Consider the following 112,237-nt stretch of genomic DNA (forward strand, 5'->3'; position numbering starts at 1 on the left):
AAATTACAGAGTTTTTTGAGTTACAATGGTGGAAAATATAGGAGAGTTTTTCATTATTATGTTCAGTGAATCTGATTTATAATTTTCTTTCGATTCCTCTGATGTAAAATTCTGGATAGGTTTGGTCTGTTTTGGATTTCGCTCAAAGCTACATGAGCGTTATCTGAGCTAGCCGTCCATAATTTTGCAGTGTTTGACTGGAGGGAAGGCAGCTAGTCATCACCAACCACCTCACGGCTGGAAGGGCGATCATGTTTGGCATGACAGGTATTCGAACCCGCAACCCTCGGATTACGAATCCAGTGCCTTAACCACTTCGCCATGTCGGGTCAAAAAACGTTTGTTCCTTGTCATAAAATTTAAAGATATATCACTGCTGAACATCCAAAGTCTGCAAAGGCGAAGTCCACACTCACTTGTTGAAGTTTAATGTCACTCAACGTCAATAATGAGTATGCCCCCCGTGAGCATCAATAACTGCTTGGCATCTCCTGCCCATGGAAGCGATGAGATGACGAATCACATCCTCGGGAATGGCTGTCCACTCAGCCTGCAAAGCTGCTGCAAGCTGAGGTAGAGTCTGCGGTTGAGGTTGTCGCCATTGAACATCCCAAAGATGTTCGATGGGGTTTAAATCTGGTGATCTGGAGGGCCAGGGAAGAACGTTGATGTTGTGGTGTTTCAAGAAGATTGTGGTGAGTCGGGCTGTGTGAGGACGGGCGTTGTCATGTTGAAAAATGTTGTTGACGTTCATCATGATGGGTTGCACATGGGGCCTAAGAATCTCGTCGACGTATCGTTGAGCCGTAAGATTCCCTCGAATGTGCAAAAGGTCTGTTCTAGCATTGTAGGCGAAGGCAACCCACATCATGACGCTGCCACCACCAAATCTGTCAACTTCCTGCACACATATTGCTGCAAAACGTTCACCTCGGCGACAGTAAACATGGGTCCTTCCATCCTGCCTACGAAGCATAAAACGTGATTCATCGCTGAAAAACATGCCTCCATCGTCGATGAGGCCATACCCGATGTGACCGAGTCCATTGCAGCCGTGCTTGACGATGTTGCTGGGTGAGGATGACGCCTCTGACTGGACGTCGAGGTCGGATTCCTGCATCTCGTAGACGATGGGGTATGGTCTGATTGGAAATCTTACGCAGCCCTGGCATGGTTGAGGCAGTAGACGTCGCAGTGGTGGTCCTATCCCGAAGGTGACGAAACCGGATGTAGCGATCTTGTGCGGGCGTGGCCACACAAGGGGTGCTGGATCGTGGACGGTCACGAGTTGATCCATGTTGTTGGTGATGATTCCATAGCCTTGTGATGGTGCTTGGGTGGACATTCACCCAAGCACCATGGCAACATCTGATCGAGATTCGCATGCTTCTAATCGACCAATGGTGTTGTTGCATTGTGCTTCAGTCAGTTTTGGTGTAACTGTATTGCGTGTCAGTGTCTTAACACTGAGCTATGGAAACCGAGAACCCGTCACTTTTATAGGGATTTTGCACATGTTACACTTGCAGAACATGCAGATCTCTCAAACAAATTTATTGGACACGAATGCGTTTTGGTGAAAAATCCAATGTTTTCCTCCGTTTTCAAAGTGCACAACTTTTATTGTCATTTTGGTCTGACAATCAGTGCCTTAACACGTGTAACATCACATACTCTGAGCTTATAACGTTATTACATATATTTCTCTTTAAAATAACCAAAATACCCCTTTTGCGTTTCTTTTTTTGAAGAGTATATTATAATGGTTTTATCTTAAACCTGAATAACCATCAACTTTTATATTTATTTATAACTTTACAACATGTCTGAATTATTAGGAAGAATTATATTATGTTCATATTCCAAATCCACCATGTAGTAAGTGGATGTAGATTATGTTGTTCCATATGAAATATTTGAAGTGGTTGTATAGCCTGTCGTTCCTAATGGAATGTTTCTGTTGAGTGGACGTAGATGCTGTTGCCCCAAATGGAATATTTCTGGTAAATGGAATGTAGATGCTGTTGCCCCAAATGAAATATTTCTGGTAAGTAGAATGTAGATGCTGTTGCCGCAAATGGAATATCTGTGGTAAGTGGATGTAGATCCTATTATTCCAAATGTACTATTTGTAGTAAGTGGATGTAGATCCTGATACTAAATGATGTTATAGCTTTGCTGTGGAAAATATATTATTAAACATACTTTTGCACTCTAGCAACCTCGGCAGTTTAGTGACGTTTTCATCGAGAATGTCTATCTTCTCACTCACCTATTCATCTACACTCTTCTTCAATGTTTGACCTTTTCATAGTTTTGTTATTACCTACACCAATCCAACTGTGTATGTTTCTCAGTTTTATATTTCCTTTCAAAGACTTTTCCTGGGCTACTATAAACAATTTTGTACTTAAATATAATTCACACGGGTTTTGTATTTCTTTTTTTGTGCTCGGTAACATACGCTCATTGGCAAGTCAAAATAAATTATAGATCCTTACATTTTGTACTTTTTTATGACTCGGTGACACAGCGGTACCTCTGCGGACTCACAACGTCACAAACCAGGTTTCAACACCCGTAGCGAACAGAACACAGACAGCTTATGGAACTTTGGTCTTCACATCAAAACAAATAAACTCTGTAATAAAATAATTTGAAACATAACATTTATTTATTTTTATTGTGTGAATTGAAAACTGAATTAAACCTGAGATTCTAAGTGAGTATTGTGTTTTGTGTATGAATATATTATGTAGACTCATCATTCATTACTGCGTGGATAGGTACATGTAATACATTTCGTGAGATATGAATTTCTTTTGTTACTTAGAAATTACAACTTGACTTGTCAATTTGTATAGACCTGTTGTTACTCAGAAACTACTTGTCAATATGTATAAATTAATACATTATTCACACAGTTATTTTTATTTCAAGTTCAAGTTGAACCTGAAAATGTTTTTAGAAGTAACATTTTGCCTCAAGTTTCACTTTTGTTAGAACCACTAAAATATTGTTAGAAATTATAAACCACTGTATATAATATATACATAGTGTGTAATTTATATATATTTATATTTAAAAGGAAACAGTAGTTGGTAATCATATCAGTTTGACGTTTTGTTACGATTTTCTGAAAAAGAAACAACGAAACGTGTTTGTGGTTAATATTCCGTTATAGTTTTATTTTTTGTAATCGTGTTTTTTCATAACTGTAACCAGAATGTCAAAGTTTTCTACCGTGAAGCTTTACCTAAGGACACTTCCAATTTCCACATCTCCATCCTTCTACTGCACGGAGCAGCGTTTTCTTCCAAAACCTGGCAGGACCTGGGCACACTACAAGCGCTGGCTGCAATGGATGTACCTGGTGGGCTTTCTGTTCATTACTAACTTAACATTACAACATTTAGAGGTAGGTGTCACTTCATTACTAACTTAACATTACAACATTTAGAGGTAGGCGTCAGTTCATTACTCACGTTGCTCCCCCCCAATGACACAGCGGTACACCTGCGGACTCATAAAGCTAGAATCCGGGTTTCGATACTCGTGGCTGAACAGAGCACAGATAGTCCATTGTGTTGCTTTGTGCTTAACTTCAAAACAAACAATACTAACATTACAATATTTTTATATAGACTCCAGTTCATTGCTAATTTAACATTACAATATTTGGATATAGGTGTCAGTTCATCACTGTCCTTCCTGGTGTTCACTCCTTCTCTTCCCACACCAGCCGTTTTTAAATATATAATTTATTGTACAGGATTTTGATAATAAGATAATCCAACTTCAAGGTTTACTGATATGCACTATGTAAATATATTTTATTTTTTCAATCATGTTTTCTTGGCATTCAGTAGGTGTTTATAGTCTTTTTACAAAGCATAAGAATGTTTCATTATAGTCTGACTGCTGAGCAAGGTGTAAAAGAAATTATAAAAGCATCTTTGGTAGCCACAAAAAATGTTTATTGAAAATCTTTGTGAAATAAACGAGTTTTATGGTCACCATTTTGTAAGAATGTTTTATTGTATACAAAGTGTGCTGGTTTATTTAACTTTCAATGTTATTTTAATAGTATCTAATGTATCCTTGATTTTACCATTATTAAAACAATTCGTAGCTGGTTTATTTTGAATTTTCAAAATCTAATCCTTGTTAAGTTGTGAATTAATAAATAAAAGGACTATGGTTAGACACTATCTCCAACACACTACGGATACAGTAATCGAATAATGGGATTTCATCATCACTTTTATAGCACATTCACAGCTCTTCTGTTAGCAATGGACATTGGACCTTCACAAACCCTGTGATTAAAGTATCATTATGCAATCTTCTACTTGAAAAAAGCCTAATACTAAAGACACAAGACAAATATACGTAAATTTAACTATCTGCTGGCTGGTTGGTTGGTTTGGAGTTTTATGGTGCAAAGCAACTCGGTTAACTGTGCCAAACATCTGGTAAAAATTCAAAGTAAAATTATTAAAATTCATAAAAGGAAATTAAGGTAAAACAAAACAAAGTTTAATTTTTGAATTAAAAACACAAATGCTATTAAATCCAAGTTCTACATTAGTCTACAGCAGTAAGAGAAAAACTACAGTAATACAAGTTGTAAAGGACTTTCCGTAGCATAACTGCAATTATCATAAGCTGCCAGGATGACTGAAGGGTAAGTTAATAAATCAGCTTTAGTCACCTAAAGTTGGCCTTTCCAGTTTTGGTTTTGAGTTATTTGATGTTATGGCCAATTTCTAATTTCAAATTGAACTAGATGGACTTTGATTCATAAAAGAGAATTGCATTAAAAAAAGGTATAATGTATAAATTAAAAAGATTAATGGCCTTTAAAAAACTAAAACAATTTCCAAGGTAGACAGTGTTACCACTGCCAATAATGCTGTCTAACGTTACAGATAAACTTTGGGACAAAACATATTTAAAATGGTGCCATTGAGAGTTGTAATGATGGCAAGACAGTAAAACTGTGGCTTATTGTGAGCTGAGTGTTACACAGACAACACATTGGTGCATCAATCCCAGATAAAAGAAGACAATGAGTTAAAAAAACTGACCAATGCATAGTCTAGTTAAGACAACTTGCTCTTTCCAATCCATATGGAAGCAAGACAGCCAAAGTCCAAAAGAGGGTTTTATTTGGAAAAGCTTGTTTTCACATTGCTCACTCCAAGTCAACTGGCACGGAGCCAATCCTTGAATACAGGACCACAGTCCATGTATGGAACAGGCACAGCAGTGATAGTGCTGGAGCAAACAGATTTAGTTGTGGTGTCGGCAAGCCTGTTCCCACGAATATCAACGTGGCCTGGTATCCAGAAAAAACTGGATAGAAACAGATGTTAAAGAGAAATAGACCATTCGTTTTTGTATATCGGCAAGAACAGGGTGAAATTAATACGAAGCGATTCCAAAACCTGTATAGAACTAAGCGAGGTAGTGGAACTAGAGTAATTTGAATACTGCTTAGCTTCTATGTGATCTAGGGCAAGAGAAATGGCGTACAGTTCAGCAGTGAACACAGAAACTGTCAAGGAGATTTTGCACTGAACCACAACAAACCATGGTAGAGCCCACAGAGTCACCTGATTTCAAACTATCTGTATAAATAGGAATGGAAGGACAGTTCAAAAGATGTTCAGCAAACAATAGACAGTATTTCCAATCCGGGAGTATCTGCTTTTTCCGGATGACTTAAAGGAATTATTTGCTGCAGATTGATGAGTGTATTTCTGAGTTAACTGAAAAGTTTGGAAAACAAATTATTGTTTTTTTGTTTTGTTTTTGCATGAAGAAAACTTAAGTTGTAAATGCTTCAATTATAGTTACTATAAGTGATTCATTGTTTTCCTGAAATAAAAATTATGCATGCTGTGCAATGTTAGCTGCAATTAAAGGGCTATCCTTGACTCTGATGAAGGCATTATAACATGGAAACAAAGTTGTTTTAACAGCATGTATGTAATCAAACTCATTTTAATATTAGTTTCAGATTGTCTTGTGACAATAGTAGTTAAATTTATTTATTTGTTGTGAATTGATGGAGATGAAATTTCTTGTTGGATATTCTGGAAAGCTCTCTTCTTAAATACAAGAGATGCATCAAGGAATTACATTTAGATAATAAGCCTCTAATTTTATACAGGAACTCCTATGATCACTTCAATAACCTGAAATTCTGGTCATGTGTGATAGGTATCGGTAAGGTGCTTTGATATCATTACTGAGCAAGCAAAAATGGAAAGATTGCTCTTGGACTAGTGATCCTAAATAGGAAGGCCCCTTTACAGCATCAAGGTTGTCACCTGTGATCCACTAAGATGGACAGGTAAAGAAACATAGCTTCTTTATATATGTCAGCTGTGCTCAGGTATAACTGAAAGTAGTGCAGCCAGTGGAGATACTTGTATCAGGTGGCAATAATCCTTATATTATATAAGGGCAGTCTGAGGATTGTAGGATATCATTGGTACTTGTACTTTAGGTGAGGATGAGGTGATTGGATGCTAATCATTGTCATTGTTGGTACAATTATTAACAAAATACATAAAACAAAGGGAATTCAAAAACCTGCAAACAGGGATCATTAAAAACAAAGAAACAAGCCTGCAAATACTGTAGACATTATTTATTGAAACTAAAACCTCTATTTTGGCTCCATGCTTTTACCTAGAATTGCGTTTAGTAAAGTCAATATAGGGATTTATAGTTTGAATAAATAATATTTACAGTATCTTCAGTCCTGTTTCCTTACTTTTTTTATGGTCCCTACTTCCAGGTTTTTAAAATTCCTAATTTTTAGCCCTGGCTCCTAGAATGACCCAGTTATTTTGTTGTTTTTTTAAACCAAGTACACACTTTTAGCTCATAGCTCCATCATTCTCTTGACAAATTTGAGACCTAATTAATTTTGGATTCAGGAGGTCAAACCTTTTCAATTGATGTATTTGGTCATGCCAAAGGTTTATAACCTTCATAAAAAAATGTAAAATAAAACTATCAAAAAGTTCGAAATTATTTTTCCTGGGAGTTTCTATATCTAACCATTTTACATCTATTTTCTATGTTTAGTTTACTCTTAATGGCAAAATCAGAAACATGCCAAACATAAAGCACTCCTGCCATTACTGTTTATGTGACACCATTGACAACAAATGAGAATGTGCAGCCTCAATAAGGCCAAATCCCCACAGAGTTTTTCATAAACCTCCAAAGACACAATGGGAAAGAATCTATTGGTTTATTTACAGTTGAGTGATTACAAAAAAAGATTGTCTACAGTAATAAATGTGTGACAAAGCATTTAGGATATGTACAAAGTACAGCCCAATTAATAAAATTAGGATGTATTTCAATGTTAGTTATTTTCCTAGGGAAGTCAGAATTTAGTGGTATATGTATGCAAAGCATGTAAATGCTTATGAACATTTACATAAACATATATATTATTACTCTTTAATCACAATTTTGCTTAATTTTTAGTTATTTTCCTTAAAACATAGAACAGTAAATAAAAATTACATTAGGAAAACAAAGATTTATAGTACTTATGATGGTACAAAATTGATTTGTACTTGAAAGTCATACTCTGGATCAATTTGCCAGTGTGGTGATACAATGTTTTAAATTTTAAGTAACTCAGTTTTTGTACTTTTGACTTTGTTGTTTCAATACTTTTTGGATGAATTAATATTTCTATATTATGTACAGATTGATCCCTACGTGTCTTTATATACTGCAAAAATATTATACTTGTTTTCTCAAGTAAAAAAGAAGACAAATTAATTTTTGTTGATTTCAGAGATACATTTTATAAAAGCAAATAAACTTACTGTACTGGTACACAGAAAAACTAATTTATCTAGTTTTCTAACTAGCCTATAGTAAGTGTAAAAATCTCGAATGTGTTTAGTGCAATGTCTTAATCATTAGATAAACATTTCTAGAAAAAAATCCAACTTTATTTTCAAGACAATACCAAATGACTGTCAGTTTTAAGTAATGTGAAATATGCTTTTTCTGTTGGTTACAAACATGTACTTTACAGCAGCAGACATGAGTAGACAAGTGGTTTAAAAAAATAGTAGCAGTGAGATGGGCTTCTCAAGTAAATCAAAAGGATGGGATGTTTTCATTTTAATTTTAACTTGCCAATGTCTGAAATATAAGTTATTAATTCATTATTTACTATAGATATTGTATGGTATGCATAATACAATATAAACTGACGAATAAGATAAGAGGGTATTTAAGAAAGGACATTTACCATTTTGTGTTTAGTATTTTTTCTGGAATTATGAAATTAAAATATACATTAAAATTTGTTTGGATGCCAGTTTTATTGACATACACTGATAATAGTTGTTGAATTAAATTTTGAAAATAAATCTTAAAAATGTTGTGACTTGCCCTTTGACTTGTCTACAGTAAGAGTTAAAGGGCTAGACAGTTATATCCCTAAGCCTCTGATGCAGTTTTCACACTTTTTAAGTAGCCTTTATGATTTATAATTTTCAATGTCACTCACGTCTATATACACCACTAAAAAGAGAAGACTTTCTTTTGATAGTATCATGCTTCTATCGTGCTAAATGTTCACCACTGTTTTTCTTTAAACACCCATTCTCATCCACATCAGTTCATGTTTTTTTTCCTTCCTTTATGCTCCTAATCTGCTATCTACTATAATCTCCAAAGTTATCTGTAACTTACCTTCAAACAAGAAAGTTGTGCAGGTGAAAAATATGATATATCTGAGATTATCATGAAAACAAAATTAGACTTGCAATTCTAAAAGACATTCCAATCTTGACATATATGATATTTCACTTCACATATCTCTGAACTACTTCCAACCTTATTAATTTTCTACTATCAATTTTATCCACTCAATATCAGAAGTGGTATTCAATATAAAAATTTTTAAGATGTCTAACTTTGATGCTTTGACCTGTGACAAACAACTGAGCCTTAAACAACATCAGAAACAGTTTATAAGGCTTACCTTCAAAATAAAATAGTGTCAAATAGAAATTAAACTTATCTGATAAGCAAACAAGTTAAAAAACATCAAATAAAAACATGGTATTAAACAGAAACAAATGAAACTGAGATGAAGTTAATCCTATATGCATGTGTGAGAATCAGAGAACACAGAGTACAATTCAATATGGTATTACATAATTGATCTTCAAGTTATTTTACCATAAAATGACTGATTTAGAAACAATTTGTGATAGAAGAGGGTAAAGCCAAATATAATATAGAAGTATATAATTACAAAAACTATAGATATGCCTTTCAGAAGTTCTAGAGATTATGAAAATACAATATGATGGCCAAAAGTATTTTACTTCTTCACATAAACATTACTGCCTGACTTGTCAGGATCCGATTTACACTGAAGTTGTCAATTCACATACATCTTGATTACAAATATCTTTGTAACACTTTTTTTTTTGGTATGACATACTTGTATGTTTTTATAAAAAGCTTCCCACATTTTGTGTAGATAGAATAAATTTGTAATATTGTGAATATTCATTCTGCAATATTGAATAAGATAAAATTAAAGTAATAATATAGAAATGAGATGACAGAGAAAACTGTTAAAATAAACTAAGTTTATTATAGTTAGTATCTAACATTATGGCCCAGCATGGTCAGGTGGTTAGGGTGCTTGACTCGCAACCTGAAGGTTGTGAGTTCGAATCCTTATCACATCAAACATGCTAACTCTTTCAGCCATGGGGACATTATAATGTGACAGTCAATCCCACCATCATTAGTAAAAGAGTAGCCCAAGAGTTGGTGGGGGGTGGTAATGACTAGCTGCCTTCTCTCTGGTTTTACACTGCTAAATTAGAAATGGCTAGTGCAGGTAGCCCTTGAGTAACTTTGGGTAAAATTCCAAATCAAATATCTAACATTAAATATAATACTTGGTTAATAGTACATTTGGGCTTTGATATAGATTTCCAACAGCAATATCTAGTTAAAATTTGTCTACTGCTTGAATCTAATTGTAAATCTTTTTAAAAGAAAATAACATTTGCAATAATTTAAAACATATCACACATGTATACCTATTTATTGTGCAGTATTCTAATTATTGAAAAAAAAAGTACTTAAAAACACTTTAGTCATAAAACTTTATTGCAGTGTACCATTCATAATTGCATACACTGATAATCTAAGAAAATAATGTAATTTACTGTTTCTTGAAAAACTTATGGTGTAAGTCGACGAGGATCACGAGGAAACATAGAAGCCTTACGGATATTATCCAAACCAAGGTATAACATTGTCACACGTTCAAGCCCTAGGAATATAAATGTTCTAGTACAAGATAAAAAGTTTATAACATTTGCAAAAAAATTAAAAACTTCATATATAAACACATTTAAATATCAAAGATCAGAAGATGCACATTTACTTCCAGTTCTTTATCATGCAATTAATGGTAAGTTTTAATGAAATTCATCTGAAAAAAGTGTGTTTGACTTAATTTAAATTAAAAAAAATATTCTATAACTGAACATATTAACAAAATGAGTATTAGAAGCAACTATTATTAAACTTTTATACACAATTAACCATAATTGCTCACTACAGTGATTTAACTCACATAACCATTAATGATGTCATTCTGGATTCAGTCAAATTCTCTTATATACATATAAACATAAATACTTTTATAGCCATTTCTATGTTGTTAATCACAAAGGTACATGATGGGTCATTTTTGCAATGTCCATTGCAGGTACTGAAACCATGTTTTTAATGATACAAGCCTTCAAACTTAATGCTGAGCAACAAGAAGATTTTTTGGTGGATTTTTAATCTTACCATTGTCTCCATTCACTATGTTATTGTACTGAAATCAAAGTATGCTTCCTAAAGAACATAGAGTTATATACCCTTTGTTCCACTTTTCTCATTATCTAAACAAGTATGTACATTCAATTATAACTTTTCAACATGATTACATTCAATAAAATCATATAAATGACCTCATTATAATCACTCGAAAGAAAAAACAACAACAAAAGAGCTTCCTTAATGTAATTGTTATAAAACATAAAACTTACCAATTCCACAACCTGCATGAGGTGGAGCTCCATAACGAAAAGAATCAATGTAGGCCTTGATATGCTCTAGGTCTTAAAGAAAGAAAAATTTAATTAAGGTTTATCTATTTTCATCCAGTTTTTTACAATCTTTAATAATATTCTTAAGAAAGATACAAATGCAGACAGGATTATTTTTATCTCAATAAATACATCAAACATAACTATGTAGAAAGATAAATCAAAAAGGAATATTATTAAAAAACATGCAATTAAATTTGGTAAAACATATTATAGTGACAATAATAATCCTATTTACTCGAATAATATATAGTATATCTAATTATTTTAAGACTCAAATATTTTTCTTAAACTAAAGAGTAATTTGTGTTCACAGTTCCTCTAGTAAGATTACACTGATTTTAATTAGTGTAAAGCTTACTTAATTCAAATGAAGTAGACTGTTCATAAATGGTTCTTTACCAACAAATAATAAATTACTCATACCATAATGAATAAGAAAATGGAAACATCAACTAACTATACTTTACTTTTAGAAAATGTACTTTTGCAGCATAATTTTAAAGAAAGTCTTACTAATTTCATGATGCTTTGCTCGATTTACCAGAAATTCTGGGTCGTGGATTCTTTGAGCACCAGAAGTTATCTCCTCACCCCTCATGTACATGTCGTAAGAGTTAGAATACTTCTGTAAAACATGATTTGTGTTTAAATTTTATTTCCACAGTAAAAGTTATTAAATGATGATAACTCTGACAAAAAGATTGTTTAAGTAGGGATGATGATGGTGACAAAAAGATACATTTAAGGCATCTATCTTTTTCTGAGGTTGGAAATAGTATTCTTTTTTAAATGTTCTTTATCAAAGCTCAATTTTAATTTTCCATTTGCCTTCAAAATTTACTTGCATTTCAAACATGTCGGAGAGTTATTTTACCTACGTAAACATATTTCTGCATTTTAATTTTTGTAGATGCAAAATAACAGTATATGCTCCATTTAAGAACTTCTGGTGATTAGATTATTTAATTCTTTCTGTGGTGCTGCACATTATAAAGAAAAATGTACACAACAGACTAGTAATGTATGTAAACATGTCATACAGTCTGTAAAGGTAATATTAACACTTACATAGTCATGTGGATCAGGCATGGTGTAGAATGGACGTACAGCCAGAGGAAATTTGTCCAATATGAAAAAATCAGTGTCATACTAGAAACAGTAAAAAAAAGAAATACTTCAAAATCTGATTGTTCAAATTTTAATATTGAAATGAAACTTTGAAAATGTTCCTGTACTTGTAAATAAAAAATGAGAGATTATCATTTTTATGTCACTCAATTTGATATATTTATAATATCCATAATCACATTAAGAAATTTTTTAAATGTTATTTGTCCCATCCCTTTGGACTCAGTGAATGATTTATCCAAATGCCATACTGATGCTGGATTTTTAAGTCATTAGCTTAAAATGGACAATTTTCAAAATGATATAAAAATACAGCATTCACTCCATATAGATTTTGTTAGGATATCAAATTATAAACTTTACATGAAACTATGTTATTTAAATGACTTATTTATCATTATTTGGTAAAAATGAAATTCAAGAGAGAGAAGAAACACATTTTTAAATGGATGTTCTTTTAACCCTAAAATCATGTGTTAATCCTACAAGAATTTCCATTGCATTATGACAACCTTGAGCAAGAGAAATACCACAAGATCAATTTTTCACAAACATGTGCACAAGTTTAGGGTTCAATCCCATGCTCCAAAAAGCAACAACTTCCAAAATATTGATTGGATATTTACTACTTCAAGAAAGACTACTGTTGTTTATGGACTTTTATTTTTATATGTACTGTAAAAATGGATTTCAACAAGTCTTAATATATAGGGCACTGCACACTTTGTAGAAACAATAAATATTTAACTATTTCTGATTAATTTTGCTAACTGAGATCTTATCAATCCTGTAAGCCTGAACCCACCATAACTTTATACACAAAATTTGTGTTAGGCAGACACCCAACATTTTTTTGCTTTCACTTGCAACTGAGACAAGGGTAAACACGAATTTCACACATTCTCCCAGCATATACTGATTAGTTCAACACTGAAAAAATAAGTTTTCTATAGATAAATTACTTATCAAATGACAGTGGGCTTTCACAAAGTTTTGACAAAAATAAATGGAAAGAACTAATCTTGAAATCATTTTTCTGCAATACGTAAACTGATGAGCACAAAAGTTGTATTATTGATAATTCTAATATCAAAGCATCATTGAAAATTCAGTAATTTCTAACATTTGCCTAAGAGTATGATGACCTAAACAGCCACTAAATTCAGTAGTCAACCCCTAATTTTAAGGTTAAAATAAAATAAAAAATTATATATGGTTTATCAAACTTTGAACTGTTAATGTTGTGTTTTTATGATGAGTTTTTAAATCAAATTTTCATATAATTTCAAAAGGAAATATTCAATTAAGTTCTCAGTAATTATTTTTCTTTACTCCAAAGTTTCCATTTTAGATTTTCTTTCTGTATTTATACAATCTTCTGAGTGTATCACCAAATACGCAGATATGCTGCAGATATTACTCAGCCACAATATACTTTAATAACCTTCAAACTTTGAGATATAAACAAGAAAGTCGAACCATGTCCCTTTTATCTCATCCCATCTTTCAAAAAATGCCAATAATTTTGAAATAAAAAGAGTAAATTGTTCTTCACAAGATTTCTTATTCATGATAGGAAGTATTTAGCATCAGTTTTGTTGTGTCTGTTTGGCTCAATCAGATAATGAAATTTTGTTTAACTTATTTAGGGAGTAGGTAGTTTTAGAACATTCTATTTCCTTTATGCAACAAGTTTTTGCATTTGAAATTTTTAAATAAAAGTAACTCTGGACTACCAACATAATAATAGAAAAGTAAGTCTATAGTGCTTCATCTATTGATAACAAGTAACCCTAATTCAGACATAAATACAATATTTTTTGTCTTATATAATATGTACATATTTACATATGTGCATGCATTTACAATTCAGAAATACATAAGGAAAGATAACTTAAATGAAATAACAATTAAATAACTGTTTTTTGAGACTCAATATTGTGCACAATGTGTTGATTACATGACTGTAAATTAATTGTGGGGTGCTTGTAATTCAGTTGTTACACAAAGATAGTTGACTATGATAAATGGCTTTTAGCATACTCTTAGGCCTAAGTGCAGCTGTAAAGCAAGAAACCAAGATAATATAGATTTAAAAACATCTATTAGCTTTGACTGTAAAAATAAATACAATGTTATTGTCTGTTAAATGTGCAATCATTCTAGAAAGAAAAAAGGACAATTTAAATTTTATGTTTTCAACTTAATTTTACCTTACACTGCTAAATTTGCTATAGTTATTGCCATGGTAAGGAAAATAATAGATAAAATGTATATTTATTTTACTGAAAAAACTTTTGATATTCACTTAAGAGGTTCTAGTGGTTATGCAAATGAAATATGTTAGATGAAAAGAAATGTTTTTTATTCTTAGAATGAAAATTGCCTTTCACTCAGACTGATGTAGTGAAGGCTTGCAAACAGTTTGGGTTTAAGTATACAAGGTTGGGATTCTTTTACAGCAGGTGTCTGTGACAGAAAGCACATAATCCACTTGTTTTATAATAATATATTCAAATGTACGTACACAAATTATAGATATTATAGTTGTATCTCAAACTCCACATACTTCTCTTTTCTTGTCAAAAAGTTCATTCAGACTGATTCAATGACTTTAGGATCCAATCAACAAGATGAACTATTTTTTTCTACTTTTACTACAATAGTATCTTAAACTTCAAATAATTATCTTCTTTCATCAAAGTCCACACAGATGGCCTTAACTACTTTAGAACACTGTTTGACAGACAAATTATTTTCTTTCTCTATATGAGACTGTGAAATTAACTTTAAAATTTTGCACATTTGCACAAACCATTCTCACACAGGCTAATTTCATGTTTTCTCATTTTTTTCTGACTGAATTTTTACTTAATTTTACTAATTTTCAATTTAACTTGCACTCAACTTGGTTGCCTATATTTATAGGTCATTCATTGAGGCCTCAAACTTTCCATAAACTATGCAACAATGATGTAATGATGTATGGTTCAAGTAACAAGCAAAATATCAAAGATTTGAGTAACTTGGTATGAACAATAGTACAATAACTGAACCACACCACTGGATGACTCTGAGTTATGCAACCAAATTGTTGTAACTATGATTTTAATTTTAATGCTTTTGTTATAAAAAGTAAACGATAATTAAATATTAACTCACAATTTAAATTAAATAATAACAACTACACTAAACAGTTTTGTATATCCAAAACAAATTTACAGTAAAAATACTTTGTTCTTTAAACAATCTGATTTTTTTCATAATAAACACTTAATAATTGTTTGGCAAACAACAGCTTATAAGTAAAGGGAAAACTTGCAATGTTTGCCAGATGCGAAGATATGCAAAGGAAACACAGAGTTAAATTATGAATAATTTCATGGTTATATGTTGGTTACAAAATCAGTCCCAATGGCTGAGCTGATAAACAGAGTTAAGGCCTCTGAAATATTGGTTACTATCAAAAAAGAGTTCAGTATTGATATTACTGACTTTGGCCTTGACAAGTCGTCCAAGTAACTTTTCATTTGGTGTGCTCAGGTCTTCTTCATCCCCCATGTTCACTCCAGCTTCACGTAGCATAGCAACTGCTTCAGGATAATCCAGCCTTAAGCTGTGAGCAAAAAATATCTTTGTAACACACTATGAATATATCATCCTGTTTATAAACATAACAAAAAGAAAAGAGTTTTGTAAACATACTTAGTCCTTCAATTGGCCCTATAATTTATATACCTCCTTGTATTTTTCATCTTCTCTACTGTTTTCCATCATCTTACTCAAAATGCTCTAAATTTTTCCAATTTATAATTTGACTGCACACTTGAATTATTCATATCATATGCAACAAAACCATATAGACATACATGTATAATACCATTGTGCAAATGTGAATAAAAATACATACTGTGGTTTCAGTTTCTCTCAGTAAGCAAGTTAATTTTGATTATTTAATAATGCAAAAGCCAGCCCACTTGAAAGGACGGCATTTAATTTCTTAAAATAATAGTTTTATAACTTATACAGTTTTATGACCTAATGATAATGATAGACGTAGCTTGTAAATAAAACTAACCTGTTACTTTAATGTTAAATTTCCTCTCGTGTTTATTGGTATTAACTTACTCACTAACTCATGTAATTAATCAATAACAATGGTAACAGACTCATCTGACTATCTCATTCATGCTTTTATGTTTCAATATTTGTTTTTTTCTAAATCTTAAAAAAATTTGAAATGTTACATCAACTCCATACCTCCAGGAAATTTTTAGGAGTTACTCACTAAGTTAGGTTAAACTACCGCAAGGAACACAAAAAATCTTATTATGCAATTGGTATCTGATCAAAATATTATATTTAATAACTCTGACCTTTTACTGCATCAAATTTTGCTGCCCTAAGATTTGGAACTAATGTTTTATTAAACATGATCATCACACAGGTAAAACTTGAAATCTAATTATACAGTGATCACTTGCTTTTAACTGCTTGTCCACTTCAACCTTCTGAGTAATATTCTCATCAACAGTCAATATTAAATCCAAAGTAGTATTATCTATAGTTGGTTCTCTAGCTAACTGATGGAGAAAACTGTTCTTTAGAAACCATAAAATAATAACGCATTCATTATTTGACTCCACACAGTCAAAACTTATATTGTTAATATTAAGATTTCCCATAACCAATCTAATTATTAAATGCAGCAAAAATTTTCCATAAGCCTGATAAAAAATCTTAGTGTTCTTCCAGTGTTAACCTCCTATCTTTGTATCTCAAAACAAACAACTGTACTAATTCTGTATTCACATTATAATAATTCCCATGATGTCCAGCAGATAACCCAATGTGGCTTTGCTATAAGGAAAACACACACACACACCCATGATGTCAAAGTCATTTCTCTCATCCAGAGCCCTGATTTCACCTTTTTCTATTTTAATGTATTTTACATTTTAATAATAGCACTTATTAACATACAAAAAACATGTGAATATAATATATAGAAAATCTCATCTATTAAAATATGAATGGGTTAAGTATTGGTGGTTGCATAAACAAGTCATAAGAGGGATAAGTGACAATATTATGAAAACCTCACTGCTGAAGAATGGCATGGAGGCAAGGAAAACTGATCAATTTCTTCAAAAGATCACTAATATACAAGAGCAATGTAGTATTTAACAGTTAGAGACTGTAACAGAGTAAAGATAAGAGGTTAGGTAGAAAGTAAAATGAAATGGAAGAGATATGTTAAAGAAGTTATGAAATGACTAAACAAAGATAATGGAAATGGAAAATCCTTGACCATATATCCACTTCTAAATGAGCTGAATACAGAACTAAATGAAATCAGAACTGAAGTAACAGAAAAGGCAAATGGGAAGTTCAAAACTGGAATGCATCTGGAACTTATGAAATGTTGATGAAATTATTTAATACAATATGGAAGTCTGGCATAATACCTATGAATGGAAACATGGAATGTTCTGAGGATACTAAAGAAAGAAGACTTACTGGAATATGGAAACTGGCAAAGAATTACTAACACATATTGTTTCTAAAAGTTTTAACTAGAACACAAAAAAATGAATAAATTATGAAATGAACAGGTAAATTTCAGATGCAGAGATGGATGTAAAAACCCAATAATTGTTCACAAGAGCAAAGGTGAAGCTGTTTGATTACTATTTAATTCAGGATGCATCTCGTGTACCAACAATTCTTTTTATTGTGTAACATTTCTTTGCTATCTGCATTCCCCAAGATGTTGAAATGTTTAGAATGACATCTGTGTCACAGTCCTGTAAAAAGTGGCAAAGAATGGGTGGCCGGTTATGTGTTATGTTTTGCACATGCTCTTTAATATCAGCTTAGACATTGTATTATGGGGTCCACTCAACCAAGGCTATACTTTGGACATGAAAATTTATACAGGACATTAAAGTATTATTATAGGAGTTCTGTTTTTATATTTGCCTTCCATAATCCATGCTTGGGAATTATAAATAAACAATTTGATTCATAATATGACTGACAGATTTTATCTTACACTACACATGATATTTAGACTAATTTAAAAGTTTACTGAAAAACAAAAAATGAAGCTAAGCTCAACCACAAAAACTGACCTGTGAATGCTTGTTTCATTCTATATTTGTTCAAGGTATATGCCATGTGACTTGTACCATTTTTCCAGATACAGATCTTTCTTGATTATGTTCCATACTGTTTTCTGGGACACATGAATGGCTTCTGCTAATGGCTTTTGTGTTCAATGAATTCTGAGCTATTACAAGACACTGCAGTTTGCTTACCACAACTAGGGTATGACTTGTTACAAAGTATCATTCCCCAAGTTGATATATTTTCTTTGTTTTCTAATGTACAAAGGATATACATACTCTTACAATTTTAATCCCCAGTTTGAAGGATAACTTTATAATCTGACTGCATAAACATTTTGCAACATCTCGGCAGTTGATATGCTCATAATATGCCAAATAATATTCAAAATACAGTTTTGATACAACTATTGACTGTTGTTGTCATGCAACACACATAGTTGCTCATTCAAAATCAATTTCATGTAACATACTCAACTTTGTGTTTATAAACATTTCGTGTAAACCCTTTTTATAATGCCACCTATGCTATTCCACTTTGGTTTGTAATATGTCTGAACACAAGAAACTGTAGGCTAAGACACAATAATTTTAACAGGCCCCTCACAAGCCAAAGGGAATATTTTTGTTGAAAACAAAATCAACTGCCCTATTTGGTTTTTCTTAATTTCATCTGAAATTTTTGGACATTTTTATTGACATTATTTTAGCATTAAAGTTACAAAAGTGATTTGAAGTGGTAAGATGATGAAATCAATTAATAATCACAAGCTTAACAGTCAAGCACAAAAGCATGCAACTCTCCAACTGACATGGTATTTAGGAACCATTCAGAACCACCTCAGTACATATTGTGCAGCAAGCTGAGTACAATATCACACCTGTAGCTGCTTTCAAAGTATTCTTGTCTGCTTGTCTTGGTGCTACTGTGATATTTTAACCTTTTCAACCAAATCACAAATTAAATTGTTTGTGTTGCAACAGAAAGCTAAACATAAAATGAAAAGATAATCCAAAACTACCCTTTTGGGAGTTTCTAGAATGAATTTACTTTTAATATTCAACAAACTGTAATATAAAGACAGCCTTTGGCTTCTGAGGGATGTGTTAAAACACTGCTATATGTATAACTTGTGTATTATTTTTCAAAGTATTGTTTTCAACACTACAATTTATTCAAAAGTATTATGGTTCTTGAAATTAACTTTTAACAGAAATAAGCATTAGGCTCTATTTTTTTTTCTCACCTTGGTTCTAGAAACTTAAATGGTTCAGCTGGATATTGTCTATGTACAGCAGCAATCTCCGCTGAAAACCTATGAAAGAGTAAAACATTTTTTGATTACCAGAGTATTAATTAAGCAGAATACAAGCACAACTATCTCACAGTAAAACACCACTGCAAAAAATTCACACAAGTAATTCTTGTGTTACTATAGTACACTGTATGAACAGCTATAAATTTTTATATTATAACAGGATTTTATACACAGGATCATGTATATTTATTCTGAAAACAAAACTTTGTAAAATTAGCACAAATAATTGTCATATTATTAGTTTTTTTATACACTATTTTGAAGAGCAATGCAACAACTTTTTCTTTTTAAGTCTGTTAATATATTATCTATATCTAAGCACTAAAGTTGAAATTTCAACAGTATAACTGCAAATATAATTCTTATTTTAAAACAATGACTTTTTTCACAACATTATTACTTGTTGGGTATTTTTATTGATGAAGAGGAGTATCAATGAGATGTATGAACACATTTTGTGCAGTAAAATGTGTAACAGAAATCAATTATTTCTCTGGATTCTCACAAGACATTCATGTTCTCAATATCATGAATAATTTGATGGGTGATTTGTTTCCACCAAGTTTTAAAGAAACATTTTTAAACATTCAATAAAATAATTGTTCATATATCTTCATGCTAATTATGTTCACTTACATGAATTCTGTTTGTGGAACTTCTCAGCATTAACACATCTTGTCATATTTTACAACCCATCTTTCAGTAACAGTATTTAAAATTAATATACATAGAAGTCTTGAAAACCCTTTGTTAGTTACCTATCTTGGAGGCCCTTGAAGATTTCTACAAACATCATCCCAATGACAGTGATAACTTCATGGTAATGATAGTGGAATGCCATTTCCAGATCCAGGCCCACAAATTCACATAGGTGGCGATGTGTATTGGAGTCTTCAGCACGAAACACTTCATAATTCAAAAGCATATTTGTTATACAGTTGCATACTTTAAGTCCTTATCAAATAAAACACTGTTTAAAATAAGTCATTAAATGCATCAAATACAACTGTTTTTCCAATAATTTTCAAAACAGCCTTGTCAAAACACAACACTAGAAACATAATATATGTATGCAGGAAAATATTATTTTTACAGAAACTCTCAGAAAACCCACTGAGTAATAATTTTATTACTAGTGGCTAAATACAGTAGTATAAGGCTTACAAAAAATAACCACTCTTGATATAATGCATATTGTAATTTAGAAATTCATTGAAAGGTATATAATTCAGAAGTGGAGAGATATAAGAAAATAATTGTTAATGGTATAGAATGAAGCCTATCATAAGACAATATTATTGAGATCATTCATGATTATGTCCTTTGCAAATTTTAATAGCATACATCATACACCTTATGTTAATTGTAAAGGTGGAGAAAAAAAATTAAACAACAAAAATGACATTTCTCCTCAAGAACAACAGTGATATATATATATATAAATGAGGTGAACATCCAACACATTATTATAAATTACTGATAAACAAACAACAGTGCTTGCTATTCTTGGTTTATCAATATCATGTTTGTAAATAACTAAGTACATAATAAATAGCCTCTCATGCACATCTCCTATTATCTGATGTGAAGGATGATGAAATATTCATTATACAATCTGATAGTAACCTGGCTATTCTTGTGATACTCTCCATACAGTAGGATCATGTTAAAATGTTCAACTGAATAATGATGCAACTACTTAGATAATTCTGAAGCAGCTGTAGTACTGTTCTTGTAACCTATATTATGTAGGGAGCCATTTTAACTTTTAATACACTTCAATAGAGCAATGACCTGCCAGTCACTACCTATACACACATATCCCTGAAGATATGATTGCTCATTAACAGCAACTAATTTTTTGACACATTCCATAAGTTTCCATTTATTCATTTGCAAGTGACACTCAGGAGCTAGTGAGTAAATATACACTTCATCAATCACCCTTGTAAACCATGTGACAGGGTAATTGATTCTATTATAAGCTTAGGTAAATCACAGCAACTGACCTAGTAATTTACATACCTTACACAGCAACTGACCTAGTAATTTACATACCTTGCACAGCAACTGACCTAGTAATTTACATACCTTGCACAGCAACTGGCCTAGTAATTTACATACCTTACACAGCAACTGGCCTAGTAATTTACATACCTTACACAGCAACTGGCCTAGTAATTTACATACCTTACACAGCAACTGGCCTAGTAATTTACATACCTTACACAGCAACTGGCCTAGTAATTTACATACCCTACACAGCAACTGACCTAGTAATCTACATACCTTACACAGCAACTGGCCTAGTAATCTACATACCTTACACAGCAACTGGCCTAGTAATTTACATACCTTACACAGCAACTGGCCTAGTAATTTACATAGCTTACACAGCAACTGGCCTAGTAATTTACATACCTTACACAGCAACTGGCCTAGTAATTTACATACCTTACACAGCAACTGGCCTAGTAATTTACATACCCACACACAGCAACTGGCCTAGTAATTTACATACCTTACACAGCAACTGGCCTAGTAATTTACATACCTTACACAGCAACTGGCCTAGTAATTTACATACCTTACACAAGCAACTGGCCTAGTAATTTACATACCTTACACAGCAACTGGCCTAGTAATTTACATACCTTACACAGCAACTGGCCTAGTAATTTACATACCTTACACAGCAACTGGCCTAGTAATTTACATACCTTACACAGCAACTGGCCTAGTAATTTACATACCTTACACAGCAACTGGCCTAGTAATTTACATACCTTACACAGCAACTGGCCTAGTAATTTACATACCCACACAGCAACTGACCTAGTAATCTACATACCTTACACAGCAACTGGCCTAGTAATTTACATACCTTACACAGCAACTGGCCTAGTAATTTACATACCTTACACAGCAACTGGCCTAGTAATCTACATACCTTACACAGCAACTGGCCTAGTAATCTACATACCTTACACAGCAACTGGCCTAGTAATCTACATACCTTACACAGCAACTGGCCTAGTAATCTACATACCTTACACAGCAACTGGCCTAGTAATTTACATACCTTACACAGCAACTGGCCTAGTAATTTACATACCTTACACAGCAACTGACCTAGTAATTTACATACCTTACACAGCAACTGACCCAGTAATTTACATACCTTACACAGCAACTGACCCAGTAATTTACATACCTTACACAGCAACTGACCCAGTAATTTACATACCTTACACAGCAACTGACCCAGTAATTACATTACATACCTTACACAGCAACTGACCCAGTAATTTACATACCTTACACAGCAACTGACCCAGTAATTTACATACCTTACACAGCAACTGACCCAGTAATTTACATACCTTAGACAAGCAACTGACCCAGTAATTTACATACCTTACACAGCAACTGACCCAGTAATTTACATACCTTACACAGCAACTGACCCAGTAATTTACATACCTTACACAGCAACTGACCCAGTAATTTACATACCTTACACAGCAACTGACCCAGTAATTTACATACCTTACACAGCAACTGGCCTAGTAATTTACATACCTTACACAGCAACTGGCCTAGTAATTTACATACCTTACACACAAAGCAACTGGCCTAGTAATTTACATATACCTTACACAGCAACTGGCCTAGTAATTTACATACCCACACAGCAACTGGCCTAGTAATTTACATACCCACACAGCAACTGGCCTAGTAATTTACATACCTTACACAGCAACTGGCCTAGTAATTTTACATACCTTACACAGCAACTGACCTAGTAATTTACATACCTTACACAGCAACTGGCCTAGTAATTTACATACCTTACACAGCAACTGGCCTAGTAATTTACATACCTTACACAGCAACTGGCCTAGTAATTTACATACCTTACACAGCAACTGGCCTAGTAATTTACATACCTTACACAGCAACTGGCCTAGTAATTTACATACCCACACAGCAACTGGCCTAGTAATTTACATACCTTACACAGCAACTGGCCTAGTAATTTACATAGCTTACACAGCAACTGGCCTAGTAATTTACATAGCTTACACAGCAACTGGCCTAGTAATTTACATACCTTACACAGCAACTGGCCTAGTAATTTACATACCTTACACAGCAACTGAGCCTAGTAATTTACATACCTTACACAGCAACTGGCCTAGTAATTTACATACCTTACACAGCAACTGGCCTAGTAATTTACATACCTTACACAGCAACTGGCCTAGTAATTTACATACCTTACACAGCAACTGACCTAGTAATTTACATACCTTACACAGCAACTGACCTAGTAATTTACATACCTTACACAGCAACTGACCTAGTAATTTACATACCTTATTGTATGTTTTACCTTTTTTATTTTTTTTCAGCATTTTACTCAAATGCTCTGTAAAGTCTACCAAACTTTAATTCACTGCAATGGTTAACATCCTTCACAAAACTGACTAAAAACTGGTAAAAATATAGAAAAATATTCATAGAAATAATATGGTTTAACTACAGAGACTAAATTTGTTAAAATTAAAAGAAACAATTGTCCATGCTAAGATAGCCAAAAGTATATCTGAAATTAATCACAAAAAATGTTTTTTATTTACTGCTCAACTCACAATGCATTTGAAACAATTCAAAATGCACAATACACAGACCAGAAAGCTTGATAAGTTATAAGCTTACAAATTTCAAGCCAGGTTTAGGTGATGTATAGAAATTGTGCTGTATTCAAATTCCTTACATAAATAATTGTGGTATATCTCAACACAGTGATGTTTAGATAATTATTGTACCACTCAGTAGAACCATTCAATGCTTAATGTTACTAAAGTTTTCAGCTGTAAATTTTATTTTTAATGTGCCTTAATATATTCCACAAAAATAGTAGTGAAAATATTTTATAATCACACATAGCAAATTATTCATCGATTAGGAAATAAAACCAAAACATTAACTTACACTATTGTTAGCTACAAAATATTTTAATAAAATGTAAGTGAAATTTTTGTGAAGAATATTCATTGAAATTAAATTCAGCTTAACTGTCTTAATAAAAATAAAGCATTAGTAAAATGAAAGTTAAACTGGTAACTACAAACTAGGTGTAAAAATCCTAAAGATATTCAATCAAAATTCAGATCAGCTATGATATTCAGAGCTCTACCACAAGACTAACTTAACTCTACCCCAAACACTTAAAGATGTATTATATTGATTAGAATTTAAATATTACGTCAAATAAAATAATTACATATATCTACATAGATATTATCAGAAAGTTGAATGGAATATAAGGCATTTAGAGCTTACTTATCCTTGTTGTTTTTCTTCACATGCAGCAAGATAACAAATAATGTATCTGTGCTCAATACTTATGGTTAGTTAAAGTTTGCTACATCCTTAACAACCTTCACAAGGCTTTCAAACTCTGGTACCAGTGACACAAGCAGACAAGAATGGTGACCCATGCTCACTGAACAGGATGTTAGTCCATCACAGGTTAATTCTCATCTAACAGTTAGGTACTCATCATACAGCTGGGTATACTGAAAGAAGTATTTTGCTGGATACAGCATGATGCTGCCAGCCTCATACTTGCAGCCATCTGGCTACAAAAGTCCAAGAGTGAGGCCACTCAGCTGTGCTGCTGATGACAAGATTGAAATAAAACCAAAAGAACCAAAAAACATACCTCCATCATATTACCTAATTAATAGAAAGAAAAAAAAAGTAACAACTACAATATGGATGCTGATTTCATGGCTAACTATAGTAAGTTTATTTTTAAAATAATGAACATAAAATAAGAAATTGCTTTCACAGTAAGCAATGGAAAAATACTGAATGAGAAGAATAAGTTGCCTAGCAGATAATTCAAATTTCATTGGAGAAATTTTAGTTTTGAAAAATATTCAGCAGAGTAGTAACACTTCTAATCTGCAAAAACCAAATAGCATCTGAACTTTATTTTGTTTTTAAAATTTTTCATCACCTTTAAAAAGCAAATTAAAATAAACTCTGTACAATAAAAGCATAAAAGTTTAGCATTTTGTTTTCTACTATACAGCCAGAGTGAAATGAAGAAAGCTTTACAGTTCAGTGTATGGTGTCCCAAAAGTGGTATCCAAATTCTAAGAAATTAAAAGTAAAAGTAAAGAATACATATGTTGGTCACACAATACCTATGGCACAAAAAGGTGAAATTGCACAAGAGTGCAGAGCCAGCTCTAGGTAATACTGTGGCCAACACAAACTCTGTATTCAGTGCTTCTGCCTTCATGAAATTGACAAGAACTGTTACTGGATTGGTTAGTTGTTTGGGTTTTATTGGCATAAAGCAACTAGATTATCCACACCATACAACCAGAAAAGATATAAAAGTAAAATTATTATAAAAGGTAAAAAATTAAACCAAGTTAAAAAAAACAATGTCCAAATTTGAATAAAAGATATAAATAGAATTAAAAAGGTCAATGGCCCATAAAAAGTTAAAAACACAAAGAAGTTAGACAGTGTCACCATAGCTAATGACATTATCCAATTTCAAGGGTAACCACAAGAAAAGACACATTGAAAATGATGTTGTTGCTCACAGTTGTAACAAAAGCACAACAGTAAAACATGGGCTGCTGCGACTTGAGTGCCACAAAGGCAAACATTGGTGGATCAATCTCAGATAAAATAAAATGAGTTAAACTGTTTCCACTGCGTAGCCTAGTTAGGACAACTTCTTTCCAGTCCTTATGGAAATAAGACAGCCAAAAACAACAGAGGGTTTGATCTGGAATATTTGTTACAATGTAGATTCCAACTGGTATGAAGCTAAGCCTTCATTACAAGAGAAGCACAGCTGTTATGGCACCAACAAAGCAGCCAGACTTGGCTGCAGTGACAGCAATATTTTTTTCTGCAGATACTGATACTGCTTGGACTCCAAAAAACTGGATAAAAATATGAGATAAAAAAAATGTGCAAGTCATTTTACATAGAATACTGACAAGAACAGGGTGAGAACTAACACTATGTGATTCCAGAGCTACTAGAGAGAGAGACAGTGCAAATAGTGCAATTGGTTGGTTGGTTAATTTAGTGTTTTATGGCAAAAAGCAGCTAGGCTACCTGCGCCAAATGTCTGGTGAAAAGGTAAAAATAAATTACATGTAGTAAAATACAGAAGAGGAAATGAAGGTAAAACAAAACAGCATTGAAAAGCATAAAACCAATGTTGACACCTTGTCTACAATGTTAAGAGAGAAAGCAGAATAAGAGAAGTTGTAAAGGACTTTCTCTAGCATAATGGTAATGATCATAACATGCAAGGAATACTAACAGGTAAGTACAAGAACCACCATCAGTCACCTGAAGTTGGTCTTTCCAGTCCTGGTTCTGGGTTATGTGTCATAATAGCCATTATCAAAAGGTAAAATAATAAAAGTTGTAAAAGACATGAAGCAAAATTGTAATAATACTTTGCAAAATGTCTGGTAAAAAGGTAAAAGTAAATGTAGTAAAATTCATAAAAGAAAATGAAGGTAAAAACAAAACAGCAATTGGAAACATAAAATGGCATAAAACCAATGTTGACATCCAGTCTACAAAGTTGTAAAGGACTCTCTGTAGCATAATGGTAATGATCATAACCTGCCAGGAAGACTAACAGGTAAGTACAAGAACCACCGTCAGTCACCTGAAGTAGGTCTTTTCAGTCCTGGTTCTGGGTTGTGTGTCATTATGGCCAGTACCAAAAGGTAAAGTAATAAAAGTGTTAAAAAACATGCAACAAAATTGTAATAACAACTCCCCAGGACGACTAACGGTTAGTTCAAACAAATAGCTCAAACAGCTGCGCTAGTCACCTGAAGTTGGCCTTTCCAGTCCTGGTGTCGAGTTATTTAATGTTCTGGCCATTTTCCAATTTCAAATTGAACTAGAGAGATTGAGACTTTAAAAAGGGAACCACAATTAAAAAGGTGTAATGAATAAATATCAAACACTTAAATGAGATCAAAAAGATTAATGGCCATTAAAAAACTAAAAACTTCATCAAGGTGGACAGTGTCACCATCACCAATAACACTGTCCAATGTTACAGACAAACTCTAGGACAGAACATGTTTAAAGTAGTGCCGTTGTTGAGAATCATAACGAGGGCAAGAAAGTAAAATGTGGCTTATTGTGACCTGAGTGTTACACAAACTACACACTGGTGAAACAGTTCCACATAAAAGAAAATGATGAATTAAAAAACTGTGACCAATGTGTAGTCTAGTTAGAACAACATCATCCTTCCAAATCGGAAGCTAGACGACCAAAACCCAATATAGGGTTTTATTTGGAAAAGCTTGTTGTTGCATTGCTCACTCCAAGTGGACTGCCAGCTAGCACGGAGCCGAGCCTTGAATACAGGACCATAGTCCATGTACAGAATAGTCACAGTGGTGACAGTGCCAGAGCAGATAGATTTAGCTGCTATGTCTGCAAGCTCATTCCTGTGAATACTAACATGGCCTGGTATCCAGAAAAACTGAATAGAAGTAGATGTTAATGAGAAATGGGCCAGTTGGTTTTGAATATCAGTGAAAACAGGGTGTGAGCCAATGTGAAGTGATTCCAGGACCAGTAAAGAACTAAGTGAGTCAGTATAAATAGTGCAGTTGGAGTACTGCTTAGCTTCAATATGATCCAGGGCAAGAGATATTGTGTGCAGTTCAGCAGTGAACACAGAAGCTGTACAGGGGAATCTGCATGCAACCACCGAACCCCAACGAAACATGGCAGAGCTCACATAATCACCTGATTTGGAACCATCTGTATAAATTGGAATGGAATGATTGTTCGAAAGATGTTCAGTAAATAAAAGATGGTACTTCTAATCGGGAGTATCTGCCTTTCTCAGATGACTGTAATAAGCCATGGTGGGATGGGCTGACCAGTGGATTCTGCAATGTTATCTAAGGACAGACTCAATTCATTCAATTGCGCCTGGATGAGAAGGCGATAAGGAGCAATGGCAGATCGTCTGTTCTGAAAAAGTATGGCCCACTGAGGAAGGAAAATACATCCCCAGGTGGGATGCTTTGGTAAGGAATGAAGTTTCGAAGAATATAGTAAAGACAGTTGCAAACGGCGAAGATGCAGAGAAGGTTCATGAGATTCTACATATAAGCTCTGAACTGGGGAGGTGCAAAAAGCCCCAGTGCAGAGTCAAAGTCCTTGATGATGAATGGGGTCCAGCATCTATAAGGCCGAGGGTTTGGCAGAGCCATAGACCATTGATCCATAGTCGAGTTTCGTCGAATAAGAGTACAATATACCTTTAACATAGAACATCGATCCACTCCCCAACTGGTGGTAGAGAGGACATGGAGGATGTTCAGTGCTCTTGTGCATTTGACCTGTAGCTGCTTTATGTGTGCTATAAAGATCAGCTTATGTTCAATGATAAGCCCCAAGAACTTGGTCTCAGGAATCACTGGCAGCAAAACTTCACCAATACGGAGTTCAGGATCAGGGTGAATACCCTGTTGGTGGCAAAAGTGCATGCAAATGGCTATAAAGCGAGAAAAATTAAAGCCATTTGCCACAGTCCACTTCAGTACATGATTGAGGGCAGTTTGTAGTTGCCATTCAATATATCTCATGTTTGACGACTGACACGAGATGTGAAAGTTGTCGACATACAGCCCATTTGCAACAGTGAGAGGGAGTTGGTCAGTGATGGCATTTATCTTTACACTGTAAAGTGTGACACTCAAAACACAGCCCTGAGGGACCCCAAGTTCCTGTAGAAAAGATCCGGAAAGTGTCGAACCCACACAAACTTGGAATCTCCTGTCCATTAAAATTTTTTTTAATAAACATGGGTAAATGGCCACGTAACCCATATATATGGAGGTCTCGCAAAAGGCCATACCTCCATGTTGTGTCATAAGCCTTCTCAATGTCAAAGAATATTGATACAAGATGTTGTCGTTTGAGAATGGCTTTTCTGATTGATGTTTCAAATCGGATTAGGTAGTCCGTGGTGGAGTGCTGTCATCGGAACCCACACTGGGTGGGTGAGAGGAGGTTGTTTGATTCGAGAAACCAAACAAAAAGAGCATTAACCATCCTCTCTAAGGTCTTACAGAGGCAGCTCGTCAAAGCAATTGGACAGTAGTTTGAAGGAATCTTTGGATCTTTCTCAGGCTTAGAGAAAGGTAAGATAATAGCCTGGCACCAGACATTAGGAAAAACATTCTCCTGCTAGATCTGGTTAAAAACAATTAGAAAAATATCAAGAGAAGCAGGAGAGAGATAGTGCAGCATGTCATAGTGTACATCATCAGGTCCAACAGATGTACTGCCAGACTGATGAAGAGCCATTTTCAGTTCCACCAGTGTAAAGGGACAATTATAGTCAAAGATACAGTCAGTTCAAAAGAAAAGAGGTGAACGCTCTGCCCAAGTCTTGATGGCCAAGAAAATAGAGGAACAAGCAGAAGTGCTAGATACCCGGCAAGAGCTTTCACCTAGAGTATCAGCGATGCTCCAGACATCAGCTACCTCTTGGCCCTCAGAGAGTAAGATCAAGAAAGGGACAGAATTGTAGTGCCCACTGACCTTTCGAATCTTGTCCCATATGACCTTCGAACTGGTGGTAGAAGATATGCCAGTGGTGAACTTAATCCAAGATTCCTTCTGGCTTTGATGTCTTACTCATCTAGCATGTGCACGGCCCCGTTGGAAAGTGATGTGGTTCGATAGTGTGGGATATCGACGTAAAGTATCCCAGGCCCGTTTTTGAGCCTTCCATGCCATGTGGCAAGCAGGGTTCCACCATGAGAATGAGGATATTGTGGAAAATGTGTTGAGGTTTTAGAAATACACTGAGCAGCTGCTTGTATAATACAGTCAGTTACCACTGCCACACAGTTGTCTACTGATGGCTGACTCACAATGGAGGATCAAGTTCTGTGAGAGCAGTGAAAGTGGACCAGTCTGACTGATCCAGTTTCCACCAGGGCACGTGGATAAGGTGGCATTGACCATGGCCAGCCTCTCTCAAAAGTATAGGAAAATGATCACTGCCTAGTGGATTATTGTTAACCCTGCATGAAAAATGGGAGAGTAATGAAGGAGAGCAAACCGTGAGATCAATAGCGGTAAAGGACTGACTAGGTGAGTGAAAATAAGTGGAAAAACCAGTATTGAAAAAGAGAAAGATTGTGATAAGAGAGCTCTACAGAGTGACCCCTCCTATCAGTAACAGCACTTCCCCAGAGGGGATGATGTCCATTAAAGTGGCTGAACCTCTGACATTGGAAACATCGGAGAGGGTTTGGAATGTACGACCGTACCCTGCAATTTAGATAACCTGCCTTGATGGTGACAGGTGCACATGGTGATGTAAATGTCAAAACAAGGATATTTGTCAGCAGTGTAACTCCATCCTTGCGAGTGGAGATGCCCCTGCAGAAACTCTTGGGTGGAGAAACCAGAGGCTGCCTGTCTGCAGGAATTCAAGGCCAAAGTGGTGTGTTATGGTTGGACCCCTCAACCACCAGGATCCTCTCCTCCCTTTCAAGGGTCGCCACACACAACAAACACACAGGTGGATGTTTAGTTCCCAGAAAAGGTAACCAGCAAGAACAGAACCTTCACTGGGAGGTCCCCTCACCAGGTACAGGAATCCACACTGAGGGGAGTATAATTGGTAACTATGTGTCTGGGTGTTGAGGATATTTTGTAGATGCAAATGTCACCACTGGCACCAAGGACACAACTATGGCCTCATTTCATTAACCCTTTCACTATACACAAGTCAAAATCCATGTTACAACTTTATTATCACTGTATATGCATAAACTTGGCATCAAAACATAACTAATAAACAAGTTTTAATATATGTTTTAAGTTCTTAATTTCATAAGGAAATATTCTTTTAAAAAATTCTCTAATTCTTCCTGGTACTTGTGACATTTGTTGTCTAGGTCTTCCTTCTTTTATTTACCACCCCTCAACAAAGTATACCATTTATCATAAAATACTCATTATCATAAAAATATTACTTAGAAAAGCACTAGTTTTATAGCCTTCAATCTTATTTGTTTACAGAGCTGTGTTATTAAGGTTACTCAATTTCTGAGCAGGTACAGATAAAATAACGTTTCAGATATCATTTTAAGCATTCAATTAATTAGTCTGTAAAAAAAATGTGTAAGCACATAACTTAATCTTCCAATTATTAATCTTATTGCTACAGGTCTTTCTATGGTCAGAGGTCAAAGGGCATTTCCCTATGTTGCAGACTTTACACACAAAACGTTATTGGATTATTATTATTTTATGAATTTATGTCAATAACTTTGGTATTAAATTGTAGATTATAATTCCAATTTTAGTGTTACATGTTAGTTAATTTCTTAATTTAAAAATAGGTATTAAAAAAAACCCTAAATATCAATTTTTATGGATCACATATGTTGAATGCAGCTTTGGTTCAAATTGGATGTTTGTGATGCCAAGGTATATTCTATAGTTTTTAAGAATCAAAAATTCAAATTACTAATATTGACAAAAATAAAATACAAAATAAGGCATTTTTCATTTTTTGAAAATACTTCATGTCCACCTACTTTGTTCAATCATGAGTTTATAACCAATTGAAAGTTCAATTTCCTCCACATGATTTTCTCACCTTTTTTTTGAAGGTGGGAAGTTCTCAAGATTATTTCTTTTGTCCAAAATCTCAGAAGGAAGGAGTGAGTGGAAATATTGTTCCAAAACAATTACTTTTTTAGACCCAAATACAGTTTAATTAGTAAGCCTGATAAAATACAGTAGAATTCTGTGATATTTATGGAGTACTTTATAAATTTTTGTTATTTTAAAATGCATATATAAAATTTGAAAAGTTATTTTGTCTTGTATCTTCTACATGCAAATACTGGTAAGGCTTACCTGGAAGGTATAGTGAGTACAAATAATTTTGCAACTGTAAGTAGTAGTGATCAATTTTTGCAATATTTATTTGTTTACTGTTCTGTATATTAAGAAAAGTAACTGAAATTTAAGAAATTATTTGTAAATGGTAATAATAATAATATATATATATATATATGTAACGTATTATAACTGAAATGTGACTGTACTTTACAATATACTAGTCCACTAGAACAAATTCAAAACAGGTCACTTTGTGAAGGCCAGTTTGTAATTACTGGATATGGTAATCTGAGCACACATGCTGCATTATTGTAATGTTAGTCAAACATGGCGGAAAGGTCAATAAAATAAAATAAAATAAAAATAAATATAAACGTATAATGTCACAAGGATTACGTTCTTTAGACTAAACACTTGTGATTTCATGTTATAATTTGTTATCATTCTAGAATGAAAAAAACATAATTTATACCTATTTTCTATTTGATTATGGTGCTTATAAGGTCAGTTAAATCAATCAAACCCATAAAGAGATACAATAGTGAAAATAAACAGATAAAATAAAGTTTTTCTACACATAAAACTGATATGAGCTCATTATCAGGAGCTCAAAGGTTTCACATTTAAATATGACAGTTTTCTCGTAGATAAAAGTATTTTTAATCCTAAGATCAAATTTAATTTGTATGTTGGATAGATAAAATTTAAAAATCTCATAATTTGATAATGAATTTGATATTTTGTGTATGATAGCCTTGTTACATTTACTGATAACCTGAAAAAATTTACTAAGATACTCATACTGTGTTAAGAGCTACAATATGAAAACTACAGCAATCATAAAATTGTTATAAATTTGGTCCCAAGGACTACGAGTTAATGGTATTATTACAAATCTTTGTTTCTTATCAAAATTTATTCCTCCAAAAACTACAGGTTTTTACTTTTTACCAGAATAATGTGTTAATAATGCTATATTCTTAAGCTAGCAAATAGTAGAAGTGTGAGGAAATGAAAAACTAAGAATTATATTAATGGCTTTTCATAAAGATTCATCAAGGATTTATAAAGTGTGTATGAAAAGTTTCAGTTAGTACAAAAACTGCTAGATATATCTGTACATGTAACTGTTATACGTTCTAACTTCTCAAACTTTTTTATAAATAAAACATTATAAACACATACAACATGCAAAATTAACTGACTCTCTCATATCACATACTATTTTACTTTGTAATACCATTACAACTTAGAAATCACATTTCGGTTCTTCCATAAAAATGTGTGTAATCTTGTTTTATCACTAAAATATGTTCGTTTAGATATACAATGCTACAATACTTAATAAAAACAAATACAATATATATTAATTGTGTGCATGATTTGACAAATTAATTATAGATTTTTTATAGTGAGTTGCTAAAGCAGGAGACAACACAAAAAATTATGAAATTTCAAATATTTCAGTTAACTGAAACGATATATAGCTGGTCACAAAATGAAAAAAACATTAACGTGTATTAAAAACCTTTAAATATTTAACAAACTTTTAATATCATGTGACTTTGTAAGTTCAAGACTGAACCTTATGCATGAGAGGAAAATAAATCATGAAACACTGAAATACTTACCTGCACCAATAGTGAAAACTTTATCAAAATCAGCTGCTATAGCCATTTGCTTGTAAAGCTGGGGTGATTGTGCAAGATAAGCACTGCCTTTAAAATATGACACTTCAAAGACATTTGCTCCTCCTTCACTTGCAGCTGAGAGGAAAATATTTCATGAACATAAAAAATGTTCATGCCAATATAAAACTACCTATATTCCAATAAACATACATATGAAGAATAATTTTTAAATTTTCAAAATGAAAAGATTATATATTTATATAAAATATATATAACCACATGACTGTACATGTTATGAATATAACTAAAAAAACTTTGCCACTCTCAATAAACAAACATTTTTAGTGCATTTTTATGCTAAGGAAGTATCTCCAAATATCATAACATTCTTCACTCATGCCAATTAATACTTTCTAACTTTGAATTTTATCACTTAAAAATATTTTAAAAGAATCAATTCTCAAAAGATGCTTCAATGAATCAAAAATAACCAAATTTTTGGACATACTGAAATACAAAAACAAATAAGGGTGCTGATTAACATAAAAATAATATTCAGAAAACCTTTGAATTTAAACTCAATATTTTGTTTCATTTTGAAAAGACATATTTGATGATGTTAATTAATAATTAAATATCAGGCAATTTCAAACCATGCAGTATTTTTTATTCAACCCTTACCTGATATAATTTTTGGTGTATGGATTTCTATAAAACCCATCTTTTTCAAAGCTTCACGAAAGAGTTCACAAACACCAGCCTGGAGACGATAGATTGCCTGATTTGTAGGGGTCCGAAGGTCCAAGATCCGATTGTCTAGTCTGGTATCCTGACAAACTCTAATGTGTAGACCATTAGGATCCTACATAAGCATAAACAAAAATGTGAAAAGCATTTTTATTTTTTGGAATCAATTATTTATATTTTGATGGCTCTTTAACTATTCTCAAGCATTGTAACTATATCAGACTTGCATTTTCGACTAATCATACTTTATTTAAACTTAAGTGCAACAAAATATGTCGTACTCACCTTAACTTTTAGGTTCATTTGCATTTTATTAGCAGAAACAAATTTTAACTTTATTCAAGAGGAGATGTTACACTATCATTTTGTCATTAGGTTTATGTTGGTTTTTCTTCTTCTTTTTTAACCATTTGGAAGTCTTTTAAATTTAAACTGATACAATAGGAGTTAAAATAATGATACTTTGAAAACATGTATGAAACTTTTCCACAGTTAAACATCACTTGTAAACAAATGTTCAGTGAACACTTAACATGAATATTCTATGAAAGTTACAAATAAGAATGAACTTTATAAAATAATTTCTAACAAAAGTAAAATGAAATTTTTCTCTTTATAGTCCATTGTTTCAGACAAGAGACACATACAACTACATCTCTCTCCAAATATAATTACTTTTTTTTTTAATATGGATCAGTAGCTAAAACAACATTTGAAATACAAAAGAATCAAATAAACTTCAATATTATAATAAAATGTATAAAAGCCTTTGCTGTATTAAAATACTTGAATTCTAAATTACTGACACAGGAGACAATTATACTTTTTAAAAAGGAAAAATATGATTTAAACTGCTTCAGCTGTTTTGTCATTGTTGTTCTTTGTTATTAAACACAAAGCTACGAAAGGGTTACACGTGTTCTGCCCACCCCAAGTATCAAAAACCAATTTCTAGTGGTACAAGTTTGCAGACAGACCACTGCACCACTGGGAGCTCAGCTATTTTGAAATAAATATTATGGTTTATTAAAGTGGAAAAGTTTGCCACTTGTTTGGTTGTTTCATATTACTTAAAACAGTAAACAAACTTGTACCATAATAAAGAATACCACAACCAGCATCAAGCTCACCTCCTCATTTTCTGGTCTAGATGCATCTTCAATCTGCAAAGGTAGTCTAGGTTCTGAGGCACTAATAACAAATAACTAAAAACAAACAAAAATTCAATGTTCACACAATCTAACTTAAAACTTGATAGCACAATCACATAATAGTTTAAAACAGTGGTAACTATCCCCCTCAAAACTCTCAAGGAACAAGTCTCTTAACAAATCTCAATGCATTATGCCCTTTCAGTTTGATGAAAGATTATCCAACAGCATTTGGAATACATATGAATGTAGGCTTCAAATTTTAATAAAAGAGTAATTAGATTCAGAATCAACAAGAAGCAATTTGTATTTATCCTTACTTCCAGTATTATTAATTTGGAGCAATAAAAGTGCTCAGTCCTAATAATAAGTATTTTGAGTTTGCATGATCTAACATAATAAACTATTACATGTTGATTGTTATCAGTCTTTTGTGTCTACTATACTTCTAACTTTTGCTATTATTTATTTCTTTTATGTATTGGAGTCATAGTCGCAGAATTAAAAATGGTGCCCTCTATTGGGTCTTTAGGCAGTTACCTACGTACTAACCATGATTACATTATATTGTTATTTAAGAAGATTGTTTTGATTTTATATTATATCTTTGTTTTCATAAAAATGGTGATATCAGTTGGAATATGGCTTTATTTATGAAACTTTTTCAGTTTATTGTTGATGTTATACTTCCTTTTAAAGTGTTCAGTATCCACTATAAGATGCCTTTTATAGTATCTTCTGCACAATAAATGTTCATTCTATAGACCAGGCAGTCAGTCTAGAATACATTGCTCATCTTTAAACAGCTAGAGTGGTATAGTTGAGACATTTCTGTATGCACATTTGTGGGTTTCTATATGTAACTTAAGTATCTCCATAACCATCATTGTTACCTTTATTTATATTGTCAATTATATTACTGTATTAAGAAGTTCTGAAATCATATTTGGCTATATTATGAAAGTATCATCAACAAATGTGAGCCAGGCTTTCAGTATCAGAATAGCTGTTTTGAGAGTATTATTATAAAAAAATAGTGCAAGAAAAATGTTTAGATTTTATAAAGACAAGTAGAGATTAACATAATACCCAGCTAAGTTATAGTAATACAGAAAATTTTAATACTACAAAAAGTAATTAAACAAAAACTAAGTTACCTAAAATATAAACAATTTTTTTCTTACTTTGACAAATCACTTCAATTATGTTAGCCTGAGCCAAAGAAGGAATGACACTTTTTAAATTCAATTAATTCATTTTTTGTAGTTTTGACTTTTTTGTTTCAACAATTTTTGTTGTGCCAGCAATACGAAGCATGGGATACTCGTTCGTATGTCAATCATTAGTCATGGTGACAAAAAGTAAGTAATGTCTATGAGAAGGATTACTAAATGTAGGAAACATTTAAGCATTTTACCATTTAAATACAGATAACCTTAATGATTTCTTGTGTAACCCAAAGCTAACATTCCCAATATTACAAGAGAACTGCAAGGTAAACTTAATGTCATGTAAAATTATCAAGAATAAACAATTTTTAATTCAACTTAATAATCAGAAGAAATTGTTACAAACAAAGCAGTGCAGAATATACATAGTTCAAGTGGTGATTTGGCTCACAGGCTTAGGTTCAGAGTAAGAGAAATTAAGTTCAGCTATTATTATCCTTACTTTAGTAAAGTGGCTATGTCAATAGCAACCAATTTCCTTTCTTAACCTTTCTTGTCATTTTGTTAGATTATTGAAACAGGTGAAAAATTATAAAAAAAAAACACTTATATAAAATACTATTGAAAAATGAAAATACGAGAACAGTACAACCACCTATTCAAGATAGCTGTAAAACAAATATTTTGAGATACATAAAGCAGAAACAAATGTAGAGATCATTTTAATTCCAACACTTATTGGTTGTATGCATGTTTCTTTTTATAACACATTATTTAAACATGTAATAAAAATACTTACTATTTCTTATAATTAAAATACAACCACAAACAATTAAAAAGTGATGCTTCTTAAGTTCTTCAAAGAGAATTCAAATACCTGCTTAACATTTTTTTTTCTTTTTCTCTCATTATGTTAAATATATATAAAAAAATGAAACCACCATGTAAATAAAAGTTATTGAATAACATAAAAATAATAAGTGTGTGCATATCTGTATGATTTCAATCTTAGAACTAAATAATTGAAACAAAGAACAAAGTTTGTTCAAGTATAACTAAAAAGCTGCAAGAAATAACAATGTTATACTTTGTATATTATTTTTTGTAAAATTGAGATATATTGTTCTCATTTCTGTAGATATACATATAGAAATATTCATTTTACTAATTTGTGAATAATGTATAAACATGCCTTCCAAAAAATAAAAACAACAAACAATAAAACCCAAAAAATCAAATAGCAAGATAAAATACAATTAATGCAAAAGAACCATTATTAACCAATACCACTTTGGTAAATTACGATATCAACCCCATAATTATAATAAATTTCTAATAAAAAATAAACTACCACATCTAGTATATTACAAATATTAACCTAAATAATGCATCACAAATGTTAATATAAGTAACACACCAAAAATATTAACAATCATGTTAAATAATTAAAATTTTCATCTTCAATATAATCACAATTAAAAACTTTATCTCCAATGTACCAGCATAACTGTAAGCTATTGAACTGAGCTTGCTATATTTTCAGGTGAAAACCAAATTAAGGTTAGTATGTTAATCCAAAGATGTATCATAACTAATAGATATAGATTTAATAAATTAAATGTATTGTTTTTAATTATCTGAGAATAAAAACAAATCAAATGAATCAATTGTTTTTAAAAGTGGTAAAGTTACCACTTGTACAAATACATTATAAAGATAGTCTGTTTTGGGCCAGAAATAGCCTAGTGGTTAGTGTGTGGAATGTGGATCTGAAGGCACTTTGTGTTCTGTTACTGAAGTCCTGCACTTAGGGCATTGTTAAATATCTTTATTCTATCAAAGTATCTTACGACTTGATATGAGTGGTATTTGCAACTTGCTTTCCTTTTTTCTAGTCTATCACTTTCAAAATTATGTCCAGATAGCCCTCAAATGTCCTTTCATAAAAATCAAACAAAACTATAACCTTTTCTGTCTTTATAACAGGTTTTTAAATTAAGATTCACTTCCAAGCATTAAACACTCAACAAAATATCAAAAATTGAAGCAAAAATGGTTAAACGACAGTATTAAAGTAGCTCCATGAATTTTAGCTGATCAAGTAAGAAACAAATAAGAAAAACACTTAAGTTAATAGGCTTAATTATCTTTCATGCCACGTAATTTCATGGTAATGAAGAAAGAGACCACTGAAGCTCAGGTTTCAATGTTTCTAGAAAATTCTGGTTATAAGTTGAACATTGTATTCTCAAGATGGCTGATATGGGTATTAGCACATTAATTGAAACAAGGTACAGGACAACATTTTGACTTTCTTACATTATCTTCAGGTTAACACCTTGAGAAAATATCTTTACTTCAAGTGGATTTCTCATCATCTCAAATTAGTTTGGCATTGTTCCCTCAATAGGGATTTGTGTTTGTAATTCATTTAATCCTAACTGAAGGTAATTTATGACACTAATAGTTAAGCTCCATGCTGTGCATGTCAAATATGGTTTCTGAGTACGCTAGGACTATTTTTTATGAACTTGTTTAACCTAAATGACATGCACACTTTAGCAAACATCCAAGTCATAACAATAAAAATATAGCTTACAACACTGTTAAAATTACCATCAGTCTTACTGTAATGAAATATCATACAAACTATTTATGTGTGTTATTCTTTGTCAGCAAAAGGTATTATGTACCATAATAGCTGATAATGTAAAGTTTCTTTGCAAAAATCACATTTTAAATATAAGATTAATTTAAAATCAAAAATAAGTTGGAAATAACATTTAAAATTATTAATAAATGTTATATAATTTACCTGCTCTACATGCAACTCAACATCTTTCTGTGTACAACTTCCTATCTTCTGAGAAACTGTACGCACACAACCTTCAACATCTATTATCGATTCTTTTGTAATCCTGTTCAAAAAGAATATATATAAAAGTTTCTTCTTCAAAAGGCTATAACCATGACTAACCACAATATCTGTAGACCATACCAAGCAAATCACTTTAGAAAATAGTTGTTTAGGATATCTTTCAGGGAATATACTTATCAACCACTTTTAAGGACTATAGATAATATGCTATTCCATGAACTACCATTCAATAAATTTCTAAGGAAGTCTTAAATATACTTCTGCACAACCTACTTTTTCTGGATCTTAAACAAAGAGTCTAACTTAAAAAGACTTGTATAACCTACCCTTCATTGAAATTCTAACAAAGTCCTAAATTAATAAGCTTCTAAATAACTGACCAACTATTAAATCTTGAAGAATGAATCTAGTTAAATTATTACATGGGCAAAAATGTGAAAATTTTCATCTTTCCATTAACTTTATAGCCAATTTTCAGAATTTTATGTACAACCTCAACAAATTCATATTTATTTCTGATGATGAGAAAACCCACTTGTAGAGAAAAATATACATGTACAAACGGCTGGTATGAGTTGAGAATTATTTTTCTTTATGTAGAGGAGCAAACACCTTTATATCTATATTAATAAATATAATCAAACATCTAAACACACCCTCTACATTCCTACACTCAATTACACAACCCCCTTCAAACATGTGATCAGCTATTGGTCAGTTACCAGTTGTTTTTTTTGTGAACCTGATGATGACCGAAGGTCAAAATGTTGTTCACGCCTCTACATAAAACAATCTCAACCCATACCAGTCGTTTTTACATATATAAAATTCATATTTAATTATTCTGAAGTGCAATAACATTTTCTTATGATTTCATATTAGTTTTTTGTTGCTCTATTACTACCCAACGGAAACAAAAGTGTTCAATGTATTTTCTTAATTTCTAGCTTATCTTTTTACATACTTAAGTGAAATTGTCAAAGGAAGGAAAAAAGTATTCTCAATGGTGTCTGAATTACATACATGTTAATGAAAATCATTAAACTAACTAGAAAATGGAGAAACTAATGAAATCCAGTGTTAACCTGTGAACTAATTTTATTGCTGTTGGCACTATCAGTGAATATTTTAACATTTAAACATCAAAAACCAACAGTATGTATTCAGTGAAACTTGTATGCTCTCCCTCACCACATTAGTTTTTCTCACACAGCAACAGTAAGCTGTGGATTTTATGTAGAAAATAAATGACTTACACATTTATCAATAGGTGCATAAAGTTTCTAAATATAGGATAGATCACATGGAGGTTGTTCTGATACAAATAAGATCGAAATTTGAGTATCATATTTTCCAGAAATAAAGCTTATGTTGACATCACCTTGATTTAATAAAATACATTAACAAAGATCTTATGATAGGTCTCTCAAAGACCATTACTAGCAACATTCATCTGCTCAGAAAACTGTTCAATTATTGAAACAGAAGTATTCCATCTTAAGGCAGACTTTTAGTCCTCTTTTAAACTTCTTACCTATATTATAATTCTCTCAATTAGTAATTAAAAAAAGAATATAAAGCCTTAAGCAAGGCATTCCAGAAATCAATGTTAACTTCCTAGAAAAGAAATATAACCATCAAAATGGGGTAGAATCCTTGCAAAGTAAATAAAATTCTGAGAAGAAAATGAAGATATAATTATTCACAAAATAATGTTAAGTGATATTAATGAATCAATTATATCCCTAAAAATGGGTTGCAACACATTATGAATGACAGAAATTAAACTGGGGAACAGTCACTAATTTTAAATATTTTCTAACAGCTCTTTCTTTTTACAGTCAATATTTGTTTACTTGTTTCTGAATTTTGCACAAAGCTACATGAGGGCTATCTGTGCTAGCCATCCCTAATTTAGCAGTGTAAGACTAGAGGGAAGGCAGCTAGTCATGACCACCCACCACCAACTCTTGGGCTACTCTTTTATCAACAAACAGTGGGATTGATCTTCACATTGTAATGTCCCCATGGCTGAAAGGATGAGCATGTTTGGTGTGATGGGAATTCAAGCCCACAACCCTTAAATTACGAGTCAAGCACCTTAACCACCTGGCCATAACAAGTCGTTTTTACAGTCATAAAAGATATAAGCAATATTTGAAATATGAATTTCCTGATCACTTAACTTTTGGAAAATATTTAAAGACAGCCCATGATTATAACAGTTCTAGTAAAATGTTAAGATGCATCTCATAGAACTGTTGGTAAGTTTAAAGTTGCCTTTATTGTTAAGATATTTTTTTTAGTTTTAGAAATAATGCTGAAAGACTTAATATGTGCTGTTGAAAAGAGTTTTGTATTTCAATGATAATCTACCATACTTGGTTTAGTTTGTTTGAAGTTTTGTATAATGCTACATGATGGTTATGTGTGTTATCTATCCCTAAAGAAGCAGCTAGTGAACACCACCAACTCAAGGGATGCTCCATTACCCACAAATAGTAAGATTGGCTGTAACATTATAAAGCTACTACAGCTGAAAGGGTGAGCATGTTTTGAGTGACAGTTAGTAATTTTAAAGTAACATAAACATGAGTCGGGCATTTTGAATAAAAAAGTGTTAAAAAACACTTATAAGACTTTCAAGAAACTCAAATGTAGGGGGAGATAACAATCCAACTGGCTAACTTCGAGATGACTGTGAAAACATCACTTAAAGGTTTTAGTGAAACAAAGTGAATCAAAGATATTTAATAAAATATTACGATAAATTATGGAGTGGCATAACTTTGGTAAGTTTTTTAAAATTTCCACCTATTTTACAGTGCATAACATTTCCTGGAGCTTTTAATTTAAAAACTTAAGATTAGGTAGGTACTTGAAATTAATACTATTGTGCATAAAAATAACAGAAACCAAATAAATGGTGTATAGTGGAAAATAAACATCTACGAAATGTTCAATATTTATTTAACAACAAGATTGTAGCAATATAAGAAGACACATGATATTTGAGAGATGTAAAAATAGCAATATGGCATGATGGTCAACAATTAATTACTCTGACTTGATGATTAGCATGTTTAAATCAAACATCAAAACAGTTACTGAAAAAAATTAAAAGAAAAATATTTGTGTTGAACAATGTATATAATAAGATGTTCTCAGAAAAGAACTAACTAGTTTACTGTCACCATTATCAACCACTACACATACAGCTTCATGAGATCGTTTCTGAGCTCCGCTTTCAAGGCAAATGCATTAATAATAGAAAGGGGCAGGGGACTGTTAGCCCAGAAAACACTTATCAAATGTTTAATACCAGCACTAAACATAAACATATTGGTTTTTTAGTTATAAAATCCTTTGAAAATGAAGCTGTGATGACATTACAATCAGCACTTTGAAATTTCAATTCAATTCAGAAAAGCTTCTGAAACTCACCATACAAAGTTTTACTATTTGTAATAACTATTCGGTTGAAGTATGATTTTAATTTTGGTTATTAATGTTCGAGTTAAATATTTCTATACATTTTATAAAACTTTCAGTTAATAGCAATATTCAGATTAAATCAATTTGAAATAAAATGATTCAGAAACTGAACAATATACATGTATTTTTGGTTTACACGATTAATTATACATGTTTACATTTATAATTTGGTATTTGTGAGGTAGACCCGAAAAAGCCTTAAAATAAAATTAGTAATAGAATGCTTTATCTTGTTTGATTCTGTCTTTCTTAACATTCAACTTTATTTTTGACTCAAATTAAAAGAATCTTCATGAATTTGTCAAAAAACACTTCACATAATTTTTTAAAAACACAGCACTACTGAAATCTGCACCCACCTTCTATGATTATTTCCTACTGTAGCTCCAATATTTAAACCTATAAAGCAAATCTATTTTAGTCCAGAACTTACATTATTTTGACCAATTTACTATTCTCAAAATTTTAATTACACTTGAATTGTGATATCTACATTTTTTTGGCTCCACTTAAGACAATTCAAATATTTTGTAGTTAACAGAGTCAATATACAGTCTGTACACCACTAGACAATTGGTAGCCTTTATTTGTCAATGACTTTGATCATGCACTTCAATATTCAAAAGCTGAATAAATTAATTACATTTTATTATGCATTGTAAGTGTTGTGTAATATCAAGATCTCAACTGTACAATGACATTAATGTTCTTATAGAGATGAAAACTTCATGACACTTGATCAAATACTTTGTAAAATCTTATTTCTTATTAATGTTTTAGTCTATGATAAAAAAGAGAAAAAAGTATGTCTACTAAATAGCCCCTATTTATTTTGCACATATAAAATATTTTAAATCTTTCAACACCTCAACAAGATAAGAGTAACAAGATGAACATTTACCAATAAACCTTTTAATAATTATATACCTTCCGATTAATATATCAAAAGCCTGTTACAATTATTAATTGATTGATATGTAATTTTTTTCTGAGAGTTTTAGAATTTAAACAAATCCCTTCTGGCAAACTTGGCATCTGAATGGACTCCATTCACCACCACTAATTTTTTACAGATACACTGCTGGCCAAAATCTTAAGGCCAATGAACATAAAGAAAAAATATGCATTTTGCATTGTTAGACTCAACCACTTATTTGAGCAGAGCTTCGAAAGATGAAAATAAAAGTAAAAACCTTTTTTAGTATTTAATAGGGAAAATGTGAACACTATGAAATTTGCCTAACTACGAGCTGGTCAAAAGTTTAAGACTATACCAAAAATAAGTCCTAAACATGATAGAAAATGCCCAACAAGAGGTCTCAGTAGTCAGTTGCACAGCTGTCATTTTGAATAACTTCAAACATTCGCCTTGGCATGGTCGATACAAGCATTTGCAGAAGGCTGGCTGGAATGTTATTCCAAGTGCTGATGATGGCTTCACGATGATCATGCACTGTTTGGAATTGACGTCCATTTCTACAGACTTCCCTTGCCATCCACTCCCAAACATTTTTAAGAGGGTTTAGTTCAGGCAAACACACTGGATGGCCCACAAGAATCACGTTATTCATCATGAAAAAGTCCTTTGTCCTGCAAGCATTGTGGATTTCAGCACTGTCCTGCTGAAAGATCCAGTCACTTCCATACAGGTGAGGGCCTTCAGTCAATAAGGATGCTCTCTCCAACATGCCAATGCAACCAGCTGCTGTTTGACACCCCTGTATAACCTGAAGTTCCATTGTTCCATGGAAGGAGAAAGCACCCCAAATCATGATGGAACCTCCTCCACTGTGTCATGTAGAAAATGTCTCCAGTGGGATATCCTTATCGTGCTAGTAACGATGGAAGCCATCTGGACCATCCAGATTAAATTTTTTCTCATCAGAGAACAAAACCTTCTTCCACTTTTCTACATCCCATATTTGGTGCTTCTCAGCAAAGTTTAACCGAGCTGTTTCGTGGTGTGGAAGGAGGTGTGGCGTTTGAAGACGTTTACGGTTTTCAAAGCCTTTCTCTCGTAGATGCCGTCTTATTGTTCTTGAGCAACATTCTGTGTCCGTAAGGGCCTTAATCTGGTTTGACAATCAGCTGATGTCTTGCCGGACAACTTGTCGAATCCTCCTGCTCAACACCAGCGAAATTTTCTTGGGCCGACCAAATGAAATTCTCGTTCCGTATCCCTCTGGGTCTTTTAAGAAATTTACAACAGCAGTTTTACTATGCCCAAACTCACCAGCGATGGCACGTTGAGAGAGAACTTGCTTTTGCAGCTCAATGATTCTGCCATGCTCAAACTCTGTCAACGTTTTAGCCTTTGCCATGTTTTTACCTAATGTGACACATGAGATGTCAGTGGGAGATGTTGACAACGCTAATGTTTGAACACAAATGACTAAATTTTGTGACGTGTTTACCGATTAATGCTTCATTTCAGTATGGTCTTAAACTTTTGACCAGCTGGTAGTTAGGCTAATTTCACAGTGTTCACATTATCCCTATTAAATGCTAAAAAAGTTTATTTTTATTTTCCCTTTTCTTATTTTCATCTCTACTCAAATAAGTGGTTGAGTCTAACAATGCAAAACGCATATTGTTTCTTTATGTTCATTGGCCTTAAGATTTTAGCCAGCAGTGTAAGTGTTTTAACTTTTAAGACTATAGCAATGTCACCATTAGAAAATAATGAGTTTTTTACAGGTAACATTACAGTCATCTGAAAAGGGAACTCACCTTGAATAAATACCCAGATACAGGTACTTTTATACAATTCTTATTACTTACTGAAATAGTCATTATTCTTTATTATTTGAAAATTTAAAAATCTTTTATGTAAATTCACCAGGGCTAATAGGTTTATATGCATGTCATTGAAACATCTGTTCACTAGAATCTTGAATGGATTTACCCCTACTGTCAATGTATTCATATACTGTTCACTGCAAGTGGTGAGTACACATAATAAAAATAAACTTGAATTATACTAAATAACCATAAGTTTGCAAATTATAACAATCAGTGTAAAGAAACAATAAAAAGATTAGTTAAAATCATGTATTTTGCACGATAATATTAGTGACATTAGTTGCAATGACAGTTTTTTTATTTTGTTTATTGTTCTGTGTGACTGACATACCAGATGTCTTGTAACGTGGACTTGTTCCCATGAATTCATCTCAATCATTCTGTGCTTGTTATAGTTTTCATACTACAACTTTTAAAGTAAGCATATCATGAAATTTTGCTTATTATCAAGTAAATATTACAAGGTTTTTGTACATAAATCATTTTTTCTATGAAGTTTTAAGATTTTATAAGTAACGTTTTGTCTGTATATGTTTTCTATCTAATATGCAAAGTAATTTTGATTTTAATATTAAAAGTGTCTTAATGCATTAGAAAAATGTCAAATTTCACATTAAAATCTCTATAATCTCCAAATAATTATCAAACGTTTTTGTTTGGAAAAAGCTTTATATTTTATCTGTTATTTCCATTATTGTATTTCTGTATGTGTTTGATTGATTTGACATCTTGTAACCACTATAAAAAAATTATGAAACAGGTATAAATTATGCTTTTTTCTCATTCAAGAATGACGACAAATTATAACATGAAATCACAAGTGTTTATTCTAAATAGCATAATCCTGATAACATTATACATGTACATTTATTATTTTATTGACTTTTCAGCTGTGTCTGACTAAGATTACAGAAGTTAAAGTGACATGGTGCATATATACTTGTTCCTATATCCAAGAGTAAAAAATTATCTTTACAGTGACCTGTTATGGTTCTGTTTTGGTGGACCAGTATTTTGTAAAATGCAGTCACATTTCAATTATAACACTGCACATATGCATGTGTGTATATTATTATTTAAAACATTCTTGAATTTCAGTAATTTTTCTTAAAGCATAAAATAGTAAATAAAGAAATACAGAAAACAATGATCTCTTCTACTAAAGAAATTTGCACTTGTTTGCCATAATTTGCAAATAAGCCTTGTCAAATTTTACAAAACAAAATTTTTTGGAGTTTTATATACACATTCTGAAATAACAAAATATCATGAGTCTACTCTATCAATGCCACAGAAGTCTAGTACAATTTAACAGGTTTAGTAACTAAGTTGTATTTGGGTCTGAAAAAATATGATATTTTGAGTTTCATTACCTCTTACCCTTCCACTTCAATTCTACCATGAAAAAGAAAGTTTTCAACTGCATAAACATTTCATACAGGCTGAGATAACCACATGGGCAACATTCTGAGCTTTAGATTAGTTATAAACATATCAGAAAACAAAACTGGTGTATGCAAGCAAGTACTTCAAAAATGGTTAATTCTCTAGATATAGTGATATCTTGGAAAAGGAAAAGATATGAAGTTCTAACTGTATATTCTAGTTTGTTGATATCATTAAGTGGAGCTCCTAATTTGTAAGAAACTATAGATTTTGCATTTAGACATCACAAACATTTGATTTAAACAAAACTTGCATTAAACATTCCATGTGACACACAAAAATCAATATTTAGAATTTTTTTCAATATTTACTTTCAAGTTAAGAAATTAACTGATGTATAATACTAAAATCTGAATTATAACCTACAGTTTAATACCAAGTTTATTGACATACATTCATAAAATAGTAGTTCAAACATTGTGTCAGCATTTTGAATCAGTGAAGAACAGAACCTTAATTTCATTAGAATTTTAAACTTTTAAACATATAAAAACCTTAGTTGAGTATACTAATAAGTTACTATGTTTTACCTTGAAACATACCTTAATAGCAACTGACCAAGATATTTTGGTCAATAAATTTGTGGAGGAATTTTCTGATGAATGCCTACACCACAATTTGTTTTTTTAAAACATTATATATCTACAAATAAAGCTGTGTCAGTAGATTGAAAAATTAGAAAAATTTAAATGAAACTGTTAGAATAGAAAACAGCTAAAGAGGTAGCTGAAGTTTTTCCAAAGATGTAACATACCATGTTATGGCAGGTTAGAACAGATGGCATTCGTTACTCCTAAAATTTCACTGCAATGATTCAGTAGAGAAGCTAATATGTTTGAAATTCACTGCTCTGACCATGCAGATAGAGATGTCCAGATTTACAGAGAGAAAATGGAAAGAGAGGAGCTTACTATGGTTATATAAAATTTGGCCAATAGTGGCACAGGTGTCATCCCATTTCACCAGCATTGGAACTAACATTTGTCAAATAGACCAAAGGTCAGACAAGAAGTTAAGGTGAAATAACAGGCTGTGAATGATGCAAAATTTGCTTGTTTAACCCTTTGGCAACAGGCTCTGTACAATATAAGAGTTCATTTAAATATTTGCACATGTCAAGTTTTACACTATAACTTCTGATACATTATATGTATCTTCACAAACTTTGGTAGACATCTAATTGTAGTTGTGAATAAGGCCATTTAACAACTTGGGTCTACTTTATTTGGTTGTACACCTTGCTGCATATAAAGGCTTGTTTAGAGCATGATAGTTACAGAAGACTTAACGTGTGGTGGTTGGAAGTTATACTAGTTAAATGAGATACCTGGATGGGACCCTTCATACTAATGTAATTTCATATATTGGGCAACCAAGTACTACCTTTCTACCATAATGGGGGCTGGAATGCTAATTTCAAGAGGTAAGTTTATTTAACTTACCTATCCCCCAAATGGCAATACCTTACTTTTATTTTTCAAATAATTATTATTTTTATATTTTACTGCTTCTTTACTTTGGTGAGCAGTCACCTTCCCATAACTGTCTGCAGGCAGTGAAGGGTGATATAGAAGTGAGACATTGAGGGCTTAAGCATCCACATATCACTTTCCTAATTTCTATATTTATTATCTTAATTTTAATTTCTATTGCTATTCCTTTATGTGAAACTGGCAAATGGAGGTTAAGACTGATAGATGGTATATGCCCACAACAATGTTGGTCCTACTTCTGCATTAACCTCAAAAACCTTGGGTACTTTTTTATATCCCACATGACAGCTCATACCCTGGGATCCTTTCAATTAGAGCAGTACACACACACACACACAATTGAGTAACCATGAAATCATAAATAACTATACTGATACCATAGGATTCCATAATAATTTATTAAGCCCAATAACTAAGATGTATTTAGATTTTTAAAAATATGAAATTTAGAGCAGGCCAAAAGCACAACCTACCTCCTTGAAATATTGGCTAAAGAAAATGAAAAAAAAGGCAGCCTTTTATCAATTAAAGTGGCTGAGAAAACCATTAAGGGGACACTCCAAGCTGATGATTAGTTATCCATGTCATACATTAAAGAAAGAATATATAAGGGACTGTTTTAAAAAAAATGGAAAGAGATGAACTGGGCCATTGTGTTTGATTCCATACATAAGCCACATCTCAGGAAAATAAAGAGATATGAGATTCTTATTTTATATTTTAGCTTGTCCATATTAGTAATTTGAGTTTCTAATTTGTATGAAACTACAGACTTAGTATTTTGACATCATAAACATCTAATTTTATATTATTTGACAAATGGGTTACATTAGGATAACTTTCAACATTACAACAGCAAGTAAAAGATAAAAATTTTCAATATAAAAACATAAAACAAGAATAGTTGCTATACAAAAAAATGAAACTGTAATCGATACAAATGTAAAAATACAGTCAAACTGGACAATATCAACATTATCAATGATGAAATACCATTGCATCTCCATAGAAACACATGTTTGGATTTCTTTCCCCTCTGTTTTGACACTCAAGGTAGTTAGATGTGTTATCAGCCATGTCCTTCTTAAAACCATTGCCTTCAAAGTGTTTAACCCCAACACATTATATGCCCACAAACTAAAACCACAATCCTGCACAGAGGTGGAATGTTCCTGCAACCCTCAATTCATACATGAGCATTTTGTGATAAGAGCAATGATACTGGAATTATGAACAAGTTGGTTGCGTTCAGTAGGATTTTGGATCTAGATTCACTCAAGTCCTGAACCAACTACATGCAACTTAAAGGTTCACAATGGAACAAGTAAAGCTATACACTGGAGGCAAAAAACTGCTTTGCATATATTCATGTGTTATGTATATGCGTAGAGAAAGGTAGGACAATAAGCCTAGTGCTAAGCATCAGGAAATATATTGTCCAGTTAAAAATAAGCAGAAGAATAGCAACAGAAGCAGAAGATAGATGGTGCAGCATTTCATAGTGTACATCATCAGGTGCCAAATAGATAAAGTGGCAGTTTCAGTTCCACCAGTGTAAATGGACGATTATAGTCATAGAGACAATCAGCTTCAAAAAAAAAAAAGAGATGATTGCTCTGCCTGAGTCTTGATGGCTAAGAAGGTGGAGGAGGAAGCAGAAGTGCTAGATACCAGGAAAAGCTTTCACCTAGAGTATTGGCGATGCTTCGGGTATCAGCTACTTCCTCGCCATTAGACAGCAAGATCAATAGAGGAACAGAATTATATTGCCCACTGAGCTTTCAAATCTTGTCCCATATGACTTTGGAACTTGTGGTAGAAGATATGCTGGTTGTGAACTTAATTCAAGATTCCTGGAAAGCAATGTGGTGTGAAAGTGTGGGATACCTGTGAAAAGTATGCCAGGCCCATTTTTGAGCCTTCTGTGCATTGTGGCAAGGATTCCACCATGGATGACAATATCATGGAAAATGTGTAGAGGTTTTAGGAATACACTGAGCAGCTGCTTGTATTATACAGTCAGTTACAACTGCCACACAGTCATCTATTGATGGCTTATAGACAATGGCAGGATCAAGTTCTGATAGAGCAGTGAATGAGGGCCAGTTTGCTTTATCCAGCTTTTACAGAGCCACAAAAGTCAGGTGGCATATACCATGGCCAGTTTTTCTCAAAAACATACGAAAATGCTCACTGCCTTGTGGATTATTGTTAACCCTCCATTAAAAATTGGAGAATAATGAAGGGGAGCAAACTGATAGATCAATAGCAGTAAGTTACTGATCAGGTGCATGCAAGTAAGTAGAACAACAGCTATTGAAAAGAAAAAGGTTGTGATCAGAGACCATATGTTCTACAGAGTGACCTCTCCTATCAATATCAGCACTTTCCCAGAGGGGATGATGTCCATTAAAGTCCTCCAGGATTAAAAAGGGAGAGAGCAACTGTTCAATGAGAGCATCAAGGTCTGATTGATCATTGGACTCTACAGGAAACAGGTAGACAGAAAACACAGTGATGGTACGACCCAAGAAAATAAGGATGGCTATAGCTTCCAAGGGTGTGTCGAGTGACAAAGACAGGGTGGGCACACACTGATGAACCAACAGTGCCACCCCTCCATGTACTCGTTTATCACACAGCCTGTCATTTTTATACAAAGAAAACTGCTGAGAGGTGACTGTACTGGCAGGTTTCAGAAATGTTTCCTGTGAGGAAAGACACAGAATGGTATGAAGCAATCAGTACTTTGATGTCATCCAGATTAGAATGTAAACCTCAGCAGTTCCATTGCATCAATATGGCCATTTTTGTTTATGTGTAGGCAAATTGGGTGGAGAACCACTCTGTTTACAACCAAATATATTTTCTTTACTGTCTTTATTAGTCGATTGGGCAGGTCTTTGCTGTTGGAAGAGGATTCCAGCAATTGAGGATGTGAATGAATAATAGTTTTGCATCTTGGGGTGGGAAAAAATGTACCCAAGGAAAGGCCTGTACCTGGAACCAAAGGAAGTGGATCATGGAATTTGCTGAAATGTATGTTAATGACAGAGATGGGTGTTGAACTTGATTCATCAACTTTTTCAACTATGGAGGTCAAAAAACTTTTCATTTGGCTTGAGAAGAATTCTTTTGGAGGCACAGAGAGATCCATCTGCACTCCTTCTGTAGTAGTAGAACAAAGTGCAGCAGCATGCATCCGAGATGAAGTGGTGGACAGCAATGTTCGAGCCTCAGGTTAAGTAATGTTACAAATAGTTTTCAAATGCTGCACCTCTATCTTCCAATCATTTAGGACAAGAACAAAATTAGGAGAGGTGAGAGCCATTGCAGTTGACACAATGAGAATCCATGTCACACTCATAGTGGCAAGGACATCAAGGAACCATGAAATGATGACTTCTAGTGACCGAATTGCTGATGTTGGAAACAGAGAGGGTTTGGAATGCATGGCCATACCCTGCAATTAAGATAACCTGCTTTGATTGTGGCAAGTGGACATGGTGATGTAAATGTCATAATGAAGACATTGGTTAGCATCATGATTCCATCTTTATGAGTGGAGATACACCTCACTGCAGAAACTCTTTGGGTGGAGAAACTAGCAAAAATCTCTGACACGGGGATGTTCTTCAAGTCCCTTTCAACAAAAACTCCTCATGAATAAAACTCCTCCTAAATTCAAATTAGCATGAGATGTAACCACAATAGCTGTATCCCCTATCACCTTTGAATGCAAGAGGAGTTCACTGTGTTGAGATGTGGATGTTTCCACCAATATGTTACCAGACTGAAGCTTCTTTACTGACTTTGGAGAGCCAGCAAGTCTCTCTATTTCCTTCTGAATGAAAAATGGAGACATTTGCCCTTAAGGTTTGTCTGAAAGAGAATGTATTATGAGAAAATGAAGTAAAACAGGAATTACAGACATTGATGACTGCTGCTCAGAATCTTCAAGATGTGGTCATTTATCTATGGACTGTTTTCTCACTATTTTATTAAGATTTTTAATTGGAGTATCCATAATAAAGAAAGGGAAATTTTGGTGCCCATTGACCCCACCCACCATGAAGTCCTACAAGGGGACACACTACAATGAAACAAGGACACTGGAGCAACACCAGGGTTTCATGAGCACTATACCCAAACACCAGCATCAGATATAATGTCCACAACATGTGTTGGGAACATCTAACACTGGTACTTGGTTGATCCTAGCCTGAGGCCTCAGTAGACCAGCCAACTGATCCAAGGGGGGCCATCCTTAGGCTGCCCATCAAAAGGAATTCAAGGCCAAAGTAGGGTGCTAGGGTTGGATCCCTCAATCACCAAGATTCTCTCATCCCCTTCATGGCAAACATGTGGGTGAATGTTTAGACCCTAGAGGAGGTAAACTCGAAAAAAAGAATTTTCCCTGGGAGGTCCCCTCACCACGTAGAGGAATCCACACCAAGGGGTGTTCCATAAGGAAAGATAACAACTAGCTCTGTCAAATTATTATGGTTGAGACTTTGGAATCAATATTACTTTTGAAATGTGGGCATGGATAGCTGCATAGTAGACTGCCATGCTCTCTTGAGTATAGGTCTGTTTCATGGTACTTGTCATCAATCAGACAACATGGAGGATTTAAGTTGTTCATCTAAGGAAGTTTCTACTCATCTTGGACTACCATTAAGCTTCAACTTTGCTACTGCAAGTCAAAGTGAACAATGAAAACAGACTTAAAGTTAATATGAGTTCATGGTAAAGACTGTATTAATTTCACATCATTTCCATTCAATTAATTTACTACACCTAACAAACTTGATAGATTTGTGGAATTATTTCAGTTAGAGGCAAAAAAGTGATTGTTAACTACACATTCTGTGAAACACAAATATCTGATAATTACTTTTGTATTTAGTATACAATCATTTTTGTCATGTTTAAAGATCATTTTAAAAATATTTCTTGTATGATATTTACATTCCCATGCTGTGTGACTTAAATGTTGGCTTGGCACAGGGTGGGTGGGTGGATTGGCATTTTATGGTGCAAAGCAACTAGGCTATCTGTGCCAAACATCCAGCAAAAAGTTCAAGAAAAGCAATAGGAATAAAATTTGTAAAATGAAATCAAGGTAAAACAAGACAAAGTTGAAATTTAGAACTGAAACTTAAACAGCATGAAATCCAATTTTTATATCTAGTGTAGAGCAGCAAGAGAGAAATTACAGTAATACTAGTTTTAAAAGAAATTTTGTAGCATGAGTTGAATGGTCATAACTCGCTAGGATGACTAACAGGTAAGTACAAACACCAGCATTAGTCACCTTAAGTTGGCCTTTCCCGTCCTGGTTTCGAGTTGTTTGACATTATGGTCATTTTCTAATTTCATATTGAACTAGTTGCACTTTAAAAAAATTATAAGAAATATAATTTATGAATTAAAAATTTAAATAGTTAAAAAGGTCAATCACCTTTAAAAAACTAAAAACATCTGTAAGGTGGACAGTGTCACCATCTTCGATGACACTGTCTGACGTTACATGTAAACCTTGGGACAAAACATGTCTAAAATGGTGCCATCGTTGACAGTCATAATGACAGCAAGACAGCAAAATGTGGCTTATTATGACCCGAGTGTCACACAGACAACACATTGGTGCATCAGTCCAAGATAAAAGAAAACGATGAGTTAAAAACTGAGACCAATGTGTAGTCTGATTATGAACCTTCTCTTTCCAATTCTTATTAAAACAAGATGCTCAAAGCCCAATAAAGGGTTTCATTTGGAAAAGCTCATTCTCACATTACTCACTCCGAGTCAACTGTCAACTGGCATGGAGCCAAGCCTTGAATACAAAACCACAGTCCATGTATGGAATAGGCACAGTAGTGATAGTGCCAGAGCAGACAGACTTAGCTTCGGTGTCAGTGAGCTCATTCCTGCAAATACCAACATGGCCTGGTATCCATAAAAACTGGATAGAAGTAGATGTTAAAGAGAAATGGGCCAGTCGGTTTTGAACATCAACAAGAATAGGGTGAGAATTGACATACAGAGATTACAGGGCTAACAGAGAGCTTATCACATCAGTATAAACAGTACAGTTTGTATACTGCATAGCATCCATGTGATCCAGGGCAAGAGAGATGGCATACAATTGGGGAATGAACACAAACTGTAAAGGGGATTCTATGTGCAACAACCAAATGACAGCAAACAATGGCAGAGCCTACAGAGGCATCTGATTTCAAATCATCTGTATAAATAGGAATGAAAGGATAGTGCAAAAGATGTTCAGCAAATAGAAGGCAATACTTCCAGTCAGGAGTATCTGTCTTCTTCAGATGACTAAAAGAAAGGTCACACTTGGCAATATTAATTAGTCACAGTGAGATAGATACTGCTGTGCCATCCAAAGATAGACCCAACTCATTCAACTGTATCTGGAGATGAAGGCTAAAAGGAACAGTGGCAGACCATTTATTATGAAAAAGTGTGGCCCACTAGGGAAGGAAAACACAACCCCATGTGGAATGTTGTGGTAAAGATTGAAGTTGCATTAAAGACAGTTGCAAACAACAAAGGTGTAGGGGGGTTCATGGGATTCTGTGTACAAACTCTGGACTGGAGAAACTTGGAAGGACCCTGTGCAGAGCCAAAGCCCTTGATGGTGAATAGGGTCCAATATTTTCAAGGCTGAAGTCCTGGCAGACCCATACTCTAATTTTGATCGAATAAGGGCACAATAGACTTTTAGTATGGAACACTGATCCGCAACCCTCCAAACGGTGGAAGAGATGGCACAGTGGATGTTCAGTGCCCTTATACACTTGACATGTGGTTGCTTGATGCATGGTATAAAGGTCAGCTAATAGTCAAATATAAGCCCCAAGAACATAGCCTCAGGGACCATGGAAAACACAACTTCACCAATATGAAGTCCAGGATCAGGGTGACTACTCCATTGATGGTGAAAGTACATGCAAACAGTTTTGGAGAGAAAAGTTGAAACCTTTTGCTGTGATCCATGTCAATAAATGAGTGAAGGAAGACTGTAGTTGCCACTCAATACACCTCATATTTGACGAATGACACGAGATGTGGAAGTCGTCGACAAAGAGATCATTTGCCACTGTAGGGGTAGTTGTGCACTGATGGCATTAATCTTTATGTTAAAAAGTGACACTCAAAAGACACAGCTCTGAAAGACTCCAAGTTCCTGTGGAAAAGAATGGGAAAATGTTGAACCTACATGGACCTGGAATTACCAATTCATTAAAAAATGTTTAATAAAAATTGGTAAATTGTCAAGCAACCCATATGAATGGAAGTCTCACAAGATGCCATACCTCCACATTGTATCATAAGCCTTCTCAAGGTAAAGAAATACAGAAACAAGATGTTGTTGTTTGAGAAAGGTTTCCCTAATTGATGTTTCAAGTTGATTTAGGTGGTCCATGGTGGAGCACTGTCTTCAGAACCCACAGTGATAGGGAGAGAAGAGGTTGTTTGATTCAAGAAACCAATCAAGACAAGCATTAACCATCCTCTCTAAGATTTTACAGAGAGAGTTTGTCAAAGCAATTGGACAGTAGTTCAAAGGAATCTTGGGATCCTACTCATATTTAGGGAAAAAAATGCAATAGCATGGTGGCAAGCATCAGGAAAAACATTCTCCAGCCAGATCCTGTTAAAAACAATCAGAGGAATAACAAAAGAGGCAGGAAAGAGATGGCATACCATCTCGAAGTGAATATCATCAGGTTCAACCGATGTACTACCAGACTAACAAAGAGCAAGTTCAAGTTCCACCAGTATGAGTGAGTAATTATAGTCATAGAGACAATCAGCCTGAAAGAAAAGAGACAATTGTTCTGCCCATGTTTTGATGGCTGAGAAGATGGGGATGAAGCAGAAGTGCCAGATGTACAATAAAAGCTTTTGCAGAGTTTTAGTGATGCTCTGGTTATTAGCAGCTTCATGGCCACCAGAGAAAAAGATTGAAAGGGGACAGAAAGATACTGGTCACTAACCTTTCAAATTATGTCCCATATGATTTTAGAACTAGTGGTACAAGAAATGCTAGAGCTATATTTAATCCAAGATTCCTTCTGGCTTTCACATCTGACCTGCCTAGCATGTGCACGGGCCTGCTGAAATGCAATGTGGTTTAAAAGAGTGGAATATCTACAAAAGGTATCCCAAGCCCTTTTTTGAGCTTTTCTTGTCATGTAGCAGGCAGGATTCCACCAAGGATGAGGATACTGTGGGAAACATGTCCAGCTTTAAGGAATACACCGAATAGCTGCATGGACAATACAGTCAGCCACTGCTGCCACACAGCCATCTATCAATGGCTTACAAACAATGGTAGGATCAAGTTCTGAGAAAGTGGTGAAAGAAGGCCAGTTAGCCTGGTCCAACATCCATCGAAACAAGCTGGTCATGTGGCATCAACTACAGCCACTCTCTCTCAAAATGATAGATAAATGATCACTGACCCAAGGATTACTGTCAACTCTCCAAGAAAAGTGAAAAGGGGAGCAGACAGAAAGATCTATAGCAGTAAAAGATTGACTAGGTGCATGAAAATAAGTATAAGGTCCAGTATTGAAGAGAGACAGGTTGTGGTCCAAGAGCATATGCTCTTTACATGATCTCTTTCATCAATACTAGTACCACTTCAAAGGGGATTATGTCCATTAAAATCCCCCAGTAGTAAAAAGGGGAATGGTATCTGCTCACTAAAGGCATCAAGGTTTGACTGATTATAAATCTCTGCAGAGGCAGGTAGAGAGAACAAATAGTGATGGTACGACCCAATGAAACAGGGATGGCTACAACCTTCAAGTATGTATCAAGTGACAAGGATAGAGTGAACACACACTGATCAAGCAGCAATGCTACACTACCATGCACTCGTCCATCACATGACCTGTTGTTTCTATACAAGGAAAGTTGCTGAAGGGTGACTGTATCATTAGGTTCTAGATATGTTTCCTGTAAGGAGAGACACATGGGATAGTAAGAATCAATCAAATCCTTAATGTTATCTACATTTGATTGAAAAACTCGACAGTTCCACTGGATCAGAGTGGCCATTGTTATCTATGTGGATGAGAATGTGGCAGGGAGATTTTTTGTTTGCTACCACGCTTCTTTTCTTTATTGGACGAAGATCAATCAACTTCCACGGATCCTACCCTGGGTCAGGTAGGCAGGTCTCTGTCTGTGGACAAAGATTCTAATGACTGAGGGTTTGAACAAATGGTCAATTTACTTTTTGGGGCTGCAGAAGAGGATGGGATCTGAGGAAATATTTGAACCTGAAGGAAGTGAAACTGGGCAGTCACTGGAAGGAATGGTAGGGACAAAAATGGAAGTAGACATAGATGCATCAACTTTTTTAATTATGGAGGGCACAAGATTCTTAAGACGTTTTGCAAACAACTCTGTTTGGGGCACAAAAAGATCTGTCTGCACTCCCACTGTGATAGTGGAATGGAGTGCAGCAACATATGTCTTAGAATTGGGGATAATAATTTCTAAGCCTCTGAGTAGGTGATATTATTAACAGTCTTTAAGCATTGCACCTCTTTCTCTTCTACCCATTTAAGGCAAGTGTGGGCCACTACAGTTAACACAGTGTGGTTCCAAATTGCACTTGAAAGCGTCGTGACCACAACGAGCACATACCAAAGAACCATAACAATGTTTTTGAGTGACCAAACCTCTGACACTGAAAACATCTGAGAAGGTTAAGAAAGTAAAGACATACCGTGTTGTTCAAATGACCTACTTTGACCATTGCAGGAGGACAAGGTGATGTAAAAATTAGTATCAGAACATTGGTAGGATCCATAATTCTGTCTTTATGGGTGAAGATTTGGCATACCATAGTAATGTCTTGACTGGAGAAACCAGCGAGGATTTCCAACTCAGGAATGTTCTTTAAATCCCTCTCAAGTATAATTCCTCTGGAATAATTCAAAGTCATATGGGAAGTAACCTCAATGGGTATATCCCCAATGGCTTTTGATTTCAAGAGAAGTTTGTTATGCTGTGTTGAAGGATGTTTCCACCAAAATGTCTCCAGAGTACAACTTTACTGATTTTGGGGAGCCAGAAAGTCCTTCTGAATAAAAAATGGAGATATTTGTTGCAAGGATTTCTCAGAGAAGAAATGGAAAATGAGAAATTGATTTGTAGAATCTTGCTGTAAGGTTGACTGTACAACAGAGTCATTCATGTGTGGTCATTTTCCAATGATTGTTTTTCAGTTCTTTCATTTTTATTTATTTTGTTAGAAAGAGGAATATCCATAACAAAGAAGCTATGTTTCAGTGCCCACTGACCCCACCCACCATGAAGCCCTAAGAGGGATGCACTACAGTGCCAAACAAGGATATTGCAGCAATGCCAGGGTTTCATGAGCACTAGACCCAAACACCAGCATGATACAATTGTCCACAAAACCTGCTGAGAACATCCAACACCAGTACTTGGTTGACCCTAACCCAAGTGGACCTGTCGACTGACCCTAGGGAAGCCACCCCAAGGCCGCCCATCTACAGGAATTCAAGGCCAAAGTGGTATGTTAGGATTGGACCCCTCAACCACCAGAATCCTCTTCTCTCCTTCATGAGCCACCATGCACGAAAAATCTGTGTGTGGATGTTCAGATCCCAGAGGAGGTAAACTGACAGAAAGGAACCTTCCCTGGAAGTCCCCTCACCATGTACATGAATCCATGCCGAGGAGCTTGGCATAGGTCTGACAGCTAATGATCTTAAGGGAAACTGTTCTTGTGAGAAAAACAAAACTACATATCAATTGGCTAGAATTATGAAGAAGTGGAATCCCTATAATCTATGATGTTGAAAAGCAACCATTCAAATCCTGATTGTCAAAGAACAGGTCAACAGTAGTGACTTCGTTAAGATCATTAGAGATCTATTCTCAGTGCAAAGTTAAAGCTAGTGCCCCCAAAAAAAGTATTGAATATGCAATTATAATTTTGTATCATGACCTTTTTTGTTTACTAGTCTTTTCAAAATGTGTATCTGTATTTTGTTTTTACATAAATTCTTGAAGTAAGTTAAAGTAAAACTTAAAATACATTACTATATTCTTAAATGATTAAATTACAGGTTATAATCCAGCAGTTTTGAAACTTTAACCTTTATTTATAGTGAAGTGATTGACAAACAAAATGTTAATGACAATTAAAATTTAAAAAATTATCATTACTATGCTAACAGAAATAGAACAGTAAACACAATACAAAATCATGGTAAATTTATACTTTGTAGTTTCATATTTTAATATTTAAGCATTCCTCCATTAGTAGTATAAAACGAGCAACAGCAGTTTAGTAGCTTTAGAATAAAGACAGGTCGAGCAAGTTTAGTGGCAATGGGAGTTGAACCTGAGACCTTCAAATGACTCTGCACTTCACCCAATTATGCCGTATGTACACTTTTTGTTTAACACCAAACACAATGGCAATATTCTGATTATTTAGATAGTCTAAGTAATCAAAAACAATGAGTTATGGGGAGCTAATTTCAATTTGTTACTTACTTTTGTAACAATTGATTCATCATAGTTTTGATTATACCATTGTTGAAATAACTGAAATAATAAGAACAACTAATTTTGGTAACAAATCAATCATAATTTCAGTTAATTAACTTTTGAAATAAAAGTTATAATTTTAACAAATATTACATCCTTCTCCTAAATTTCTATCCTCATACTTACGAATGACCACAAATATGATCACCAAAGAGTGGAAATGTGTGGCTCTGGAAGATTTCTGTTTATGTGTATTATATGTGAAAATGATTTAAAAAATGTTTATACTTACAATGCAACAAACTTTACCATTGCTTTACTGACAATTTCAGACACTGATACAAGACACTGAACAGTAAACTGTTGCTGACGAAGAACAAAAAAACATTGTTTTCCTGTGAAAAAACAATGAAAAAATATTGTAATTGCCAGTCACAGGTACAAACAAATACTAGAACTATTATTTGTAGTAGCCTAGTTACTGAATACAAGTGAAATTTGCCAACTGTTTTACCATTTTAAAACATAATGATCAAATGTGGACTATTTTTGTACATATTTTTGTACAATTATACATGTACATTATCAATGTGAGATATGCACCATTAATGAGTGTGCTTGCCAGATAATCAATTAATCTTACTAGTACCATTAATTTTAACTCAGTTAATATTTGCCCCTTTTAAACTTCATTTTGAGCAACAAACTCAGATTGTGTTAAATTATATTCCACCTACAATTTTAGATTTCTAGACAGAAATTTCTTGATAATGATTACAGTTTCTTACAATCACTTGTTCCATAAGGTATTCCAAGCAAATTTCTCATTCACCAATCAATAATAAAATATTTGCTGGATGTAGTAGCATGATAAATCATACAATCCATAAAACCTTTGACATTTTAACTGAGTTGAAAACACCACTATAAAGTTATCTGCTGTTGTGCCATCATTTATAACAGAAGTAATTAAAGATTAACAAGGCACCATTTGAATACATGCTTGTATCAAATGAACAATCTAATTATTTAAAATTAAAACTTAAGAAAAGTTGTTTAACCATTTCTATAAACCTTCTGTCTTAGCTCTATTTCAAACAAAAACTTCTGAACACAAACTATCCTTCCATACTGCATGTCAACAGCACACTAATCTTACAACTTCAGAATTTATAATGCTCACAATGCACATTAATGTCTGATATTATAATTTCCTTATACTATTTTATTTATGTATTAGATTCTACAATTGTGTATGTCCCATTTGCTTTCAATATGGGCCTAAAATGTGGTTTAAGCAACTTTACCATCAAGTACTAAATATTTTATTTCAAGTTATGAAATTCATAATCTTAGTCCATCATGATTATAAGAGAAGTAATTCAAACAGCTGCAGACAATTCTAGGAAGTACAACATAGCTTTGTACAACATCAGTATTTCATAATTTGTGTGAAATATTAATGCTAAAATCTCACCTTTTGCTCGACTAGTATGAAGACGTCCACGTACCCACACCTTCTTATCAGCAAATTTCAAATCAAGTTCTTTAACATCTACAAGATATTTTATTATCTTCTTTTGAGACTGATTCATTGGCAACTTTCCATACTGTCCAACAGAATAATCTTCTTCTAAAGTATTCACACCTTCCTTAATTAACTTCAAGAATAATAAAAATAACATATTTTACCAGGAAATATTTCCAGGTTTCATACAGAAATATCCATGAATAATAAGATACAATACAAAATATTTTGAGATTAAAACTAGTAACCCTGATTAACTTCACAGTAAAACCTTGAATATTGTCTTTAACTTAATTTCAGGAGGTGTTTTTTTTTTTAACTAAATGAAAGAAAAAACTTCTTTATAGTCAAAAGCCTGCAAATGCCCACCCCTCCCTTTTAAGGAAAGAATTAAGAAAGAAACAAAAATAGTATGGTAGACTATCACTCTGATGGGAAAGGCATTAAAATTTATTATGAGTAAATCATAAAATTGAGGTCATTTCTGTTTATAGTGTATCATAAACTTGAAAGCATTTGATAAGATACCTGCTGTTAAACAAATTCACTGGATAATTGAGATTTGCAAGAAAAATAAAAAACTTCATTTCAAATACAGCAGTGGCACAGTGGAATTTTTTCCAATAAGGTATCTGTTTTAGGACTGTTGTTCCTAACTTATGTCAATAATTTGGATAACTTAGTGGACAGTATTATTTGCAAATATAATAATGCTGTTATAATGCTTAGGAGAGCTGATATTACAGAATTTCATTTTATTCAAAAATATTTCAAAAGTCTTAATGGTTGGTTCAAAATAGAAAACTGCAGGTAACTACTGAGCAATGCAAATTTACAAATTTGAATTTTTGTAATTCTGAAACAACTTGGATGCTTGAGAAAATCATTGATGTAATACATACACATAAAAAGAGATAGCATAGGTATGATAACTAGTAAAACACTCCACTCAATTACTTTAGCACTTGCCTTTGGTAATTAATAACAAAAATGTATTACTATCTTTCTAATTAAAAGATCCCAACAAGTTTCAATAATAGCTTTCATTTATTTGTCAATTGGTTTACATCAGTTTTTCCAAACCAGGAACATAATACCCCCTAGTGGGATTTTTAAAATTCACAGGGCAATAAAACATTTTTGAAGGTTTCAAAGTTATATTTATTAAACTTAAACCCTAGGAATTATGGGTTTTCCTTTCAACACATCTGAGCAAAAAATCATTGTGTGGGTGTTTTTGTAGCAACCAATGCCTACCCCAAATGTTTCTTGTCCATTCATTGAGCATTTCTCTTTTGACACCACTTGTAGTACTTTTATTAAACATTTTACAATAAATATTGGTTTCTGTAATTATGTACTGTCACTGAAATAAAATATTTTAACAGTACTTCCTCTGGCCAGAAACCTAGAATTTGGGTTGTGTGGAAGATCTTAATATATAACATCATTCAGGAATGAACTAAAACTACGTTTAGTGTTTTCTGGTTGAATAAAATTCAACACATAGTTTTGGAAAAAAATTGTTGGTGTCATGATATTATCATAAGTTTTTGACTCCTACAGTGCACAGTAGCACACTTAAGATGTTAATGTAGTGTTGTGGTTTTGACTTACCTACTCAGCCATAGTTTATTGTGTTCTTAGCTATTTGTCTCTGTTGTTGTTCTTTGTTTGCTGAGTAGATGTGAAGGCTTTGACCTTGGCATCATTGAGATAATTATCACCTTGTTCAAGGGTACTTTACCACATTTAGTGTAGCTCAGTTACAGTAACATTGAACAGATCACACTGTAGGTTCTAGTTGAAGCACAGGCTAATTGACAAGTGCCATCTAACTGTTTCAATAGCTTATTCTCCAATAATCAGATCTTCACTTCTTTGAATGTCATTGACTAACAAAGCAGTGTGTATATATAGCTTTTATCTGAATATATTTCTCTGGCAGAGCTCATTGCATATCATTGGCAGTTGATGACAATTTTGTATCATCAGATTTCTTCCAAATATCATTTCCAATCAAGATTATCCAGAACTCCTGGGAGAAACAAGGTACATAGAATTTTTAATACAATCATGCAGAATGCCAGAAATCAATTGTTCTTGTCAAGAGCACTGCAACTTGATGTCTTCTGTCAAACTTCTTAATTTAGGAAGTACTGTAAATTAATACCAAAGAACTACCACACTGAATAGACATTGTTCTCATGCCTTGTTGGAATATTACAATAATTCTTTGAACTCTTTGCTTTTGTATTTGAGTTCTTTGTTGATCTGCATCATTTTTTGATGTCACAAAATTCAAGGGATCCTTAGAAGTATTGTTAGACATTTCATCTTCATCAATTTTCAATGAAATAGCATTAATCAGTCCTTCTACTTTTCTTTCTTTGTGCCTTTAATTTACTCTGCAACTGTTTCCCACTTGTTTTTCATGCCATTTTGACCCCTGGGTCTAAACCATTACATCCATACTGACATCAAGGGTATTTACCACATGTACTACATATATGCATTTTACACTTACAAGCCATTTTCTTCTTTCCTGTATTAGCATTGCTTTATCAATACAAGATCAGTAAAGTTACTAAATGCTGATATTATGTCAATATCTGTTTTGTGGCCAGCTGTAGATCCAGTTTCCATAAATGGTGCAGTAATTTGCTGCTTTTGTCTATTTAGGTTTTGGTAAAAGTTTTAGCCAATAAAAAAAGATCTGGAATGACTTGAAAAATTAAGTTCTGCAAAATCTTGGGTGCCTGGCTTCTGAAAGCACTATTAAAATCTGCAGTTGAAAATTACTGCCTTAAAATTTTTATTTTAGTAGAATATCTTAATGGTCTAAAATTATTAGAAAGAAGCATGAGCCCTTATTGTTTGCTAAATAATTAGGGAAAAAAGTTTGGCTAACACTAGTGTATGCTAAGTATTTTTACTTATTTTATACACTAGTGTATGCTAAGTATTTTTACTTATTTTATACACTAGTGTATGCTAAGTATTTTTACTTATTTTATACACTAGTGTATGCTAAGTATTTTTACTTATTTTATACAAATACAGACATTTTGTGCTTGTCGTTCAGCCTTTTTAGCTGCTTTCTCCACTTCCTTAGCTTGCTTCTTCACTGCTTTCTTTGACACAGATAATTTTTCATCACGACTAAAAAAAGAATAAGATTAAATAAAACTTCTATTGCACAATAATTTAAAATAATTCATTTTCTAATAAAAAGATTTATACCAAGATGATTAAGCTGAAGAAAAATACTGATAATTCCACATCCAATTATCAATTATAGCAGTACTGTATATTTTCAATCAAATTCAGATTGCATTTGGAAAGATAATAGAGATGTGCCTATAAAGGAATTGGCTGATTACTCTGCACAACAAAGTTTTTGCTTCTTGAACACTGTTGGGTGTTCCTTATAGATTTTTGGCTGCTGATCAAGAAAATCACATCTAAATTTGCCCATCATGTACCATTGCATCAAAATCTTCACTTTCACCAGAACATTGTTACAATGGAATAACAATATCAGGGCAACTGGAATCCGTCAATGTTTGCTGACTACTGTTGGACACTGCAACGTGATGCACCGGACATTGAATACAAACGAAAATCAGGAGCAAAACACTTTTAATTATGTTGAACTTAATAGCATATTAGAAACATAAATACAATTAAACAAGTTATTGCTGGTAAATAGTTAACTGTATTTCTCAGAGTTCCTACCTGATGAAGGAAAACCAAAACTATATTTCTGCATACCCACCAGATACCTGTCACAATCAGCAAAAACTTTTCAGGAAGCAAAACTTTTAAAAAAAATTGTTGTGCACTGTTACTGACTAATCAGCCTTTTATTACCATCCAACTACCCACTAATAGAGAAATCAGTAAAAATGTCATTACTGATTTATCAATTCAAAAGTGCAAATTAATCAGTCACAGAATATCTATTAACCGTTTCACAATGGGTTAGTGTTCAAATTTATGTCAATAAGTTTGAAACCAAATTGTACATTATTGTTCAAATGTTAATATTATACAAGTTAATTTCTTAATTTAAAAGTAATTATTAAAAGAACACACCTAAATATAGATTTTAGGGAGTCAGGTGGTATGTTGAATGCAACACTGTTTAAAATACTTCATCTAAAAGTTCATACAAATTAGGAACTCAAATTACTAATAGTGACAAGCTATAACATAAAATAAAAACCTCGTATCTTTTTATTTTGCTGAGATATGACTTATATACTGAATCAAACGTGATGGACAAATTCAACTCTTTACATTTTTTTGAAACTGTACCTTATATATACACTCTTACTACAGTACTAGACATGTTCAACAGCTAAGAATGTCCCCCTAAGCAGTAGTAATAGATATATATATTATGTGTGATACTTGAAATATGTCTATATTACAAAATACTTGTCCAGTAAAACACAATCAAGACAGGGAAGATTAAAGGTCTGTTTTTATGTACATTACCAGATTGCACATGCACCTTGACAATGCAAGTTTTGTAATACTGGGTGGGCATAACTGGAAGGTCAATATAATAAAAAAATATGTGCATTTAAGTATAGCATTAAAAGACTTAAACATTTTTATTTTCATGTTATAACAGTCATTTTATCACGAAAAACCTTGACATTTATTTCCTAATTTTTTTATGAGGGATACAAGGTTGATTAAGTGACAGAATCCAAGCAGGTAGAGAAAATAAAATATAGTCTTACTGGAAACAAATGTTTGAAATGTATTTAGGAGATTGCAGAGATTACAAAAATAATATTTGAGATAAAGAATTTTTTAATCATAATATCACTTTGCACTCAGGCTAGTATTAAAATAGACTCTATTCACAAACAAATCTTCAGTTGAAATATTTCATAAAAAACAAAGATGCACATGCTGTATCAAAAGTTATTGTGTAACTACCTAATGTGTGCAAATGTGTAGACAAACTCATGTATATTATACCAAGCCTGATGAGAAAGGGTCAATCAACCCTTATATGTAATTTTTATATTGCAGATCAATTTTCCAAAGCCATTTACTGGTCTTTATGCTCAAAGTAAATTCTAACAAGCAAGTATGCACACTAAAATTGTTAAACTGTTTTATGTTTAACTGTATTATTGATGATAAAAGGTATAAAGACATATATACTGAGTTTATTATTGGTTGAAAGTTAAAACTCATGCAGCTTTTTTATTCAGAATGAGATGGACATTTGAAAATTCAGAGTTCACTATCTTGGTGAAAATTAAAACAATATGAAGCAAAAGAACAGAATAATATGTAACTGACACAAGGATGGTAAAGACAGATCATGAATTTTGATCTTTCTAATATTTGCTACTAACAGCCTTTGAATAGATTATTTTAAAGACAATGATTATAAGTAGCACATTTATTTGCAATAACATTTTCCTTCATAAGTGATTTCTGATATCTTTGATCACTAACAGAGGTGTTGTCTAATTAAACTTAAAAATTGTAAATTTAAAATTGTCTTTCTATTGCAATGATAATTTAATCTTATCAAGATATTGAAGGATAAACAACTAAATGCAACAAACATTTAAATTTTTTACTTTATTAACTGAATATAATTTTTTGCAAATTGATTTAAATTCTCAAAAAAACAATTAACAGACTAAAATCCAGTACTGAACCAAAAATTAATTATCAAATCCCACTAACTGCCCAGCCCCATCAAGTAACTTGCAAATATATGTTGATTAATGAGTAAAAAAACAAAAATCAACAAATGGTTAATGAGTACAATTGAGTCAGAAATTGTACCAATCACAAGTTCCATGAAAGTAGCCAAATAATAATTTATAAGCAAAAGAAAGAGCTTTATTAAAATATGTGGTTGTACCACCATCAATAAAACTTTTCTTCATGTTTATAAATTGTTGTTTACCTACATATTATATTAGCATAATGTGCATCCTTACTCAAGTACAAGTTCCAGATGACACCATTGTAACTAATAGTTTATATCTGATTGAAAACCTTTTTATTTTACAGGTAAAGTTCATAAATGAAAAAACAAAAGAAAAAAACAAACATTCACATACACCCTTGTGCAAATTAATTGAAACAAGATGGAAAATTATGATTTTTTCAATTTTTTGCATTTTATTTCAGATAATCCAAAAATTACTCACAAATTAATACATGATATGACCACCTTTATTTTTCAGAAAATCATTAATCCACTTTGGCATTGAGTATATGAGTTGACTGCAATCTTTACTAATTTTTGGATTGCAGTACCACACCAAAATTATGGCCTCAATTAGCTTATCTTCTGTAGTAGTCTTTTCCCCAAAGTCTTTCTTTACAAATTGCCCAAAGATTTTCAATAGGATTTAAGTCTGGAGAGTTTCCAGGCCATTCCAGCACCTTTATTCGCATTGTAGTCATAAAATTCTTCACAAGTTTTGATGTGTGACATGGAGCCAGATCTTACTGAAAAATGCCAGATCCATCTAGAAATCTCTTTCAATTCTGGAATGACTTTTCTCTTAAAACTTCCATGTACTGTGGTCCTCGCATCATACCTTCTATGATATGTAAGCCTCCGATGCCATAGCAGATGAAAAAGCCCCAAAACATCTTCTTCAAGGGATGTTTTACGAACTGATTGATGTGAGATTCTCAGTTTCTCACCTGGAGATCTGCGAACATGCAGACTTCTTTGACCCTGTACAAAGAAATGAGTCTCATCACTGAATAACACCTTCCTCCATTGTTCTTGTATTTCAGACCCCATTGATACTGTTTTTTCTTCATTGAGTTGGTAAAAAGTTGTTTTTTAATTGGTCTCCTTGCCCTTCTAATGCAATTTCGAATGATGTAATATTCCTCAAAATTTCATCACATATCCCAAAAATAGATCGATCGCACTGCAAAACACAGCTAATGATGCCGTCTGTGTGAAAAAATGACTCTTAAAGGAAATTAGTGCATCCAGCGAGCCTACACAGGCCGCCATGCTGAAAACATTGTAAAATGACCATTTGTTTCCATTAACACAAAGGCGTACATTGTATAAAACAGTAATCATAGTTTAGCTTTATGTGCACTTGTATGATATGTACAATTATACACAATACATTAGTATTTCAAGATCACTCAACTGTAACCAACTAAAACACTGCAATTGACTCAAGTAAAGTAAATCTTAACAGTCACCTATACAACCAAGTTAACAATCAGTCTTTTTAGTAAAAATAAACATTAATACATTAAAAAAAACAGAACAAAGTAACATTAACGGTTCAATATAAAAATTAATACAGGTCTTCAACTATAATGAAACACTAAGAGAAAGTTATTATTCAAGGCACTTGTTAATTAAACATATGACAGAGAAATTAATTAAAGTAATTATAAAAAAACAACAAAAGAGAATAAAAATCACTTTAATTAGATAATAAATACAGATCTGATCATGCCTTATACACTAGAGGTTCAGTACACTTTATTGAAGTTACATAGCCACTAAATGTGCATCTTTGCACTTCATTATAATGAGCTTCTCCAACAGACAAATAGAGTTGCTACACAATGTTTTGGTGAAGTGTGCATTGACTAGCCAGCAATAACAGAAACCAGCATACCACAGTGAAACAGTTCAGCAAAAAGGGCAGACAGCAGAATGACCAAGAAGAAGCAAGTAGCAAATGGAGATTTACAAAAATCTGACACTTACTATGATAGACAAAGAGGAAAGTTGGCAGGAATTGAGAAGAAGGGGGCTATGTGGTCAGAGTCCAGACTGAAGTGTGATGAAAAGGACAAATTCTACATGCTAGTATGTAAAGATGATACCCCTGGCTTAAAAGGAGATCAGTGAGATTGAAGCAACAGAAGGAACACACTGAGAAATGAAGAGAAGCCTGAGCATTAAACAAAGATGTAAAGGAAATCATGGTTGAGCTGGCCAAAAGTGTCACCAATAGGGTTTCACAAGGAGTGTCATGTATCAAGACAAAGACTTGAGGAATTAACTGAAAAGTAGAGTAGGCATATAGAGTAAGATTAGAGTATTCCTGGTTAACAAAACTGATGATAGCCACATTGAAAAGATAAAGAACTGGTAACCAGAATAAGGGAAGCTTGAAGTTAAAAGGAGTTGCAAAGGCATTTATGAGGAACCACACTCTGCACAGAACATGATCCAGCTGAGAGAGACAGTGTGCCACAAAGTTTATACCTTCTAGCATATGGCAAGTGACAAGATGAGCTTGACTGGAATCAACTCAGAAAAGGAGGTTCAACATTTGTAAGCAAAGAGTCCTAAAACAGGTGCCCTCTTGGAGGTTGATGTTAGAAACAACCATTAAATTGTTGGGGTAAATCACAATCAAATGGTTCACCAAATGAAATTGGTAATGGGAATATGTTCAACAAACAATCAGGAGTTCAAGCATGTTGATTTGAAGTGAACTTCTATCTGGTGTCCAAATGCCAGAAGTTACATCATCATTTAGAGATATGCCATTAGATACACATAACTGTTCATGTTAAGTTTAATACAAGAGTATTATTTAGTTAATATTATGCAAGCATTAAAGTAAGATATTTTTAAGCAAAAGTTCTGGACAGTGTGACTACGTTACTGCTTAAGAATTATTTGTTGTGTAGTAAAATTGTTGTGATTTGACATTGTGTTATTTGAGCATTCTGAATTTTTTTCATTTTATGCAAGTATTATTGCATCATGATGTCTTGCAGTTAGCAGAAACTTCTAGTCCTCATTTTTAGGCAACCAAAACAGTGCAAGTAAGAAAGTTAGTGAAAGTTAAACTAGTATCAGTTTAACAGTAATGAGCAATTTCTGAAGTGAGAATCACTGTTTGTATTCTAATAAAAGAGAAAGGATAACAATATGTCTTGTAATTAAATCTCCATGTTTGAACCTTTAATGAAAAAAAAGACTTATTTAAAGCTCTGGGTACATCTATGATAACTAACAGTGTAATGAAGTTTTGTAGATACTCATAACTTGTTTTAAATATATTATTTTAAAACAAGTAGACTGCATGCTGTCTGTTGTTGAAATTTATTGCCAACACGTCACAGACATATACTTTAAAAAATTTTGACCTCTATGAAACTGATATTGGCAAGTCAGCCATGATTATACAGTGTTAAATGTGGGTAAAAGTGAATGATAGCAAAAGTAGGCCTACATGCACACCAGTTATGGTAGAAAATTGTGTACAGATTATAATCATGCTATATAACTATGAACATTGATTTTAATAAATGAACAGAGAGAGGTGAGCAGCTTATAGTAACTATAAGAATGACATCATTTTAAAACCCCCTTCTGTGCATGTTACCAAGTTAAAATTAAAACTGCAAATTTTACCATCCTTAAGAGCTAGTACAGAAAAAATTACGTTTGTAATGCAGACAGTTTCTGTAGCTGGACAAAGTATACAATATACGTTTCACATTATTTTTTTAAGCCCTTGAAGAATTTCTCCCCCCAGTTAACTGTTGTAAATGCTTTCTTAGTTGCATATCAACAAAACCCACTTGCTAAGCTGTGCTGTGTTGCTATGTGACAGTTTGAAGTTTATTAGCACGTTTACAACCAACAGAAAGAGCAGTTTGTGCTCTTGAATGTTATAACTGTGATGCTAAATGTACATGCACACTTTCATTTTCAAACAGAATGAAATTAAGCTAAATCCACTGTTCTCTCATAGTATATGTAGCACTTGGCAAGTGTTTCTTGCCTTATATGTATTAGTTTGATATACAGATTACATTTAGGTGTTGCATTTATATTCTAATTATGTATTACTTGTGTTTTAAAATGTATATTTGAAAGATTTAATTATTTTCAGCTGTTTAACTTGTTGTAGCATGAATTGTGAAAGAGTATTGGCATAAATAGTAAAAGACAAACAATGAGAAAAGAGAATTAAAAATATACAAAGCAAAATCTTCAAGATGTGAAAATAAACATATTTGAAAAACACATTTCAGCAGATTTCTGTAAAGCGCAAAAACATCTGTATGTATTTCCATTTCTTAATTTTAACATCTCATTGCATTGTACATTAATAACAATGACTGGAGCTAGTGATATAGCAGAGAAAATGGAAAATTAACATTTACCTTTAAAATTTTTTGCTATTCCTTTAGGAGGATCTAGAAGTTATGCTAATGAAATGCGAAACTAAGATAATAAATAATACTTTTATACACAAAATGAAAATCATCTTGCATGCAAACTATTCAGATTTAGTATGCACATAATTACGTTAAATACATTTTTTATTAGAAATATTATAAAAAATCAAAATTAAATATTTTCTGAAACTATATTTTTAGGGATGTTTAATGCTAAATGTAAAACAATCCATTAGTTTCACTTTTGTAAAGAACATTCAGGAGAGTTACGTAGTCTTCTTACAAAACTAGTAGTTCATTGTTCTAGGGTTAAAGATGACAGTCTGTTAAACAACAAGATTAAGAGAAGAGAGGAAGAAAGACTGAATGAAAAAAGGAGACCAGAACTAGAGTACAAACAGATCACAGAGCTCACCCATCTGCCTAAATCTGATGAACTACAAGACGACATGCATGTTATCTTGGAGAAATATGAAAGATTCACACAAAGTCTGAACTGGGACAAAGATAATTGGGTATTCTGTCCCAGCCCCACTTCTCACAAGAAAAGGCATCAAAAGATGTCATGGATTATGACAATTTAAAAGTAGCCTTGCCAAAACACTATTAAGTCACTGAGGAATGTTTTTATTTGAAGTTCAAAGAAGTCAAACCTTACAATGGAGAAGTATTTTAGTTTGTGGCACACTTATGGCAAAACTTCACAAGGTGGACTGATATAGCAAGGTATAAAAATTCTTTTGAAACACTGGCAGATCTACCAGTATATGAATAGTTCGTGATTACATGCTCAACTTACATGTCTATTACTAAGAGTGAGAGTCAAAAAAGGATGAGATGAATAAGCTGGCAGAACAGTATATGAAAGTGCATGGAGGGAATACAATTAAGAAGCTCAAGAATAACCAGTTAAAGATGAAACCCAGGTTAGCTGATCAGAAGTAGGATATCACCAAAAATGATCAGAACTCAATGGACAAAGAAGAGATGCTATATTTGTTATAAAATAGGGCACAATGCAAATGAGTTCAAGTCTATTACCAACAAGTAACAGCAGAAATCTCAACATAAGGTGGCTGAAGCTACTTACAAAAACAGTATTGGCAAGAAATATGAAAAGAGTGACTATTACCATGGATACTGTTACCACAAGAAAAAAACCCAAAAAAACTCAGGTTCTTCACAAGAAGGAATTTCTATCATCAAAATTACTCAGTGCATGATTAATGGTCAGTTTAAGACAACAAAATGGACCAACAGTACCAATGGTAATTGAAGAAAGTGACAAACATTGAGAGGTGCCAAACCACAACACATCAGTAGGTGAAGGCTATGTTGTGGATGAGAAAGTGAAAGTCCTACAAGACACTGGACACAACAGTGAATTGTTGTTTGAAGCTAAGCATAAAGCTACACAATGAGCTATCTATGCTCTGCCCCACCACAGGTATCTAAACCCATTTTTTAGTATTGCAAATCCACATACTGGGAGGCATAACAGTGAAAACCAGTCTAGTACCCGATGAAAATATGATTGATAAGATAGACCTGTGTGTACTGTTTGAAGAAACAGTGATAAAGTTTTGCACAGCAAGAATAAAGTTAGATAATTCATACTACATGGGAGATGTTGAGGCCATGTGTGTGAAGGCACTGTTCTATTACTTGGTGATTGACAATAGACCAGGCAGTAGAAGTTTGGAGGAACCACTCAGAAAGAAGACAGATGAAGCATCTGCAGTCACCACAAGAGCTTAGGAAAAGAAATCCAAGCAAGAGATAAACCCTTAAAAGATAAGGTGTCTTGTACTGGATCTGTACTGGTAAACAGATTATAGTACTACCATAATATTGGATTCAAGTAACAAAGCTAACTTGTGAAATGATCGTAGGACTAGACTTAGGAGCAAAGATGGCAGACAGAAATACTTGAAACTTATACTGGTCAGAGGTCATCATGGACGTGACCTGGTTCAGAGGTTGTATAAGCAACTGATTAAATTTAAAACTTGAAGTTGAAACAAAGAGATCCCTTCACAAAACAGTGACATGTAAGGTTGAAACAAGAGAAAGGATACTGTAGTCAGAGGAAGAGGGGATTAAAATGCTAGGTGGAGTAGAAGAGCCAACCAAGTTCAAATCGACTAAAGAGGCTATGAAGTAAAAAACAGAGAAAAAAATAAGGTCAATCTTGGCTGACAACATCAACAGTTTAGGCTGAGAGATGAAGAACAGGAGACCAAAAGAAAGCTTTGAGTTGAGAAAGGTATCAAAGGCATCATTTAGTGAATTCCTTAAAAGAGAGTACTCCCAACAGAAAACTTGATGATGAAGAGACCATTATGTGAAAAGAACAAGGTCCACTAAAGAGAAGTGGTCCAAACCAAGGTTTACAGCAATGAGAATGTGATAAGCAAGAAGCAAGTACAAAGAGAAACTCAAGGGTTTGAAAATATAGGGTTCGGTGTCATGTGTTCCATGACAGTTGATATCCAAAATGACCAAAGAGTTGTCTGAATACATCTAAACTAAGTGATCCACCCAAAGGATTAATTAATCCTAGATCCATGTGCTTGATGTAAGCTTGTCCTTCAGAGATGCTTCTCAATCACAGAAGGACACATGATGCTATCAGTTTAGTCCAGATAGGTCCTCCAGCAGAAGAGAGGTAAATCATGAGTAATTCAATTGGTTGTGCAAGGATCATTGCAAGGTGCACATATGAACATGACTTAACAGAATAAGAACCTCCAGTAAAACTATGGTTCCCAGAAGTGACAGAACCTTTTATACAGTATGAATAGGATAAGTGAAAATCTTCGTAACCAACAGTTTCAGAGCTAACAAGCTTAGCAAATTGAGAAAATAACTGGAGTCCCAGATAAACAAGATTTTGGGTGAAAGCGAGGAAGAAGGCAGCAAGGAAAAGCCCCAATAATGTGGTTCAAGATGTAAGGAGCTCAAAATTATAAATTACAATCCTGATTGAAGAAGAGAAAGAAACATCATAAGAATGTGGCAACAGGAATATGGAGGAATGGATCTGAAACATCGACCTTGTCATCCACAGTTCCAGTGAAATGAACCAAAAGAGGAAAAAAATTTTTCATAAAAGTGTGGGGCAACCAAAAATTGATTAAGGTAAGGTTGATAACTAGACACCAGTCCCCAAGTCTTGCTGGAGACTGCAAAAGGTAAGAGTAAAATCTCCAAGGAGGATTGAATACTTTCTCTATAGCTTGTTTGTTGAATAATTCTGACACTACCTTCTTGGGATATTGAAGAGGTATGGGGTTGGATGAAGGAGGAAAGGAAACAGGATGAAGACTGAGAAGGTCAATGGAAAAGAACTTGAGAAACTCGTCTGTCAGAAGAAAGGTGTAACCACTTGTGTGCAAAACAACAGACAAATTACCACAGGCTTAGATCCAAAAAGAAGTAGAACAGGAGTTCGTGATAGCTGAAAAATTGAGATAAAAGTAACGAATGATGACAGGTGACCTCCACCATTTATTAATGGAATTGTGACAACCTAAAGAAACTTCAGTAAGAAGAAGGGGAACAAGACAAGGATTTTTTGGTATTTGGCATTTATTGGCATAAAGTAACTAGGCTACCTGTGCCAACAACTGGTAAAAAACTGTGAAATTGTTATAAAATGTAAAAATGAATGAAGGTAAAAACTAAAAGTTCAAAAAGAAGGTAAAATATTAGATAGAATTAAAAAGTGCAATGGCCCTTAAATATTTTAAACACAAGAAAGGTGGACAGAGTCACCATCATCACTGATACTTTCCAGCATCAGAGATAAACCTGTGGAAAAAATATGAATGGCACCACAAGAGTAAAACAGAGGCTATTGTGACTGGAGTATCACGCACAAAGGCCACACATTAATGTATCAGTCCCAGAAAAAATAAAAAATGAATTTAAAAACTGTGACCAATGTGTAACCCAGCCAAGACATATTACTCCTTCTGATCCTTAAGGAAACAAAATAGTTAAAGATCAACAGTAAATTTGATCTGGAAAAGCTTTGATTTGATTTAGTGTTTTATGGCACAAAGCAGCTAGGCTATCTGCGCCAAACCTCCGGTAGAAAGATAAAAATAAAGTAAATGTAGTAAAATACATAAAATGAAATGAAGGTAAAACAAAAAAGTATAAAACCAATGTTGACACCTAGTCTACAACGTTAAGAGAGAAAGCAGAGTAAAAGAAGTTGTAAAGTACTTACTCCAGCAAAATGGTAATGAACATAACCCACCAGGAAGACTAACAGGTAAGTTCAAGAACCACCATCAGTCACCTGAAGTTGGCCTTTCCAGTCCTGGTTCCGGGTTATGTGTCAGAGCAGCCATTATTAAAATGTAAAAGAATAGAAGTTTTAAAAGACACATATCAAAATTGTAATAATGTGTTGCCAAATGTCCAGTAAAAAGATAAAAGTCAAATAAATGGAGTAAAATTTGTAAAAGTAAATGAAGATAAAAACAAAACAGCAATTAAAACAGAAAATGGCATAAAAACCAATGTTGACATCCAGTCTACAAAGTTGTAAAGGACTACCTGTTGCAGAATGGTAATGTTCATAACCCGCCAGAAAGACTAACAGGTAAGTATAAGAACCACCGTCAGTCACCTGTAGTTGGTCTTTCCAGTCCTGGTTCCGGGTTATGTGTCATTATGGCCAGTACTAAAAGGTAAAATAGTAAAAGTGTTAAATAACATGCAACAAAAGTGTAATAACAACTCGCCAGAATGACTAATGAGTAGTTCAAACGGATAGTTCAAACAGCAGCATTAGTCACCTGAAGTTGGCCTTTCCAGTCCTGGTGTCGAGTTATTTAATGTTCTGGCCATTTTACAATGTCAAATTGAACGACAGAGAATAGAACTGTAAAAAAGGAACCACAATTAAAAAGGTGTAATGAATAAATATGCAACACTTAAATGAGATTAAAAAGATTAATGGCCATTAAAAAACTAAAAACGGTATCAAGGTGGACAGTGTCACCATCACCAATAACACTGTCCAATGTTACAGATAAACCCTGGGAAAAAATATGTTTAAAATATTGTCGTCGTTGAGAATTGTAATGATGGCAAGAAAGTAAAATGTGGCTGATAGTGAGTTGAGTGTCACACAAACTACACATTGGTGCATCAGTTCCAGATGAAAGAAAACAATGAGGTAAAAATCTGTGACCAATGCGTAGTCAAGTTAGAACTTCCTCCTTCTGTACTTTACGGAAGCTAGACGGCCAAATTTCAATATAGGATCTCATTTTAAAAAGCTTGTTATCGCGTTCCTCACCCCAAGTGGACTGCCAGCTGGCATGAAACCGAGCCTTGAAGACAAGACCATAGTCCATGTACGGAATAGGCACAGTGGTGATAGTGCCAGAGCAGATAGATTTAGCTGCCGTGTCTGCAAGCTCGTTCCTGCAAATACTAACATGGCCTGGTATCCAGAAAAACTGGAGAGAAGTAGCTGTTAATGAGAAATGGGCCAGTTGGTTTTGAATATCAGCGAGAACAGGATGTGAGCCAACGTGAAGCGATTCCAGAGCCAGTATAGAACTAAGCGAATCAGTATAAATAGTGCAGTTGGAGTATTGCTCAGCTGCAATATGATCCAAGGCAAGAGATATGGCATACAGTTCAGCAGTGAACACAGAAGCTGTAGAGGGGATTCTGCATGCAACTACTGAACCACAGCAAACCATAGCAGAGCCCACTGAATTACCTGATTTGGAACCATCTGTATAAATTGGAACAGAATGATTGTTTGAAAGATATTCATTGAATAAAAGATGGTACTTCCAATCTGGAGTATCTGCCTTTTTTAGGTGACTGAAAGAAAGATCACATTTGTGGGCTGTAATAAGCCATGGTGGGATGGGCTGACCGGTGGAAGCTGCAATGTTATCCAAGGACAGACCCAATTCATCCAATTGCACCCGGATGCGAAGGCCAAACGGAGCAATGACAGATCGTCTGTTCTGAAACAGTACAGCCCACCGAGGAAGGAAAACACATCCCCAAGTGGGATGCTTTGTTAAGGAATGAAGTTTCAAAGTATATTGTAAAGATAGTTGCAAACAGCGAAGGTGTAGAGAAGGTTCCTGAGATTCAACGTATAAGCTTTGAATTGGAGAGGTACGGAAAGCCCCAGTGCAGAGTCGAAGTCCTTGGTGATGAATGGGGTCCAGCATCTTTAAGGCCAAGGGTCTGGCAGAGCCATAGACCATTGATCCATAGTCGAGTTTTGATCGAATAAGAGCACGATATACCTTTAACATCAAACATCGATCTGCTTCCCAACTGGTAGAAGAGAGGACACAAAAGATGTTCAGTGCTTTTGTGCATTTGACCCGAAGCTGCTTTAAGTGTGGTATAAAGATCAGCTTACGATCAAAGATGAGCCCCAAAAACTTGGTCTCCGGGACCACTGGCAGCAAAACTTCACTGATATGAAGTTCAGGATCAGGGTGAATACCCCGTTGATGGCAAAAATGCATGCATACGGTTTTAGAGAGAGAGAAATTAAAGCCGTTCGCCATAGTCCACTTCAGTACACGATTGAGGGCAGTTTGTAGTTTCCGCTCAATATATCTCATGTTCGACGACTGACATGAGATGTGAAAGTCGTCGACATACAGCCCATTCGCAATAGTGAGAGGGAGTTGTTCAGTGATGGCATTTATCTTTATACTGAAAAGTGTGACACTCAAAACACAGCCTTGAGGGACTCCAAGTTCCTGTACAAAAGAACGGGAAAGTGTCGAACCGACACGAACTTGGAATCTCCTGTTCATTAAAAAATTTTTAATAAACATGGGTAAATGGCCACGTAACCCATATGTATGGAGGTCTCGCAAAACACCGTACCTGCGTTTGAGAAAGGCTTCTCTGATAGATGTTTCAAGACGAATTAGGTGGTCTGTGGTGGAGTGCTGTCGTCGGAACCCACACTGGGTGGGCGAATGGAGGTTGTTTGATTCGAGGAACCAAACAAGACGAGCATTAACCATCCTTTCTAAGGTCTTAAAGAGGCAGCTCGTCAAAGCAATTGGACGGTAATTTGAAGGAATCTTGGGATCTTTCCCTGGCTTAGAGAAAGGTAAAATAATAGCCTGGTGCCAGGCATCAGGAAAAACATTCTCCTGCCAGATCCGGTTAAAGACTATCAGAAGGACATCAAGAGAAGCAGGAGATAGATGGTGCAGCATGTCATAATGAACATCATCTGGTGCAACAGATGTACTGGCAGACCGATGAAGGGCCATTTTCAGTTCCACCAGTGTAAAGGGACAATTATAGTCAAAGAAACAGTCAGTTCGAAAGGAAAAAGGTGAACACTCTGCCCGAGTCTTGATGGCCAAGAAAATGGAGGAACAAGCAGAAGTGCTAGATACCCGGCAAAAGCTTTCACCTAGAATATCAGCAATACTCCAGACATCAGCCACCTCCTGACCATCAGAGAGTAAGATCGAGAGGGGGACAGAATTGTAGTGCCCATTAACCTTTCGATTCCTGTCCCATATGATCTTGGAACTGGTGGTAGAAGATATGCTAGTTGTGAACTTAATCCAAGATTCCTTCTGGCTTTGACGTCTTACCCACCTAGAATGTGCATGGGCCCGTTGGAAAGCGACATGGTTTGAAAGTGTGGGATATCTACGAAAAGTATCCCAGGCCCGTTTTTGACTCTTCCGTGCTAAGTGGCAAGCAGGATTCCACCACGGACGAGGATATTGTGGAAAACCTGTCGAGGTTTTAAGAATACACTGAGCAGCTGCTTGTATAATACAGCCAGTTACCGCTACCACACAGTCGTATATTGATGGCTGATTTATGATGGCAGGATCAAGTTCTGAGAGAGCAGTGAAAGTGGACCAGTCTGCCTGATCCAGCTTCCACCGGGGCACGCGGGTATGGTGGCATCAACCACGGCCAGTCTCTCTCAAAAGGATAGGAAAATGATCACTGCCTAGTAAATTACTGTCAACTCTCCATGAAAAATGGGAGATTAATGAAGGGGAGCAAACCGAGAGATCAATAGCAGTGAAGGACTGACTAGGTGCATGAAAGTAAGTGGATGAACCAGTATCGAAAAAGAGAAAGATTGTGATCAGAGAGCATACGCTCTACAGATCAACCCCTCCCATCAATAACAGCGCTTCCTCAGAGGGGATGATGTTCATTAATATCCCCCAGGATTAGAAATGGAGACGGCAACTGTTCAACGAGAGCATCAAGGTCTGATTGCTCATATGTCTCTCCAGGGGACAGGTAGAGAGAACAAACAGTGATGATATGACCCAAGGAAACACGGATGGCTACGGCCTCCAAGGGTGTGTTGAGTGACAAAGACAGGGTGGGCACATGCTGATCAACCAATAGTGCCACCCCTCCATGTACTCGTCCATCACACAGCCTGTCATTTCTGTACAGAGAAAACTTCCGAATGGAGACTGTATCAGCAGGTTTGAGAAATGTTTCTTGTAGGTAAAGACAAACAGGATGGTATGAAGCAATCAGTGTTTTGATATCATCCAGATTAGAACGTAAACCTCGACAGTTCCATTGTATCAAGGTGGCCATTTTTAAGAACGGGTAGGTGAAGTGGCTGGAGAACCCTTCTGTTTACGACCACGTCTTTTTTCCTTACTGTCCTTAGTCGGAGGAGGTCTATCAACCTCCATGGATCCTGCCCTGGGTCGAGTGGGCAGGTCTTTGTTATTGGAAGGGGATTCTAGTGACTGAGGACGTGAACGAATGATTGTTTTGCCTCGTGGGGCGGGAGAAAAAGATGTATCAGAAGAAATGCCTGTATTTGATATTGAAGGACGTGGATCTTGAGGTTTATTGGAACATATGGGAGGAACAGAGATGGGTGTGGAAGTCGATTCATCAACCTTTTTAACTACGGAGGTCAAAAGGCTTTTCATTTGTTTTGGAAACGATTCTCTTGGAGGCACAAAGAGGTCTGTCTGCACTTCCACTGTAGTTGTGGAATGAAGTGCAGCAGCATATGTCTGAGATGGAGTGGTGGGCAGCAATTTCCGAGCCTCAGGATAACTAACATGTGTCGTTTTAAAACCCTGCACCTGTTTTTCCTCCAACCATTTTGGGCAAGAACGAAAGTAAGAGGGGGTGAGAACCATTGCAGTTGATGCAATGTGGGTCCATGTCACATTCATATGCATCGTAGTCCTTGCCCCCACAACGAGCACATGTCAGGGAACCACGACATGATGTCTTTTAGTGGCCAAATCTCTGACATTGGAAACATCAGAGAGGGTTTGGAATGTATGGCCGAACCCTGCAAATGAGATAACCTGCCTTGATGGTGGCAGGTGCACGTGATGAAGTAAATGTCAAAATGAGGGTATTTGTTGGCAGTGTAACTCCATCTTTGCGAGTGGAGATGCGCCTCACTGCAGAAACTCCTTGAGTGGAGAGACCAGCGAGAATCTCCGACTTGGGGACGTTCTTCAAATTCCTCTCAATTCGTCCCTATCTACAATCTAGTGAAACCACAGCCAAGGGAACGGGCTTGGAGAAATCATCCTGAGTGGGTGTACAATCCACTGTAATCATTGTTACAGGCCAACAGTAACAAAAAATAAGCCTTAAAGGAAAGATCATACATGATACACGAGGCTAAGGACCTCAAGACTCGAGTGAATATTGAAAAAGAGCATACAATACCACCTTAATAACCCAGTTGGGTAACTGAAAGGATTGAGATGAAGGACCCAAAATGAACTGGAGGTCAGAGAGCACTGGAAATTCAATTTTTATCTCCAAGTATTTAAAGGTGCATGATAAGGATGCCTTATAAAAGGCCATTGTGGAAGATATGAAACCCTTGTCATAAAGCCAGGCTAATAAACAAGCTCTAATTTGTACTTCTGGAGGGATTGGATTCAAGCTCCTCACTATACAAAACTAACAATATGTGTGTCATTTCCAATGCAGAGAGACTGAAATAGATACAACATGGTTACCTTATAATTTAAACCTTGACACTGTACAAAGGATTGTATAACCTCCATTTATGAAGCTTCAGCTTCTGGATGACTGGGTCTACAATGTTGGATCATGGTTGCTTCATCAGAGATGGTAATAGAAGTCGAAGAGGTGGGCACTCCTGAAGGTACCACAGAAGTGGAGACCAGGGTTAAGCTGACCAAGTCAGTGCTACCAACAGAATCCAATAAGAACTTGAATGAATTATAGATAGTACTCTGGGTGACAAATGAATTGGTGGAAAGGCACAGAGGTGCAATCCCATCCAATCCACTTCATGCATTGGCAATAGATGCATGTAGTAAGGTACCAGAGACCAAAATGCCAGTAGTTAAGTGTTCCAATGAGTGGAAAATGCATCAATCATTGGTGTCTTGAACTGTGAGCAAATTCAAAGTAGCACTTTGTGATGCAGCATTCATTCTGTCAGAAGGTGGCTGGGTCAAGACAATTTATCGGACACAAACTTCATTACTTTGGAACACAGCAAGCTAGTAGGATAATATGGTGGGAATGAGCCTAATAAAGAAGATCCAAGGTTTGAAAACAAAGATTTGAACTGAGTGCCCCCTTAATATGAAATATAAGACACCACCATAAAACTGTTGAACAGAATTATGATGTGTTTCCCCCTCAACAAGCTCAGACTTTGAGACATTATCCTTTGAACAGTGAGAGGTTCTAATACATTGATATGTAAGGAAAGCATCATCATTCATCAAAGAGCCTTGAAGTTCCCAACTGTTGATATTTTCACCACATCCCTGAAGTGAGACATCTGTACAGAGATGGGTCTCCAGATAAAATGGCAGCAAAGGAATACCTATCATAGTACTGATCCAATCTAACCAACATATGAGATCAAAGATGTTGATCTTTAATAAGGAGACTGGGGAATCCAGTGAATCACTGTTAACAATCCATTGAATGCATAGACTACTGAAGAGATCTCAAGAAGAATTCAAGTGATGTCCACATTCTTAAAATGAAAAGAACCATTTATCCAATTGGAGAAAAAGATGTAGGAAGCAGACTGCCTGTTCCATAAAGTGGGGTCGGATGATAGTCGACTAAGCTTGGCTGAGAAACATTGGAAAAGAATGCAGATGATATATGTTATTAGAGTGAAAATAAATTTGTCTCTGATAATAAAGCCTCTCCTGGTTGCTTCTGAAAGGAGAAACTGGCTATGATGTTCCATCAACAGATAAGATGGTGCAGTAGCCAATTAACCAGGTAATGGTGTGTAAACATGGCTGGGGAATGGAAGTTATGAGAAAAAGCTAATACAATTTGGCAGAGCACACTTGGTGCCAACACTAGTCCAAAGGACAGAGCCATGAACTGCAGAACCTGAGGCTTGTTCAGAAACTCAGATTACAGTGAAATAAACTCCACTTTGGAAACATCAGTGCCATCAAACTTTGTCATCCACAGTCCTGATGAAGAGCAAGGAAGGAATCCATTGTGAACCTTAGAGGATCTAGAAATTAATTTTGATGAGAAAGATTACTGATAGGATGCAAATCTCCTGTCTTCTTGGGTACAACAAACATATGGGAATAAAGCTATAGAAAACTTGGACACCTCTCTTCACTGTCCCCTTGACAAACAAATCTCTGATAGCTCTGGAATGAAGTTTCAAAATCAAAAGATTTGTAGGAGGAAAAATAACTAGAAGTTGGTTGGCTAGTGGTGGTGAAGATGAGAAATGAATCTAATTCTGATACGAGGGCCTGAAGTACTCAGGGTAAATGTTTTTCCACGCATCTAGAAATTCTCAGAGCCGAGCCCTCACAGACTTCAGAGGCATATGCTAGCCATCATTACTGTAAGCAGCATTCCAGCCAAATTGAAGAACTCCATGGATATGGGTGAAATTTATTATAGGTATCAATGGACCAAGGAGCTGGTGACCACCTGTATGAGCCAAGGAAAGTCAGGAAGCCAACAATGACAAGAATGAATTGATATTGGTGACACCAACCCTTGATTTTGAAGATCCTGGAATGCCCAAAAAATTCCTGGTGAATGTCAAGCCAGTAGAACACCCTCCAACAAAGCATCTCTACCCAACAAATCCCAACAACATAAAAGCTAAGAGACCAGGTAAAGTGCAAAACAAACAACTTAACCAAGACAGATCAAACTGGGGTGGCAATCACTGAAAGACTTTCAACATATGTTGAAGGGATAATATCTTAGCACAGTAGTTAGGAATAGAAGAATTCTAGAGAAAACTGTGATCTTTTCAGGTTGACCACAGATTCTGTTTTGCAATCCCACATTTTCAGGTGCAGGTCTATTCTCTGAGAGTCTAAATAAGTATTTGCCCTCAGACGTTTATACCATCAAGGGAGACACAGATTCAAAAGCAAATGGTCAAAGACCTTAAACATCAAACACTACTTACCAACTGAAGAAAAAGAGCTGGAGGTAAGTAATCCACACTGACTGCATGAGAAACCAACAGAGTAAAGGAAATAAGTGAATCTAAATTCTCTCCAGAATGTTCAGGACCACCCACAAGTATGGCCTCAGAGCCTCCCAGAGAAACAATATTGGACCTGATATATATCTATCTTGCTATAGTAAGGTCACAGACAGCCTCAACTGAGAGTAAACCCTCCTCCTCAGTGTTGAGCAAAGCTGGATATGAGAAGTAAGACACCTGATTTGCCTCCAAGTATAGAATTCATGCCATTTCTTGGCTTGCCAAACAAACAAAATTTTCATTACAACAATCAACTAGGTGACATAAAAAAAAGAATGTAGAAAGTATCTCCAAAGGTTTTAGTACAGATAAACTTGTTAGTGAATGGTTTGTTTAGAAAAGTGATGTTATCTGAATGAGGTGTTCATGTATAGTACCATGATAGAGTGCATTGACATCAGAAGAGTGTGTCACAAGACATATCATCAAGAGCAATTAAGAGAGGAATAAAAGGACAGAGCAAGCAAAAATCAGGCCAATTCTTAGACAGACAAAGGAAAGGAAACCTTAACAGTTAATAACTGTAGTGTAAGAGAGGCAAGTATGTTTTGGAAGAAGTATGCTTTGATGTTCTGAAATGCTAATGCAAAGATAAAGTTATTTTAAGTGGAGGTGTGTTGTCTTGCTATTAATATAAAATTTTACCAATAGAAAAGCAGCCTTTTCAAATGAAGCCTTATATGTCCAAAACATTGCTTTAAATAAGGCTTGTGTCTTTTAAAGTAATTATTTTCTGAATATGTGATAATTTTTATTTTATTTCTCCTTCACTTCATATATAATATAGTGGTTGACTCACTACAGACACTGACTGAATAGTGCACAAAACAATGAACACCTACATGATTCAGTCATCTAATGTTCACCTGTTATTGGATGGTAATTTCCATTTCACCTTGTACTTAAGCTTTTTAAAGGAACAACAGATATTTGTAACAAAGCTAACTTCAAGTGGTAAAAACAACTTTACTTATGATAGTTTTATGTTTTAGCTTATGCAAAATACAAGGAAACAAATTGGCTTTTCAATATGCCTAAAATCTATGCAGTATGTTTAGTGTTCTACGAAGCTGCTTTTGTTGCTGGTTGGCAAAAAAAAAGACAAACTTGCTATTTTGAGCAGATTTTTTTTTCTAGGTTTTTCTTACTTTTTTCTATGTTTATTTGTGTTAACCTCAGCAGTCAATAATTTGTATTCATTACCAACACAGGATTTTTTCTCTACTTCAACAAGCAAATATATGCACATAAACCTGGATGATTTACATAACAGCAGATATGTGGAATAAAAAGATTCTAATTTATACTCCCTTTTTTATCTAAGTAAATACATATGGGTAAACAAGTTTGGCATGCATATTCAGTTATTATTATTATACATGAACAACAAAAGTTGACAGTGGTGATATTTACACCAGTGAATGCAAATTTCATTGCTATATTTATGCAATTACCACCATACATGTGTAATAATGTTTCGTTTTTGTTGAAATGTAATTTCAAGTCTCTATCACTGCTGGTAGTGACATAACAATAGGTATCATTACTTTAGGTTATGCCATTAATAAAGACTATTGATGACTGGGTTAAAGCAGGAGTTCCCAAACATTTTAGACCTGTGGAGCTTCACATCAGAAAGATAAAATATTCTGGAGTCTTAATAAAAAATTATACACTAAAAATAGAAACAGTCAGTCAGTAGCACCAGACAAAGTTCACTTCAAGCTTTAAGAATATAAATTTGTTAAAAATAAATATTTAAAGAAAAATGTTTACTTCTACTTACTTGTTTAAAAATTTCTGTTTGCAAAATTTATAACAGTAAAAGTACAGTATACTTTTTATTTATTAGTGGCTGAGATTGGCTTGCTTTTCTTCACAAAGTATTTCAATATTTGGAGTCATGGAACTATAAGTGCACATTATCTTCAACATTTAGCCTGTTTCTAAATTTGGTCTTTGTAGCTGTATACAGTGAAAATCTTTGCTCATAAAAATATGTTGTTGGGAAATCCATCAAAATTTTCAAAGCTCTGTTACTTATTTCAAGGTGTTCCATGGCCATATGAATCCAAAATTGTGTAATTTCTTCCTGTTGAAATTTTATTTTTAGGGTGTAATAAGTTGAAATTTCTATAAGCTGCTATTTCTCTTTCAAAGGCAAATTGTTGGTATTTGCATAGTCAACAAAAGGATTTTGAATCTACAGTATTTTTTTCTAAATGAGGAAAGAAGTACTCCCCAATACTTCTACATAAATCAGATATGTGCTGCAAAACTGAAACTTTTGCATCTTCTCTTAAGTAAATTTCATTCATAAGTAAAAAAAACCAAGATTTTTGAAGCAATCAAATTTTCCATAAGTATACATTCACCCCAATGTTTTAGCTTACATTGAAGTGCTTCCATTTTACTCTGAACTTTGAAGTACATTACACCGATACCTTAGCATTGTATCATTCACTTCATTTAGATAGACAAATACATCCAAAAAGTAAGCCACTTTCTGTATCCATGTATCCAACACTTGTCCCTTAATTTGTATGCAAGTTCAAAATGGGATTCAGATAAAACAACATCTATCTCCTCAAGCAGTTTGTAAAATGAGCAAACACGTTTCCCCAAGAAAGCCATCGGACTTCAGCATGAAGCTGCAAAGTTTTACGCAAACTTCCCATATCCTTGCAGAGTAAACTGAAGATACTTGTATTGAGTGGTCTTGATTTTATAAAAGTAACTATTTTTATGACATCACCCAATACCCACCTCTAGCATTCATTTCAAGTGTATGATGAAGACAGCAATGGATACTACCGATGTCTGGGTTTTCCTTTTTTTTTATGTTTGCAACTGAGTCTGAAATTTCATGGCTTTTTTTAATTATGACTACAGCCTTATCAGTGCAAATACTTGGGCAAAGCTGCCATTGGATCCCATGTTCTTTTATAAATAAATCCATCAGTTTAAACAGTTCTTCATCTGTTGTTTGGGTAGGCAAATGTTTGCAAATTAGCATGTCTTTTTTAAAACTAGCTTTGTGAAAATAGCAAACCAACAGGCAACATCGTATAACTTGCATCTAAAGCAAAAAAGTTGGACTCTCTTTTACTCACCTTATTAACTCTGTCAAGAAATTTGCTGACATATCCTTGATTCTACAAGAAACTGAATTGTCATAAAGGAGCACAGAGTTAATGTTTTTAAAGAAATTTCTCATTAATCTTTTGCACATGGTTTTATCAAATCTGCAATTGTACGAGCTTCACCTGCTTTTCCAATACGGTAACGAAAACGATATGAAGCAATAAGAGCACCTTGTTTTCGCTTTGCTCACTCCAAGTTGACTGCTAACTGGCATGGAGCCGAGCCTTGAATACAGGACCACAGTCCATGTATGGAACAGGCACAGCAGTGGTAGTTCCAGAGCAGATAGATTTAGCTGTGGTGTCGGCAAGTTCGTTCCCATGAATACCAATGTGGCCCAGTATCCATAAAAACTGGATAGAAGTAGATGTTAAGGAGAAATGGACCAGTTGGTTTTGAATATTGGCAAAAACAAGGTGTGAACTAACATGAAGCGATTACAGGGCAAATAAAGAACTAAGCAGATCAGTATAAATAATGCAATTTGAATACTGCTTAGCTTTTATGTAATCCAGGGCAAAAGAAATGACATACAGTTCAGTAGTGAATAGCTATAGAGGGGATTCTATGTGCAACCAGCAAATCACAACAAAACATGGCAGAACCCACAGTCACCTGATTTCGAACCATCTGTACAAACAGGAATGGAAGGATGGTTCGAAAGATATTCAGCAAATAACAGACAGTATTTCCAATCAGGAGTGTCTGCTTTTCTCAGATGACTTAAAATAGGTCACCTTTTGGGACTGTAAGAAGCCATGGTGGGATGGACTGACCAGTGGATACAGCAATGTTATCCAGGGACACACCTAATTCACTCAACCATACCTGGGTACGAAAGTCAAAAGGAACAATGGCAGATCATCTGTTCTGAAAAAAAATATGGCCCACCGAGGAAGGAAAACATAATCCCAGATGGGATGCTTTAGTAAGGAACAAAGTTTTGAAGCATAGAGTAAAGACAGTTGCAAATGGCAGAGTTGCAACAAAGGTTCACGAGACCATTCTCAGGTTCTGAACTGGGGAAGTGCAGAAAGCCCAAGTGCAGAGCCAAAGTCCTTGATGATGAATAGGGTCCAGCACCTTCAGGGCCTAGGTACTGGCAGAGCCATAGACCAGTGATCCATAGTTGAGTTTCGATCGATTAAGAGCACGATATATCTTCAGCACAGATCATCTATCTGTTCCCCACATGGTGGAACAGAGGACATGGAGGACGTTCAGTGCTCTTGTACATTTGACTCTAGCTGCTTGATGTATGGTATAAAGGTCAACTTAGGGTCAAAGATAAGCCCCAAGAGCTTTGTCTCAGGGACCACAGACAGCACAACTTCACTGATACAGAGTTCAGGATCAGAGTGAATACCCCATTGGCAGCAAAAGTGCATGCAAACTGTTTTAGAGAGAGAGAAGTTAAAGCTGTAGCTGCCGCTCAATATACCTCATGTTCAATGACTGACACGATACGTGAAAGTCGTTGACACAGAACCAGTTTGCAACATTAAGAGGGAATTGTTCAGTGATGACACTAAACTTTATACTGAAAAGAGTGATACTCAAGACAGCTCTGAGGGACTCCAAGTTCCTGTAGAAAAGAACAGGAAAGTGTCAAACCCACACAAACTTGGAATTGCCCATCAATTAAAAACTTTTTTAATAAAAATGGGCAAATGACCACGTAACCCATATATATATGGAGGTCTTGCAAAATGCCACACCTCCATGTTGTATCATAAGCCTTCTCAGTGTCAAAGAATATTCATACAAGATATTCTTGTTTGAGTAAGGCTTCTCTGATTGACATTTCAAGTCAAATCAGGTGGACCATGGTGGAGCGCTATCGTCAGAACCCACACTGGGTGGGCGAGAGGAAGTTGCGTGACACGAGGAACCAAACAAGACAAGCATTAACCATCCTCTTTGAGATTTTACAGAGACAGCTTGTGAAAGCAAATAGACAGTAGTTTGAATGAATCTTGGGATCTTTCCCAGGCTTAGAGAAAGATAAGATACTAGTCTGGTGCCGGGCATATTCTCCTGCCAGATCTGGCTACAAACAATCAGAAGAATAGCAAGAGAAGGAGATAGATGATGCAACATTTCACAGTGCATATCATCAGGTCCAACTGATGTAATGCCAGACTGACAAAGGGCCAGTTTGAGTTTCACCAGTGTAAAGGAATGATTACAGTCATAAAGACAATCAGCTCAAAAGGAAAGAGGTGACTGCTCTGCCCAAGTCTTGATAGCTAATAAGGTGGAGGAAGAAGCAGAAGTGCTAGATACTCAGCAAAAGCTTTCACCAAGAATATTGGTGATGCTCTGGGTACCAGCTACTTCATGGCCATCAGAGAGCAAGATCAAGGGGGAGACAGAATTATAATGCCCACCAAACTTTCGAATCTTGTCCCATATGACTTTGGAACTGGTGGTAGAAGATATGCTGGTTGTGAACTTAATCCAAGATTCCTTCTGGCTTTGACATCTTATCCACAGAGCATGTGCACAGGCCTGATAGAAAGTGATTTGGTGCAAAAGTGTGGGATACCTACAAAAAGTATCCCAGGTCTGCTTTTGAGCATTCTGTTCCATGTGGCAGAGAATATTCCACCACAGATGAGGATATCATGGAAAATGTGTTGTGGTTTTAAAAATATGTTGAGCTGCTACCACACAGTCATCTATTGATAGCTTAAAGATGATGGCAGGATCAAGTTCTGCAAGAGCAGTAAAAGAGGGCCAATTTGCTTGATCCAGCTTCCACCTGGACATACAGGTTGGGTGGCAACAAACATGGTCAGTCTCTCTTAAAATTATAGGAAATTAATTACTGTCAACCCTCCATGGAAAGTGGGAGAACAGTGAGAGATCAATAGCAGTAAACAACTGATTAAATGCATGAAAATAAGTAGAACAGCAGCTACTGAAAATTTGGTTGGTTGATTTAGTGTTTTATGGCACAAAGCAGCTAGGCTACCTGCACCAAATGTCTGGTAAAAAGGTAAAATTAAATTAAATGTAGTGAAATACATAAATGGAAATGAAGGTAAAACAAAACAGCATTGAAAAACAGAAAAAAGCATAAAACCAATATTAACACCTAAATTACAATGTTAAGAGAGAAAGCAGAGTAAGAGAAGTTGTAAAGGACTTTCTCTAGCATAATGGTAATGATCATAACCCACCAGGAAGACTAACAGCTAAGTACTAGAACCACCGTCAGTCACCTGAAGTCGGTCTTTCCAGTCCTGGTTCTGGGTTGTGTGTCATTATGGCCAGTACCAAAAGGTAAAGTAACAAAAGTGTTAGAAGACATGCAGCAAAATTGTAATAACAACTCGCTAGGATGACTAACGGGTAATTCAAACGGATAGTTCAAACAGCAGTGTTAGTCACCTGAAGATGGCTTTTCCAGTCCTGGTGTAGAGTTATTTAATGTTCTGGCCATTTTCCAATTTCAAATTGAACTAGAGAGATTGAGACTCTTAAAAGGGAACCACAATTGAAAAGGTGTAATGAATAAATATCAAACACTTAAATGAGATCAAAAAAATTAATGGCCATTAAAAAACTAAAAATTTTATCAAGGTGGACAGTGTCACCATCACCAATAACATTGTCCAATGTTATGGACAAACCCTAGGACAGAACATGTTTAAAATAGTGCCGTCGTTGAGAGTTATGGCAAGAAAGCAAAATGTCCAGTCTGCCTGATCCAGCTTCCACTGGGGTACGCGGGTAGGGTGGCATCGACCACAGCTAGTCTCTCTCAAAAGTATAGGAAAATGATCACTGCCTAGTGGATTATTGTCAACCCTCCATGAAAAATGGGAGAATGATGAAGAGGAGCAAACCGAGAGATCAATAGCAGTAAAGGACTGACTAGGTGCATAAAAATAAGTGGAAGAACCAGGATTGAAAAGAAAAAGATTGTGATCAGACAGCATGTGCTCTACAGAGAGACCCCTCCTATGAATGACAGCACTTCCTCAGAGGGGATGATGTCCATTAAAGTCCTCCAAAATTAAAAAGAGAGAAAGCAACTGTTAAACGAGAGCATCAAGGTCTGATTGATCACAAGTCTGTCCAAGCAATAGGTGGATGGAACAAACCTTTGATGGTACGACCCAAGGAAACGCAGAAGGCTATGGCCTCCAAGGGTGTGTCGAGTGGCAAAGATAGGGTGTGCACATGCTGATCAATCAACAGTGTCTCCCCTCCATGCACTCATCCATCACACAGCCTGTAATTTCTATACAGAGAAAACTGCCGAAAGGTGACTGTGTCAGCAGGTTTCAGGAATGCTTCCTGTAAGTAAAAACAGAGAATGGTAGGAAGCAATCAGTGTTTTGGTGTCATCCAGATTAGAATATAAACCTTGACAGTTCCATTGTATCAATGTGGCCATTTTTATTTATGCGGAGGCAAATTGGGTGGAGAACCCTTCTGTGTACAATCAAAAATTTTTTCTTTACTGTCTTTATTTGAATCCTGCCCGAGGTTGATTGGGCAGGTCTTTGGTGTTGGAAAAGGATTCCAGTGACTGAGGACATGAACAAATGATTGTTTTGCATCTTGGGGGTGAAGAGGATGTATCTGAGGAAATGCCCATACCCATAACCAAAGGAAGTGGATCTTGGGAGTTGCTGGAATGTATGTTAGGGACAGAGATGGGTGTTGAAGTTGATTCTTCAACTTTGTTAACCATGGAGGTCAAAAGACTTTTCATTTGGCTTGAGAACAATTCTTTTGGAGGCACAGAGATCCATTTGCACTCTCACTGTAGTAGTGGAATGAAGTGCAGCAGCATACATTCAAGATGATGTGGTGGACAACAACTTTCAAGCCTCTTGGTAAGTAATGTTGTGAATAATTTTCAAACACTGCACCTCTTTTTCGTTCAAGCATTTAAGGCAAGAACAAAAGGACAGGTGAGAGCCATTGCAACTGATGCAATGAGGTTCTGTTTCACACTCATAGGCATCATGGTCCTTGCCACTGTAATGAGCACACATGAAGGAACCACAACATGATGTCTTCAAGTAACTGAACTGCTGACATTGGAAACATCTGAGAGGGTTTGAAATGTATGGCTGCATCCTTCAATTAAGATAATCTGCCTTGATGGTGTCAGGTGGATGTGGTGATGTAAATGCCAGAACAAACACACTGGTCAACATAGTAATTCCATATTTGCAAGTTGAGATATGCCTCACTGCAGAAACTCCTTGAGTGGAGAAACAAACAAAAATCTCCAACTCAGGGATGTTCTTCAAATCCCTCTCAACAATAACTCCTCATGATGAATTCGTAGTGGCGTTTTTGAGGTGTTACCTCCACAGATGTATCCCCAATCGTCTTTTGAATGCAAGAGGAGTTCACTGTGTTGAGATGTGTATGTTTCCACCAATATCTCACCAGGGCAAAGCTTCTTTACTGACTTTACTCTAGTCCCTTCTGAATGAAAAAGGGAGACACCTATCCTAAAAGTTTATCTGAAAGAGAATGTAACATAAGAAAATGAGGTGCCACAGGTCTTACAGATGTTCAAGATTGCTGCTTAGAATCTTCTAGACGTGGTCGTTTACCTATGGACTGTTTTTTCACTATTTTATTTAAGTCTTTATTTGGAGGATCCATAATAAAAAAAAAAAAGGAATATTTCAGTGCCGAATGACCCCACCCACCATGGAGCCATTTAAGCGGACCCACTACAAGGCCAAACAAGGACACTGAAGCAACGCCAGGGTTTCGTGTGCACTATACCCAAACACCAGCATCAGATACAATGTCCACAACACCTATTGAGAACATCTGACACTGATACTTGGTTGACCCAAGTCCAAGTGAACCAGCCAATTTACCAAAGCGGGACCACCCTAAGGCTGCCCGTCTACAAGAATTTAAGACTAATGTGGTGTGTTAGGGTTGGACCCCTCAACCACCAGGATCTTCTTCTCCCCTTCACGGATCACCATGCATGGCAAACACGTGGGTGGATGTTTAGATCCCAGAGGAGGTAAACTGAAAGAACAGAACCTTTCTTGGAAGTTCCCCTCACCACATACGGGAATCCACACCTATCAGATAAACAAAATAAAATAAAAAATAAACTTTGTTACTCTTAATACAATGTGTGGAAGATTAAGAACAAAACTCAAGTTCAAAGCTCTTGTTGAAATGGAAGACTATGATATAATGGGAATTAAAGAAACGTGAATATATTTGGAAAATATGTACTACAAACTTATGTGAATTTCCAAAGTTCTTTCCAAGTCATCAAGTAAAAGAGTAATTTTCATACTGTACTTGCATAACTTCTATGTCCTATAAAATAAATATTAAAAACATTTTTGGTAAAACAGTGTTTTATCTAACAGTAATTACTAACAGTAAAAAAAAAATTTAGTGAAATTAATAATTCAAAAATATGAATACAATTTTGTTTTGTAAACCGATCATAAAAGTCCAAGCTACTTTTCTTAAAACTTCAATTAAACTTTTCATTCCTGCTTTCTTTATATTTTATGGTTTTAGTGTTGTACTTTTGCAGTAACATTGTATCAAAAATAGAAAAATCATATCAGGAATCCATAAGCTGTTTCCATTAAAGCAAAAGTAAACATCACGTGACTATAATGTTTCATATTATACAGTACACATGCTTTAGATAGTGTAATTTTACAAAGTTTTGTTAGGTTAAACTGAAAATGTTACGTTTTAGTCAATTGTTAAAAAAATATGCAAGAATAAATAAAAATAATTCATGTTGCTTTCACTTATAGAAAATATACATGTCACTACTATAATTTAGTTGGCTTTCTAAGTAAGCTATAAACATGTTAAGAAATGTCTTTAGTATTCAGAGAACAACATACAATTATATAAAATCAAACCTTTCCACTGAGTACCATCTGATATGGAAAACTAAGCCATGGATTATAAAATCAGAACATGAATCTTGTGCACAGATTAAATTAAAACATGTTTAAAACTACACAATTTAAATTGTTGTGAACCTTTAAACATTGTTTTGAGTTTTTAATAACTAACCAATAACTTGTATGATTTACACATAAGAGAATCTGCTCTTTCTGCTAGTTACACATACCTTTAGTCATGTAACATTTATTAGTAAACAATTCCTGAAATCAGAAAAACAGAATAGAGGCTTCTTTGTGGGTTGACAAATTTACTGATATCTCATCAAACCAAGAAGGTAGGAGGTTCATTTTTATATTATTGCTTGTAATTACATACAGATTTTGTTTGCAATTTGTTTACAATATTATAAATTGTAAAAAATTTTGAATCCAAGAAAACAAAAAGGAATCATATACCAAGAAAAAATTTTATTAGTTTGAAGTCTGATACAAAATAGTATACAAAAACTAAGAGAAAAATTTTAAACGATGGTGGTTTTGGGGTCATAAATTCCAGATTCTGCATCCGCCTTTTATAACATCAAAAATTGTTCACTTTAACGAAGTTTCAGCACATTAAATTAGCCAACTTGTCTCCACAAAAGTGCAAAAATTTACATGACTTTAGTTTAATTTTTCCCTATATACATATCCAGATATACCTGAGCTACTGTATAAAATCAAATCAGCTGTCAAGATAGGAAAATATATATGCTTACTCTTTGCCAAATTTGAAAAAAGTCATTTAATGTGAAGCTTTTATTTTCTTCACTGCTGTGAAGGAGAAGATGAAGAATATCCAGCTAAGTTTTGCCTGCTGTAAAATGATAAGGTTAATCATTTCTTTGAAATTTGCCATGCAAGTTAATGAAACCTGGAAATTGGAAATGTGATTGTTGGAACCATTACAAAGATGGATAAAGAATCTCCAAGTTTCATTCCTGTTAGTAACACATTTGGTATCATGTGGTTTGTTTTTTCTTGGCCACAAAATACTACCCTGTTATTCGGTCTAAAAAAAGATGTTGACTTACCAGCAACTGCTCGGAAAAGAATTATGTGGATTATTCCATGAATAAGAGATTATCAGATATGAACATATTGTCTAATTTTTGTGCCATATTTGAATAGTAACAGGAGAGAACACAAGCTTTACTTTGAAAGAGATAAACTAAGTTCTGCTGAAGACTTTTATTTTTCTAATAGGGTGAGTGAATGAGTTTATTATCAGCAGTAATAGGAGACAGCACTTACACAAGTTTAAGAATAGCATTAACAATTTCCTGATGAGTAAATTGTTGGAGTGGATTTTTAATTTATCAAAAAATTGGTGTGCAAGTACATTATTTAAGAACCCAATGATCTCTTGTTAATCTGAAATTTAAGATGTTAGTCTTATGCTACTGCTGGCAAATCTTGTTTTCTTTTCTTCATAATGTTGTGTGATGTTACTTTTTACCTTTTTCAGGAGAGAAAAAGACCTTTAGAAGTGAAAAGGCAAATTCACAAAATATTATCAAGAAACAATTAAAGTAGTGTAAAGCTTACATTTTAAATTACAAATTACAACAGCTTATTTCACATTCTCATCACTCACTGGAAAATGTACTTATCTCTTCTTGCCTGTATTGCTCAGAATAAAAAAAAAATGTAAAAGGACTTTTTTTTGGCCCAAAACAAATAAAGCACTTTTTAATTTTTCAGTATTTTAATAAAGAAATTTATTTTACCTTTAACACTTAGGTTTTGATAATGTAATAAGTTTTATATCAAGGTTACCATAAACTGTTCATATTTATAAATGATACAAGTACACAAACATTAACTTAACGACTACAATCAGTAAGATGTGTATAAAACACGTCGAGGCTGCAAACTGTCGGTTATAAACTGGTGTAGAGACAAATATTATACATCTTTGATGCATCAGTGTTCCTACTTAAAAAAAAAAAAAAAAAACTTATCAAAGCTACAAATATTAAAATATATAATGTTTTTCTTTTTCAAACTTTCGCCAGTTTGGGCTCGACTTCTCTTACTTTTGTAATGATCACCTTCAATTAACTGTGCGGATAGTCAAAGTGAAAGATAACGGCACTGCTGAAGTTGGTAATCTACTTTTAGGAATACATTATACAGGGTTCCTATAATCTAGTTTGTAGTAATAGGATTACATCATGGTAGATGAATAGCCTACTTATAAGTACTGACTACTCTTAAAAGCATATGGTCCTAATACTAATAATAACAGTATTACTAGCCCATCATTATTATCACTTCGAAACAAAACTACAATTATAAAACTTACGAGTTAACGTTATTCAAATCACTTTCTTCGGCCTTTAACATTATATATTCTTTTTTTTTTAATGTTATACCACCGTGAAACAAAAATAAAACACAATAGATTCTTTATCGCTTTCTCTTCTTACTAAACAAACTTCTCAATCACCCCACACAATCTCTTAAGATAAGGCTATATATACCACACATACGAAAAAGTTGTAGCCCTCTTACGGTATATAAAAGTTTCTTCAACACTGAGGAAAAACAAGACATATTTTGTACGTTTCACAAATGCATCATTTATCCACCACCATGGTTTCTCCAGGGGAGTAGACAAGAGAAGATTCTTAGAGCCTTTATGCTCCTCTTCATCTTGCTAACGAAAGTTAGCTTTAAAACGCAAACGAATGTACTAGAAGGTTTGGATGATGTGTTAACTGAATTTTGATAGTTGAATAATAATTGTGCCAATTGAAAGTGGAGAGAAGCTCTTCCTCACTTCTTACCCCACTTGTCTGTAGGAGAATGTCAGTGTTACTTACGTTTCTCTGTTTACCATATACAAACCTTTTATAAACAAATACAGTCTGTACTTGATGATTCTTTTACTGGTAAAACAATAGTTGCGAATAAATTTTTTATTCGTGAAACGTACAATTGTCTCTTTTTCCCTTAATCTTGTAATTATAGAGTTTCACAAAGTGCCAACATTTTCAAGCATCATTTAAATAAATTTTTTTACCTGTAAAGAAATTAAAATTACTGAAGACTAAAATAACCGAGAAAAAATAATATTTTAATCAATGTTATAAGTTTTAATTAATGTTTAAATAAAAAATATCCACACCATCTTTGAAGACTCAAAAATATCCTGTTACTCTCTAATTTGGACCTGGCATGGTCTGATGGCTAAGGAACTTAATCAGAGGGACACGAGTTCGAATCCTGTAGCCAAGTATTCTCGTCCTTTGAACCACAGGAGTGTTATAATGGAGCGATCAAACTCTTTATTTATTAGTAAATAATAAGCCAAGAGTTAGCAGTGGGTGGTGTTGAGTAGCTGTCTTCCCCTCTATCACTTAAAAAATAGGGATGGCTAGCTAGGATAGCTCTCTACTAGCTTTGCGTGAAATTCACTAACAAACTAATGCTCCCATACTGGTCAACTCTCATGTATATCACTTACTATATTTTCACACCTGATATTCAAAATCTTACACCTTCAAATATTAAGAAAAAATATTCTACTCAAAACTTCTATAAGGCCCTTGTTAATTAAATCTAGTTATTTATCAGCTTTGTTGCGGCTGATCATCAAATTTCATTATTTGTCATCATACAGGTGTAATTACAGGTCTCTACTGTAATGTTTAATTCAGATTTTTGCTCTTAACGTTGCTTTGTCTTTTCCTGGTATAACAAATTTGTTTTTTGCGTAAAGCTACACGAGGGCTATCTGCGCCAGCCGTCCCTAATTTAGCAGTGTAAGACCAGAGGGAAGGCAGCTAGTCATCACCACCCACTGTCAACTCTTAGGCTACTCTTTTACAAATGAATAGTGGGATTCACCGTAAGCTCCACGGCTGAAAGGGCGTGCATATTTGGTGCTACGGTGATTCGAACCCGCGACCCTCGGATTACGAATCGAACGCCTTAACCCATCTGGTCATGCCGGGCCGTCCTGGTATAACAAAGGTAGCATGTTTGGCTGAGAAAAAAATACAGACTTCTCGAGTTCAGATTCCTCGCTGGCTCACCATGGAGCTTATAGTATTAAATATCACTAAAATATGAGCGATTTGTTCAGAGGCTTAATAGTTGGGTCAAAGGCCAGGATGCTAATACACAATTATAAACCAACTGCTTTACTTATCACTCGAGTATTCTTGGAATTATATAGGATTTTTTAAATAAGTAGATCTAATGCTATTAATCTCAGCCGACAAGATGTTTGAAATAATAAATACAAATTATAAACCCAACTTATTTATTTTAAACACATTGTTGTCTGGTTAAGAGTAAATCAGTAGCATCAATGCTATATATCTGGGGAAGCTACGCAGAACAAAGGTAGTCAGAAGTACTTCTCAGCTAAGTAAGTTAAGGACTGATATTTCAAGATCGGACAGCCCACAGCCAACAAGAAGCTCACTCTGAAGCGGAAAGGACTTTTTTAACTTACTGGAAAGTGAAAAATCTACCACTACACCAATTTTAATTACATATTTTGAGAAGAAAAAATAGAACGAGTGCAGCTACTGAGGCACAAGTGGATATAACAGGTGTAGCTGTCACAAAAGCAGAACTTGAAAACAGTGATTGTTATGAGACGTTATAGGTCTAAGACCATTGGGTGGAGATGTGACAAACCAAGACGTCATTTTAAGTGAATAATTGACTGGCAAGCAGAAGAAAAGATTTACAGGAGCAACTGTCTTTGCAGATAGATTAGGTAATATAGATCTCAAGCAATACAAAACAAAGTCAAGGGTTCCTTTCATGGTGAAGCCCTACCAGATGCCCTACGAGAAGGGAGACAAAAAAAAAAGGGGTTGATTGTTAGTTAAGTTTTGAAACTAAGCACAAAGTTATACAAAGAACTATCTGTGCTCTGCTCATCAAGGGTATCGAAATCTCGTTTCTGGCATTGAAAGCCCGCAAGCATACTGCTGTGGTATTTGGGAGGCGCCAACAAAGGCGATATTCGTGCATACTACATAAATAGACTTACTGTATGACCTGTTTTCAGCCTTTGTATATAGTATAAAAATATTGTAAATATTTTTTTTGTAGAGGGGCTACTTGTTGTATATACAAGACTATTTAGTTTAAAAATTATTATTCAATGCATTTGGCCTGGCATGGCCAAGCGCGTAAGGCGTGCGACTCGTAATCCGAGGGTCGCGGGTTCGCGCCCGCGTCGCGCTAAACATGCTCGCCCTCCCAGCCGTGGGGGTGTATAATGTGACGATCAATCTCACTATTCGTTGGTAAAAGAGTAGCCCAAGAGTTGGCGATGGGTGGTGATGACTAGCTGCCTTCCCTCTAGTCTTACACTGCTAAATTAGGGACGGCTAGAACAGATAGCCCTCGAGTAGCTTTGTGCGAAATTCCAAAAACAAAAAAACAATGTATTTAGTGACTTAATACTTAACGATTATATAGTTTTCATAACAAGAGTGTTAAAGGTAATTATTTTAAAAACGACAGTTATGACAAGTTTTGTTACTTAACTCGGTATGAATCGTACGTTGCGTATCAGTTTCATTATTGTACGAGGTCTCTGTAATATTTTTGACGTCGTCTTACTCAATGCTTCAAGATTTTTCTCGTTATGTGTAATGTTATTGCTACTAGAGGGTTGGATATTTTTGGATTTTTCTGACTTGTGTTATAAATGCGTGTAAATAAAAAGAGTTAAAGTGAGTTAGTGAAAGTGAAATTAGATTTGTGATTTTTAGTCTAGTCAAAAAGGACAATTTCTGAAATGAGTTTTGCAGTGGTATTGTAACAACAGAGATAAAGAAGGGTAATTTGTTTTTGTTAAAGGGTGTTATACATTAATTCAGCCTGCCTGTACGGACGTTAACGAAAAAGAGACAATTATTTAAAGTTCTGGATACAACTGTGATAACGAATTGTATAATTAATATTTGCACATATGTTTGACTTGTTTTGAATATATTATTAATATATAATTTGTTATAATAAAAATAAACCGAAGCAAGATTTAAAAAAAATAAAAAGATCTCAGAATACAGGCTGTAATTTGGGATATAAAATGTACGAGGGCTGTTCAAAAAATACGCGGACTGACGTCATAAAACAAAATGTACTTTATTTAGAATTTACAGGTCTGGGACCCCTTCAAAGTACTCTCCTCCCCAACGCACGCACTTATCCCAACGGTGTTTCCACTTTGAAACAGTCCTGGTACACTTCTTTTGTAATGTCCTCCAGCTCCTTCGTCGCATTTGCCTTAATCTCGGGAATCGTCTCAAATCTTCTTCCTTTCAAGGGTCTTTTGAGTTTGGGGAACAAGAAAAAATCGCAAGGAGCAAGGTCAGGTGAGTAGGGGGTGGGGAAGAACAGTGATCGAGTGTTTGACCAAAAACTCACGAATTCTGAGGGCTGAATGGGCACAAATTTCGCATCAACGCGGTGCATCTTCAATTTTTCGGTCAAAATCTCGTAACAAGATCCAACTGATATCCCACACTCTTCAGCAAGCTCCCTGACAGTCAGCCGTCGATTTGCCCGCACCAGGGTGTTGATTTTGTCGACGTGTGGGTCGTCAGTTGACGTGGAAGGACGTCCAGGACGCTCATCATCTTCAATGGACTTTCGACTATCTTTAAAACGTTCATGCCACTTGAAACATGCCGTACGCTTCATAGCAACATCACCGTAAGCCGTGTTAAGCACAGCAAAAGTTTCAGTCACAGATTTTCCAAGTTTAACACAAATTTCACAGCAAGTCGTTGCTCCTTCAGGTCATTCATTCTGAAATCCGCCAAACGAAAAAATCGCACTTCACTTAAAACCGCGTAGCTAATACACAAATGAAGATATCAGCAATCGAGAAATGGCGTCGTAATCAGCTGACCTGTGCAAACCTAGCGACACCAAGCGGATTCCCCTGGAACCAACTAGAGCCGCGCAATTCAAACAGTCCTCGTATTTTTTGAACAGACCTCGTATCCTAGGTTTTGGAAGTGGTCGACTATTAAGTAAGATCCACAAGCGATTTGGACACACTGTCTATCAGTCTTAACCACCCTTCGCCAGTATCACAAAAACAAATAAGGCAAATCAATAAAATAAAAGAATAGTAATAAAAATTAAAATGAAATAATAAAAATATAAATTAGGAGAGCGAAATGTGGGTGTTTAAGCCTGCAATGCCCCACATCTATATTTCCCTTTACTGCCTGCAGACAACTGTGGGAAGGTGATTACTTTCTGAACTGTCTGCATTGGCTTAACCGCGACTGAGTAACAAGAGGAGTATCATTTTACTTAGATTCATGTGACGAACTTGAAAAAGGCAAGAGCCAAACAGACTTATTTATTGGTACATGAGTAACCAGAAGAGTAATTGGAAAGACGTGTGACAGATAGCTCTGGGCAATTAGAATTTACCGCATTATTAATATGGGTTGGGCTTATTGAATATAACTGACTAAAATGGTCAGGTAGCCTAAATATCACTGAATGGATAGCGGCATTACCCTGGGTTTCTCATTCTCAAATGGTAACAAAAGGCACTTTGTATAAATTACACTGTGTGGGTATCACTTGTGTAACAGCTAAGAAGATCATAAGATCGAGCATTTGACGCTTGAAATGGCGTTTCTTGTTTGTTTGTTTTTTTGAGTCATCGTGTAATACTCACTATACAATGTACGCATTACACTGTGTGATTTTCATTTGCTTTGCCAGTTTTATTTGCTCCTTTTTATTTCTACGGGTTTAGTATGATAGATTTCCCATTCTAAAGGGGACAAATTCTTTGTTAAATTTATTTTACTGTTCCTTTATATAGTCTGCAAATGGTAACTCTACAAGTAGAACAGCAATATGTTTGTAGACTTAAAATGTTAGAAACTGGGCTCCGATACATTTGGTAAGCAGAGCACAGATGACCCTTTGTGTAGCTTTGTAATTAATTACAAACAAATATTTGTTTTTGTTTAGGTTACCCATTCTAAAGAGGAGTAGGAAATTTTTGTTAAAGCTTGTGTTAAAATATGTCGTTTTTTTAGTTAAATGGTTTTTGTAGGTATGCAGTATGTACCTGGGTATTTTATTTCTATGTTAAGTGACTATTCTATATATTTTGGTGGTTTCCCCATAATTTCTTTTGAGTTTTGCGTTCCGTTTCAAATTAAAATTGGAGTTTTTTTGTATGTCCCATATTGGTTTATATTAAAGTTAAAAATATCCTGTTCATTAATTCATTTTATTACATGTTCCAGTTGTTGTGTAGTATTTCTTTGTGTATTATTTTATATTAATGTTCAAGGATTTTCAGTTGAATTCTTCGAGATGTTTTATGATAATTTCACAGTAAAGAGTAAAAGTAAAGGCTTCATTTTCTTTTGATAAATTCATTTTTATTATGTTATGTAGCTTTACACTGATTCAATAATAAACTTAGTATTCCGTAAATTCTTTAAATTCGAAGTCTAAGTTCAAGAGAGATCCACTTCAATCTATACATTGATCAACGTTTTAGAGAATTATTATATCTGCTACTGTGCAGCTATGTAATGTGTAAAACTGAATAGTAGCCAATGACACTTTTCCTTCATTTCACCTATCCAGTGTACTGGTTCTCCTCGCATTGAATACACAGCACATTCACACCAATAGCTTGTTTTTTATACTGATTTATTTGAAATTATAGTTAAAAGTATTTTGTTTGATGTAGTAAACTGTTAAAAGATTGTGTTATAATTTAAGTGGCATTTTATTGTTTGTAGCGCTTGTTTAAAGTTAAGCAATAGTCTATTTGTACTCTGCTGAAGAGCCGTTATCAGCAAAACAAACATTGGATTTGTTAAATTGTATCAGCATCAGTGTTGGATTTTAACACTGTTAACATAATGACCAAATACTTTTCAAATATGTTGTAAGAATTGAGCCAAGATTGGGCCCCTGTCACATATGATGAAACAATTTACAGCAAAACACAGATTATTAAATGAAGAAGCCATGAACACTTTAAGAGAGATGACCTACAAATAAATGGCATGTACAGAGTGATGAACTCTTTATGGGTGACATTGGGCATGTGATGGATAGAAGTGGCTTCGAGGACATACTTGTTGACAGTAATATCTATGGCTTATCTACAGTGTCTCATTCGAAGCAAAGCTTACTGGTGTTCGTACACACAAAATATAATAAATAAGGCCGTGCAGAGGTTAACTTTGATACTTCTTGGCGACTGGCTTACAAAGGAAGATAAAAGCATTGCATAAGATGAACAAGATAAAATTACAGATCATGAGACAAAATGTATTTAAATTCTTAGTGATATTGTTCAAGTATATGATGAGAACGAAATAGACAAGCAAGATGAAATGAGAAAGCCCATCCAGGTTTTTCATCCATTTCATGGACATAGTCATCAATGCTCTGAAATGTTTATGCTATAAGACATATATATAAGCTAGTTCATCAAGGATAAGTAAAAATGAATAAGCTGTGGAATGAATTATCAAGACTGAGAAAGAAGATGGTCAATCCGTTTGAAATTGAAAGTTATTCATTTTCAGAAAAGAACAGCCCGTAACATTTAGACATCCGTAGTAGTAGTGCTAGATGGAACAAAAAATGTATGGAATTTGCAAACAGTGACACAAGAGTATTGCAGATTTCATGAACAAGAGGATCCCTACCACTGAAGTGGATTTTTTTTGCACCAATATAAAGACTGAAACTGAACGCATCTTACAGCCTTAATAAAACATTAAAAAAACAAACAGAAACACTGAATACTGATATACAGATATTGAGCAAACTTACAATAATAGCATAAGCAAAGGATATTGATATCTGTAACTTTCTTAAGCACAAGTTTCCTTAATTTCTTTGTCACAGTTCATTTTGAATGGATTTTTTTTCAAAACGATCGGAAATATGACCATATTTTTTCAGAAATATTATACACACATAAAACAAGTCCAAGTCTCCTGGAAGTTAACTTAATCATCTCTTGTATTGTCTGCACCCACAGAAGTGATTGATGTACATTTGGACCTTTTCTCCACAAACTTCTAGAAATTATTACTTCTCAGAATTTCTAACACGTTGCAGTTATTGATGACATTTTCTCATGACCAGTTATTAAAAAATGGAAAAAGACAGGTGTGTCAAAATCCAAATGCAGGAAGTGAGGAAACTTTTAAGAGCTACTTCCCAGCAACAGAAGGTTTTTAAAATCTTGCTAACAGCATATTTGTTTGATAAATGGTTAGTTGGAGGTTGGTCAAAAAAAGGCCTTTGAGATCGAAGGAAGTTGTTCTACGCAGGAGTCTTCACAGAGCTCCAATCAGACAATGAATAAGCTGACTCAATAATGTTATTACACTTCACCGATACGCCTAAAACACTGAATGTAAAACGTGTTGTGATGTAGAACATTGATGCAAATGTTGCTGCAACTTGCTTAAATGTATCAGTATTAGAGTTGCACAAATATGTGCTGGATCTCAGTGTCATTGTTACACAATATATTTGATGCAACATTTCCTTCATGTTGTTCTCGGTTTATGCCTTAAATGGTCATGACTTCAAAAGTGCATTCAGTGGGTGAAGGAAAAAGAAAATGGATGAGAATCCAGACAACAAATTCTGAGCTTTTGGATGGCTTCAAACAACTTGATCATAATCTGCAATTATCAATAATAATGAAATGGTATTATCTGTACAATTCACATATGCTACAGAAAATACTCATCACTGGACTTCTTAATATACGAGTTTTTCGCAAATGAAAGTGTTATGATGAAAATCTGCAGCTCACAATGGATGCTTTCTCAGAACATGGATATATATTAAATTGTTAAAGTTTTATGCAAAGATTAGTTTCTGAATCTTTCATTACAATCTAACAATGGACAAAAAGTCGATGAAAGTGGAAAACAAACTTCAGTGCAAATTATCACACCTCTTAGCTCCTGCAACAGTCTTAGCTTTGCATAGTATCTCTGCAAAGCTGCTTGTGCAAATAAGCAGAGTGGATATAGAAAAGAAGGAATGGTGTCCCATGATGCTTGCTCTCGTGATAATGAAAATGCACTAACACGCTTGTTCGACTATGCCAACACTGATGAATCTTAACTATCAGGTACCTCCACACACACAGCGATAGCGCTGCAGACTTGAAACGCTAGAAACCAGGTTTTGATAGCCGTAGTGGACAGAGAGATAGCCCTTTGTGTAGCTTTATGCTTATCTTCAAACAAAGACTACCAGACTATTTTGTGGTGTACGAGCAGCAGTGATTATATGAAACAAGTAATGAAGATATAAAAAATCAAATACTGAAAGAAAAACTTCTGGAGACAAGTATTGGAGCATCTCATTAATGTGTCTCTTAATTTAACAAAATGCGTAGATTGGCTTTCAGAAGGTACCTGGAGGCTTTTGGTGCATACTGATAGTGACAATTTTCTTTCCGTAAGTAACTATGATCTAGTTTTGAAGCAACTCATTTTTCGAACAAGTAGATCAATTCGGCACCTTAGTCACATAATACAGTATGATCTCATTAAAGTTTTGTAGAAACCTATTGAGGTGAATATTGTTGATGAAATTAATGTTGCGTCATTATTCTCTGATATAATTGATACCACTCAAGATATTTCCAGAACTGAATAATTGAGTCAGATTATTTGATATGTAACAATTAACAGGCATTATATGAACGTAGCAAATGAAGTAAAGATTAATGAGTCTTTTCTGGGTTTTTAAACATTTTTTGCTCCGTTCGCCTATGGATAGCAGAGGATTATTAACTAAATTGAAGAGAAAGGTTTAGCTTTGTCATAGACTTTAGGTGCAAAAGTAGAACGGGCTCCTAATATGAGTGACGTGTAGTCAAGTATGTAAGGAAGAATATTAAAGAACAAACTGGATGCTGCATATGCAATGACTGAAGTAAGGCGGGATGAGGCAGGATGCCACACCACTTCTTTTCACGAGGTCCCTAAACAATCCCTTTGTTTATACGTATATTGTAAGCTTCTCAGAAAGAAAAGGTTCAACTAACGATACAATAAGTATTTATGGTGGCAAGCATCTGAGAAGAGAAATACTGAATAGTATATTTTTAAAATTTTGACCGTGACAGAAATGAGACAAGGGAGTACGCATACGAAACAAACGAAACTTCCTGCTACGGGCTTGGTTTAATTGGTGGACTCATTCGTAGCTTCAAAATAGCCATCAGGATTTTCATACTATAATTTGTAGCTTTGTACAGTCATTGAAAAAGTTAGGACACCCTATGAAAGCCTGTGTATTTTTGTAACATTTTTGAACATATAGATATTTAATCTGAATTTTAACAATAATGAAAGATTATAGGAATATAACTAAACAACTGAAACTGAAGAAAATACTTTTCAAGATCTTCTGTAAATATAATTCTACAATAATGCATATTCTAACTGAGGAAAAAGTTAGGACACCCCCACATTTATTCCCACTTAAAATGGCTCAACTCACACACAGGTGTATCATACCAGGTGCACATGATTAAAAGATCGTTACTCAGCATTTTGAATGAGGCTTGCCCTATTTAAGCCTCAGACATTTAGTTTGGTGTGCTCCTGACTGTTGAAGTGAAAGTGAGCACCATGGTGAGAGCAAAAGAGCTGCCACAGTCCTTCAGAAAAAAAAAATTGTAGCAGCTTATGAGTCTGGTAAGGGATTTAAAAAGATCCCAAAAGATTTTGAAATCAGCCATTCCACTATCCGGAAAATAGTCAACAAGTGGATGGCTTTCAAAACAACTGCCAACATGACCAGGTCTGGTCGTCCAAGCAAGTTCACCCCGAGAGCAAACCGCAAGATGCTAAAAGAGGTCTCCAAACACCGTAACATGTCATCACGGGACCTAGAGCAGGCTCTGGCTACTGTTGATGTGAAAGTGCATGCCTCTACAATCAGAAAGAGACTGCACAAGTTTCACTTGCATGGGAGGTGTGCAAGGAGGAATCCTTTGCTTGCTAAGAGAAACATCAAGGTTAGATTGAAGTTTGCCAAAGAGAATGTAGACAAAGACCAGGACTTCTGAAATAATGTTTGTTGGACAGATGAGACCAAACTTGAATTATTTGGACACCAGAACAGAGGACATGTTTGGCGTAAACTAAATACAGGATTCCAGGAAAAGAACCTCATACAAACTGTGAAACATGCAGGTGGAAGTGTCATGGTTTGGGGCTGCTTTGCTGCAGCAGGACCTGGACAGCTCACAATTATAGAATCAACCATGCATTCTACTGTGTATCAGAGGGTGCTTGAAGAATATGTGAGTCCATATGTAAGAAAATTAAAGCTGAAGCGGAACTGGACCCTGCAACATGACAGTGACCCAAAACATACCAGTAAATCCACAAAGGACTGGCTGAAAACTAAGAAATGGAGAGTCCTTGAATGGTCGAGTCAAAGCCTAGATCATAATCCCATTGAGATGCTGTTGGGTGACTTGAAACATGCAAGAAACCCCTCAAACATCTCACAGCTGACAGAATTCTGCATTGAGGAATGGGGCAAACTTTCTTCAGACCGATGTCAGAGACTGGTAGATGGCTACAAAAAGCGTCTCACTGCAGTTATTTCAGCCAAAGGGGGTAACACTAGTAATTGGAGGGGGGGGTAGGGTGTCCTAACTTTTTCCTCAGTTAGAATATGCATTTTTGTAGAATTACATTTACAGAAGATCTTGAAAAGTCTTTTCTTCAGTTTTAATTGTTTAGTTATATTCCTATAATCTCTCAGTATTGTTAAAATTGAGATTAAATATCTATATATCCAAAAATGTTACAAAAATACGCAGGCTTTCATAGGGTGTCCTAACTTTTTCACATGACTGTATACTTGTTTATACTTAAGTTTACTATTTCATTGTTCTTTGAATCATGCTTAACTAATAATCCCGTCACACTCAGGGAATGCGTAACTCACGTTACTGTATAAATATACGGAATAATAGCAAATTTAACTTATTATGTATTCAATGGTATTTATTTTCATGGTGATCTAATTCGTTTATAATTTATTTATTTATTCTAAATATTCAACTTTTTGTGCATACTTACTGATTGCATTGTTACACTTTCTAGCATTAGAGCTAGCCATTACAACCAGATTAACAACGTCGGAATTCAGTGTACATTTGAACAGTGGCGGCGCCAAGGGGGGAGGGGGGGCTTGAGCCAAGCCACCCCTTAGCTCCCCAATATTGTTACCTACATATATTCATAAAATATGGAAAACACAATCGTCGTTGTTGCTTAACAATTAACATCAAAGAGACATAGATCTGTAGAACTCAACGTCTTCATTAAGATGAAAGATAGTTAACCTTACTTTTCCTCAGAGTGTATTAACTTCACATTGGATAATTCGTTTCTACTATGTAAACTATGTCTTTATGTTATATTTCTTTTGATTTGTAGCTTTACTCTTAATGGTATATTAAATGTTCAATCTAAGGTAATCTTGATTTTCTTTATTATTATGGAATTTAGTTCTTGAGTGGAATTTAGGTGAGCTTCCTCTTTTACATGTACGCATACTTTCATAAACAGATTATTTCTAATTTGTAATAATGAATTATTAATCAGAGTATGAATTTCCAAAGAAAACTGCATTGAAAACGCAGTTAAAAATAGCACACCTTTCTGAAATGTACCTTGGTATTTACATTATTATAATTTACTATCTGTACTTCATATTGATGGCATTTTGGGAAGCCCTCCACAGTTTACCTCAGCCCCTTCCCCCAACAAAAATATCCTGGCGCCGCCATTGCACTTTAAATGTAATAATACAACAAAGGCGAGATGAATTTAGACTTGTTTACATTATCTTATCTAGTATAACCTCATCTCTCATAATAAGTTTCTTATTTGTACATTCTAGTTACTTTTATAATAATACACAAAGAACACACGTGAAAAACAAGTTATATATACTCGGTTTTAAAACTTTTTGCAAACATTTCAGTTTACTCTTTTTAACTTTCACTTCAAGCGTTGTTCATAAGTTGATCACAACTTAAATTTTACACTGAACTATTCGGTTAGAGAAATATCAGAAGTGAACTATTTTTATAACAAAATTAAAAGATTGTACACCTTTATCGAAGACAAGAAATGAGAACAAAACACTATCTTCACTTCTTCTTCCTCAAGAAGTATCTATTGACACAAATATTAGTTTGGAAAGGCTTTGTCATACCCGACGTCGTCACGGTATGAATAAGTCTTTGCTCCGTAATTTGATATTTAGATATCATAAAGGCAATAATAAAAATCATGCTTTTAAGGAAAGATACAAATAAATTCAATGAGGCTTTGGCGTGACAGAAATCTCTGTAAAAAAAATAAATTTTGTTTTACTTGTTGTACCCTAAACCTAGACTTTGGAAAGGTTGAAATGTTGTGTCAAAGCTGCTGTAGTCTAAACACACAGTCCTTTACAGGGCAGCAGAATTTGCTAAACAGTGAATATCTTGACACAATCAGAAACGAGTTCCAAGTAGTCAAAACGCGTCACTTGAATTATCAAAAAAAAAATGAAGAGGACAAAGTTTGAAGAAGTTCACAGAATAAAAGTAAAATACCACTTTGACGAGTTACGCAAAGGTGAAACATTTCCCGACTTCGAAAGTTTTTCATTATGAACTTGCTTTATAGGTGCCTAGAAATAATCACTTCACAAATTTCCAATTAATTTAAAAGCTTACAGGTATTCTTAACACAAAATATTTCACATTAACCACTTTCGGTCTATATTTTTAATAAATGATAAAACAAACAACTCATTTAATGGAAAATTAATACAAAAGCAGTAAAAACAGGTAAGAGTAAAATCAGTATCAATATAATTGCATCTTAATGTCGCACGTTTCAATGTCAAGAAATTATACAACACAAATGTATCCATTAGATCAGATATGGGTAACTTATTTCTCTTGCCCGGCATAGCCAAGCGTGTTAAGGCGTGCGACTCGTAATCTGAGGGTCACGGGCTCGCATTCCCGTCGCGCCAACCATGCTCACCCTCCCAGCCGTGGGGGCGTTATAATTGACTGTCAATCCCATTATTCGTTGGTAAAAGAGTAGCCCAAAAGTTTGCGGTAGGTGGTAATGACTAGCTGCCTTCCCTCTAGTCTTACACTGCTAAATTAGGGACGGCTAGTGCAGATAGCCCTCGAGTAGCTTTGCGCGAAATTCAAAACAAAACGAAAAGAAACCTCTCATATGTCTATCATTGTATATATGGTCTAATAACTGTGGATTTCATATCTGATTCAATTTATAGATTATTGTAATTGAAGATTAATGTGAGTGTTTACTTCTATATTTACATCGAAATCTAGTCTTTTAAGCTTTATTTTTAGTAGAGGTGGAGAGATAGTTGACATTAGGATGGTAGCTGTAGAGTTAGACATGTACAGCTGGCCATTAGAAAAGTTTTAGTAAATTTCTTTGGTGTGTCAGCTGTATATAATGTTACTTTACCTAACTATGTTTCAGTAGGTTTGTTTGTTTTTGAAAAAAGGGAAATGAAATTAAGTGATATTACTGATTTAAATTACTTGTTTTTGCATAAAATTAGTCAGAAAACATCTTTACTGATAAAAACTCTCAGCACATAAAGAAAATTTTCAAATTTTATCATTTTTGGAGATATTAATACAACAACAATGTGATCTATTATGTACGTTTTCTGTATAAAATTGTTTTTGGAGCTACGATTGTTGCTAGATATCATGCTAAA

At 34.5% G+C, this 112,237-nt stretch overlaps 2 protein-coding genes across 4 annotated transcripts in view; one reads left to right on the forward strand and one right to left on the reverse strand.

Moving 5' to 3' along the window:
* LOC143250641 (uncharacterized) overlaps positions 1–3,961 on the forward strand; it is a 7,508-nt gene extending 3,547 nt beyond the window's left edge. The window contains exon 2 of the mRNA XM_076501504.1: positions 3,226–3,961. Within this exon, the coding sequence (XP_076357619.1) occupies positions 3,226–3,396 (171 nt within the window). The 3' untranslated portion in view covers positions 3,397–3,961. The remainder of the gene's footprint in view (positions 1–3,225) is intronic.
* Positions 3,962–10,170: 6,209 nt separating this feature from the next.
* Positions 10,171–97,946, reverse strand: AspRS (aspartyl-tRNA synthetase). Of its 3 annotated transcripts, none has more exons than XM_076501507.1 (16): positions 97,734–97,872; positions 94,743–94,829; positions 65,704–65,800; positions 62,588–62,771; positions 61,403–61,505; positions 40,241–40,343; positions 36,236–36,310; positions 35,040–35,220; positions 34,359–34,493; positions 20,520–20,667; positions 19,690–19,758; positions 15,810–15,930; positions 12,255–12,335; positions 11,700–11,808; positions 11,124–11,195; positions 10,171–10,354 (listed from the first exon to the last, which is right to left on the reverse strand). In XM_076501507.1, the coding sequence occupies exons 2-16, from the start codon at positions 94,802–94,804 to the stop codon at positions 10,263–10,265; spliced, it is 1,632 nt and encodes a 543-aa protein (XP_076357622.1). In that variant the 5' UTR covers positions 94,805–94,829; positions 97,734–97,872; the 3' UTR covers positions 10,171–10,262. The 3 variants fall into 3 exon arrangements, with proteins under 3 accessions (XP_076357622.1, XP_076357621.1, XP_076357623.1); XM_076501506.1 differs by having other exon boundaries at positions 11,700–11,811; XM_076501508.1 differs by lacking the exon at positions 94,743–94,829 and having other exon boundaries at positions 11,700–11,811; positions 97,734–97,946.
* Positions 97,947–112,237: the final 14,291 nt, after the last annotated feature.

The sequence above is a fragment of the Tachypleus tridentatus genome, chromosome 5, assembly GCF_004210375.1.
Source record: "Tachypleus tridentatus isolate NWPU-2018 chromosome 5, ASM421037v1, whole genome shotgun sequence".
Classification (NCBI taxonomy): domain Eukaryota; kingdom Metazoa; phylum Arthropoda; class Merostomata; order Xiphosura; family Limulidae; genus Tachypleus; species Tachypleus tridentatus.

Coding starts and splice junctions, on each gene's coding strand:
- AspRS (XM_076501506.1), bottom strand. CDS start 94,804: ATGAAAATTACTCTTTTACTTGATGACTTGGAAAGAACTTTGGAAATT. Junction 61,506..62,587: donor TCATACTAGTCGAGCAAAAG/GTGAGATTTTAG, acceptor GTTTTTTCACAG/GAAAACAATGTTTTTTTGTT. Junction 35,221..36,235: donor CTAGACCAGAAAATGAGGAG/GTGAGCTTGATG, acceptor ATGCTTATGTAG/GATCCTAATGGTCTACACAT.